The sequence below is a fragment of the Sebastes umbrosus genome, chromosome 9 (genome assembly GCF_015220745.1).
Source record: "Sebastes umbrosus isolate fSebUmb1 chromosome 9, fSebUmb1.pri, whole genome shotgun sequence".
Classification (NCBI taxonomy): Eukaryota; Metazoa; Chordata; class Actinopteri; order Perciformes; family Sebastidae; genus Sebastes; species Sebastes umbrosus.
In genome coordinates, this window is record NC_051277.1 from 34935492 (window position 1) to 35079670 (window position 144179).

Consider the following 144179-nt stretch of genomic DNA (forward strand, 5'->3'; position numbering starts at 1 on the left):
GAAGTAAAAAGTCCAGCGATTCCAATCAGCACCTTAAACACAACACAGGCACCGCACTGATAAATCACCTCTGCCGACAAGCAGGGCCGTCACACTTCCTACAGAAGACTGTGACAAAGAGTATAGAAGCAAAGAGGCAAAACTTCGGTGCTTTTTTGGCAATGGCCACTAGATGACGCTGCAGTAGCGTCGCTGCCATTTTGGACTGAAAACGCCAATGAGTCCGTGGCCATGGATGTATAAAGAGACGTCTGGAAATCAGAGAATATTTTTTTTATTGAGGTAAATCAACTTCCCAGTATGAACACTTAAATAGCCCTCATTTAAATCATTATGTCCTAAAAATTGTAAAATGAACTAATAGCCAAATCCAGAGTTATTTTCCTCGTGCATCAGACCCACGGGACTGCATCGCCCTGGACGCTTATATGACATATCCGGTTCTGCCAGCTTCCTGCTAGCTGGATGCGGCCCTTTCTGTCCAAAATGGCGGAAGGGTAGCTCTGCTGCTGGGCGCTGATGTCAAATTCATCTTGAAACTGTGCTTTTTTTCCTTGGCAAGGCAGGTCAGGGGACATAATTCAAGAAAGGTTTGTCATACTGTACCAGTGGGATTACTAACTAGTGCAGAGGTAGCCAACATTAATGTAGATTTTAAAATGACAATATTTAATATAACATTTTAAAAACAAAAATGTTTTATGTATATATGAACTCTGACCTTGTCTGAAGTCAAAGTTCAATATTGTGCGCAAGTCAAACCGCCATCTCACTCTTTGCTGAGACCAAGGCCTATGGAAGGAGGCTGGGACACGGGTCTTGGGGTGTGGGGTACAACGCATGTGCAGTGTAACTCAAGCTGCGGTCGTGCGTTTTGATTGGCTCAATTTCCGCGAGTGCAGACCAGATTGTTTTGCGCATGTGTGGTACCCCAAAGCTATGACGTATTGATGACGCGTGTCCTAACCTCCTTTCTATAGGCCTTGGCTGAGACAAGGAAGCGGGCGCAGCCCAGTGGGGAGCTAGATGTGGTTTTTACCCCCCAAACTAAAGAAAACATGGCAGATAAGCGAAAGAAAACGTACTATTTTCACAATGATTGGGAGGAAGAGTTCTTTTTTACGACAGTGAAAGAAAAATGTGTGTGTCTCATTTGCGGGGCAACTGTTGCGACGGCAAAGCGGCAAAATGTGGAGACACTTCAGTACAAGTCACAAGAGCTTCCATGCTAACTACCCGCCTGGCAGCGCACTACGGACAGAAAAAGCCTGTGACTTAAAGGCAGCTTTGGGCAAACGACAGTCTTTTTTCACGAGGCCGGTGATAAAATCACAAAAAGCAACTGAAGCTTCGTATAGAGCTGCGCAGTTTTTGATAAAGAACAAGAAAGCCTTTTCGGACGGGGAGGTCTTGAAAGAAGCAAAGATGATAGTTGCAAACACTGTTTTCAAAGACGAGAAGAATGGTCCCGATGCCATTTCCACTCTCTCCGATGTCCAACTGGGGGCAAGTACGATGGTTAGAAGAGTGTCGGCTATGTCCGAAAACTTGACGGAGCAACTGGACCGGGATCTGGTTAAGTGCAGGTGGTTTAGCATCCAGTGCGACGAGTCCATGCACAGCACCAGTACAGCTCAGCTGATGATTTTTATCCGAATGGTGTTTGATGATTTCTCCACAAAAGAAGAAGTCCTGACACTTCTGCCCCTGACGACAACAACGAGGGGAATTGACATCTACAACGCGGTGAAGAGGTTCTTCGTGGAGAAAAAGGTACCATTAGGAAAGCTGGTGTCGGTGACAACAGACGGGGCTCCCGCCATGACGGGCCGGCATGCCGGCTTCATTGCACAATGCAAAGGTGACCCAGACTTCCCAAAATGTCTCCATTATCACTGCATCATTCACCAGCAGGCGCTATGTGCAAAAGTAACTTGCTATGATCATGTGATGACTCCTGTCGTGAAGATCATAAATGGCATCCGCTCCAAAGCCAAACAACACAGGACATTCAAGGTGCTATTGGAGGAGCTGTCAGCTGAATATGGTGACCTGTTACTACACTCAGAAATCCGATGGCTCAGCAGGGGACGAATTTTGCTGCGTTTTTTGTCACTTTTGGTCAAAATTAAGGACTTCCTGCAATCCAAAGGGGAAGACGTCTCGCTGCTCGAGGACACTGAGTGGATACTTGACCCTGCATTTTTTTAACGGACATCACTGGGAAACTGAACCATTTGAACTGTGAGCTGCAAGGCAAAGGTAAAAACTGTCGCTGACATGATAAGCGCTGTAAACGCATTTAAAGCTAAGATGAACATTTTCTCTGTGCATTTACAGAGAAAGAAATGCTGCACTTTCCCTCCGTACAGTCAGTGTTGAATGACAATGCTTCTGCATCTGGGGCTTTTGACAAAGCTGTAGAAAAGTACTCTCAAGTCATAAACAGACTAGGGCAAGAGTTTGAGAACAGGTTTTGTGACTTTGATCAACTTGAGCCATGTGTGTCATTCGTTTCAAATCCTTTCATGCAAGTGGACACGACATGCATTGCTGAGCAACTAAGTGCTATGTTCAACTTGGATGCTGGACAGGTGGAGATTGAAATCGTAAAGTTGCAAAATGATCTCCACCTCAAAACCCATCAGTCTGCACCAAACTTTTGGTGCCTTGTGGACACAGAAAAGTACAAAGGTGTATGCACAGCAGCTATGAAAGTTGCCTGCCTTTTTGGGTCAACCTATCTCTGTGAATCAGCCTTTTCTGACATGAACTTCATCAAGAACAAACACAGAACACGCCTTAGTGATGCACATCTACAAGACTCACTCAGAGTTGCAGTGTCAAATTATACACCAGATTACAGTACATTGGTGAACAGAATGCAATGCCAGGCTTCCCACTAACAGACATTTACAGACAAAGAAAGAGATAACATATGTTTTCATTGAAAACACCATGACAACATTAAACTCATATTGCACAAAAATGTGAATAATTAGTTCAAAAAGTGTAGCAGATGTTATGATTTGTTAAAAATGCTACAGATTTGGTGATTAGTGCTAATGTAATAGGATTCATTTAAAAATGTGAAAGAGTTGATTTGTTTTTATCTTACATAACTGATAATTTGTATAAACTCTGTTTTATGTTTGTCTTTACAGGTCCATCTGTGAGATATGACCGACAGAATCATCCCAGAGAGAGCAGATAGCTGTGAGCAGATAGCTCTGTTTACATGGAGATGTGTTGTGTTACTTACAGTCACTATTTACTACCTGTACTCTTCTACATACATGACATCAAATATATATATTATAAATATCAGCTGTTTAAACAGTGTAATTACATAAAGCCTTTGTGAAAGAACATGTTATATTTAGATGATGGGAGTACATGAAGACTTTGCTCATATTTACGAGGCGGACTGAGACGCAGGCTGTGGGGGGTGGAGGGGTCACCTCGCTGGAGGTTCTAACCGTTGTTCTAACAAGAAACCCGTATATGGCTTGCAATTCACTAACGACGTCACCAGAGTAGGAAAAGCTGCGCAGCGTTTTTCCACACCCATTTCCGGACAGATGGAGCAGGAGAAAAAGAGAGAGGATGGTCTTTTATGATACCATGGTGACCTGTAGACACACTGGGGACAGATATTGATGTTTAAAAGACATGGAGAAGTGCATTTTGCATAATAGGTGACCTTTAAGACGGCCCAGGCTGATACCTACTGCAGGGCCTATTGATAGGTCAAAATAGAATGATTTAACACAAAAACTGGGCTTCCATAGCAATGCTCACCCAACGTCTGGCACATTTTACTGTGTACTGATACCAGACAGTAAAAGCCTTAAAGTCATAAAATGCAGCCAGAGCTAACGGAGGAAGATCGACCTTTATTTATTGAAACTGCTTGCATACAAAATATATTGCACTATAACCAGACATGTCAACCCAAACATCTTAAATGCTAGTAGTATGTACAAAAGGAAAACAAAAAAATGCCCAAAAGTGCACACAAGGTTTACAGCTTTTTTGACTACCCTGGTTTAAGTATCTACAGATTCTCTGCGTGTCTTCACTTCCTGTCACTCTCCTGTCAAACAGCCCAGCGCGTGTCTAGTTAGGATTTGTTGATGTTATATACAGTCTGCTAATAAACCACTGTTGAAATCTGCTGTGGACCAGCAAGCACCCTCAAAGAAAATTCTTTTCATATGTGGTTCCACATAAACCATGTTGCAAGCCCAACTGGACTTAGTGAAGTAGGGATGCAAAATGGTCACATGGCACTCTTCTACAGTTAAAAGGGTTGAAAGTTTCCAAACTGAATTGGGACTCATCAATTCAAATTCTTGTGCTTTCTGCATTATCGCTGTATGTTTGACATATACAGTATATATACAGTATATATATATATATATATATATATATATATATTCTGGGATATCAAGTCAAAATCAAGGTTTGTTGACGTCTATAATTCAGTCCCCAGACCACATTAGCAGGACAACACAACCATGTTGTAGCTTTAAGAGTAAGAATTGATTAATTCTGTCTAATGCCTCGCTGGATTTTGAGTATCCCTTGGTGCTGACGAATTCATTCATTCAAGCAAAATGCAGATTAAATCACTAGCATTCCCCTCCTGCAACCCATTAGATCATGGGTAAAAAATACACTCTGTACAGCAGAACATTAGAACAGCACACAATCACGACATTTGAATATTAAGAAAAGCGACTACCCTGCATTTAGCTGGAAAACACCCTAAACAACAAACATTTCATGAGAAAAACAGTGAACAAGCCAACAACTACCGTTAACACTGTCAGATGACATGGAACCTTTCATTATGTGAACAGCTGCCAACACGGAAGGTAAAGTACTAGTCATTGATCCTAATATGAAAAGTTTCATGGGAATTAACAGTGATTGCATTACTGTTTCAAAATACATCTTTTAGTGTTACACAGTTTTGGTAGTGGCATCCTACTTTATGAGTACCAAATGACACATGTTATAGTACTGTTCTAATGTACTGGAGACAGAGGAGTGCATTGAGGACAGTGTCATGCCAAAACAACAAACATAAGACAGTGCAACTAAGTAGCATCTTAAGAACAGTGCATCTGCAATATGTGGATGTCCTCAGCAGTGTTCTTCATAGTGCCATTGGGTATCCCATATGACACCTTACATTGCCAGGATGAATCAAAATGTACAGCTTGATCCTAAATGCGCGCATGCTGTTTCTTGTCTTAAACTTTGGTCTGAGATCCCAAATGGTTCATGTTTCCCCTGCTACTTGCCATATGACCACATTTGCGTTGTTTTCAGAAGGCTAGATACCAGACCAAGACGCCACATCTATTTTCCTGCCATGATCTCGACTGGACTCATCTTAAGTTAGTTGTTTCCATGGAAACAGCAGGATTGGATAATGATGTCACAACCAGTCAGTTATAGGAGACTCTTAATTAAAATCCCTGTTGTAGAAATGCGTCATTAGCACCAATTCTTCAATGACCCCAACTGGCCAGCATGCAACAGTCCTCCATCATCTTTTTTACATTTACATTTCCCACTATAGTACAAGATTCGCCTTAGTATTACGTTTTTTTTAATAATCCCCCTAAAAATCAAACCAATGCATGAAAAAGCCTTTAAACTGCTTCTGTTGGTTCAATTCCAGCGGTAAAAAGTCGAACATACACTCTATACCTGGTGTTTGGAGGCACAGTAAAACAACAAGCAGGTTGGAGCTCAGCCACGAATGCAAAGAAATTCATCATCTCTGGCGTGACACAACAGAGCTGATATGAAGGTTGGACCTTTGTAGACTCGAGGTCTGTAACACCTTCCAAACTAGCATGTGGTTCTTTTTGTAGACTCGAGGTCTGTAACACCTTCCAAACTAGCATGTGGTTCTTTTTGTCAGTCCAAGGGCGACTGAACACCAGTCAGAAATAAAATGAAAATAAAACGTTCATCGTAATGAAACACCTGTCATTATCCATCACTGGTGACTGAAAAAAACTAAAAACAAGCTGGGCCTCTATACATGAGATGACAAAGCCAGGGAATGACCAATGACTTTTTTTATCCCCTAAAATGAAAGGGAAAATCCACCATAAAACGTTATTCTCATAGGTTACTTTAGTTACTGTAGGAGGCAAACTTTTCCCTAAGCTAAAGTGTGGTACATTCTAGAAGGTACAAAAATGTGTTTTCTTTACAATGTTGAAAGACTTGTTACATTTAGGAAAATACAGCTTGATAAATGTGCCTACTTACACCTGTAAAGGTAACCAACTAACAAGTTGTATTTTATTGGTTGAATCTGTACACAACCAGAAATTTAAAAACAAAGGTTGTGGTTTTATGGGAGACTTGTGTGCTGAAATTATCATAACTTTTTACATTTCTGTTTGTGTTTGAAATAAACAAATGAAATATGACATGTTCATTAGTTTAACAGGTGTTGTGTATTTCAGAAATTAAGAGAGAGCCAGGCTGGCTATTTCCCAAAATGTCTTAAATATTCCTTTAAAACTGAACTACTCGCATCATTTCGGGGGTTTTACTGTATCTCCACCCAAAATTTTACAAAAAACATGTTAACTCAAAGTCCACTAGCTGGCTATTTTTCAGAACTTTTAACTGCATCACATAATCTTTAACCTTGTTCATGTGATACAAGAACTGAGCAAACTTCATCTCCTTGGGAAGACCGTGAGCTATGGTTGAAAGCCCTCGAGGGGGTTCACAAACGCTCTTTCACACCCATCCATGTTTTTAACATTGTTAAAAGTCAGTTACAGTGATACGTTTTCACAGCAGGAAAAAAAAAGTATCCAAATGTCAATGGACATTTCCACTGTCAGTATGTTGAGTCAACCTGTCTCCTACAAAATGACATTCCCATACGACTAAACTGCATTCTCAATTACGTTTCGAGGGAAATATATTTTCTCCCGGATTACAGTCACACTTTTATTCAGTTTTAAACATGTGGTTAACATTGCAAATTGAAACAAAACTAAAACGCTGTTAGGCTTAGTAAAAATACGTCATGGTTTGGCTTAAAATGACTATGAAATTGAAAGAAAACACAACAAAGCTGTTTGGTTAGGTTTAGGCAACAAAACTACTTGGTTAGGTTTCAAACATCATCATTAAAATAAGTGCACGTTTTAGTTTCTCATGGGACACGAACACTGGTCAAAAGTCTGGTGTTTGTTGACCCATCCATCACCCCGTCGTGAAGTTCCGTGGAATGGATTTGTGATACGTCAAAAACAAACCACGACAAAATAAGTTCCCCTCGAGAAGTAATTCACCATGCAGTTTAGTTGTATGGGAACGTAATATTTAGGAGACCAGGCTGGTTGAGTGGGTTGAAATGATAATTTTTTTCAGAGTAGGTTGAGAAATTTGAGTATCACTTTAAGCATTAATGCACTTATTGGATCGAATTAATTGTTGTGCTGCTAACTGGTAGTAACCAGAAAATGAACCCAAACTTCCACTAAAAATACTGTCACAATGCCAACCTGTCTAATATATCACATGAATGAACTTGTCTCAAAATGGAAATCCAGTCATTATCTCAGTCCCATGTCAGTCAAAATTCCTGTGTGCTTTATTAATGAATTCAGTTTTAGGGTGGATTTTCCCTGTCAAATGAAAAACCAACACCGTCTTTCATTAACGTTCTGCAGCACTATGGACATTTCATTATTAATGACTGTGTGCCACTCAACCCTGCTATAGAGGATACTAGTTTTACCACACATCATTTAAGTTTATTATCAAGAGCTCTAGCATTTGACTGATATTAAACAGCAAAAAAAAGAAAATATCAGGATAAGTGCACATTTGAAACAATAGTACAAATCTTTTCTCAGACAAATGACATCATTATATACAGTATGCCAGCCTCCCCTCTTTTTTTTTTTTTTTTTTTACAATGCAAAGCAACTCCATACTGCTGATGCTCTAATGACAATATAGAGGTTATTTTAACTTGAGCCATTTGTCGATGCACTGCAGAGGATGCTTACTGGGATAAAAATGCAACATGGCTGCAGCGTGAACGGCAAGTGAAAGCAAAGGTCCTAACAGATTAGTGAGAGAGTAGTTGACATCAATAATACTTTTTGAAAAAGAAAGATGAACTTTAAAAAAAAAAAAAACAGTTTCATAATTCATTACTCATGTTACATAACCGTTTCTACAAGGTAAAAGTTCCCCATGTGTCATTGACTCTAAGTTGATGGTTGTCAGAACTCATCACTGGCTACTCCAGCTGTACTCAAGGAGAAATTAGACAAAGTAACACTGATTTTAAAAAAACTAAACTTATGTTTGTCTTTTTTTAAACATGTCCAAAACTACTGAAAGTCTCCAAAATCCATAATAAAGATGTACATGCATCGCAAGACTAGAAAGGTACACTGATCTCTGGTAAAAGATAAGACCTGGCTCAACCTCGGAAATCTTTTCAGTTCTTTTCATTACTTCAGTTCCGAGAAGGAAAGAGAGATAGGGGAGAAAGTTACACCATTTTGCATCTCAAGATAACATTTTATGTATGGAGAAATAGCCGTCTTTGATTTTGGAACGCCACTCAAAGTCAAGAACTGCACTGGTCTACAAAAGCAACTGAATCCACTTCACGGATCAGTTGAACCAGGTCATAAGCTACGGGCTTATGTTAGTCGACTGTACAAGGAAACAACACCTTCAGTGTTTAAAGAGGTTCAGGTGGTTAAAGCAGGCAGATTCCTGGACCCACCCGGAGAGTTGTAAGGAAGCTCAGAAACACTCGACGACCCAGGGTGAATCAACGATGTCACGGCAGGAAGTAGCCATCTTTACACATCTGGTCCATTATCAATGTCTCATCATCCCTGATTTACATGTCTAGGTTGTGATACTAGCCACAATTAAAGGCACATGTCACACAAAGTATGGTGGAGGTTTCTCTGAGCATTCGCAGCTTTCTAGCTATGTGTCAAAATGATAAATCAGCTTATATTATGTGTAAATCTCACACATTTTTACCACAAGATTTTAAGTATCTCTTGAAGATGAGGCAAATTTTAAATTTAAAGTCAAGCATTTTTTTGGGGTCTGCCTGGCTAAACGTTGATCTAACCTACTGTAAAGTAATGTTATGCTACGCTAACTGAAGACGCTCCAAATGAATGCTATTTTTTTAAAAAGAATAGTTCAATATTTTTTAAGTTACGCTTTCTTGCCAGAGTTCAGTGAGAAGATTGATACCACTCTTGTCTATCTGTAATGTACGTTGCTGTAACCAGTCGTCTGTTAGCTTAGCTTAGCATAAAAACTGCAAGCAGGGTAAAACAGCTAGCTAGAAAGTCACAGTGCCTGGTCAAGAACTACACAGTTTGCACGCTATAAAACCATAAATTCTCTTTTTACATTTCAGTTTTTGTAGAGATTAAACAAACAAGATAGGATATGCTAACTAGTGAGCTTTAGAAGTGCTGTTAGGCAAATTTTGGACAGGGCCAAGCTAGCTGTTTCCCTGTTTCCAGCTAAGCTAAGCTAATTGCCTTCTGGCTCTAGCTTCATATTTAACGTACTATTTGTAGATAAATATGCAGCTACAGCTAGTTAGCTTAGCATTAAGGCTAGAAAAAAATGAAGTGTTAATAAGCAAGCTTTCAGGGCAGATTTTGTTACCTTTAGACAGAGTCAGACTAGCTGTTTACCCGTTTCCAGCTAATCTAATCTAGGGTGACCATATTTTGAAACCCCCAAACCGGGACCCTTGAGTGTACTGCACGTTCATGCACGCCCCCGTTCATGCATGCCAGTGCACCATAGGCATTTTCATCAGGATGGCTAACTTGACAAACCTGTGGCACATTTGAGCACGGAGTGGGATCAGAAAGAAGGTATTATTTTAGGGGGGGGCATTAGAGACTGTGACGATCATGACTCACCACATTCACTACTTTCTCCCCCTTTAATCACAGACTATCCCCGTCATGATGCACTGACAGTTTGGGAGTCCTGTAGAGAGTTTTCCTCAGAGGAAACGTATTGTTGTTTGCGACTATGGAAATTATTTTTCAACTTTAGTTTTGAACCTGAACAATCTCTATCACATCAAGTTGCTCACCACAGCCTCAGGCTATTGTAATAAACATTGCGGAGCTTAGAGGACATTTTGTCCAGGATGGAGACGCCGTCCGGGAGAAAGACGGAACGGCCGGTCCTGAGGGAGTTATAAGAGGAGCTAAAAGCCTGTTGATGCGCAGAAGGAACTGTGTAGAATAATTAATCAAAACACACGTTTAATGTGCACATAAGCACGGAGGGTTCTGTGGATCAAAACTACACTAAATGTAACAGCGGATATCTGTTGTGTCTGTGCGTAACTGTGGCTTGACAACTTGCAGCATCACTCTCTACAGAGACTGCAGCGGTGTGCTGTGTTGGCTCTCTGTATACCAATGCGCACAAGTTAATTAATGAGTGGAACGGTCTATATAAGTATAATATTATTATTTGAATTGTGCTGAAAACAGGGACAATTTGTCAGTGACTTGAAAACCGGGCATTTGAGTGTTTTACAGATATTTGTTGGGATACGGGACACCCAGCTTGAAAACCGGCACTGTCCTGGACAAACCCTGACTGTCCCGGACAAACCGGGACGTCTGGTCACCGTAATCTAATCACATTCTGGCTCTAGCTTCATATTTAACGTACTATTTGTAGATAAATATGCAGCTACAGCTAGTTATCTCAGTGTTGAATAGCGAGCCTTGAGGGTGCTGGTAGGCAGATGTTGTTCCCTTTGGACAGAGCTAGGCTAGCTGTTTACCCCTGTTTCCGGTCTTTATGCTAAGCTAGGCTAACAGACTCGCTGGCTCCAGCTACATATTAACTGTACAAAGACTGATATCCATCTTCTCATCTAACTTTTAGCAAGAATGCGAATGAGCGTATTTACAAAGAGGGCAGCTAAATTTAGACTAACTTTACAATTAAGTCCAAGGCTACGAACACAATGATATGAGTAGATTTGACCTGTTTAGTACTTGAATCCTCAACACACTAAAGCTGAAGATCACAACTGATCTGCTGCTCAAAATATTGTGCTAGCTATACATTTTTTTACAGTGAGTTTTCTGATGTAATACAGTATTTTCGTGAAATATTGCTAAGCCTACGAATGCACAGAGAAACGTCAGGAATTTTTTTTTTTTTGCTTTTTTGTTTTACAGTGACTTTATCACATTTCAAGTTTTTCTTTTGAATTCAAACTAATGCCATTATCACTCTCCCATCAATCAACCGTCTACACTAGCCCATCTACGTTACTGCACTCACTTTGAATTTAGGGTACAATTTGGGACAACTGAGAATGTACATGATCTTTAAAGGCCTTCATGCCACCTACATTGTTCTCTATTTATTTTGATTGTGATGATGATGATGATGATGATGATGATGATGATGATGCCACTAAAGATATTTCCATGCAGATTTATGAAGTCAGTAACTGAGGTGACAACCGAACAGCAGGTTGGAACACCTCAAGATGACAGCTTGAAGTCAACACATTGGTTTGCCAGATGTTACTCCGAGGTCTGAACACCTGCACTGGTTAAACAAAGTTCTTTTCAGAATGGGCCAAATTCACAGAAATGGAGGAGCATAAATCCAAGGCACTAAAATAAAAAAAAAAAGCCTCCTTATGACCAGAAAAGTGACAGACAGCAGCCCTGTGACTGTGGTGAACACTGAGGGGATTTCACAAAGGAGGCTTAGAAAACTGGACTCGTGGATGCAGATCTTGCTTCATTAAACCTTTATAGACTTTTTACTCTAGCTTAGAGCGGTTTCACTAAACTTGACTTTGACTTTAACTTAGTCAGGTAGCATGCACAGTCCTGCATTTTAAAAGCAAGAAGTAGAGGAATGCACAATTCAAATCATGCATAGAAGAAAGCATTCCACCCTTCGTGGTTGCAGAAAGAGACCTTATATTGTGGTTTAATGGAGATTACAATTTGTTATATTAAAGGTGTAATATGGAACTGTTGTCGGTTGCTGTTTGGAAACACATTGCATTCAAAGTTGGCCACACCTCCACTCCTCCACGAGCCCAGAGGGGGGGAGAGAGAGAGAGAGCGCAACGATGGTCGAGCGAGCTATAGAGTGACTGGGACTATTTTGGTATCAGCCTATACAGTGTTTTTTCATTAATTCTTGCATATTATACCTTTAAGGTTAGAAGTCAGACTCTTTCCTCTGCCGTACCATTTAAAAAATGCAGCCAACAGGAAATGAAATGAGACTAATACAAAACATGTTTAAAGGGCCCAGAATAAGTTGGAAAACCAGGAAGGATAAAACTTACACCAAATTTTTATTTTGTCAAGGTATACCTCAATGTTTCTTCTACAGTAATACTTCAAACATGTTTTCTAACCGCAAAACAAAAAGGTTAAATACAAAGGTTTTCATAAATTAAAGAAAAGCTCATGTGATCGGCTGACAGGAAGTTCTACATTCACGATGTTGCCGCCTTTAATCCTGCAACCTGATCAGGTTTGTCTGAAAGCAAAAGTTGCTGTACTAATTTCACTGGATTCCAACCAAGAGTGCTTTGTTAAATGGGAGTGAGTGGAACTAGCCAAAGGAAGTGTAGCTCACAGCCTAAGCCCTCTCTGTGAAATATCCCACTGCTGAGGTTGAAATGGCTCTCACCAGTCTGGTACAGGACGTGGACTCCTGTTGACGGGGCTTTACCACTGAGATAAAGGAGTATGGGAACAACGCGGATATGTAGCCATGAATGTATCAGAACTGTTTCTTTATAATGACTGTATACTAGTGTGAATATACAGGTTTGACCTGTTTCTGGCCATTGTGTGCTGAATTTAGAATCCTTTTATAAGAGTTGAGATTTACAGTAGCTACTGCATGTTGAGAGCAGCGTTATCTCCACAGACAGCTGACTGAACCACACAAATCTTCTGCTGTTTAGAAGTTCTGAACTTATTAACAGTATTAGCAATGACTGATCAAGGCTCCCAGTTTCACTGTGGACATAACGGAGCTTGTGCGGGAAAATGAAAATCAATGGATTGATAAATCAAAAACTAGGGCTGACCTGAATGCTTTGAAGCTTCGACCGTTGCCATGGTAATAGACCTCTAAATCAGTATTCGAATACTTTAAAAAAACAATATAATATATATATATACATACATATGTATATATATATATATATATATATACATATGTATGTATATATATATATACATGTATATGTATATACATATATACACATATATGTATATACATATACATATATACATATGTATATATATATATATGTATGTAGCTACATACATATATATATAAATAAAAGTACCGGTATGTTATAATAATGTATAAATCCCAAAATAGCCCATAAAATAAGGAATAATCTCACAATTCATTTTCATCATTAATTATTTGTAGTTATTGTCAGACGTATACCCCTGTTTGTTGTGTGTAGAGGTGCGTGTGTGTGTGAAGCAGTGTGGCAGCGGTGCTGAAACGGGGGAGGTGGAGACAGAAAGACAGAAGAACATGTCAGCCTGCTGCACCGTGCCGCAAAGCTTCCAATACCTTCCAATATTACTCACCGAAGCTTCCAGGCCCCAAAAATGATATTCGGGGACAGCCCTATTAAAAACAACGTTGATGATCTTCGTGTAGCTACTGAAAAAATAGTTTTTGTACAGTAAATTTCTGACATCAGTCAGCCCGGTAAGGACAGTTTGACTGGTCACTGTCTTTTCAGCACCTCAGGAGCTGCTGCTGACAGACCCATGGTTCTGAGCACAGAGATGACTCAGCAGTATCGGGGTGGATTGAATGGACTGAACGCTCACGTCTGGCTTTTAACATGGATACCCACTCACTGTGGAAAACAATACATTTGAGATATAACAGCAGTGTGACATTTTGTACCCTGTCGTATCTTTGCTTCTGTGAAAGCTTTTTTGAGTGCCTCAGATTTACGTTCCCCCACTGGTGAGTCCAATACATTGTTGAATTCATGCTTGGTCTGACAGTCCAAGAGACTGGAGGGTTTTTACATTGTCTTGGCAACATGAAACGAACTTGAACGATGAGATAAGTATTCGTTGCCCATGCATCTCTGTTGGCATTTCATCCTCAAGGCCCTGACACACCAAGCCGACGGTCGGCCGTCGGACAGCGTCTGTCGGTCTAGTTTTTTGGTGTCGGCTCTAGTCTGCCCATGTTGGGAGTTTTTTTGGCCGATTCATCACGTTGAATCGGCGGCGGCGCCCATCGGTGAGAGAAATCACTCCGATTGGCTGTTCAGCTTCAATGAATCAGTGCACGAGAAGAGAAACGGAAGTGAGGAAGGCAAGCCAACGAGTAGTGTCAAAAGGAAAAACACAGAAGAATTCTTATTTTACATCTTCATCTCATTAGATTTTTTATCTCATTAGATATTTTCACAGCGACATGAACATCTGGAATGAAGCTAAGTGGTGAGTGAGAGTGGTGTGAAAATGGTTGTTCTTTGTTTCACGTACGTATCATAACAGCGGCTTGTATATCTGCCAACTTCGGTCTTCCGGTTTCCCTTTTTGAATGATGAATACAGACTACCGCCGCCTGCTGGCATGAAGAGTTATTTCATCTGAATGTGTGTGCTAACTGGCCGCCGGCTGTAGTCTTTTCGGTGTGCAACTGTTTGGACAAAGGCGACGTGAGGCGACGCAACAGCCGGCATTCATCGCCGCTAGTTCTTCGATGTCGGGTTGGTGTGTCTGGGCCTTAAAACATGAACTCTCTCCACTTTGCTGATCCCAAAGGCAGGTTTGACTTGCTCAAGTGTCAACGTGGTGATCAGGGTTCAAATTACAATCCAAGGGAAAAAAAAGCCAAGGGTTCTACAGACATCTTCTCCCAGCCTGAAAGCTTTGTGTGTTTCCCATTTATAGAAGTTAAAGTGTTCGATTGGAGCTTTAGACCACCAAAAATAAATTCTCAACCTGTGGGAAACACAGACGCCCCCCCCCCCCCCAAAAAAAACTGTGCACTGCCAGATCACAATAAAGTAAAAATATGTTTAAAGCAGGAAGGAAGGAACACATATTTTCATGTTGCTATAATTCTGTGTTTCCTAGTCAACCAATTATATCCTTGATTTCTTTTCTCTGGTGTGAGGAAGTCCAAACAGGGCAGCGGCAAAACAAATTAAAATCATCCAATTTAGTTGATTTAAAAAACAAAAAAAACAAGCCAACAATGATTTGCCTTTGATGGGTTTGGGAGCGTGTCTGGCTTTAGGGTAGGGCCTCTGTAACAAATGAGCTTCAAATCCGTCTTCTTCTTTTCCTTTTGTCCAAAAAGTACTGTTTCTTTTAGGAGAAACCTGAACAGTCAGGAACAAACCAGACCAGCACACTCACAGACCTGAACAGAGCGGCCCAGCTGGTCTACCACTTCATGACGGTAAACTCTTCCATGCTGACGAAATGTGTGTATTCTCGTGTGGGACAAAGATAGAGAAAGAAAAAAGCGAGAGATTCTACGATGGGTTATGACGAGTTGCCTGTGTGTGTGTGTGTGTGTGTGTGTGTGTGTGTGTGTGTGTGTAAGTGAGAAGGTCCTCCAGTGGCGTATCTACGACACTCCGTTCACCAGCGGAGGAGCGTCCTGTTTGTCCTTCTTCATCCCTCGGTCTCTGATGGTTCTCTGGTGGTGGTGGCGAGACGGGCCGTCGCCGCCGCCGGTGCTGACGCCCCCCCCCTGGGATGAGGAAGGCCCTCCTCCTCCTCCTCCTCCTCGCCCCCCCGAGGAGTGCTGCACGCTGCGCTCGTTGTTACTGTCCACACGGATCTGTGGGAGGAAGGACATGAATACAGTCTGGTTCCACACTTCACAGCTACAAGTGGGGGGGGGGAAATATGATCACATGCAGGATCACTGTTGAATCGGGACATTGGATGAGATCTGGGCCAGTTTTTAATCAAGCCTCTCCCTGGAATCAAGCAGAAAGTTAAGTTTGGACTAAATATACTCTGCCTCAGAGTGTGCAACAATGCTCCATTACAACATTCATTCTGATGACGTATTGTAGTTTTACTGGCAGCTGGAATATTAGACGGTGGTGAAATCTGATGTGAAGTAAATAGCACTATTGGCTTTATAAGTATAGACAAATAAGCTAGGTAACCAATTCAAAGAGGACCCATTTTGCTTTTCCCTTTCCTTTAGGTGTGCTATATAGTTTCTTGTGTATGTAAAAGGTCTGCAAAGTTACAAAGCCCAAAGTCCACGCCAAAGGGAGTTCCTCTCCACCACAGAAACACTGCTACTGAACTGCCTGAAACACCTTGCTTCAAGTCCCGCCTTTTCTTCCGTAACGTGGTGATGTCACCAAGTAACACATTTGCATAACAGCTAGTTTGGCACACCCTCAATATGGCTGGGCAATATATCGATATCATATCGATATCATGATATAAGACTAGATATCGTCTTAGATTTTGGATATCGTAATAAGCCATAAGTGTCTTTTCTGGCTGCATTAAGTTAAGTTATGTAATTTGACTGTTCTAGCTGTTCTATTATTACTGTCTTTGGGGGGGCAGAGGGTGAAAAGAGGTGCTGCAACACAGCTGGTATGAGAAAAATAAAGCCTACTTTGAACTTTAAAGCATGTAAACATGTTCTAGTAGAGACCCAAAATAAAAAGAAATAAGCATAATAGGGCCTCTTTAACAAATATAAACGCAGCACAATTAGTCATCTCTGCCTCGATAACAGGCGCCAGTCACCCCCCAAGATAGACGAGCTGGAAATCTGGGTTATTTTGCACAAACCATATGATGGTTGTCCGTGTTTGCAATTAGGTACATTCGTGGAATGTAATTTGTTATGTGCAATACTCTTGGCACTTTATTCTATTTATCTCGTCTGGTTTTTATTCTTATATTTATTGTTTTTATTTCAAATATTTGTATTCTCGTACTTTTATTGAACTTGCACTTCCCCATATGCCATCTACTGTGTTCCCTCTGTCATTGATGACTGTGCAGTATGAATATGTATATATCTCGGTGGACTGTAGAAACTGAATTGCCCTTCAGGGATAAATAACTGTATCTGTATCTGTTTCTGCATCTGCATCTGCACCTGCTTCTGTTTCTGCATCTGCTTCTGCATCTGCTCCTGCATCTGTATCTGTTCCTGCATCTGCTTCTGTAGCTGTCTGTATCTGTAGCTGCATCTGTATCTGTATCTGTAGCTGTATCTGCATCTATATCTGTAGCTGTATCTGCATCTATATCTGTAGCTGTATCTGCATCTGTATCTGTAGCTGTGTCTGTATCTATTTCTGTATCTGTAGTTGTATCAGTATCAGTATCTGTTTCTGTATCTGTAGCTGTATCTGCAGCTGTATCTGTAGCTGTATTTGTTTTCTGTAGCTGTAGTTGTATCAGTATCTGTTTCAGTATCTGTATCTGTAGCTGTATCTGTTTCTGTAACTGTATCTGCATCTGCATCTGCATCTGTAGCTGTATCTGGATCTGCATCTGCATCTGTAGCTGTGTCTGTATCTATTTCTGTATCTGTAGCTGTAGTTGTACCAGTATCAGTATCTGTTTCAGTATCAGTATCTGTTTCTGTATCTGTATCTGTATCTGCAGCTGTATCTGCAGCTGTATCTGTAGCTGTATCTGTTTTCTGTAGCTGTAGTTGTATCAGTATCTGTTTCAGTATCTGTATCTGCATCTGCATCTGCATCTGTAGCTGTATCTGCATCTGTATCTATTTCTGTATCTGTAGCTGTAGTTGTACCAGTATCAGTATCTGTTTCAGTATCTGTATCTGTAGCTGTAGTTGTATCAGTATCAGTATCTGTTTCTGTATCTGTAGCTGTATTTGTTTTCTGTAGCTGTAGTTGTATCAGTATCAGTATCTGTTTCAGTATCTGTAGCTGTATCTGTTTCTGTATCTGCATCTGCATCTGTAGCTGTATCTGCATCTGCATCTGTAGCTGTGTCTGTATCTATTTCTGTATCTGTAGCTGTAGTTGTACCAGTATCAGTATCTGTTTCAGTATCAGTATCTGTTTCTGTATCTGTATCTGTATCTGCAGCTGTATCTGCAGCTGTATCTGTAGCTGTATCTGTTTTCTGTAGCTGTAGTTGTATCAGTATCAGTATCTGTTTCAGTATCTGTATCTGTATCTGCATCTGCAGCTGTATCTGGATCTGCATCTGTATCTGTATCTATTTCTGTATCTGTAGCTGTAGTTGTACCAGTATCAGTATCTGTTTCAGTATCTGTACCTGTATCTGTAGCTGTAGTTGTATCAGTATCAGTATCTGTTTCTGTATCTGTATCTGTAGCTGTAGTTGTATCAGTATCAGTATCTGTAGCTGTGTCTGTATCTATTTCTGTATCTGTAGCTGTAGCTGTAGTTGTACCAGTATCTGTTTCAGTATCTGTTTCAGTATCAGTATCTGTATCTGTTTCTGTATCAGTATCAGTATCTGTTTCTGTAGTTGTATCAGTATCAGTATCTGTAGCTGTGTCTGTATCTGTTTCTGTATCTGTAGCTGTAGTTGTATCAGTATCAGTATCTGTAGCTGTGTCTGTATCTGTTTCTGTGTCTGTAGCTGTAGTTGTATCAGTATCTGTAGCTGTGTCTGTATCTGTTTCTGTATCTGTAGTTGTATCAGTATCAGTATCTGTAGCTGTGTCTGTATCTGTTTCTGTATCCGTAGCTGTAGTTGTATCAGTATCTGTTTCTGTAGTAGCAATTTCCTAATGTTTACCAATTTGCCATTTGTGCAGTAAGCTCTTGCGAAACAATAGCAAGCCAGTTGCATGACTGACAAAATGAATGTTTATACAAAAAATAGTCATTGGTCATTTGACTAAGCTGTTTTATAATTACATTGCTGCATCTCGCCTGTATTGTGCAGTACTGCACGTGCAGCAATGATGTTGAAAACCTTCTGAGGGTTGTGACACACTAACCCATGAAGAACATGGAATCTTCTCTTCCATTGTCCACATTTTCGACTACACCATGTTAACTTATGCGGCCTTTCATTTGGAGAAAATCCTTTACGTAACTCTTGCAAAATAAACCATAATTATACTGTATGAACACATCTCTTAAATATTATCATTTGAAATACATAATTAAAAAACTATTACTGAAGTTGAGCATCAGCATTTGGCCTGAGAAAAAAAGGTCATCAGTCAAAGCTTTATGGATATCCCCTATCATCAATAAGCAGTTCATACAGGGGAACAAGTTCAAATCAAACATTTAGTCCGCTCTCATTACTAATGCACCATACTGATTAATATCTGCAGAAATAGTTGGTTGTTGCAGAGACGACATGTGTTGTCCACTAATAAGTCAGTCACAAAAATGATTCAGTTTTGTCAAAATGGTATTTTGCAATAAGCTCACTGTCATCAAGTGCTCCATCTCTCCTTCTGTGGAATGTTTCTACTGTCATCTCCTCTGGATGGATCCTAAATATTGCCTAAGATTGGAGTAATTTTCTGTGTTAAGAAAGTAAAAGAAGAAACCTGCATTCATTCCTAGTTCTAAATGTAGGACCGGATACAGTATGTGTCACCGAGTTCTTGGCCAGTTTGGACTGATTCCCTACTCTGGGACATAATGCAGGCACAGATCAGAAAATAAAGATGTATGTGGGCGTTTATATCATCTTTTTGGCTTCCAATAATTAAATTTAACAAGTGTTTGGTGAGGAGTGTTCCCGAGATATTAAACATAGCAGAGAAGATGGTTCCAGTGGTGTGTGTGTGTGTGTGTGTGTTACCTGTAGAGTGTCTTCCAGCGCTCTTGTCTTGGGGTCTCTGATATGACGAGGTCTTGGCTCGCTCCACTGCATATCGTCACCTAAACCAGGACAGACAAAACCAGAGTCTCAACTTGTAGGTATGATCCTCGTTCCCACCACCTCATGGGACGATAAAAACATGAAACAATCCAACATGAAATCAAAAACCACTGACTATATCACTGTCACTTTTGCCAAACCTTCAAAAGCCCCTGCCGTCTAAGGCAACAGCTCCATGGCAAGTAGTAGGGGAGGGAGGGGGGAAATCAATTCACATATGCATCACAATTTTTTAAATGATTTTGAACTTGATTTTTTTTAATGCCAGAATCGATATACAGCTCACATTTCAAACACACAAATCACATCTGCACCCACATATGTTAAATCCAGCGTGGTAAACACTACACATCCAGTAAAGGATGGAAACACTTTGGGTTTCACACATTGCAGGAAAAGCAGAGCTAGACAGAGCAGAGCTAAAGCTGCATGCTAACTCCGTCGCGGACAGGAAAACTAATCGCATTGCGGTAACGTGCGGTTGAGCCGGCCTCCATTCTCATCTCTGTGGTCAAATACTGACATTCTGACATTTCTGTTAAATACGGCCCAATGGAGCTGACCATGGATGTATAAAGAGAATGGAGCTGACGGGAGAGCTAGAGACGGACTTGGCAAAGTTTACAGAACAAAAGGAACTGTATACGCAAAACACATCTATGGAAATAAGATTGATGGATTGTATTCACCAGAAGTATAAAACATTACATGTCCCTTATAAATTAAAAGAAAATACAACTAATCTGTGAGAGAAATGTCTTTATTCTTTGATTTTTGGGTTGCTGGAAAAAATGTAATAACTACTTCCTGAGTCTGCAGGGATCTCATTATGTGATTCATTCCCATTCTTCTGGCTAGAATTGAATGAAAAGCATCTAAAAACTTGAAATAAAAATAATCTCCATTCATTATCTCCAGAATGAGCTTTGTCTCCAGTCAAATGGTAGAAAAATAATAGGAATATAGTAGTGAAAAAGTTGATCAAGCTTTTCCATTGTTAAGACTTGCCTCTTCTCTTCTCTGTGTCCTGAATCGCTGCAGAAAGATCAATGACAGCCAATGATAACTCCTGCCCACCTTTATACCCTCCTCCTCCTCTTCCTCTCCCCCCTCGTCCCCGCGGCCCTCCTCCGCCTCCTCTCTTTCTCCCATCTGTCCGTCTGGGCAGGGTCCCGCCTCCTGTCATCAGCTCCTCGGTGGGGGCCAGCGACCAATCGCTGAGCTCGTCTTTGTGGTCCGACTCCGTCTCGGAGGCGTTGGATGCTTCCGAGTTGGTGCCTGGGGGGACGGAGAGTCAAAGCTCATTTAAACTGCCTGGGAAAGACAAAGTTTGATTCATTGCTTTGTTTTAGGGAGACTCTCCATTCAGTACTTATAGCCTTGCACTAGCTGGATGTTTCATGTGCTTTTCATTGAAATACCACAAACACTTATTTTACTCTGAAATGGGGCCACTGTGCATAAAAAGTGAAGTAATTACCTTTCATCAAATCTGGCTGGAAATAACCTCAATCTGAGCCAGAGCATCAGCTCTTCTGCTTAGTCATTGTGCCTTTCATATCCAAACCAATGAGAGCACTTAGAGCTAACTGGAACTGCCAACACTTGAGATGAGCATTTTATATTAAAGCTTCACATCATTTTGTTTATCAAGCACAGTATTTGAAAGAGGAGATATGAATATAATTGATTTAAACAAGTTTTAATGAATTCACTATCAAGATGAAGTCGTTTTATCGTACCTGAGGCGAAAGCCGCACCTCCTCCTCTTCGCCCTCTGCCACCTCTTCCTCCCCCTCCTCCATAGGGCTTCCCTCCTCCTCCTCCCGCTCCTCTCCCCATCCCCAGCCCCATGCCGTTATCGAACACGTAGGTTTTGTCTTTGAGGTTTCGGGGCCCCGTCCCTCCTCCTCCGCCTCCCCCTCCTATCTGTCTCAGCTGCTCGTCGATCTGCAGACGCTCCAGACGAAGCTGATCCACCTCCTGAGGACATGACGAATAAAGAAACAGGACTATTAGTATGTTTACGCGCCTGGTTTGAATCATATCTTCATAGCATCTCAGGAGGGTAGGTGCAGTGGTGATCCTCCCAGCATGTACAGGGTAACACGTTTATGGACATCAGTCTCAGTTAATGCACACAATACACTTTAATACACTTATCTCCTGATTCCATACCTTCTCGATACTTGGGTGCCGATTCGATATGTATTGCGATCTTTAAGTACTGCAATTCTACAAGTATTGTGATTCGATGCTACGATTTATTGTTGTTAACTTTTTTAACACCAGACCATGGGAAAAAGTCCATTCATTCACTTCTAGGGACATTTACTTTGGAAGATATCTAAATTGATCCAGTAAAAATGTTTGATTTTCAGCATGTATGTAGTCAGAGATGTCCTGAAGTCAAATCTATCAGTCATTGTCAGGAAGTAGTTATTAAGTTTTTCCATCAACCCAATAATCAAAGAATAAAGATATTTCTTTCAAAGATTAGTGGTATTCTATTTTTAATTCATAAGGGACATGTAATGTTTAATACTTCTGGTGAATATAAATCCAATCAATCTTATTTCCATATATGTATTTTGTATATACAGTTCCCTTTGTGAGCACCTTATTTTGAAAACCCGTCAGCTCCGTTCTCTTTATCCATCCGTGGTCAGCTCTTTCGGGACTGTCTGAATGCATTTAGTCATAATGACAATAGCACTGGTCCACCTTAAAGGTCAGCCCACCTTAAGCGAGTCTGAGCCAAAGTTGTGGCTAACTTCCGGGCTAACCCCTTCAGTAAACAGACTGGCAAGCCAGACACGGGAACTTGGCTTGGGTCTTGAGGAGTTGTGACATTTATTCACTGACAGCATTAACTGTACACACACTGCACTGCTACGCTCACGATTATAACGTTACTGTTAATTTCATACTCGCCATCAGTCCATCACACACACGCTCGTTCTCTCTGTCTTTACGGCACACCAACACTCACTAATGTTAATCACACAACCTACACAGTGAATTGTTCCTTAAAGGAGTTTGCTACTTGTATAACACATTTTATTTGAAAAAATATCTAAATAATACATAATTCACCGATGCTTAGGCCCGGCAAGCTTGCAGTACACTGGTGGAGACCCTGTGTCCCTGAAACTGGGCTCTGAATTGGACCTAGAGCACTTTTAAAGTTTTTTTTTTTTTTTTTTTTTTTTTTTTTTTTAAATGGGTGCCCTTCAGAAACCAGTGAGTAAGTGCAGTGGATCAGACAATATGGTTTTGATGTAATTTATTGTCGCACATGGAGCCTCTCCTCTCTGTCTTTCTCTCCTCAGTTCTGTCTGTTTGTCCTCTACTCCCAGTAACACTCAGGTCATATGAGCTGTCACTATCTAACGTTAATTCTAGGGGTGTGATAGCTCTGAAATGGCTCACGACACAAACGTCCACAGTCTTGTGTCGCTGCCTAAAATGTGTCAGTGTTATAATGCTTTCGTAGTAAAATATGTTTTTCTCAGTGTGAATACTGATAAAACACCTAAAACTGTTGCAGTTTTAATCTTTTACTGCTTCCAAAAAGCAAAAGAAGCATGAAGACAAACCACAAGCCTAAATTCAGATTCATATAAATACATTATCTTCTTATGTTAAAGCATAGTGACATGTCACAGTCAAAGGGACTGGTCTAAAATGAGAACTTTTGATACAGGATTTTGTTATTACTGGTGATTATACACACCTTAAGGTAGTTGAGGTGGTAGTCCAGCAGAACTGTAGCATTGGAGATGCTTTCCTTGGTCCCTACAAACACAAATGGCACCATTCCCTGTGAGAGAGGTTCAGAAGGAGAAAGAAAGATGAAATCATCTTGTCTTGCATATATCTATTTTCAAATGATGCATATTAGCAGTAGTAAAGATATGTTCAGTATTGGAGTCAGAGGTTGATGATTTAGGGGGATGAGGGTTGAGCCTGACTTTAGTATGTGGTAAAAAGAAGCCTTTAGCTGTTCGCTGTGTTGTTCAAGTTACTATGAGAAACTTTTAACTGGTCATGAAACAGTCTCAGTTTAATACTGATGCCTCTATATGACCTGCAGAAGTAAATGAGAACATCAGCAGACTGTCAGACCCTGCTGCAGTAAAATGAGAGGTTTTCTAAAGGGACACTGGTGCTCAGAAACACTACCGCTTTAGTGCACAGGGACAGTCAAAATCAAAACAAATTGAAAGTTCCCCCCCGTAGTAGCGTTTAGTAGGCAGATGTGTTGATCTTTTTTCTGTCCCACTGACCTCGTCTGCTGCTGCCACTGCTGCTGCTGAGGGCTTTTTGTCATTCTCAGGCTCAATACGAACCCGAACCACCCCAGATTTATCAACCACTTCCTGGATCAGCTTGCCGTTTTTGCCAATCACCTTCCCTATAAGGGCAAAAACATCATCAGTCACAGTCTAATAGGACTTTGAAGTTTAATAGACTGGCTAAATCTGAAATAACTTCAAGTTATCACATGGATAATCTCATTGTCTCAGTTGAGTGATTTTTCTCACCTACTAAGTTCCGGGGAACTTTGATGACATCTTCAGAGAACTCCAGGAAACTCCTCGCTATGCGGACAGCATCCTGGTCCTTAGACAAATAGTTTAATTTACTATTAACATCAAAATGAAATAACAAGGAGCTTTGAAACTCGTTCTCTACACCATATATGAGAGGTAAACATCTGTACACTCGGGTCTGTACTAATAAATCCAGGCACAAGATGGACGTATCCATCAGTGTGTCAGTTCATCTATGTATTATAGAGACATCCTACCTCTCCGTATATGTGAAAGGTGCACGTCTCCTCATCCAGGTCTATGTTAGTGACTCCAGGGACTTTACGTGCTTGCTGAATGTTGGCCCCATGAGTCCCGATGGCTAGACCCATGAGATCATCCCGAACCGCAAACTGTTCATGAAACCGTGACGCCAGCTGTCTGGAACTCTGTAGAAACAGAACCAGAGGGACAAACAGAAAAACATCAACAAAAACAATAGAACTGAGTAAGGAGGAGTTGAGTGAATCCTGATGGACAATCCTTTAAAGTTACTATGAGGAACTTTCATTGTGTTCATTTTGGCACTCCCTGTAGACGAAAGCGGTAGTGTTTCCCAAGTCCCTTTAGAAAACCTCTCATTTTACTGCAGCAGGGTCTGACAGTCTGCCCCCTGTAGTCCTAGTTCTCGTCCTCCCGTGCCTCCCTTCTCTCCAGCGGGCCCAACAATAAGGCCTGGGCCTCCAGCAGCGTGGTGGCAGAGGAGCAGCTGCTGTTGCCGGGTATGGAGCTCTTCACCTCCCGCTGGAGCTCTGACTGCAGGTCGAAGACGGTGCCAAAGCCAGATCTGGGTCTGTCTGTGGCGGGCTGGTCGCTGCCAGAGGCCTCGCTGAAGTCTGAACTGAAGGAGGTTTAGGTGAACCTGCATGGTTTTGTCTGATTTTGTATAGAATCCGACCCGTTGGCACCAATGATGAGCATTAAGAATAACTCTAGAGAAATAGACAATCTTTTTGCTGATGGGCTCGTCCGTCGAAAACTGTCATAGTATAAAGACACGCCATATGTATAAAATCTAAGTAATAAAGTCACTAAGTGAAATTTATGCAATTCTAAGACTGTTTAGGGACCTCAGTCTGCAGAAATATTCAAACACACCATTTTAGAATAGGTGAAAATAACACATTTATACTAAATGAAAAAAACAACTTGGTTTTTGCCCCAAACTGCATGTGATTATCATAAAGTGGGCCTGTCTGTAAAGGGGAGATTCGTGGGTACCCAGAGAACCCATTATCTTGAGGTCAGAGGTCAAGGGATCCCTTTGAAAGTTGCCATGCCAGTTTCCTCGCGAAATCTAGTGTAAATTTGGAGCGTTATTTAGCCTCCTTCCTGACATGGATATCTGACATGGTTGGTACCGATGGATTCATCAGGTTTTTTTAGTTTCAATTGATACCAGTATCTTCACTCTAGCCCACTACAACCTTCGAAAGATGGAATAGCCATTTTTTAAAAGGTTAATTATGAAACCGATACAGCGTTTTGGAGAATTGATACAGTATCGCAAAACATAATATCGCGATCCTCAAGTGTATCGACATTTTCTTACACCCCTATTCACAACCAGTTAATTGTTCCTCATAGTAACTTTATTAAAGTCACTTTTAACTGCAAAATGATCAAATCATACACATACGTACAAGGACACACATATATTTGAAGTTGCAGTTGTCCGTAAGCATCATTGTGTGTGTGTGTGTGTGTGTATAAAGATCTACCTCCAGTTGTCTGTTGGCCTCTTCGTTCCTCAGCATGAGCGACAGTTTGGTGCGGAGGCTCCTGAAGTGCATGTCGCTCATCATATTGGCCCGCTTTGTTGTGACCTCATTCACAGACTGCAAGAACAATCAAAGCTTCATTCACACAAACGATGTGACTTTGGAATATGACATGATGTGATATGATTTAAAGTCACACACAGAGGACCCCAATCAGACTGTATCAAAGGAAGAGTAAAGAATTGGGATTATGTATATAATAAATCATTTAAGCGATGGACAGAAAACTTTATCTTTACGTTCTTAGATAATAAAATGATTCAACCAACCAAAATGACCAGCTGCTTTTTTTCTGAGTCGTAGGTGACATTGAACGCTCCCACAGCCTTTTTAAAGTCTTTGTGAGCTGATTCCTTGGAGCACCTGACAACACAGAGTTACATAAATTATTTACGTCATGTTAATTCATGTCCCTAAATAATCCAGTAATCATTACTGATTATTTAGGGGCATGTGTGCACATCCCTACAATTCATCAGGGGTGTCTGTAAAGCTGAGACACTGCACTCCGCACATTGTAATGCATCGTTCTAACCAAAAGGTTACTCACATGCCCTGAGATGTATGTGCGGGACAGATCAAACTTACATCTGCCGTAGATCTTCGGGTACATCCAGTCTGATCTTGATGAAGGTGGTTTTGGTGGCTGGTTTATTGGGGTTGACCGGCCGTAACCGCTCCAGCGTCACTATCTCATTTAGTGTGGCGTCACATGCAGCGTACTCTATTACGTAAAACTAGAGATACATGGAGACAAGGATGATGTCAGTTAAATTTTTGCACGCTACCAAAAGCAAAATGTGCGACAGTGGTGTTGGGAAAAATGTGTAAATAACAACTGTGTATCAATACATAATATATAAATATCAGTTTTAATAACATAATTCAAACTTTTAAGAAAGAATGTGGGTGAAGCTGAGATAAAAAACATAGATAGAGGAAGAGAGCTAGAGGCATAAAAGACAGATGAAATAAAGTGTAAAATCAGGCCAGAGAAAAAGAAAAGGGGGAATAGAAGAAAAAGAACGTCAACGTCGGACCATCATCAAAATGATCAAACATTGGCCTCCAGAGGAATAATGGTATAGTATACTGGGTATTCTGAAACATTATGCTATACCAATCAATAAAAACTGATGTGAATATTGACGTTGTCACAGTACTACTTACAGCTGTTCTGATTCCACTGATATCTTGATGCCCAACCCTACTTTGTACGATGATATTGTAACCAGACTTAAAAAGACTGCAGTCTAAACCCTACCTCTCCTTTGACCATGCGAACCTTGGCCAGCCACCATCCACATGGCTCCTTGTCATTAGCCCTGGAATATACCTGGCAACACACACACAAGAACACACACATAGAACATTTCACAAAGCTTTCCACCTAGACCTTTTCACCCAAACCTGAGATGATTACGATAAAAGCATAAGAAAATGTTACTAATTCAGAGCATAATCGCCACTGCTTTTTTCTCCCAATGTTTCTTTTCACATCCTGCGAGTGGATGTGTAGCTCTCCTCGTGATGACAGGTGCATGTTTACTTAAAGGGATAGTTCAGGTGTTTCTCAGTGGGGTTGTATGAGGTACTTATCTATAGTCGAGATGAGGCTCGGCACGCCCCCAGTTTGGAGAAATAAACAGGAGTTACCGGCACAAAGCAAAATATGGTACTGCTTTGGATGGGGGCAGCTGCAAAATGTATTTTAGCCACCTAAAAGAAAGGTCCACCTACAAAGATCTATATTGGTTTAAATGTACGCTATATTTAGATTATTTTCACCGCTTTATCTTGCCGTCAGGCAGCTCTTTCCGACTGGGAACTGAACTGAAAGTGAAACTTATCTATGCTCTTTTCAAAGCAGCCAGACACCTTTGATAAAAACAGTATAGATAAGTTTCACTTTCAGCTCAGATCCCCATCAAAAAATATTGTAAATATTGGTACTGATTTTTTTAGGTGAGCCTTTCTTTTAGGTGGCTATAAAACATTTTGCTGCCGGCCCGGTCCACAGCAGTACATTGCTTTGTTCCCGTGTCGGAACTCCTGTCTATTTCTCCAAACTGGGGGCGTACCAACCGTCATCTACTGTAGGTAATACACTGACTATGGATAAGTACCTCATACAACCCCACTTCAAAACACCCCAACTATCCCTTTAATCCTATGTTGAACAATATAAACTGCAGGAGGAAACAGGGACAACAACAACTTCTTGCTGTGTGGCACCATATTATAATCATCACATTATAATGCAAAAATCTAATATCCTCATTTCCAATTCCAGGTATTTTTCTGTGAAAACGACCAAAAAAAGGAAAACAATGAGACATAGGAATCTGTTTGGCCTACACAGCAGACTATTATTCTAATAATATTGTAGTATTCATTTTCTGAAACAGTTCTAAAAGTATTGAATCAGTCCCACCTCGACCTCATCGCTCTCGTTGATCTCCTTGCAGAACCCCGTTGGAGGAGGAAAACGCACATCCTGGAACGGGATTTGACGCTCTGGCTGCCAACTGGGACAGAGGGATACGTACACATTTACGAAAATAAGTGAAAAGGTTACATTTTACAGTATTTTGTTGTGTGTGCATTACTCACTTGTTTTCAAATGCCACAGTGACTGATCCTTCGTGAACATCCTTCACAAAGGCCTACACGAATCACAGAGGGGAAATAACAACAGTTAGAATAACCAGACCAGAATAACACCTGTAGAAATAGTCAATACAGCTTTATACCGGCCTCAAGCATGTCAAAGGGTTACAGTTCTGCTACCCAAGCCTGACCCAAGCCCAAAGCTGTCAGCAACAAAACAGCCTAAATTCTTCTCTTTGGGCTTGATTCAGGTTTGGCTCTGTCTCTCTCTGACTGTACACACAGTCTGTGTCCATGTGTGTCAAGTATCCCAAGTAGGACATGCAATGCCTAGAAGGAAAAGAGAGAGACGGAGAGACTAGTCTATGGGTTGCATTAGCCTGGCAAGCCAACAGTCAAAGATGAGGCAAAGAAAATCCAAAAAGTGACCTTCTTGAAATCCCCAATGATTCAGCTTTTCATTCTGCCTTTCTTGACCTGTGGCTGAGACCACGCCTGTACAAAACTCCTCACAGAATTACAGAAGGACTACTTCAACTGTCAACTTGATGAAAGACGTCTTAGACAGTTTACAAACCATGTTCATCTGGCCTATTTTGAGAAAAGTTTCATATTATAAAGTAAACTACTAAACAGGTAAGGTGGATGATTTAGTGTGAGATGCTATAGTGTCATGTGCTGGCAGTTAGGTGCAATGTGTGTGGTGTTATTGCTACTGAAGAAGTAAGAGAAACGGCTTATTGGCTTTTATTTAAAAACAGCAGTTGTAGCACAAACACTCTGAAGTTTAAGCATTTATTAATATTATTGTGAAGGATTTTGGCGCATACTCTGCTTCCTATTCTATTATCAGAAGCAAACTATGAGTTGTTCTCATCACAAGAGGATGTACTGTAGAATGGTGGGGAATATTATCTTGGAGCAGGAAACATTATTTACATGAAAACAGAATTTCCAAGTGAAAATCAATCCTCTTTTTAAAACAAATATGAGTAATTTTAAGTCAAAATTGGTATAAACTAACTTACGAGTCTTCTGCCACTGACTGCACTAGTTTCCATAGTAAAGATATTTTACCCGTTCATTAAAGGCCACAGCAAAACTTTGAATATTATTGTGATGTCAGAGATGGAACTATCCTCATTCATCACTAAAAGACCATAAAAAACTACTTCATGACAAATGTCTTAGGGCGCTTTCACAAGCTGTAGTCCGTTTGGTTAGTCCGAATTAGAGTGAAATTGATACTTTTGGTTTGTTTTCTATTTAGTCTGATTCGGTTTCACAGTGCACAAATAGGACCAAATGAAAAAAATAATTTGCTGAGGGGTGTGTACGAAGGAGCAAATGTATCTTTTTATCTCAAGAGCTGCCATTTCTATGCAGGGAATCGCGGACTTTGAAATATTGCTGTCAAAGTAATTTCACTTTTACTCTGCACTGATCTACTGTGAATCCCTTCTCCTCCAGTTTACCTCCAATGACTTTATAAATGTCACTATATTTGTGGACTTTATTTAGGATATTCTGTTCTCTTCAAGCAATCATGAGACTTCTGCAGAAGTCCAGGTCAGTCCTCTCCCACTCATATTAACCTGTCGTTAACCTGTGTCCACGTCAGCAAATGCCCACACAGGCAGCCCGCGTTTTGGTTTGCAAGTAGAGGTGGGCGATACATCGAATATAGTCGATGTATCGCGGCTTGTCCCACGCGCAGTATATAAAATTACTATATTGCGAACATCGACTACAAATTGTCATGTAATGTTTTTAAGCCATCCTGCCGGCATGAGATTCGCTTTGGCATTTCCTTCTCTCCCTCTCTCCTCCGCTCCCTCTCACACACTCATACGTCACAGTCTCCGCCCCCATCCAGACCTCTCTCCTGGGAGACTGTGTGCAGCGTTTCACCTGCATAGAGAATTACGAGGCGGCCCCCTCTGTTAAATTTCACCCCGCCTCCAGCTCGCGACAAAACTCTGAGGGGTGTCTTCATGGAAAACACTATAACAAGCATTGCACTTGATAGATTTTTGTCATTTGTAATTGCATTTGCGGCATTACGCCGTTGTGTTGGCGCTGTAACAAACAGCACAGTGAACCAGAGAAGCCGCTGAGAGGAAGAAACAAGCCGTCTGTTTATGTTTTCGGTCGGATCGCTGCACAGCGGGAGCAGCAGTGTTACCACTTGTAACGTTTTCACCACCACAGCAAAAAAAACACTAAAGTAAACGAAAACTCCTTTTCCCTCCCGTTTGATGTTTTAATATAGTTTTATATCAGCAGTTGGCGTTTATAAATGCCGTTGCAAGCGGCAGTCTGCGTTTGTGAAAGCCGCTCCATCCGCCTCTTTACATGAACAGTTTCATAATGAACCGAAAATACTTTTACACTTCTCAGTGGGCTGGCTGGCCCTCACCGGGCGCATTTCCTCTTCGACAGTCCGCACACTGCTCTAGTTCGGCTCCGTAAGGCCCGGGGCCAGGATGGGGAGGGGGCTCGTGGCTCCGCGGGTTCGTTGAATGAGGGCTCGCTTTTCCCTCTCCCGCTGCGGAGAGGGGCGGTCCCCTGCTCCGTACTATAGTACAGTACTTGAGTAGCCTACAGTCCACCACTGCTAGAGCACAAGATTAAAATTGTTTCAAAAGAAACCACTAATGAATATAAATAAGAATGTTTTATTGCAGACATACAGTGTGCTGCAGGGACTACAGTAATCATCATATTGGTGTGATTGTATGCATCAAAGGATTAAATTGAGCATTTATGAAGTGCTAAGAGGATATTTGAAAATATATATCGTGTATCGCGATATAGCCTTATGATATTGCATTATTATTTGTAGGCCATATCGCCCAGCCCTATTTGCAAGCGTTCTCAGACCGGATGTTTTGGTCCGCACCAGAGTATGATTACTGTGTTCACAACCACCCAAACAAACCGCACCAAGGGTTGATTAAAATGGACTAAATGTTGGCTTGTGAAAGCAACCTTAGTTGCTTTGTGTTAAAACTAACACATTCACCTACCACTGACTAGTCAAATAAGAAGCAATAGTCTTAAAAACTGCTTTCAGGTTCAAAACTTTTCAACAACAAAATCATAAAAAAAAATAATCTGCCATAACCTCCAACCTATTTGGCTCTATTAAATCCTGTACAAGTGCCAACTGTACCACTTCAGGGATTAGCATCCTGGACCCAGGCATCAAAGTCCCCTTTCTTACCCAGTGAACTACTGTACATCCATGTGGAGATATGGTAGTATAGTATGTACAATGTGGAGATTTGACTAACAAATTACATTACATTTATTTAGCAGACGCTTTTATCCAAAGGGACTTACAATCAGTGCATTCAACCATGTGGGTACAACCGAGAAATAGCTTCATCAAATATGCTGATCTACTTCAAGTACAACATTTAGAGACAATTATGGGCCACGATGCAGTCCGAACAGATTAATGTTTAGTCTACAACAGAAGATGTGTAGAGTTTCTGCTGTCCTGATGTCAATGGGGGCGAGGGGGTCACATCTAGAAGGGCGCCTGCAAATTGCAAAATCTGATCTGAGATCTGCAAAAACTCGCGAGACTCGCCTCCCTACAACCTATCCTAGCCTTAACTTTTCGAGGTCAATGCCTAACCTTAAAAATCTCGCGAGAGTTTCCTCAGTTTCCTCAGAGAGCCATATATATATACATATATGTGTGTATATATATATATACATGTATATATATATATATATATATATATACATATACATATAAATGTATATATGTATATATATATGTATATATATATATATACATACATATATACACACATATATATATACATATACATGTATATATATATATATATATATATATATATATATATATATATATATATATATATATGTATATATATATACACACACATATATATATATATACATATATATATATATATATATCAACCTATATGCAATCAATTAGGACATGTACCATAGCCCAAGATAGTTATCTAGCTAATGCCATATACTGTATTACACTTACTATTACTCATTTTAAGAGAGCCTTTAATGTTTAAATGAACACATTCAGAGACTGTCTCAGAGACTGACCTCTATATCACAGCCCACATCAGCCATTGTAATGGCAGCTAAGTCTAATCATCTAAGCTACCTCTACAGCAGCAAGCAGCGGAAGTTGAGCAGTTGGCAAAATCATTCTAGTGAAGATGAAGAGGGTGCATTTTGTGGTTCCTGTTAGACTAATCTTCTGAAAATTGGCTATTGCCTTTTAGTGCTATAATTCGAAAGAGACACCTGCCAAAAAATAGAACGGTATTCAAACTGAATGCCAAAAAACAAATCACAGTTTGCATCTATAAAGTGAGACGTGTGGCCAGTGCCACACCCAACTAAGAGACAAAAGTACATCAAATGCTGATGTTGTCACCTGTAAATCCAAAAGTATACACTTTTTTTCCAGACAGGACCAACTTATATTAATGTCCCATTTAGACAGTGCAGTGCAACGCAGGTTGACAGGCTGACTCAATGGACTCATCAGCTTTCTGATGGTTGTACTGCACATTCATTCCATTCATATTCCAGCAGCAAAGCTTCAACTGTGACGATAGATGCAATCAATCAAACTACTAGAGCTACTATTTATCTTTAATGTTTATATATTGGTCTACTATCTACTGTGGAACTTGGAGTAAACAGTCAGCGGATGACGGATGGTGCTATTCTATTTATTGCCACCAACTTTCTTCTTTTACTCTGCCAACGTTACATTTATTCAACGGCTCTGGTTATTAGTTGCTTTGAAAATAGGTTTTCCAATCAAAATCATAAAATATTCATGCTTGCCAACCCTCCCAATTTTCCTGGGAGACTCACGTTTTTCATTGCCCTCTCCTGGTTTCCTTCCGGGGTCACAATTCTCCCGTATTTCTCACGATTTATGGCAAATTCTCACACTTAACCCGTTTCTGGCACTGTACAGCGTATATAATCCATACTGTTTCCACCCAGACAGCAATAGAGCTACACTAAATGTCGTTTCCCGGAGGAAGAGAGCAGTCTAGGCTTGCGACATAGCGCAGTTTGAGCTCATGTTTGAGCTGTGCTCGCCACTGGGTTCAGCGTACATCACAGCATGCAGCGCCCAAAGTCAGGCTTTGCTTGAAGTAGCGAAAATCCGTTGTGGTGCGGCACAAACCATTGGAAATAATGGGGTTCAGATCAGTTGTGCCATTATTGCGCTGTGTCTGAAAGGGCCTTCAGTGAGTGAGAGACAGAGAGATAAATGGAGAGAGCTGACTGAAAGTAATACTCAAGCAGGGGCAAAAAATGAATAAAAACTGATGAATATTAATTCACGGCAAGTTTACACTAGAAGGGCAAATTATTCAGTTTTCTTTCCTGAGATTTAAAAGTAAAATTAGAAGTTTAACATAAAAATGGTGTTGCAGTGTACTTATTATTTTGTTATTTTCATTGTTTAAGTCCTGGATACTCAAATTTTTCTGGGGGAGGACTCCCTGACCCCCCTCTTTGGTTTGTATTCCTCCCTATTTTTAAGGTCTCAAGGCTGGCAAGTATGAAAATATTTATTATAATTTGTATCTACTTCCTCCAGTATTTCTTGCTCCCCTTGTTTCCCCCATCCCTTCTTCAACCAACCATTCTTAAAGCATGACAATCCCAAAAAACTGTAAGTATTAGGTTTTTTCACCACACAGCAAAACTGTTTTACGATGAGTACTTTCACTTTGGCTACCTCAGTATACTCTATTTCAAATAGCTGTTTGCGTTTAATTAAGCAACAGTCTAATGAGCATATTAACTTGTAAATGTGTCTATGGTACAGATTGTGTTACTAACCCCCAACTGACTAACACTTACCATAGATTCTACACCTGTATATCAATATCTGCCCATGGACTCTTAGCCCCTGCTTTGCAAAATACAAGCTCCTAAAAGAGTCTCTCCTTAATCTGTGGTATAATATGATCATATAACCAATGCATAACCTCCAAAATACCTTTTTATGCCTAACGTTACTTGTTGACTCTTGTCTTCAGAATAACCCCAAAACTCCCAGCAGCCTTAATAAATCAAAAGCTACCTGTCCACCAGGGAAACACAACAAAACAACTCCCACATTTGCTGCTGTTATTAAGTTAGCTGTTACTTTGAAAAACGAAATTCATGGCCGAATTATGGCACTTGTGCCTCTCCAACCAACCCATGCCCATCACTTTATAGATAACATGAGGTTACAATCACGTCCATATTACTAACCCTATAACGATGTCATTGGTTTAGCATCGTCTTTATCACCAATAACTCACAGATTGAGCTAGCAGCATTGATGTTAGCAGCATTGATGTTGGCAGGCTTGAGGCTGGCAGGATTGAGGCTGGCAGCATTGAGGCTGGCAGCATTGATGTTAGCAGCATTGACGTTGGTAGCATCGAGGTTGGCAGCATTGATGTTTGCAGCACTGAGGCTGGCAGCATTGAGGTTGGCAGCACTGAGGCTAGCAGCGTTGATGTTAGCAGCATTGACGTTAGCAGCATTGATGTTGGCAGCACTGAGGCTAGCAGCATTGATGTTAGCAGCACTGAGGCTAGCAGCATTGAAGCTAGCAGCATTGACGTTAGCAGCATTGATGTTGGCAGCACTGAGGCTAGCAGCATTGAGGTTAGCAGCATTGATGTTGGCAGCACTGAGGCTAGCAGCATTGACGTTAGCAGCATTGATGTTGGCAGCACTGAGGCTAGCAGCATCTTCTCTATGTTAGCTTTGTTTACAGATGTCCCGGTGGAGGCTGGACTGGCCAGCAGCACTGAGGCCCGGGCACACAGCAGGTATCTCTCCGCTAACGTTAGTCCAGCCAGACCGTTTCATAGTAATGAGCCTAACGTGCGTGCAGTGCGTGGTAACGGAGATGACAAAGCTCAAGAAAAAGCAGCAACTTACCTTATAAAAGGCCCCACTTGTTCCCCTCACTTCCACGACTAGTTCATCCATGACGACAGTTCCTACAGCTCGCTAGCTAGCTAACTACCGCTAGCGCTGTTAGTAGCTAGCTAGCTAGCTAGCTAGCTTGCTAGCCTGCCGCTAGCCCAGGCACAGGTCGCTATTGCTAGCTCCGCTAGCTCCGCTAGCTAGCCACAATAGCCCTGTAGCCAGCTGGATGCAAGAAGAGGCCACGAGAACTGTGTGTGACCGTAATGTTGTTTCCCGTTGCGCACCGTCTTCGAATCGTGCGTTAGTGTCTGTCAGATGAGTAACTCCGGGTGTACGGTAAAGGGTGTATGGTGTAGCCTGCTCTGTTAGCTTGTACTAGCTAGTTGCGTTAATGGTGTGTGATTAGTGGTGAAGCAGCTACTGCTGGTTGCATCCCTCCATGTGACGTCTCCGCCTTCTTCCTCTACTCAAATCTCAGGCTGCTTCCACTCATCTGAGCCTATTGCTGCTCTCCACAGGTAATACATAGGAAGGTCGATTTCAGATAGCTGGACAATTCATCTTAATCCACTATTGTCTGTGTCCTGCAATGAACCTCATCCTATTTCCCAACACAAAGATCACAGCATTATGTCCCAATCATTGACTCTGAGGCAGTGGAAACATCTTGATCTAACAGTTATGTGGCCATATTTAACTTATTATTCCCTGATTTTCTGCCTTACTTAAATTCACAACATGTATTCACCAAAATAAAAGCATTATTTGTAATTCATTAATTTCCCATATTCATTTCCCCCCCTTTTCGGAAAGTTATTAGGGCTGTCAATCCATTATCCAAATATTTAATCGGCATTGATCGCATGATTGTCCATAGTTAATTGCAAATAATTGCAAATTAATCGCATCTGTTCAAAATATTTACCTTTATCAATATGGGAGTGGGCGAATATGCTGCTTTATGCAAGTGTATGTATATATTTATTATTGGAAATCAATGAACAACACTAAACAATAACAGATATTGTCCAGAAACCCTCACAGGTACTGCATTTAGCATAAAACAATATGCTCCAATCATAACATGGCAAACTGCAGCCCAACAGGCAACAACAGCTGTCAGTGTGTCAGTGTGCTGACTTGACTATGACTTGCCCCAAACTGCATGTGATTATCATAAAGTGGGCATGTCTGTAAAGGGGAGACTCGTGGGTACCCATAGAACCCATTTACATTCACTGATCTGGAGGTCAGAGGTCAAGGGACCCCTTTGAAAATGGCCATGCCAGCTTTTCCTTGCTAAAAGTTAGTGCGAGTTTGGAGCATTATTTAGCCTCCTTGGCGACAAGCTATTGTGACATGGTTAGTAGCAATGGATTCCTTAGGTTTTCTAGTTTCATATGATACCAGTACATTAGCTTGAAAATTGAGCCCGCTACAAATTAAAAATCGCAACTTGCGTTAATGCGTTACAGAAATTAACATTAACTTTGACAGCCTTTAAATGTATCCATTCAAAACATGATTCCCACACAAAAATAAATAGGTATAAATAGGAATAAAACAAGAGAAACACATTTTGAGAATTCCCACAAACGTATTTTTGGAGAAATTATGTTTGAAAACATATTGAGGCCTTGCTGGTGTCTGTGACATGACTGATTTTACATGGCAAAAGTGATTCTCTGGAAGATGCAAGAGATTGTTGAGCTTTGCCTTCACAATCTTTTATTTTATATACATGTGTTTGATCTTACATGTTTCTATGTCATTCAGGTTCTTTATATTATGTCTCTCTTTACTTTATAAGAAAAAATATGAAGCATTATTGGTGATTTCTTTTTTCTTTGACAGATAATTGGGTTGTCTTGTCATGTCATCTTTGGTTCCTCAACCCCACCACCTCCAAATGTGGAAAACAAATGTCACCGAAGCCCTCAGAAACCCTTCAGAACCTAGGACAGCGAACATTTTCTGTTCATAAGGTGATCCTTTATCAGTGTTGATTCTCACACCTGCTTCAGGTTTATTTGATGATGAGATACTTCACTCACCATTCTGCCCTCTTTTTAGAGGGGTAGGGGTGGGGAACAGGGGATGTTATGGGATAGATAAAAAGTCAGCAGTATATATCACATAGAAGTGGTCTTATCAGTGTCAATACGCTCAGCACGACTATCAACAACATATTTTTCGAGCGTTTTCCTACGATTGTCCAGAAACACGTGTCAATTTCCGCTCTAGTCTTTTCAAAATAAAACTACCTAGTTAGGTTCAGGAAAAGATCGCGGTTTGGGTTTAAATAACACCAGAAGTGCTATAATTTAAGTACTGAAGTTGCGTGACAAAAACTACTTAAATAGCTTTGGGAAAAGATCGCAGTTTGGGTTAAAATAATGTAATAATACCGTAACTTGGGTACGGAAGTTAAGTGACAAATAAATCAACTTTGACTTGTGGTTTCACACAAGACATGAACACCAGTCTCCTTGGCAAAAGTCTGGCGTTTTTTGACACACCCATCCACCCCGACCTCCTCCCTACCATCATCTTAAAGCTGGGAAACCTGAAGATTAATTTGAGATGCAGCTAAGCACTGTGTGACAAGGTGTTCTAGTCATTAATAAGAAATAAAAATTAATTACTAAATGAATTAATCAATTAAAACAAATTGTGAAAGTGTATAAGAGCATAGAACATGGTGCTCTATTATGTTTCGCAAGTTGTTGCAACAATTTTTGGGTTGATTATATTGTTACACAGATTTGGTGCTAAATTGAACCATTAATACCACTTCGAGAATTCATAAAAATAATCAATAATCCCTCCAAAATACCACATTAAGACACCAAGATCTTGAGGAACACCATAGAAAAAACCATGCTGTGATTTGGGATCAAACACTTTTGACATTTGGAGATTTCTGCAATAATTGCATTCTTTGGGGATTGGATGGCGAGCTTTTCTGTTCTGGACACTGCTCAGAAACCTCCTTATTGTCAGTATACCTAGGAAAGCCATCCATCCTCTGAATGCTCTAGGTCTCTAGTTTGATCCATCCATCCTCTGAATGCTCTAGGTCTCTAGTTTGATCCATCCATCCTCTGAATGCTCTAGGTCTCTAGTCTGATCCATCCATCCTCTGAATGCTCTAGGTCTTTAGTTTGATCCATCCATCCTCTGAATGCTCTAGGTCTCTAATCTGATCCATCCATCCTCTGAATGCTCTAGGTCTCTACTTTGATCCATCCATCCTCTGAATGCTCTAGGTCTCTACTTTGATCCATCCATCCTCTGAATGCTCTAGGTCTCTAATCTGATCCATCCATCCTCTGAATGCTCTAGGTCTGTAGTTTGTGGCTGTAAAGTTTCATGAGGCTGTGATTATCCTAGAGGTCACCACAGGTCATTTTATACAGTGAGGTCAAGTTTCAAAAAATGGTCTCACTACAATGAAATGTCTCCTATGGGGACTAACATCATCACACATGAATCCAGTTGGGCTCATTGGATCCACAAGAGTCTCAGCTTTACAGTGATACCCAATTTATGTAATTCAAGACTGTTTATGGACCCCAGTACGCAGAAATGTTCAAACTCACCATTTTAGAATAAGAGACAATAACACATTTATACTGCATTCAAAAAACTGCATGTGATTATCATAAAGTGGGCATCTCTGTAAAGTGGAGGCTCCCATAGAACCCATTTTCATTCACATATCTTAAGGTCAGAGGTCAAGGGACCCCTTTGAAAATCGCCATGCCAGTTTTTCCTTGCCAAAATTTAGCATAACTTTGTAGCGTTATTTAGTGTTCTTCCCAACAAGCTAACATGACATGGTTGGTAGCAAACTCCGCCCGCAACAACCTCTGAAAGACAGAATAGCCTCTGGTCCCGCTACGGAGTGTTAAGGGGTTAACTGTGTTTACTTTGTCAGGGTCACTCAAGCCCCCAGGAAGAGCGCCAGGCTTTGAAACAAATTTTCGTTGTGGTACTACAAGTTCCGTGTCCGTCATGTGATGCCATTGGGCCCAAAAATACTTTTTCCCATAGACTTACATTGGGAAAGAGGCGTCTGTAACTCAGCAGATAATTTTTTTTGAGGTGAATCAACTCCCCAGTACGAACACTCTAATAGTCCTTATTTAAATCATTAGGTCCTAAAAGCTGTAAAATGCACTAATAGCTGAATCCAGATATCCAGAATCCATATTTCCCTTCCTCCGTTCATGTGAATGATACCAAGACCGAGGCTGGAGGTTTTGGAGGAGGAGTTAAAGGAAACACTACTGCTCCTGCTCTATGGGCCCTATGGATGAGGAAGATCACCGGATGATCCGGGTACTTTATCACTCGGCAGTCGAGCCGTTTCGGTTTCATGCACCACTGAGACACTCTCATAGGAATAAATAGGAGCCCACCTCCAACGCTGTATCCAGTTCTCTTTATACATCCATGGGGTAACTGCTCAGAATCTTTTTCATATTTTCAACATTCTTTAACACTTTTTGGTGTTAAAATCACTGGTGGTTTATTTCCGATCAGTTGTCAGGGTCTTGATAGCTGACTTGCCAAACCACATCATCCACTCCAAGAAATATCCCACACACACTGGAATATCTCAACATTACTGAATTTATAACATTCAACCCCCAAAATTTGCTACACCCATTAATGGACACATGATCTGCTTGAGAATTAAATTTTCGGGCCAAAGACGAGGAACAGCCACAAGCCACATGTTTGGAGACAGAGAGGGAAAGGTAGAGACAGACGGACAGACAGACTGATGCAGAAAGCGTGATGTATGGAGGCAGAGAAGGAATTAGGAAGTATTATGGGTCACTGAAATATAAAACCCCCTGAGTGTGAGATATGAGAGAAACCTAGGAGGACATATAGGGATACACTGGAAAGATCAGGACAGAAATAGACTGAAAGGCCAGTAGAAACAGGGCGACAAATGAAGGGTGAAATAAGACACAGGACAGAGAGAATGAGTGGAGAACGGAAAAACAGACATGAGATCTGAAGTTCCTGTGTGTGGGAGGGAAACAGGCTCTAACAGTAAATACCTTAGTCAGGACACATGGCCAAAACAGACATGTTACTGAAAAATTCATCATGTTAATGCTCAGGGGGCACATAACCCCAAAAGCTGACCTAAAAATGTTAGTGTAGAATGATTGAACCGGTCTCCAAAGAATGAGGATCTGAGTCGAGTGAAGCTTCTTCAGCAGTTTTATCAGAAGTCCTTTTGTGAGATTGTAACAACGACAATGTTACATATGAAACATACAGTAGAAGACAAATCTGATACAGTCCAAAACAATAACAAACTCACAGCCAAGACACATTGTCATCTCAGATTTAACAGTTATCATAAAGTGATGACATCATAAAATCAAGTAACACCACTCTTAAGGCTTTTGTTAAAGGAGTAACTCGGTATTTTGACTTTTAATCTCAGAGTTGTTGGAGTATTGGCTAGGTAGTATATACTGCATTATAAGGGTGAGGCAGGCATCCATCAGGCTGAAGAATCTTTGAGCAAAGGGCTGCTTTTCTGTGGCTGACTGACCTCCAACTTCTATGGTGTCACATTAAGCTCAATGGAGCGTAAATATATAACCCCATGTTAAATAGCAGCCCAGTCGCACAGCATTTCGTGAAATAGACACAACATTTTATGTATTGATTCGTGTACATAGACACGAATTTCACGTTTTTTTCGTGATGGTCAGCATAAAATCAATTTGATCCACGTCATTGTGAACCAGGAAGTATAGAGAGTGGCGAATGCCGCGTAGGGAGGAGGTCGGGGTGGATGGGTGTGTCAAAGAACAACAGACTTTTGCCAAGGAGACTGATGTTCATGTCTTGTGTGAAACCACAAGTCAAAGTTGATTTATTTGTCACTTAACTTCCGTACCCAAGTTACGGTATTATTACGTTATTTTAACCCAAACTGCGATCTTTTCCAAAAGCTATTTAGGTAGTTTTTGTCACGCAACTTCCGTACTTAAATTATGGCACTTCTGGTATTATTTAAACCCAAACTGCGATCATTTCCTGAACCATCTAAGTAGTTTTATTTTGAAAAGACTAGAGCGGAAATTGACACCTGTTTCTGGACATTCGTAGGAAAACACACGAAAAATACGTTGTTGAAAGTCGTGCTGAGCGTATTGACACTAAACTCAATCCCTTTTCAAAATAGGCTATAAAAAACATTGGAGTTGGAACTGAACCCCCCCCCCCCGAAAACTAACAGTCAAAGTTGAAGAGACAAATAAAAGCAGATAAAGACTTTTTAGACAATAAACCCGAAATAATTGAAAACGTGGCTTGGTTTCAACTTTCTTGTCTCCAGTTGACTTTTATGTGTATTTTCATGTTGGGATTCATGTTGATCATTTAAAGGAACAGTATGTAACATTCTATTAGTTCTATTAGCAGAAATTGAATATAATTTTCATAACTATGTTTTTGTATAATCATCTGAAACTAATCGTTGTGTTTTCGTTAGCTTAGAATGAGTCCTTCATATCTCCAGAGGGAGCGGGTCCTCTTCTACGGAGTCCTCCATGTTTCTACAGGAGCCCAGAACAGACAAACCAAACTCTGGTTCTGCAGAGAGACTTTCACGTTTTTACTTGAAGGCCACCATAGTTCTTGGAGTGCAACACCGTGGTACCGCCAGCCGCCGTCTGACTTCCGTTGCTCCTAAAGTAGAGTTATTATGGTATGGATGGCCTCTGAGCGAAGTGAACGGCGTTACCACGGTTTTGCACTCGGCGGCTCACATTACTGCAGTCTTTGAAAGGGAATAGTGAGCGGAGGGGTACTCACTTGGTTGCAATCTGCATCCACACCACTAGATGCCGCCAAATCTTACACACTGTACCTTTAAGCATCACATTTACAGAATTATTTCTGTATTTCTCAATTATTTTCATTATTGATTAATCTGCTGATTACTATCTCGTTTAATCGATTTAATGTAAAATTGTGAAAGAAATGCCAATCATGTTTTACAAAGCCCAAGTTGACTTATTCAAATGTCTTGTTTTGCCAGACCAACAGTCCAAAACCCAAAGATAATCAGTTTACTGTCATTAGACAAAGGAAACAAGCAAATATTCACATTTGAGAAGCTGATACCAGAGGAAGAAAAATCACTTAAATAATTAACTGATAATCAGAATAGTTGTTGATTAATTTTCTGTCGATCAGCCAATCATTTCATCTCAAGAGATTGTGCCCTGATCTCACAAAGACCCATTCCCCATACTGATATCTATCAATGCCACATAGATTACAGAAACCATTTTTCTCAACATTGTGACTTTTTGCAGATAAACAAAAATACTAGAGTGAATTTCAAAATGTCAAGGCATCCCTTTAAGAGCAAACATGGGTAATTAAAAAAGACGCAAATCAACTGCATGAATCCCCAGCAAAATATAACCAATAAAACATAGTATGTACAGAGGAAACAGAAGGCAAGCAATACTGTACATTTGTATTCTTGACTTTTAGAACTGAATAAAATACAAATTGGTTATGATTTCAAATGTTTAAAAAACAAAAAATTGAGATAAAGTTTAAAGCTAGAGTTGGTAATCTTCTTCAAAAATATTTTTTGTTATACTTGTTGAAATTCTCATTAGCTATATCCCGACAGTTATGACTACCTGTGTACACTCTGCCCGTGCACTCATTGCGTGTCACCGGAGTCTTCCTGTTTAGGTTGGGTCATTTTTCAAATCTAGTGTACTCTTGGTAGTTTCTTAAGATTACTAACCCTAGCTTTAAGGCAGTATGTGAAATTCATAACTGTAATGCGTGATCAAAGCTAATTACAAGGCTAACTTGATTATACCTTTCTTTTTTACAATGATTTGAAACCAAGTCAGATGTCATTTTATTCAGATCTGCTAAATTTATGAAGGAAATGCAGGCACATTCTTCTTTTTTCCCACAACACACTTTTCTTCTCATTAGGTTAGTACAGTCGTCTCACATGTATTACAGCGACTAGATTAGCCAGGTTATGCTAACCTAATGGTAAACAGAGCCACAGATATTTGTTAACAGATAAACAGGTGTAGGGTCTACCCGTCCTCTCACATACTAATGTGCTGGGATATGACATGATATGACCCCGCCCCCCCCCAATCCTGACACCCGATTCAGCTGTTATCAGGCCATTAAATGTGTGTTATCGGTCATTATAAGCACCATAGATGTGGGTCAGTAGGGGCCTGCTATGCCTACTATGTTGTAAAAGTGAAAGCGAAACTTAAAAGCAACACGTTCTAACACACTGTAAAACTGAATGACCATGATGTAAAAATTACTTCTTTATGTTTAGGCAATAAAACCACTTAGTTAAGTTTAGGGAAATACACCGTGTTTTGGCTTGAAATAACTACGTTTCAAAAGTTAAAGTGAAACTTAGATGTCGCTGTCGTCTCTTTTATTCCTTCTTTCGGTGATTGACCATGTGAATACATTACAACACCTACTAGTGGGTATAGTAGGACCCTACTGACCCACATCTATGAGGCTTATGACCACTGATAACGCACATTTAATGACCTGATAACAATCTAACCGGCAAACCCTGAACAGAACAAGCGTTTAAGAAAATGGATGAATGGATGTTATCCTAGTTTTGTTGGGTTCTTTTGCCCAGCTTTTGTTGAACCTATGGCTTTGGGTTGCATGTCATAGTCTAGCCCGTACATACAATGAGGAGGAATAGAGCTTTTCCTGGTATTTTAATGTAATTTTAGTCACCTGTACCTGCTGCTTGATCCTGCTGCTTCTGATACAAACATGTTTGAAATTGGAAGAATTTCTGAATAAAAATCAACAAAACCTGATACGGCTCAGATTATCGATTTCACTTGGATTTGCACAGTGTTTAAATGGCTCAATGGGACGAATTAATTAGGTCATCAGACTGTCAGCTTGGAGGGAATACCAGTCTAAATTGCTCACTGATCAGATTTTTTTTTTTTCACCTATGGCATCCAAGTATATTTATAGAATTGCAAAAGTAGGCTACAGTGTTACAATTAGGGGAGATATGGTGAGTGTGCTGCTATATCAAAGTTACAGCATCACAGTGAGGCGTGTGGATTGATGCCTTATTACAGAGGAGCTCCAACATTGAGTTATGTACAGTTTTTTCTTCCGTCCCCAACCCAGCTGAGAGCTATTTTAATGTAAAGTACACTGCATACAGTAAATAATAAATATGGCTTTCCACAGTGTTTCATGCAGCCTGGACTCTTCTCTTAGACAGACACCAGGCTTTTAAGTCCATTCATACCAAAGCAGTATAAATATATCCAGTATCTATAGAGGGGTCACAGTTTTCTATCATGTTTCCTGTTCTCTCTGAGACTGGAGGCAGTGATACTGATGTGCAGAGCACATCATCTAAGACAGACAGACAGACAGGCCTTTATTTGGAAAATGTTCATTACAGAACATGGAATTGTTGTGGCTGACTGGCTATCTCGAAGTCACACACTGGGTGTTTTTGCATTTGTACACAAAGGAAAAGTTGGATAAGCCACTGTGGCAGAGGGTAAGCATAGAGGGGATATGTTTACATCAGGATTAGATGATAAATAGGAGCCTCGCCTTGACGACAAGGCTGGACTGGGACAAAAGATCGGCCCTGGCATTTTGGCCGAGCTCGTGCGGTGATTAATAGCGCGTCGCTTCCGTTCCCTACGCGAACCCACGCGGCGCAAATACTCTGCGCCGTTATGTATCACCATTAGGAATCTCCCAGAGAACCTGATATGGAGAGGGCAGAGGAGAGTACCGGCAACTTGTGAGAAACTCCGGTACGCATGAAAAAGTCACGGTACGCCAAGGAGTAAAATGAGTAAAATACTGCGTACCACTACGTACTGGTCCACTTCGAGCACTGCTCATCTCTCATGACAAATGTTGAGCCAGGCAGCCCATAACTGCTTACCGCAAACTCTGCACTCCCTCCCTCATCTCTCTATCCCTCCTCCTCACTGTGGCCGCCCGGCACAGAGCCATTGGGCCTGCCCAGTGTCAATTATGGAAAAGAAATGGGCCGATTTACCTGTTTTATGGTCCAAAAAAAAAGAAGAAAGACATATGTCGTCCCAAAAGGACGTCAGCCCACCGGGAAAATGCCCGGTATGCCAGATGGCCAGTCCAGCCCTGCTTGACGGCCCTTCTTGTAGGAGAGTGCATTTCTCCTGCATAAGGGTAAGAGGATCTTACAGCCTCTAAATCAATATGTGACATGCTGCCTGACAATCTCTGGATACTCCGCTTTTAGGAAACCTTGTTGTCTTCCTACATAGGTTCTTTCAACTCACTTGGACTTTTTTATATATGTGTGTATATAGGTGAATATGGGGTACCGGGGTCGTTGTTACGAGCCATCCGGTCCTTTTATAACCAAAGTGAGAGCTGTGTCCGTATACTCGGCACAAAGTCAAACACGTTTCCAGTGGGTGTTGGCCTCCACCAGGGCTGTCCCTTGTCACCGATCCTGTTTGTGATTTTCACGGACAGGATCTCAAGGCGCAGTTGGGGAGTGGAGAATGTCCGGTTTGGGGCCCTCTTTGCAGATGATGTGGTTCTGTTGGCTTCATCAGGCCGTGACCTTCAGCAGCACTGGGGCGGTTTGCAGCTGAGTGTGAAGCGGTCATGGTTCTCTGCTGGAAAATCCTTGATTGCGTCCTCCGGATTGGGACTGAGTCACTGCCCCCAGCGAGGGAGTATAAGTATCTTGGGGTCTCTGTTCACGAGTGAGGGTAAAATGGAGCAGGGGATGGACCTGCGGTTCGGTGCTGTGTCTGCAGTTATACCGGACCACTGTGGCGAAGAGGGAGCTGAGCAGGAAGGCAAAGCACTTGAATTTACCAGTCCATCTACGTTCCAATCCTCATCTATGGTCGTGAGCTTTGGGTAGTGGACGAAAGAATGATATCGCGGATACAAGCCGAAATGAGTTTCCTTGTAGGGTGGCTCAGCCTTAGAGATAGGGTGAGGAGCTCAGACATCCGGAGGCAGCTCGGAGTAGAGACGCTGCTCCTTCCCCTCTAAAGGGGCCAGTGAGGTGGTTTGGGCATCTGATCAGGATCCTCCTGGACGCCCCCCTTTGGAGGTTTTCCGGGCACGTCCAACTGGTAAGAGGCCCCAAGGTAGACCCAGAAAACACTGGAGAGATTATATATCTCGTCTGACCTGGGAACGCTCGCTATGGGAAGTGTTTTCCCATCTCCCCCCTGTATTTGTAATCTCACAGTGATTTTATGTCAACTGTCCTGCTTGTGAAGGATTGACCCAGATAGATATCAGGTACGTTAAAATTCTGAGACAAACAAAGAGTCTCATTCATCCTTTAAAATAGCTTATATTTCCACATACAGTAAGAGGCTGTCAGTGTTTGGTTGATTGTATAAACCATATCGAGTGGTTAAAATACTCGAAACCTCTATGCTACTTTTGCCTGTCTGAGTTCTTACTGTCAAACCAAGACAGAGGCAGCTTTTTAAGGCAGTAGAATAGGTTGTGAAATGCTGCTTTCAGCTAGGATGTGGAAGAAAATCAAGGCTGCAAAAATAAGACTGTGTTACCACAGAATGTTGCTGTTAGTAATGACTGTCTAAAACACCAAACCAGGGCTGGTTTAGGAACAGCAGCCTTGCATCAAGACTGTTTGTTGTAGATCCACAAATGACTCATCACTTGTGTTGTGTTTGCCTGTGCACTGGGCATGCTGAAAGTATATTTACTCAGTTTCTGTGTATGTCTGAATAAATGGAAGAATTCCTAGTCTAAAAGGCAACATTGTCTCAACTTCACCACCCTCTCTCCTTCCCTCTCCCCATCCTCAAGATGCACAAGCGTTACCACTTCCACCCCATCCTCCTCTACCTTGAAACACATTGCTCTTATAGTGTCAGCCTCACCCCCCCATCCTCCTCCTAAACCAGAAAAGTTGCACTTAATTTAAAAGATACTAGACTCACTCTCCCATCACCCTTCGCCTCCTCTTCCTCGACATGTACAGCTACTCTTCTCTCTTCCCCTTCCATTATGCCTCCCACTCCTCCTTTTCCTCAACAAGGACAATTGCTCTTTGTTTCAGTCTCTTGTGTGAGTCGGACCCTCCCGTCCTCTCTCTCCACGTCTCTGTAGAGCAGGGATTTCTGGGCCTTTAGACGGCAGGCCAGCGACATGAAGATGGAGTCGACGTTCTGGCTCTCCCTCGGGTCCTTTGCCGACGTCTCAAACAGCAGCATGTTGTAGGAGTCGGCAAACTTCAACGCCGTGTTGGATGGCACCTGGGAAAGCACAAGTATTTGGTTGTAAATCCTAATTCAGTCTAGGAAGGTACATGAAGTATTATATTGTGGTCCTCGTTTTAGTACACCCACCTGTATTTGGTCCACGAGGTCACACTTGTTTCCCACCAGGACTCGAGGTACTGATGCTGAGACCCGATGGCCATTGCACTCCTGGAACGGAACAGAATATAGCTTTATTAACTTTATAAACTGTAGCCATGTTCATATGATATGTGACCATAAATAGGAGCAGCTAAGTGGAATAAGCCTCTTTGCTGTAAATACGAGGAATTAATGACAGCTACAATATGTTCCACTTGGTGAAAAGAACTGCCTGTGCCAAAATGGCTGCATGGCCACCATTCCCAACAGCTCAATATAAATAAAATCCAATACACTAGTAGGATTGATTCAGCCAACTGAAAAGGAGACATGAAGTCTGCACAGCGTGTTTATATCTGCTACAAATCTAGCGCTAGAATAAAGCGTGAAGGACTCAGTCATAAATACCATTCTTTCCATTCTGCTCACATGGCATAAATTCCACATTAGTCACATATTTTACGTCTGCAACAGCTAGTTACACCAAAAATTATAGAAGCAAAGAGACAAAACTCTGGTGCTTTTTTGACAGCAGCCGCTAGATGGCGCTGCGGTAGCGTTGCCGCCAGTTTGGATTGAAAACACCAATGAGTCTGTGGCCATGGATGTATAGGCGTCTGTAAATCAGAGGATAATTTTTTTGGTAGGGAAATCAACTTCCAAATACGAACACTTAAATAGCCCTCATTTAGATTCTAATAGCTGTATCTAGAGTTATTTTCCTCGGCATAATGAAGGTGCATCAGATCCACGGGACTGCACCGTCCTGCACGCTTATATGACATATCTGGTTCTGCCAGTTTCCTGCTAAAGTTCTAATGTGTACTACTGATTTTTTACCAAATTATAAAACTGTTGCTAATACTCACTAACTACTAACGATGACTCACTTCCATTAAAGTGTCCCAGTAAGCCATCGTAAGCCACATGCATTGTACCAGGATCCAGAAATTTGTATTATTAATTACACCCATGCTTTTTACGACTACTATTAACTTTGATACCACTAATTGCTACTAATACTGCTACTACCACCGCCTAATTCAGCTACTCGCTACTACTAATACTCAGTAGGCGACATGTGGGTGATACCATCCCCCTTGTTAGCAAAATGACCAAAATGCCATTCCCCCTCTCCATCCTCTAGAATATGTTAGTCTAGTCTGCCTGATTTATTGATTCTTTATCTGACTGAGGTTTGTGTTAGAATCTATGGCCTCGACCACGGCTCTGAAATATCAGTAGCCTGACTGTGCTGTGTATTGATAAATCCATGTCACTGTTCGTGTTGCTGAAGTAGAAGATGGTTTTGTAATTGGTCTTTTTCTCTTAGTCCCATCCTGTTAGTTTTGTCACGGGTCTATAATATTCTATAAACAATTTTTATAAACTATATAACAAATCGCCTACTGCTAGTACGACTACTAATTACTACTAATACAACTAGTACTTATTTTATTATTATTACTACTTCTGATGCAACTTGTCACCTGTAGACTCAGGGGCATGGCCACCCCCCCTTAGTGCCCCCATGTTCGAACAAACCGCAGCAGAAGTACCCTCTTGGATGCCCTTCCACTAGAGAAAACATGATGAAGTACCCTCTAGGGTGCCCTCCCAGTAGAAAAAATACAATGAAGTACCTTTTAGGGTGCCCTTCCAGTATAGAAAACACAATGAAGTACCTTTTAGGGTGCCCTTCCAGTATAGAAAACACAATGAAGTACCTTTTAGGGTGCCCTTCTAGTAGAGAAAACACGATGAAGTACCCTCTAGGGTGCCCTTCCAGTATAGAAAACATGATGAAGTACCTTTTAGGGTGCCCTTCCAGTATAGAAAACACAATGAAGTACCTTTTAGGGTGCCCTTCCAGTATAGAAAACACAATGAAGTACCTTTCAGGGTGCCCTTCCAGTATAGAAAACACAATGAAGTACCCTCTAGGGTGCCCTTCCAGTAGAGAAAACATCATGAAGTACCCTCTAGGGTGCCCTCCCAGTAGAAAAAACACGATGAAGTACCTTTTAGGGTGCCCTTCCAGTATAGAAAACACAATGAAGTACCTTTTAGGGTGCCCTTCCAGTATAGAAAACACAATGAAGTACCTTTTAGGGTGCCCTTCTAGTAGAGAAAACACGATGAAGTACCCTATAGGGTGCCCTTCTAGTATAGAAAACACGATGAAGTACCTTTTAGGGTGCCCTTCCAGTATAGAAAACACGATGAAGTACCCTCTAGGGTGCCCTTCCAGTATAGAAAACACGATGAAGTACCTTTTAGGGTGCCCTTCCAGTAGAGAAAACACGATGAAGTATGCTCTAGGGTGCCCTTCCAGTAGAGAAAACATGATGAAGTACCCTCTAGGGTGCCCTTCCAGTAGAGAAAAACAATGAAGTACCCTCTAGGGTGCCCTTCCAGTAGAGAAAATCTGATGAAGTACCCTCTAGGGTGCCCTTCCAGTATAAAAAACACGATGAAGTACCCTCTAGGGTGCCCTTCCAGTAGAGAAAAACAATGAAGTACCCTCTAGGGTGCCCTTCCAGTAGAGAAAAACAATGAAGTACCCTCTAGGGTACCTTTCCAGTAGAGAAAACACGATGAAGTACCCTCTAGGGTGCCCTTCCAGTAGAGAAAAACAATGAAGTACCCTCTAGGCCATTTAGTTTTTTTCGCCCCTGTCCCTCAGGCAGCCGCAGTCCGCGACTGCAACTTTAGTAACGAAGAATGACTAATGTAATTATTATTACAATAAATAGTAGCCACAGAAGTTGTAATAGTAGTTGGAGTATTTTAGCATACAGTGGAAAGATTTTTCCTACATACACAACTATACAAACCACTTTGAATGACTCATTTTAAGTGAAGCCACGGTGCACCTGTTTGTCGGCTTGCTCATGGCAGTGGTTAGAATTGTCGCAGCATTAGCATTAGAGATGCAAACCACGCCTTGTGATGGAAACATCGCAGTATTAACTCACGGCTGATAAATAGTTTTGGGGTTGAACCAGTGGGAGCACTGGAGAGATGCTGGTGATGCTCAAGATGATGCTCAGGAGAACATTAGGTAGTGGCTGTGAGAAAGACATGGGTTGTGCTCCTTCGAGTCTCTCTACGCTGACAAAGACTATTTAGTTGTTTTTCAATGCACTGAGCCAGTTACCAACCTCTATCCATGTCTGTAGGTTGCGGAAGGAAGTCATCTTGGTGACGTCGTACACGAAGACCACTGCGTGGACATTGCGGTAGTAGTGTTCCACCATGGATTTACGAAAGCGCTCCTGGCCTGCTGTGTCCCATACCTGCACCTGTAGAGAAAAGGTGAGACTGTGTTTTGACCATAGAGTGTATATAAGAAGAAGACGTAGTCACAGTGACGTCACCCATTGGTTTGTGTACTGCAGTTTTGAAGCCTTGAGTTCTGCATTTTGGGCGTCGCCATCTTGGTATTTGGCTGTCACCATCATTTTTGCAACCAGAAGTGATAAAAAAGGGTGGAGCTAGGTACAATGGAATGCTGATTAAGACATTTTAGGCAACCAAAATGTTACAATTAACTTTCATGAAGTGAAAACACACTGCAGAAGGGTTAAAGTTGTTAAACCAAAACGTGAACAACTCCCAGACCGAACAACGCCGGGGTAACAACCTGCCAATCACAAGGTAGCCTAAAGCATCCCCTGCTTTATGGTCTATCTGACTCTAAATGGGACCATAATTTACTAAATGAACATCATGCTGTATTGAAGAAGACTTGAAACTAGTGATTGAGACCATAAACTCATGTTTACAATGTTTACTGAGGTAATAAATCAAGAGAGAAGTAGGCTCATTTTCTCATAGACTTCTATACAATCAGACTTCTTTTTGTCGCCCTCTGCTGTCTATTAGAGAGAATGCAGGTTTAAGGCACTTCTGCATTGGGTTCACTTTTCAGACCCGGAGGTTGCCCACTGGTTTTGATAAGCTTGAGGAAGAGTGAATATCTATGTACGAGCTGTATTTTGTGGTTTTCAGAATATCCAGACTAGTCATAAACACATCATGTCACAGTATCCAGAGTGACAGAATCCAGACAACAAAGCTTATTACGTATACAAAAATCTCGTTAAGTTAGAATATAACTACAAATATGAATCTGGCTACAATGAGTAGTCTAAGCTTATAAGAGCTTACAATGGTACTGTACTATGTCAACAGGAAAGAGTGCTAAGATATTCCTGGCTATAGGGTCTCAAGAGAGCACTACTCTATAGCATGATGGGCTTTTCTGCTTAATCATTTACAAGGGCCTCAGGCAGGTCTATTGATGTATGCCGAAATTAAAGGGATAGTTTGGGTGTTTTGAAGTGGGGTTGTATAAGGTACTTCTCCATAGTCAGTGTATTACCTAATAATACACTGTCTATGGAGAAATACCTCATACAACCCCAATGAGAAACACAAACACTACATTTGGACCCATTGCCACAATGTGTACAGGCTGGCTAATCAGTTTTATTAAATGTTAGGAGTGTTATTCACTAGTCAACAATGTCAATGTGTTTTACTGCAGTTCCTTCACTGCCTGTTCTTAGATTACTTCATATTCTGAGGAACTTGTGAGTCAGATCCTACAACATCTCATCTAGCTAAATATAGTGCTGTTTGCTTCCAGTGCTGTATTCTTCAGCTCATATTACTGTCACACTTTAGCCCTATTCCTCAGCCAGTACACCTGTGCAGCATGTGGAGCTACTCAACAGCCGTGTAATCCTAATTGCAGCATTTGATGGTTCTGATTTAACCAGAGGGACGAAGAGGAAGGGAGCTACCCCCCCCCCCCCCCCCCCCCCCCCCCCCCCCGCACAAGAGAAGTACTGGTATTGATTTCACCTAAAAATGACAGGCCTTCTGCCATGTCAGAATGCAGACAGAGTAAACATTATTTATGGCTCATGTTAGGTCACACATGCTGAACTGTATATTGTGCTCCAATTGCTCAAAAGCATTTTGTATCTACATGGACGTCGCCCAACACTCAGCCAGGCCTGTAGTGAAAAAGGACCCAGCTATTACCATTTGAAAGGACAAGCCTGAATATTTAGCATCAGATGTTGAATGCTGCATTTAATGCAGCTCATAACATCAAAGCTTGGTCTTTGTTGAGCACTGTGTGCCTGATAATTTGACAGCAAGTTGAGAAAATTGATAATGCACAAAACAGCTCATAGAAATGATGATAAGGCTTTTTATATAGTTTATAGACCTCTCGTCAGTGTCAGTGTCTTTTTAAACCAATGTCTTGGTTTAAAACATAGACTGTATATAAAGATTGAAGATATAACATCTTGATCGCCACCTGGTGGCCTGCTGCAGTATAGGTCATAAATCCCATCCCCTCCTAGTTAGCAGATGGCACAAGGGCCAAACCCCCGAACACTACTGTGCAGACTCTGGCTCCAAATGAAAAATCTCAAGATGGCAGCTCCTGTATCCAGGATATTTTGGCTTCACTTTTGTACAGTGGGAGGAAGTGGAGACGTGTCGTCCATCTATATATACAGTCAATATTCTCTCATTTATAATTATGGTTTAGTAACAACTTGTAAGTGTGCTTTTCAAACCAGCTTAAATGTGAAGAAATAAACTTGAAAAAAAAAGTTTGTAAACTTTTGTTTGGTGGATTATCTCTCTGTTGATACAATGCTAATGGTCATTGTATTTTATATCGTTGGAAAGCCTGTTTATTTACCTTCACAATGATGTCCAACTTGTAAGGATCATGCATTTGTGTGATGATTATGTGGGTAGCGCCCAAGTAAAATGTTCCAAAATGCTCCGTCAATGGTAAACAGTGTATTCTTCTGTTGGTGTTGACTCTTGTTTTGAGTTGTTTGGTGGATTGGATGATTGAACTCTCTTTCAGTAACAAGGAACAAACAAGACATACTGGCTATTTTACACTTTATTCATTTAATACACCGTCAGGAGACTCAGTAGCGGTGGAAGATCCATACGCAGCCACAACAGCCTGGCACCTCCTCCTCATGCTGGTCACCAACCGGGTCACACGTTGCTGTGGGATGGCGTTCCATTCCTCAACCAGGATTCGTTACAGGTCAGCCAATGAGGTTGTGTTGGTCACTCTAACACATACAGCACGCTCAAGCTGATCCCACAAGTGTTGAATTGGGTTGAGGTGTGGACTCTTGGCAGGCCGTTCCATTCTTTCTACTCCCACATTGTGGAGGTAGTCTGTGATAACCCTGGCTCTGTGGGGGCGAGCGTTGTCATCTTGGAGGATGAAGTTAGGTCCCAGATTGTGGAGCTATGGGATCGCCACTGGCTGCAGAATCTCATCCCGATATCTCCCTGCATTGAGATGGCCTTCAATGATGACAAGCCTTGTTTTGCCAGTGAGGGAGATGCCGACCCACACCATGACACTGCCCCCACCAAAAGCTGTTACTCCATCGGTGCAACAATCAGCATAGCGTTCTCCACGTCGTCTCCATACTTTGACCCTGCCATCTAACTTTAGCAGACAGAACCTGGACTCATCACTGAACATGACATTCCCCAACATGTTCAGGTTCCATTGTCTGTGTTGTCGACACCAGCGCCAGCGGGCCTGACGGTGAAGGGCAGTCATTGCAGGCTTCCTGGTAGCCTTATGAGAATACACTGTTTACCATTGGCAGAGCATTTTGGAAAAACATTTTGGGCGCTCCCCACATAATCAGCTGTGCTGCTCATCCCACAAATGCATGATCCTTACAATTAGCACATCATTGTGAAGGTAAATAAACAGGCTTTCCAACCATGTAAAATACAATAACCATTAGCATTGATACAACAGAGAAATAATCCACCAAATACAAGTTTCCGAACTTTCTTTTCCTAGTATAGATCAGACAAAATCATTGTAGAATCTCTGCATGTGGACGGAATTCTGCCCGTCAATAGCTATAAATCTCAAACTTGAGAATCATTACCATTATTTTGACACCTTACTCTGTAATCTATACCTAGTGCTCTGCTCTGCTATTTTTAGTCTCCTGCAGCTTATAACATTTGTCGTTGCCAATCTGTGTGCTGCTTTTATTCACCTGCCAGAGGACTGGAGAGGAAAAAGACTCACCCAGCTACATCTATGTACACTTTTTTATTATACTCTATATTCATCCTGTAATACGTAAACTGGGAGTGCAATGTTGACTTGTGCTGCCATGGAGTTGGTTCATAACCTTTTGAAAAGCTCTCCTGTGTCAGTGACATAGTTTACTCCAACAATGTAAAATGAAAGCGTTCACTCTAGAAGCCATGAAATTACCATCTGGATGACACACATAAATATGGCAGAGATTTGAACTTCCTGTCTCAGCTATAGCAATAAATGATCCTGGATCCTGCTGGATCTAAAACACCTGCCTGCTTGTAAACCTTCAGGTCTCACAATACAACCACCGGTGTTGACACAAATTATAGGGCACAAGATAAAAGTAGAGACCATCTTGTGATGGCATCACACCAGCTATGATGCCAAATCGGGCCAGGAGCATTTTGATTCACTCACACACAGACTCACAATGTGAAAACAATACTAGCGTCGCTGTCGCAGCTGGTAATAAATCCTTTTCTCACAAGTGTCATATCTCTAAATAGGCCTACTCCAGCTTGCTTCTAGCAGCTCTTGAAGCTGCAGTGTTCATCACATCCTACAACACCAAAGTTTTGAACAGAATAGCCAACACACTGAGAGCTTTGCTGCTCTTTAAAGCCCTACCAAAGTGGGGCTAAACATGTTCAATTTGTTCTGATGCTGAAGGCAGACTTCTGGGATCATTACTATAAACGGGCATATTCGCTTGTGGGAGTAAATGTGGCAATTTGATTGAAAGTGTCCATTCCTGATACTTCTTCTGTGCAAGTGGAATTGTGTTCCGCTTTAAAGGTCAGGAGGTCACCAAATCATGAGGAGTCATCCTCTGGGGACCATAAATACCCACAGCAAAATGAAAGACCAGTAGGGGGAAAAAAATAGTTTTTAAGGAGTATTAAAGGTCCAGTGTGTAGGATTTAGTGGCCTCTAGCGGTGCAGCCCAGTCGCACAACTGTTCGTGAAATTGTCACGAAATTGAATGTATTGATTCGTGTACATAGAGACAAATTTCCCATTTTTTCCGTGATCGTCAGCACGAAATTAATTTGTACGTAATCCACGTAATTGTGACCCGGTGGGTATAGAGAGCGGCGAACGCCACGTAGGAAGGAAGTCGGGGTTGGATGGGTGGGTCAAAAAACACTGGACTTTTGCCCAGGAGACTGGTGTTCATGTCCCGTGTGAAACAAGGTGTCAAAGTTGATTTATTTGTCAAGTTACGCCACTTCAGGTTTTATCTGAAGTCAAACCACGATATTTTCCAAAACCTAAGTAAGTAGTTTGTTGCCCAAGCCTTACCAAGTTCTTTTATTTTGAAAAAACTGGAGCGGAAATTGACACGTGTCACATGTTGTTAGACATTCGTAGGAAAAAGCACGAAAAAAAGGGGAAATTTGTGTCACGAATGCACACAAATCAAATGGATTACATTTTGTGACTGTTTCACGAACTGCCACGAGTGATGAGGTTGCAGATTGCAACCAACTGAATACTCTGGTCAATCCTCTCTTTCCAAAGCGTCTGAGAACTACGGTGGCCATCCATTTCTGCTTATAGATCCCCTTAAATGCTACACACTGGACCTTTAAGAAGAAGAAGAACACAATGCCTGCACTTCCAGCAACTACAGCACAAGAGTTGATTACTTGAACAGGCTTAATTTAGATAACAGAATCTTGACTTATTGCCCCATCCTGATGCAATCTACCGATATTCACCAACATTACCTCACCAGCAACAGTAGAATATAGTAAAGTGCAGGTTTACTTCAATTTACATATGAAAATACCTGACACTTTCTCACAATGCTGATCATTCTGTATGTGTATGGCATGCATTTTGAAGAGAATCTCGATGATTCAGACACGCTGACCTAACAGGTGTAGTGTTCAGTGTTTGGGAGTCAGCATTAGGGGGCATCTGGAGGTTGCAGACAGACTGTTCTACTGAGACAGAAAGGGGGGGAAGGGAACACACACATGCACGCACACTTCCTGGCCCAGTGAGGAGGAGGAAGGTGTGTGCATTACACAACAGAGAGCTCAATAAAAAGCCTAATATTTAGTCACAGGTCATATGATCATATATTGACTCATCTTATTTGAATTATTTAAATCTGGGATAGTTTTTATATTATATTATATTATCATTCTATGATATATGAGTTAATAGAGGAGAAGTGAGAAAGGGGTAGGGTAATATAAGTTTTTCTTCTACCTACTCCTTTTCGGACACTATAACTCTTGTTTTGTTTGTTATTATTTTGTATCTGTTTTTATTTATTATATGTTCGAAATAAAGTCTTTCATTCATTCATTCATTCATTTGTCATGATACTTCAACTAAGTACTGATACACTTAAATTGCTACATCTGCCAATAAGCATCACTACTAAGGATGTTGGAAATCATTAGGCTACATTTTAATTCAGCAATTACCAGGATACCATTACAGTACTATGGCCTATTTCTTATGTTGGTTGTACTTGTGTAGAATTTGTTGTGACTACTGATATGATATGTCATACACTACAGTCCAACAATGGACAGCTGATTTTATGATCATTTTATCTGTGTAAAGGGTCTTTGAGTATCCAGAAAAGTGCTATACAAATAAAATGTATTATTATTTTATCTCTGGGTTTAAAGAGGACCTATTATGTTCATTTCAGGTGCATACTTTTATTTGGTGTTTCTGTCAGAACATGTTTACATGCTTTAATGTAAAAAAAAAAAAGCTTTACTGCAGCACCTCTTTTCACCCTCTGACTGAAACACTCAGTTTGAGCTCCTGATTGTGGAAATGTGGAGTACGAGCCATGGTTTCAGCCCCGCCCACAAAAATCCTGAACACAAAACTGGCGAAAAACAGTTTAACGGTCTAACTCCACAATCCAGTACTACAATGTTCACAGTCATTCTTTTCCAACATTTATAATGTGTTTAGAAACAAACATTTCCTTTACAAGGCCTTAAACACATTAACACAATCCATCTTTTGGAGGTCGTAGCGGCTCAGTTTTAAAGCTAGAGTGAAGATACTGGTATTGTATGAAACTAGAAAACCTGAGGAATCCATGTCATAGCGTGTGAAGTAGGGTAAATAACGCTCTGAACTTGTGCTAAAGTTTGGTGAGGAAAAACTGTCATGGCCATTTTCAATGGAGTCTCCCCTTTACAGACATGCCCACTTTATGATAATCACATGCAGCTTGGGGCAAGTCATAGTCAAGTCAGCACACTGACACACTGACAGCTAGTGTTGCCTGTTGGGCTGCAGTTTGCCATGTTATGATTGGAGCATATTTTTTATTGATTCATGTTGTTAATTGATTTACAATAATAAATATATACATACATTTGCATAAAGCAGCATATTTGTCCACTCCCATGTTGATAAGAGTATTAAATACTTGACAAATCTCCCTTTAAGGGACATTTTGAACAGATACAAAATGTGTGATTAATTTGCGATTAATCGCAATCAACTATGGACAATCATATGATTAATCGCAATTAAATAATTGAATCGATTGACAGCCCCAAAAATGGGGAAATAGCCATCACAGTCCCCCTGAGTCCAAGTGGATGTTTTTAAGTTGCTTTTGTTGTCCAACTGACAGTCTAAACCCAAAGTAGATTCAATTTACCATCATAGAACACAAAGAAAAGCAGCAAATCCCCACAACTGATAAACTAGAACCAGGTAATGTTCTGGATTTTGCTTAAAAAATGTCCTATATGATTAATCAAACATTAAAATAGTTACGGATTTTTTGTTGCTCCACTAATCCTTTGAGCCCTGAGTTGTTTTCAGGAGCACAACGTTTCTAATTGATTTCACTGTTTTCCAATCAACAAATGACTTAATAGCCTCCATGTTGAAATGGTTCCAGTATCAGCTGACATTTCATTAACATCAATTTTCCATAGAAATATGTTCCCCACATAAGGTGGCTGTGGCTCAGAGGGTAGAGCAGGTTGTCCACCAATCGGAAAGGTCGGTGGTTCGAACAAGACAAGGAACCAGACACTTAACCCCAAATTAGCCATCAGTGTGTGAATGAGTATTTAGATTAGATCCTAATGGGCAGAGTTGGCACCTTAGCAGCCTCTGCCATCAGTGGGTGAATGCTGACATGTAGTGTAGAGAGCTTTGAGTGGTCGGCGCTATAGAAATGCAAGTCCATTTACATATCAATTAGGCCATACAAATGACATTCATTGTTCTTCCTTTAGACTACAAGGACGCATGTCTCCAACATGTAAAATCACATTTTTGAATTAAAGAATATCCCTAAAGAAAAGTGTTGTGAAATACAGTTGATTTGCATCAAATGAAAGAATAGGCCCTATGTGATCTCCTGGCAGACTGAGCTACAGCTGATCAACAAAAAGAAAAGAGGAGGAGGAGGAAGAGGGGGAGGAAACACCACTGATCAACATCCAGCCCCTCTGTTACCTTGATAGTCTCCCCTTCAATCTCCACCGCCTTCTCCCTGAAATCCACGCCGATGGTGGCCTCGGTCTTGTCGGGGAAGCTCCCCCCGGTGAAGCGGAAGGTGAGGCAGGTCTTCCCCACGTTGGAGTCCCCGATGACGATGATCTTAAAGATCCGCGTCTGGATGCTCAGCTCCAGGGAGGAGCTGCTCAGGTCCACGGAGGACGTGATGCTCGGCGGGGCGGCATCGGTGCTGCTGCTGGCTCGGCTCCGGCCGGCTCTCTGTAAATCCATGGAGGATGTCAGGATGGTGACATTGTCGTCCGCTCGGTTCCTTCGTGTGATTCCTTTTCCACCTCCTACTCCTCCTCCTCCTCCCGGAGCTCGGGTCTCCTCCTCCGGGGAATCGTTGGTCATTGTGCCGGAGGAGGCGATGCGCAAGTCGGTGTGCGTGTGTGGAGAGGAGAGGAGAGGAGAGGTGAGGGGGTGGAGGTGGACGGATGGATGGATGGATGAGTGAAGGGAGGGGAGAGGAGGAGGAGGAAGGAAGGAAGAGACCAGCTCCTTCAGCAGCTCAGTGTGGCCTTAAAGGGAGAAGCACTGAAAAACAAAATCACACTTTATAGTCTAGAAGTATGATGCATAAATACAACAAGATAATAATCTATTATTTTAATTATTACCACTAGATGAAAAATGATGATATTAGGGACAATAAACTCCCCATAAATTAAATTAAAATATTATGGTGACACAATGGGAGAGCCAAAAGTAATATAAAGTGCCTTAGGATCACTATAAACTCACCAGGATCCACACATATACATACAGCTATATAGAAATATATACAGAATGTTTTTTATATTTTTACCATAAAAACCCATTGACAGTGCGATGTGGTCACTATATGAACACTTCTTTTTTTCTATCCTGCCCATTAATCATGACACAACCCAGTCCACTTCGACCAGTTACAATACTAAAACACTGCTTACACATTGATGCATCAGTATCATCAGTCATATGGGCTATAATAATATAGAATTAAGTGTTATTTTGCTAATAATACTTCTGTATGTTTACTTAAATAGATTTTAAATGCAGGATTTTTACTTATAATGCAGTTAGGGCTGCCAAAGTTAATACGATAATAACGCAAATTTGTTTTAACACCACTAATTCTAATGTGATTTTTAGGTTGTAGCGGGCTCAGTGTTAAAGCTAGAGTGAAGATACTGGTATCTATGGTACCTATCTATGATACCCGTATCTATGGTACCGGTATCTATGGTACCGGTATCTATGATACCCGTATCTATGGTACCGGTATCTGTGATACCGGTATGGTACTGGTATCTATGGTACCGGTATCTGTGATACCGGTATGGTACTGGTATCTATGGTACTGGTATCTATGGTACTGGTATCTATGGTACCGGTATCTATGGTACCGGTATCTATGATACCCGTATCTATGGTACCGGTATCAATGGTAGTTGTATCTATGATACCCGTATCTATGGTACTGGTATCTATGGTAGTGGTATTTATGATACCCGTATCTATGGTACTGGTATCTATGGTACCGGTATCTATGGTACCGGTATCTATGTTACCGGTATCTATGTTACCGTTATCTATGGTACCGGTATCTATGTTACCGGTATCTATGTTACCGGTATCTATGGTACCGTTATCTATGGTACCGGTATCTATGTTACCGGTATCTATGGTACCGGTATCTATGGTACCAGTATCTATGGTACCGGTATCTATGATACTGGTATCTATGGTAGTGGTATCTATGATACCCGTATCTATGGTACCGGTATCTATGATACCGGTATCTATGGTAGTGGTATCTATGATACCCGTATCTATGGTACCGGTATCTATGGTAGTGGTATCTATGATACTCGTATCTATCTAACTGGTATCTATGGTACTGGTATCTATGATACTGGTATCTATGTTACTGTTATCTATGGTACTGGTATCTATGTTACTGGTATCTATGTTACTGGTACCTATGGTACTGGTATCTATGATACTGGTATCTATGATACTGGTATCTATGGTACTGGTATATGAAACTGGAAAACTTAAGGAACCCATCGATACCAACCATGTCATACTAGCTTGTTGCAAAGGAGGCTGAATAACGCTCCAAACTTGCGCTAAATTTTGGTGAAGAAAATCTGGCATGGCCATTTTTAAAGGGGTCCCTTGACCTCTGACCTCCAGATGTGTGAATGTAAATGGGTTCTATGGGTACCCACGAGTCTCCCCTTTACAGACATGCACACTTTATGATAATCACATGCAGTTTGGGGCAAGTCATAGTCAAGTCGGCACACTGTTCCCTATTCACTGTTATAGTGATGCAAGATGATTAAGATAAAGACTTACATATCACTATAAGCACGCTATTCAGAGACCCAGGCAAAGTACGTATCTGGGATGATAGGATTATTCTATTATTTGTTATAGTGGAGATGTGTTTTAAAGAGCAACAAGGCTAGTACTGACTACCACAATGTATGTTGCATAAAGTCATTTGTTTCATTAGCAGAAAATATTTTCTCCATATAATATTGGTGCAAACTGGTGCAAACTGGTTTATCAGCTGTTTAAATGCCAATGAAAGAGTCTGATTCCAGATAATATACTCAGAAAGACTGTAGTTCTATATTTAATGCAGCTTAAATACTGATATAAAACAATGTGGTTGTAGCTATCAGAGGGGGTTTTACCAGAGAGAGAAAGTGAAATAGATTTTCTCACACTATCTAGTCATGTGATCTGATCAGCTGGTCATATTATCACATTCCATAAACCAACATGGCTGGAATGCAAGGGATTGCAGTGTCACCAGGAGGCATGCTCAGTTTATCCATCAAGGTGCAAAGAATAACAAAAGTAGCAGGATTCCGATTCAAATCAAAATTAATACCAAATCATGTATTCATTGTAGGGTTGTCAATTCATTAAAATATTGAATCATGATTAATCGCATGCTTGTCCATAGTTAATCGCAATTAATCACACTGTTAAAAATGTACCTTAAAGAGAGATTTGATTTTATCAACATGGGGGTGGGCAAAAATGCTGCTTTATGTAAATGTATGTATATATTTATTATTGTAAATCAATGAACAACACAAAACAAACAAACCCTCACAGGTACTGCATTTAGCATAAAACAATATGCTCAAATCATAACATGACAAACAACTGTCAGTGTGTCAGTGTGCTGACTTGACTATGACTTGCCCCAAACTGCATGTGATTATCATAAAGTGGGCATGTCTGTAAAGGGGAGACTCGTGGGTACCCATAGAACCCATTTACATTCACTGATCTGGAGGTCAGAGGTCAAGGGACCTCTTTGAAAATGGAAATGACAGTTTTTCCTCGCTAAAATGATTTAAATTTGGAGCGTTATTTAACCTCCTTCATGACCAGCTAGTATGACCTGGTATGGTTGGTACCGATGGGTTATTTATGTTTTCTAGTTTCATATGATACCAGTATCTTCAGCTTTAAAACTGAGACTGCTATAACTTAAAAATCGCAAGTTTCATTTTTGCGTTAAAGAAATTAGTAGCATTAAAATGAATTTGCGATAAGGTGTTTTTATCGTTTTAACTTTGACAGCCCTAATTCATTGCCTTTACATGAAACTATTTCAAAAACAATACTCAGTATACAGACAGCAGAGGAGTTTCTCGTGCAGTTTCCGACATGATTTGTTTTTTTTCCATTCTTATTTTTTCAGGTGTTGTGATGCAGAATCGATACCAGCTGGCCTGCCTGGCTACAGAGAGGGTTGCTGGGTAAAAGCTAACATGGCGCTAGATGAGGGGCGGGGGGGGGGACATTAAATGTCTGCACAAAATGTCACTGCAATCCATCCATTCTCTGCAATAGTTGTAGAGAATAAAAAACAAAAATATCAACCCCATGATCCCCTGACTATAGGAAAAGTGAGAGGATCGCCAAAGCATTCGTCCTCTTGGGGACCATTCATATCTGGACACAATTTCAAGGCCATCCATCCTATAGTTGTTGAGATTTGTTTTGCAGCTTTCTTTCCAATCTCACTATTAGCATATTATTCCTTGTGATGAGTATATAAATGGCATATTACATTTGGCTTCAATTCAGTGGTGCAGATTTCATTCATTGTGTTAATTATTGATTATGGGAAATATCTCAAATGTCTTTGTGGAATTAGACAGCAAAGCTGATTTTGGAGGCGTGAAACAAAATGCAAGAAAGAAAGAAAATCAGAGTCACTCACCGTATGAAATGGAGCTGTGCGAGGTGCTGTCCCGTGTGCGAGCTGCTTTGCTTCGATTTTTAACAAACAACAGCAAAAAAAATCAACACGAAACGCGCGCACACACACACAATTGTGCACACATACAGAATGCACGTGCACACACACTCCCTGTCTGTTGATATCAGACTGACGTGCAGACAGAAATACCATACACTTGTCCCGTTTTCCCTTTCTAAGTCAATGTCTCTCTTACACACACACTCACACACTCACACACGCACACTCACTCACTCACACACTCACACACATATACACACACACACACACACACACACACATTCTCTTCCTCACAGACATACTCACTGTCTCTCAAAGAGACACACATAATCTCTTTCTCACACACATGCACAACAAACACACACACTGGCGCTGTGAGGAACAGTCCCAACGCTTGTGTCTGACAAAGCTCCCTTCTTCCTCAGTCAAAGACCTGTTTGTCTGGACGTGAGGCTCAGTGGGACATTCACATTCTGGTGAACACAAACCAGCTGAGTGAAATATAGCATACATACATACATTCAAGTAGTAGTAATACATTGGGTAACACTTTACAATACTGTGCACGAAAATGTGAGTAGTTACCAGGGAACAAATGAGGAACTAACTGCTAGTGAGCCATTAGTTCACCAGTAACTCCTAATCAAATGATATAGAGTAGCTAATGATTAGGTAATGATTATTGATTTGAGAAACGAGTGAGGAACAAATAAAGAATGACTTGATAATTGATGAATCATTAATAAATACTTCTTAAATACCTATGGAGGACTATATATTAGCTAATGATGAGCTACTAGACAATAGAGTGGGAGATCCTCTATTAATTAATTATTAAGTAATGATTAGTTCACAAATATGTAAATCGACCATACTGACTGCTTTGACCACTTTCATGATATTCATGAACTAATCATTACATAACAATTTATTAATATAAGATCTCCGGCAACACTTTATAATAACCATCATTAATAAATCTTAAATTTAAAATAATTAAATTAGTTAATAGTTATTTTAGCGTTAACAAACAATGAAATGATAATTAATGATGTATATTAATTACATTATTACAACACATACACGTGCACATGCACGAGGCAAAGTAACAATGTATTACTACTCATACACACATTTGGATGCATTCGTATACACACCAAAACAACGTTGTGTTCTCAAGCTTTCGTCTGTGGTTGTGGTACTACACACATGTGCTACATCCAAGTGTAGGACAACTGAAATTGCTCATCATCGCCGTAATTTTTTTTCCAATTTGGGATTTCCTTTGTTGATTTGATAGCAGCTGCCACTCAGTCTTTAAGAGGAACATGAATAGATAAAATAAATCATTGTGTATGTCCATATTATACTTCCGTAAGAGTGAAAATAAAAACTAATAAATGTCAAAAAAATAAATAAATAAAAGGTGCTGTATCCATGTATTCTTTAAAAATCAAATCCGAAGTCTCACTTGCATAACATCACATTGCTCACAAGTAGGGGAACATCCTCTCAGAGTTGTGGAGCAGTATATGCTGTAACAGAGGAGAGTTCATTCAAAGTGGATGGTTCAACACAGCTAATAGGCTACAATAGCTTCCACCACTTTGGATTCTCCAACTCTCCATTCCCTCAAATGCCAGCACTGTCAGGACTTCTTGCTATTTGTCAACGGTGCAAAGTTGTGGGCCCCGTGACCATGAGCAAATCCACTCATCGCAGCAATTCTATTCGAATGAGTTGATTTCTCCAAGAATTTCTATTTGAAATGCTGTTGTGAGCAGCTGGTGTGAGTAGCTTGTGTGAGCAGCTCAAGGAAGCTCAATGTAAATTTGTGAATACTCATCATGTCAATTTGAATTAGGGAAGGCTTTGCCGTTTTAACATAGTAAAAATGAGGCAACTGACTGACAACAATAAATACCTGTATGTTTTATTTCTTTACTTATAAATTATATACTTGCACAATTTTTTGTTATGGGCACCTTCGTTTTGTATTAGTGTCCCTCAACTGTTAATAACTACTGTATGCTCACAACGAAGATATGCTATTACTTTTCCCACCATTATGAACATGAATAAATGACATTGATAATACAGTTATTAATTCACTGACACACACTATAGCGTAGCAATAGGGGGTATTTGTATCCTCACTGCTCACTAAAAGTTGATAAAACATGGCACTTTATAAGAAGAAGAGTAGAATAGTCTTGATGATATACCCACGTTCGAGAATTATGACACTCCACTACTCATTACTGCTCGTTGAGGAATTGTATGGTTGTGAAATTTTGCTGAAAAAAATGCTGTAAAGTTCACGGGAGCCCCTTTCACACAGAGATTCCGCAATACTGCCGTAAAGAAGATCCACCATTCAACTTATCCTTATACAATGGTTTGTATGCTATCTTATGAAATGTTATTCCCCAATTTCCATGTGTTTTCCTACAAATGTCCAGCAACACTCGACACACGTGTCAATTTTCGCTCTAGTCTTTTCAAAATGAACTTCCGTCTTCACAGAAAACAACTTGGTTACATTTAGGCAACAAAACTACTTAGGTTTAGGAAAAGATCGACTTGGTTAGGGTTAGACGACAAAATGACTTAGTTAGGATTAAATAACACCAGAAGTGGCGTAACTTAAGTATGGAAGTAATATGACAAACTAGAATGGCACTCGGAGAGCGCAGACCTCCGCCAAGGTGCTTGACTTTAAAAACAGATCACAGCTCCCAGCTGGCGGCACCGTGAGGTGGTTGGCTTGTTATTAACACGGTGTGTTTCTGTGTAGCGTGTCGGCGAATGCCTCTCTCATTCAGCAGCCTTGTTATGTCTGTAGAACGTTACACTACGTTGTCTCTCATCCCGTCAGCTACCGCTTTGTTCTTTTTCACCGCGGACGGACAGCAGCTCCCACACACACATCCACACACGTATCTCTCTGCTCTCAGGAGGCGTGGTCACGCGTAATCAATGCATCATCAGTTACACTGTGTATGTGTTATACCCTGTGGTGTTAATGCTCAGTCTGATCGGAATCCTTCAAAATATTCCTGAATCCGGATCATGATCCGGATCGCCACTATTGAAGTCCATCGCAGACTTTTGGAGTAATCCTGCTAACAGACAAACAAACAAACAAACAAACAAACCCCGTCGAAAACATAACCTCCTTCCTAGGCCTTCGGCCTTGGCGCGGAGGTAATAAATCAATGCTGACTTTCACACACTGTACAAACACTGGTCTCCATGGCAAAAAAGTCTGGTCATTTTTTATCCACCCGTTCCTCCCTATGCAGCATTTGTCGCTTTTTATACCTGCTGGGTCACGTGGATTACATACAAATTGATTTTGTGGAATATATACAAATTACAGTGCATTACTTTTTGTAGGTATAGCTACGAACGGTGTATGAGAACGACCTACGCAGTTAGGCCGGCTTTGCTTTTTCACACGGCAGCATAATGTCACCCCAGTGTGTGGTTTTAGATAGCACGCCGGCACCAAAATGGCAAAAGAGGCATGATGTTTATCACAACAGCGTCGGCGTGTAGTGTGTGTGTGTGTGTGTGTGTAGTCCCACCGTGCCGGCTGTCTCATTTACTAAGAAATTGGCGTGGCTCAGTGACTACCTCCGCTGCCGGCTCAGCGGTGGAACAACTCTGTCCCTCCATTCCATACCTTTCATACAGAACAGAGAGGCGGAATAACGACGCAACACTCCTGCCTTGAACAAGCTGTGTGAAAGAGGCTAGGGATAAGTCTCTTAGGTGTTTTTTAAAGTATCTATTTTGTGATGTGAGCAATTGAATATTTGCCATGTACAGCTGAAATCACTACAAATTGTAATCCTCCCAGCACATAGACAATAATAATCATATAAGAAGTAAACATTATATTTAGATATATCAATCCCAAGAGAGAAGAGTCGTAAGTTATTTCAATTGCAGTACAAGCATTGTCGTGTCAAAGTAAAATTGTACTGTGAGGTAAAATTGTACAAACTATAATGTCGCATGGGGAATGTGAAATTATATCTACAGGGTAAGGCCGAAAAGGCAAAGCTCTGATCAGTAAGTTAAAACGGCACTAGACACCAGGGGTGTGACAAATAAACAACATGAAAATGCAAAATATTCGCCTGCGAATATTATATGTCTACGGCTTTTACTGTGAAAGGTAAGAATGGAATGAGTGGATCTGGCCTGCGCTACCTTTGTCAAGGTTAAATAGAGTAATGAAGTTTGCCATCTTGGTTCGGACTATGGAGCCGCCGTGTTGTTGTTTCATAAATATAGGTGCAACTCAACCCGTTCGGCACAACGTGATTGGTTGCCTTTACTTGCGGTGCGAAATTTCAGAAAATTAACCTCATTCTGAAAACAATTATAATATATATATATATATATATATATATATATAATATTCACGTTCTGGGTGAAAGTATTCATGACAAAAACAATAGTTTGAAAACAATATATTGATGTGTAAATTAATTGCACGAAAATAACGCCCCTGGTGTGTAAAGGCCTTTAGAGAAATGAAAATACATTTTAAGGTCCAAAATATAGAATTAAATGACTTCTGTAACATTTGCACCAAAAAACAAACAAACAAAACACTGCAGTGAAAAATCACAAAAGGTGAATGTTATCCGTGAATCCCACATTTGAAACATCATTGTTCAGTGGAAACAGCTTTGCAAGGTGTCCCAAGCCAAGCTGCCAGTCAGGCAGTTTTAAGTCTCTATCCAGAGTATCTTTATTATTCTGAATATTCAAATCCTGATAGAAAAGTCCTCATGCAGTCTTAATTCTGCTGTGACATTTTCCCAATAGAACAATTATAACTGTCACTCAGACCACTTGTAGGTAAGTAGATTTAAAGTCTGTTCCGAGTGCGTTTTTGGCATTGCACTTGTAAATGCCAGAGTTCATGAGCATCGGGTTCTGTATAACCAGACTGCCCTCCTCTGTCATATGAATCCCTCCCTGCACTGTGAACCGGCTATGTGGAACCAGCGTTGTGCGTCCAGGCAACGTCCAAGAAATATCCGGCTTGGGAATGCCAGTTGCAACACAATTTAACTTCACTGGTGATCCCCGGTTGACTCTTGTAATTGAGGTCAGCGTATTGGTGATATGTGGAGGGAAAACCATCACTGCAACTGGGTAGGATAATGTTGACGAGCCAAAAGCGTTGGAGGCTTTACAGATGTATGTTCCTTTGTCAAAGGTGGCGACCTGCCTGAGTTGGAGGGTCCCATTGGCAAGAAAAAATACTCGGCCAATGGTTTGTGGTTTGTCCAAAACAAGGCCATTAGGTAGGGTCCATGTGATTGACGCCTGTGGCCAGCCATCCACCGTGCAAGGCAAGTTGAGATTGAGGCCGTAAGTGATCTTCATCCCACCTGGAAAAGTCAAATTGAAATTATTTTCTTGCAAAAATGATTGATACAAAAAAAAAATACAAGTCAGGCAATATGGCCAGATTTTCCCCATTTTCAAACCTGTGTTGTTTAGTCTGGTTGACTTGGACTCTGGTTTGGTTTCCTCCTTGGTAAAATTTGTTTGGGCAGATCTGAACACAGAAATCATCCTTGGGTGTTGACCAAAACAACCTCACCAAGACCCTTTAGAGGAAGTGGTCTTGGTCACTCACAAAATAATTCTAAAGCGGTTTGTTTGTGATGAGAATTTGGGAAGACAGGACCCTCTTCAGGACCTTCTTGCTCCTGCCCAAGACACATCAAATCAGTAAGCAGAGTGAATGTTCTCACCTGACTTTTAGTGAGACGTTTTGGTTCATTTGAATGTTTTTCTGTGAGAAGAAACCAAACCAAGGGGAAAATGCATCTAGTTTACCAACCCTTCCACTGATCTGGACCAGAGCAAACAAATTGTAGGTATGAAAACACCTTTAATCTCTTAATTGACCAAACTAAGAAGAGTTCTGCTTCATTAATTTGAGATGAAAAAACATACCTGTAGAACCTCTGATCACTGGCTTTCTGCCCGTCTCCAGCGCATAACGTTTCTCTGCTTGTCCTGCCACATTTTTTGCTAGGCACCGGTACACTCCCTTATCACTCGCAACTGGTTGAGAGATCTGTAGAGTTCCGTTACCCAGATGATGTGTGAAGCGTTGGAGTCTAACACCAGGTGCTAACATCGTCCCATTGGGTAGAACCCATGCAAACTCTGGGTTTGGCTTGCCACGAGCAGGGCACTCCAAGTTGAATGCCCCACTGTCTTGCTTTATTGGTAAAATTTCAATATTGGGAACAGCAAAACTTGGTTTCTCAGCTATTGATGCCACGTCTAATTCAACCAAAAGTGAGGCTTCCCCCAGATTGTTTTTAGCCAGACACATGTACCTCCCTTCATCTGTTTTCCTCACCCCTCTCAGCTCCAAGCTCCCATTCCGGTGGGCTTGGAAGCGACCGCCCAGGTAGGGTGTTGGGAGCGAGTGGCCATAAGGAGTAACCCACCAGACTCTTGGTTCGGGTTTCCCTTCCACTGTGCAATCAAGAAGAGCTGTTTGGTAAGAAACAGCCAAAACTTTTGCAGTGCTCCTCCCTTTCATGCCATTGATAAAGGGATCCTGGAGTTTAGCTTCAAGTTTCATGTTTTTAACATCATCACCAGCAGAATTTCGTGCCACACATGCATATTTCCCTTCATCTGCCAGTACTACTTTTTTCACCACTAACATCCCATCGTCCATGATCTGAAATTTGTTTGATGACAAAGATATCACATCATTTCTGGGTGAGATCCACATGATCTTTGGTGTAGGTTCACCTGTTGCCTGACAACTCAATTTAGCTGATTCTCCTAACTTTACTGTAACCAGTGATTGGGATTTCAATCTAATTTTTGGAGCATTCGGTCCCACTTTGACGCTCACTTTTCTTTCATCCTTGCCAAGTTTGTTCTTTGCATAACAAGTGTAGTCTCCCTCATCTCTTTTGCCCATTTGCTGGAGAAGTAAAGTTCCATTGCCAAAAATAACATAGCGGCGATTGCGAAGGCCGCTGTCATCCGATTGAAGAGCATTGTTGATTAAAGTTCCATCTGGAAGACTCCATGTAACTTCTGGATCAGGGAGGCCTGTTGCAACACAATCCACCTAAAAAAGGAAACAAATGAATGAAAATGAGTAGATGTGGTAGAAAAAATGTGTTAGGATGAGCCCACTGTATACTACCTGCCCAGCACAAAGTACGGACTAGCTGGTGAACAAAGTGATTAAGCTGCATCAGCTATATTTCCTTCAAGAATTGATTGAGATTAAATGAGAGATAAAAGTACAGTGAATATTGAACTTACACACGTAGGCAAAATTGTTGGTACCCTTCCGTTAAAGAAAGAAAAACCCACAATGGTCACTGAAATAACTTGAAACTGACAAAAGTAATAATAAATAAAAATTCACTGAAGATTAACTAATGAAAATCAGCTATTGTTTTTGAATTTTGGTTCAACAGAATCATTTAAAAAAACAAACTAATGAAACTGGCCTGGACAAAAATGATGGTACCCCTAGAAAAGATGTAAAATAATTTGACCATAGGGACATGTTAAACTAAGGTGTGTCCTGTAATTAGCATCACAGGTATCTTCAAACTTGTAATCAGTCAGTCTGCCTATTTAAATGGTCAAAAGAAGTCACTGTGCTGTTTGGTATCATGGTGTGTACCACACTGAACAAGAACCACAGAAAGCTAAGGAGAGAGTTGTCTCAGGAGATTAGAAAGAACATTGTAGACCTTCATGTTAAAGGTAAAGGCTATAAGACCATCTCCAAGCAGCTTGATGTTCCTGTGACTACAGCTGCACATATTATTCAGAAGTTTAAGGTCCACGGGACTGTAGCCAACCTCCCTGGACGTGGCTGCAAGAGGAAAACTGATGACAAATTGAAGAAACGGATAATACGAATGGTAACCAAAGAGCCCAGAACAACTTCCAAAGAGATTAGAGGTGAACTCCAAGGTCAAGGTACATCAGTGTCAGATTGCACCATCCGTCGCTGTTTGAGCCAAAGTGGACTTAATGGAAGACAACCGAGGAGGACGCAAATCATAAAAAAGCGAGACTGGAATTTGCCAAAATGCATATTGACAAGCCACAAAGCTTCTGGGAGAATGTCCTTTGGACAGATGAGACAAAACTGGAACTTTTTGGCAAGTCACATCAGTTCTATGTTCACAGACGCAAAAATGAAGCATACAAAGAAAGGAACACTGTACCTAATGTGAAACATGGAGGAGGCTCGGTTATGTTATGGGGCTGCTTTGCTGCATCTGGCACAGGGTGTCTTGAATCTGTGCAGGGTGCAATGAAATCTGAACACAATCAAGGCATTCTGGAGCAAAATGTGCTGCCCAGTGTCAGAAAGCTTGGTCTCAGTTGCAGGTCATGGGTCCTCAAACAGGATAATGACCCAAAACACAGCTAAAAACACCCAAGAATGGCTAAGAACAAAACATTGGACTATTCTGAAGTGGCCTTCTATGAGCCCTGATCTAAATCCTATTGAACATCTGTGGAAGGAGCTGAAACATGCATTCGGAGAAGGCACCCTTCAAACCTGAGACAGCTGGAGCAGTTTGCTCACGAGGAGTGGGCCAAAATACCTGTCGACAGGTGCAGAAGTCTCATTGAGAGTTACAGAAATCACTTGATTGAAGTGATTGTCTCGAAAGGTTGTACAACTAAATATTAAGTTAAGGGTACCATTGTTTTTGTCCAGGCCAGTTTCATTAGTTTGTTTTTTAAAATGATTCTGTTGAACCACAATTCAAAAACAATAGCTGATTTTCATTAGTTCATTTTCAGTGAATTTTTATTTATTATTACTTTTGTCAGTTTCAAGTTATTTCAGTGACCATTGTGGGTTTTTCTTTCTTTAACGGAAGGGTACCAACAATTTTGCCTACGTGTGTACATTCATAGGTGAACAGAAACTCCAAATGAATGATAATGTCTGCTGGATGTGTAAATAGGCAGCTGCTTGCTAGTACTGTACTTTTGCTGTGTACACTTTATAAGGTGTTAATATGTAAATGTTGTGTTTTCAGCTTGTTCTGCTGCCCCCAAGTAGCCACAAAAATAATTAATACTGCTTTAAGATGTTTTCGGGAAATGAGACCCTTATGCTGATGTTATGATTAAGTCATAACATCAAATGTATTTGTACACAAAAAATCATGAAATGTCAAAAAATAAATACAATATACTAGAAAACACAGGCAATATGGAAAAGTGCCTGGCAATGTCTATCCTACTTTAACTAAACTTTGAGCTAGCTCCCCAAATCTACCTGGAAATTTTCTCCAAAAGTGACCCTGGTCTGTGCAGTCCTCACGTGTTCAATTCTGGGAGGGGTCATTAACACCTCCACCTGATAAAGCAAATGCATAAAGAAATATGAGCAAATACATAAAACAAGTTCCAGTGAAAGCTTGGAAAATACAAAGAGAGTCAAGTATTGATCACTGAATGACCTGCTGCTACAGCTTTTGCCAGCCCATATACATGACAATTTAAATCCTATTCTTAACTGTGAGTACAGACCACATCTTTGATTCTTGAAGGTAGTTTTAGAGACATGTTAGACATCTTTACGACAGTGACTTTGACACTCACTAACAAGGCAGGGATTCTTAACGAACAAAAAGTGTTCCCCAGCCAGAAATGAAACAAGGACTAAAGGAAGAGAGTTGGCAGCAAAATGAACCTGCCTGAAGTCATTATCTGTCCTGTTCATACCTGGAAGAGCTCCATGTCCTCCCCATTGGGCCGCTGAAAGACACATAGATAATTTCCACCATCCAGCTCTGTTAGCTGAAGTATCCTCAGGGTCCCATTACGGAAAACTTTAATTGGTCTCTCCGGACTGCAGGCAGATGGAGAGGAGAAATAAGGTTATCTTAAAGCAGTCAGTGATGGTCAGTATTGTAGTGATTCATAAATTTACAAAAGTAAGCTACCTGTATCGATGTTCCAAGATGGTCTTGGAGGGTAGCTGCCAGATGGTTCCTCTTGTGGATCCGGTAGACTCTGGACAGTGGAGGTAGACCGCCGAACCGTACATAGCTGAGACAGAGTGCTGTCGGGATGGCACACCATGGCGTTGGGTTGGAGGGATGGGAAGAGGAGGAGGAGGCTGGCGGGAGAGGGAGGGAGAATTTGCCATCACCTCCAGCCGGATGGTTCTTTTGGCAATGCCCACAGCATTAGTAGCCAAACACTCGTACCTGTGGAAAGATCGATAGCGGCCTGGTGACTTTTTTAAAACTCACAGCTTAAAGCTTTTACACACTGGGGGGTAACAAATACACAACACAAACATGCTAAATACGCGCCTGCCAATATTTTGCATCAAAACTATTTATACCAGCAGTGATGTGAATCAACGCTTGTTCAATAAAAGGTTTGAATATATTCGCGTAGGCAGAGGACCAACTACCGGGATCCTACTGACCCAGAGCGTCTGTCTGAGGATAATTGTTGTATAGCCTAAATTACTGTCAGCTATTTTGGTTTCCTTTTATCGAAATGCTCTCAGTCAATTTGCCTCTGTTAAACAGTTACACAGTGTATATATATCTAGGGCTTTTATTGTGAAAGGTAAGAATGGAAGGAGTGGATCTGGTCTGCGCTGCCTTTGTCAAGGTTGAAAGGATTAACAAAGTTTTCAGTCTTGGTATGGACTGCGGAGCCTCCGTGTTGTTGTGCACTAGAGTATGTATTGTATACAGACGTAGGCAAAGTTGTTGGTAACGTTCCGTTAAAGAGAGAAAAACCCACAATGGTCACTGAAATAACTTGAAACTGACAAAAGTAATAATAAATAAAAATTCACTGAAAATTAGCTAATGAAAATCAGATATTGTTTTTGAATTATGGTTCAGCAGAATCATTTAAAAAAACAAACTAATGAAACTGGCCTATACAAAAATGATGGTACCCCTAGAAAAGATGTAAAATAATGTGACCATAGGGACATATTAAACTAAGGTGTGTCCTGTAATTAGCATCACAGGTATCTTCAAACTTGTAATCAGTCAGTCTGCCTATTTAAAGGGTGAAAAGTAGTCACTGTGCTGTTTGGTGTCATGGTGTGTACCACACTGAACATGGACCACAGAAAGCTAAGGAGAGAGTTGTCTCAGGAGATCAGAAAGAACATTATAGACCTTCATGTTAAAGGTAAAGGCTATAAGATCATCTCCAAGCAGCTTGACGTTCCTGTGACTACAGCTGCACATATTATTCAGAAGTTTAAGGTCCATGGGACTGTAGCCAACCTCCCTGGACGTGGCCGCAAGAGGAAAATTGATGACATATTGAAGAGACGGATAATACGAATGGTAACCAAAGAGCCCAGAACAACTTCCAAAGAGATTAGAGGTGAACTCCAAGGTCAAGGTATATCAGTGTCAGATCGCACCATCCGTCACTGTTTGAGCCAAAGTGGACTTAATGGAAGACGACCGAGGAGGACACCAAATCATAAAAAAGCGAGACTGGAATTTTCCAAAATGCATATTGACAAGCCACAAAGCTTCTGGGAGAATGTCCTTTGGACAGATGAGACAAAACTGGAGCTTTTTGGCAAGTCACATCAGCTCTATGTTCACAGACGAAGAGATGAAGCATCCAAAGAAAAGAACACTGTACCTAATGTGAAACATGGAGGAGGCTCGGTTATGTTATGGGGCTGCTTTGTTGCATCTGGCACAGGGTGTCTTGAATCTGTGCAGGGTGCAATGAAATCTCAAGACTATCAAGGCATTCTGGAGCGAAATGTGCTGCCCAGTGTCAGAAAGCTTGGTCTCAGTTGCAGGTCATGGGTCCTCAAACAGGATAATGACCCAAAACACAGCTAAAAACACCCAAGAATGGCTAAGAACAAAACATTGGACTATTCTGAAGTGGCCTTCTATGAGCCCGGATCTAAATCCTATTGAACATCTGTGGAAGGAGCTGAAACATGCTGTCTGGAGAAGGCACCCTTCAAACCTGAGACAGCTAGAGCAGTTTGCTCAAGAGGAGTGGGCCAACATACCTGTCGACAGGTGCAGAAGTCTCATTGAGAGTTACAGAAATCACTTGATTGCAGTGATTGCCTCAAAAGGTTGTGCAACAAAATATTAAGTTAATGTTACCATCATTTTTGTCTAGGCCAGTTTCATTAGTTTGTTTTTTTAAATGATTCTGCTGAACCATAATTCAAAAACAATATCTGATTTTCATTAGTTCATTTTCAGTGAATTTTTATTTATTATTACTTTTGTCAGTTTCAAGTTATTTCAGTGACCATTGTGGGTTTTTCTCTCTTTAACGGAACGTTACCAACAACTTTGCCTACGTCTGTATGTCCGTTCCGCACAGGATTGGTTGATGCCTGTATTTGTGAAGTAACGGTTCAGAAAATTTGACATTGTTCCAAAAAAAAAAATGTTGCTTTTTTTGCTGCATAATATTCACGTTCTGTGTGTAGTGAATGATGACTGAAAGATGAAGAATATGAAATGTGATAATGAAAACAATGACCATTTATATCTTAATTTTTAAACTTCTTCCAGAAACTGCTTACATGACTCCTAGGGCACTAATGGAGTTGACAAACCCGCAATTTATGACCCCTTCCTGACCCTGTGAAGTGTTTTTCTCTGAGTTACGGGTCAAAGGTCAAAGGCTGGTTTCCTCCCTGAAACTCAGGGAAGCGATGAAGACACCAGATACATTGAATATACAAAATAGGTTTTATGGCCTTCTTGATTTATGACTTGCAACGCGTGCCTTTGCAATCACAGACACAGAAAACACATGCTGCTGTGTCTAAAACCAAATGAAAGTAACACTTAATGCAAATTAAAATGTACATTAATTGTGGTGATATGCTTAGAACATATTCACGATAATAAACTCTGTTTACAAGTTTCATGTTATGTCGGTAACTTTTATCTCATTGACACCGGATCTTGAGAACAACCCCTCCTCCTTCTCGATGTCTCTCAACAACATTGTGTGACTGTTTGATATCTTATCCCTTAATTTACTGTGTAATAAGCACACGTATACAGTATATCAACATGTCTACGCCTGTCTGTGTAGTGTTTGTATACCTACATGTTTCAATAACAATGTTTATCTGTGTTGTATAATTGGTTAATTGGTTTTAATTCAACTGATCAAGTTTTATTCAGTGGTTTATGTCCTATAGATATATATTTGAAGCAGATCAAGCCCAGATGTCAAATATAGAAAAATGTATTATGTGGAACAAATTAACTAATATTAATCCTGCAAAAGAAGTTTAAGTGAAAGAATCAGTATAGTTGTCAGATGGGAGGAGAATGCTGTTTCCCGCCAAGTAAACGCCGCACCCCTTTCTCAAATGATAAGAAGGAGACATCAGCTAGTCTTGTTGGTCTTCTACTCTTGGAGCTGTGTTCCTTTGCTTCCCCCCCTTCTCTCCCGCAAAACCAAGGAAGGGGGACGATGAGAAAGAACATGACCGGGGACACAGGCTGATCGCCATCCTGAGGACCGGAGGCCCAGCACCTCACGCCAGGCTGAGATTGTCATCCAGCCTACCTATGGAAAGCCGTTTGAGCATTTATTCCATATCCTCGATATCAGACGTCAGTGTCCTCCACTAGTTCGGTCTTTGTCAGCACTAGTTGGACATTTGATCGCACTAGTTGGACATTTTGTCTTACTAGTCGAACAAAAACTCTTACTAGTCACTGTTTTTCAGCAACTAGTGGCACTTTTATCCAACCAGTTCCAACAGAAGCCTTACTAGTGAGACTGTGTACCACACTAGTAGGACCAAAGTCCCACTAGTCAGCTTTTTGACGCACTAGTGGACCTCTGGACCCAACTAGTAATGCTGACAGTCTCACTAGTTAACTAGTAAGCTGCAAAAGCTTTGACATGTTAACTAGTAAAGGACATAGTCACCTCACTAGTTAACTAGTGACCTACAATTTCCTGCACTAGTTAACTAGTGAGGGCCAAAATGCTCACTAGTTAACTAGTTAAAGCCTTTTGACCTTACTAGTTAACTAGTGAGGCTCAAAATGTTTACTAGTAGTACTAGTAAGAGAAACAAGTCCAGTAGTTGCACTAGTGAAGGTCTTTTTTTTACCTTACTAGTTAACTAGTGCAGGGCCAAAAAGAGCAACTAGTTAACTAGTAAGGGCCAACATGTGCACTAGTTAACTAGTTGCACTAAATGCTAATGAGGAGGTGGGGAAGGAGCATACTGTGAGGCTTTCTATTGGCATTCCGGTTCAAAATAAAAACATACAAACCAATCAAGTCTCAGGATTTTGTCATTACCCCGCCTGCTTCATTTGCATGTTGTGCACTAGTTAACATGTTGGCCTGAGGTTTTGCAACTAGTTAACTAGTGGCTGCATGTTGCACCTTACATGTTAGCTAGTGAGGGCAAAAATGCTCACTAGTTAACTAGTTAAAACCTTTTTGACCTTACTAGTTAACTAGTGAGGCTCAAAATGTTTACTAGCTAACTAGTAAGATAAAAATGTCCACTAGTTTAACTAGTGAAGGTCTTTTTTTACCTTACTAGTTAACTAGTGCGGGCCAAAAAGAGCCACTAGTTAACTAGTGCACTGATATTTTCCTCACTAGTTAACTAGTGGAAGGTATTTTGTCTCACTAGTTGGACTTTGTGCCAAACATGTAAAGACTTTGACCAAACATGTTGCATTTTTCTTACATGTCGGACCTTTCTTTAACTAGTTGAGCCTTGCTCAGCACTAGTGTGCGACTGTGCGTAACTAGTGATACATTTGTTTAACATGTTGAACTTTTTGTTGCACTAGTCGACATTTTTCGGTGCACTAGTTGACGTTTTCGTGAACGTTTTGACATGTGCACTTGACTAGTTAACTAGTGATGTGGTCAAATTTCCCTAGTTAACATGTATGACAGTTGCAGCACTTCACTAGTTAACTAGTCACGCGCACATGTCGACTAGTGAGCAGTTTTGTCAAACTAGTAAGACAAAAACGTCAACTAGTGTGCCGAAAATGTAAACTAGTGCGACAAAAAGTTCAACATGTTAAACAAATGTCTTACTAGTTACGCACAGTCACACACTAGTGCTGAGCAAGGCTCAACTAGTTAAAGAAAGGTCCGACATGTAAGAAAAATGCAACATGTTTGGTCAAAGTCTTTACATGTTCGGCACAAAGTCCAACTAGTGAGACAAAATACCTTCCACTAGTTAACTAGTGAGGAAAATATCAGTGCACTAGTTAACTAGTGGCTCTTTTTGGCCCGCACTAATTAACTAGTAAGAGAGAGAGTGTGTAACTAGTTAACTTGTAAGGTCAATAAAAGCACAACTAGTTAACTAGTGGACATTTTGTCTTTTACTAGTTCTACTGGTAAACATTTTAAGCCTCAATAGTTAACTAGTAAAGTCAAAAGACCCTAACTAGTGTAACTAGTGGACATATGGCCCTCACTAGTTAGCATGTAAGCTGCAACATGCAGCCACTAGTAGTACTAGTGCCACTTTAAGCTCAACAAGTTAACTAGTAGAGCGCATGCAAATGAAGCAGGCGGGACAAGGATTCTGATTGGTCAGTGTTCAAACTGTGTGCTGGAGAGCCTTAAAGGGCCAGCTCTGAATAGTAACTTGAGCTTTAGCAGCACTCATTTCAGGAAGTGTCACTTTGTTTTATTTTATATTATTATGACATGGCCATTAATTAAATGCATTTTGGTAGATTAAAAGTACAACAACTCAATGCAAACATTAAAACCAAAATTAATGTAACTATATTTTTTTAATGTATAGAAAATGTGCAGCTATACAGACATAATTGAAAAAAGAAAGCCTATTACTATTTTATTAATGTTATTTGTGTGCATGTGTGTGTGTGTTTTCAATGTATTAATTTGATCAGCATTTGTGGGAAATAAAAGAATAGCCTGTCACTGAAATCTCAGTTTTGTTTACATCCAGACATACCAGTAAATCAATTTAATCTTTTACCACTATATGTTATTGATACAAATTAGGAATATCCCAGACAAGCAGCATGAGAGCACTGCCATAGGCCTACTGGCAGCACTCTGAAACTGTCAGGTGTCCTGTTTGAGAGTTCAGATGTCAGGTCACCCTAATTAAGTTATGTAGAATAGATAGATAGATAGATAGATAGATAGATAGATAGATAGATAGATAGATTTGCTATTGGGTTTTTTTTTCTCCTGGGGTTGGGGGGAGGTCCTTTGTATAAGTCTGTGGCTTCTTGACCTCTCCTGACACATTTCTTGTTTTATTTTCATTGACTGGACTTTGTGCAGTTTTATATATGTGCAAATAAAAAAAATAGATTAGATAGATAGATAGATAGATAGATAGATAGATAAATAGACCTTGATTATCACAGTAAATTATCAATCAAAGCTACCAATCAAAATCCTTGTCCCGCCTGCTTCATTTGCATTCAAATGTCTTACTAGTACTACTAGTAGACCTAAAGCAAATGTCTTACTAGTACTACTAGTAGACCTCAAGCAAATATCTTACTAGTACTACTAGTAGATCGCAAGCAAATGTCTTACTAGTACTACTAGTAGACCTCAAGCAAATACCTTACTAGTACTACTAGTAGACCGCAAGCAAATGTCTTACTAGTACTACTAGTAGACCTCAAGCAAATGTCTTACTAGTACTACTAGTAGACCGCATGCAAATATCTTACTAGTACTACGAGTAGACCTCAAGCAAATGTCTTACTAGTACTACTAGTAGACCTCAAGCAAATATCTTACTAGTACTACTAGTAGACCTCAAGCAAATATCTTACTAGTACTACTAGTAGACCGCAAGCAAATGTCTTACTAGTACTACTAGTAGACCGCATGCAAATATCTTACTAGTACTACTAGTAGACCGCAAGCAAATATCTTACTAGTACTACTAGTGCAACATTTGCATGCAAATGAAGCAGGCGGGACAAGGATTGTGATTGGTCAGTGTTCAGACTGTGCTGGAGAGCCTGAAAGTGCCTGCTCTGAATTGTGATGAGTTAAACTATTTAGCAGCATTCTTTTATGGCATAAGAGAGTTATTTCATCAGCTTGTCCTGACTAAAATGTTATATTTGAGTAAATGTTGATTCATTAGGCTACATTATATTATTCAAATCATAAAGAACAGTTCATAAAAGTCTCTTTCACAATAAAACAGATCTACAATCCCACAATAAACCCAAATGTATTGAATGGTAGCCTTCCAGCTCCAGCAATAGCCGTGGTTGATATAAATTTTTCTAATCACATTATCATCAACCAAGAATTAATTGTAGTTTTATTAGAGACAATACTTTGATTCTTCAGATCAACAGACTATGGTCTGTCATGACGCAGAGAGAATAATGAAATCATACCGATATAAATTCATCCCTACTAAAGTTGGTTATCTGTCTTCAAGGGCAAAAAAATGTAATTTGCTAAGTGTTGGAAACTCACATATGAGGATGACATTTTTCATTTTTCATTGCATGTCCTGCAATTCTATACAATCAAATACTTTCTGGAACACAATAAAGGTAAACAGACTAATGTAGAATATAACTGGAAAAACATTCAGATCAATGAGCCTTGATACATTTTATGTCCTATATATATCTATCCTTTATTTAATAAGGTCCTGACTATTTTCAGAGAAAAGCAAAATCAGGGCTGGAAATTAACAATAATATGTTGTTTATTCTATTTTGTCCAGAAGAGAAAGCGGGCATAATGCTGATTTATTCTCTGAAATTAATTTATTAGTATTCATTTACAGAAGAAAGTGACAAGAATGAGAGAATTATAGAGATATAGAGAGATATTGTGTAATGCCTTTTTGAATTGAAAAATTACAATATTTGCTGCTTGACAGCTGAACTGCTGCGTCTGTCTCGTGGGTTTTTCGGTCATTAAGTGTCTGTAGACAGCTAAGGGAGACTGGTTCAACATACTGTATATGACAATGAGGAGCCCGGTATAAACAGGCTGATCTAATGATGTTTGATCCCATACAAACGTTGGTTGATGGAGTATCTGCAAATTCCAAGCATGTAATGACCTAAAAACATATAAATAACAGCATGATAGACATTTCCAACAATATGTCTATTAAGACTGCTGTTCCCGACCTTTCCCTGTGATGTAAAGATCACAACAGCAAAGACTATATAAATACAAGAGAGTTCTCTCTTGATTATGAGACAGCATTCTCCTAATTACAGCATTTTGAGGTAGATTGTAACTGATTTTGTCATAATTTAAGATGATATACCTTATATTTCTTATATACAGTATTTGTGCAATTATCTTTTATTATATTTATAGAAAGCTAATCAGGTCATTCTATCATTTTTCACTGCCTCCTACTGGCAATCGTCAATGCGGCAGTAACCTCCATACACTGACCTTCTCAAACCTAAGTCAGATTAGTAGTTCATAATATAATAGCACAATGAATACTGCCTACAGTGGAATATTCATGTATTTGGAAGGGCATCTGCATGAATGAGTGTACCTTCGGATCAATCATTTCTGTATCAACAGTAAAACAAAAAGGTATAAAATAATTCTCTACTCTGGGCCAGTATGGAAAAGCAAGTTTGACGCATTTTCCCTTCTTCCCTTTTTGAAATACAAAGCTATGCAATCTTTTTTTTTATTGTGAGCCATTTAAAGAGAAAATTGACTCCAGTGCTTGTCCATGTGTTCTTTCCATATGGTCTGATGAATGTTTTAATAATACTACAACACAAAAGTCGGAATACCACAAGAAAAGGGACACAATAAGAGAAGGAAGCATGTAATATCAGCAGAATAAAATGTAAATGTACTCTACTGATGTGGGACAGTCAGAGAGGCGTGTTTTGACTGATTATCTGTGTTGTACTATATCAGTGCCACAGTTTAGAAGTGATTGTTGTGTAGGTCGCTGCTCTCCTGCTGCTGCTGGACGGGCAAGGAGCTCCAAACAGAGCCATACAGCCAAAATAGAACTGTTACTTCATAACAAGCTATGATGAAAGTGAGCCGGGCAGAGTTGAGTTTTCTGATGTAGGCCTACTCATTGTTTAGAATGGAATTTGTATAGTGTTTATATATAGGATACATACTTATTTATTTGTATTTTTTCATTTTTTCATTTATTCATTTATTTATTATTTGTTTTTTTAATTATTGCATAATATGCTAGATTAGTTATTGCCACTGATTGGCAATAATATAACATATATTATATACACGTGGTTATTTGTTGGCAAACTTTGCATTTCAAATTATTTTTAACCATCACCACTGCTATGGGCTTTTATTTTGAATTAGAGAGCGAGTACTTCCTCCCCTGGTGTTTCTGTTGATAAAATGTTTATGTGACCATTTTGAATGAAAATAAGGAAAAAGCAATGAAGCAGTGGAGCAGCTTTTCTGTTGTACTGACTCAGACGAAAAAAAATGTCATTGCTTTGTGTCTCACTGTTAAAAAGGTGAAAAGGAGAAATAAATCAAGCAGTGAATTTGCACAACAAAAAAACTATTTAATACCTTTTGTTTCATTGTTGTTTATAGAAAAGATGATTAATCTGAAGGGACATTCATTAGCTGCTTTATTCTGCATGGACAGAGGTTTGGTCCTACTAGTGAGGTGCACAGTCTCACTAGTAGGGCTTCTGTTGGAACTGGTTGGATAAAGTGCCACTAGTTGCTGAAATACAGTGACTAGTAAGAGTTTTTGTTCAACTAGTAAGACAAAATGTCCAACTAATGCGATCAAATGTCCAACTAGTGCTGACAAAGACCGAACTAGTGGAGGACACTGACGTCTGATATCGAGGATATGGAATAAATGCTCAAACGGCTTTCCATACCCTACCTGAATATGGCTAAAGAACCTGCCTTGCCAAACCATCTCTTTTGCTACTCTGTTGCCTTGCAGCTATGCCCTGAGGGCTGAGACAGCCCTACTATATCCACGACGTGCTGTTGGTACCAGCCAGTCTGAAGAAAAGAGACTTTAAAGAAAGACTTTAAAGTCAAGAACCTTTTGAATTGAGGGACCCCTCCAGCTACGAGAGGGGGGGTCTGAAGAAATGGCACAGAGATGTTGCACCAGACAGAGAGAGACAGAGATGGAACAATGCATCGAGGTAACGTGCCAGCCGACCATATCCGAAGATGCCCGAGGACGCCAAAGAGAGCCACTGAGGAAGAGAAACCACTCCATCCGAGTCGCACCGTTAAATCCAAGAGATCCAAAATACCATGTTCCAGACAGAATCTGCCACCACTCTACTCCAAACAGCACAAACCCCCCACCAGCCTACTCAGTGAGGGTGATGTATAAATGCATTTTCAGAAGAGAAAGATTTGATGATTAGACGAATAAATACATTTATAGTCAATTAATAAATAAGGTCAGTTTATGAAATGGATAATTAATATTAAATGCAAGATGAATTAGGAAATCCATCAATATCTTCTAAACCTAAATAAGAACACGTCTAAATTTATAAAATGAAACTGATTCTCAATCTTCCCTTGTGCTTTTTAAACTCTCTAATATCAAAACTACATTTAGTTGAGAGGAAAATGCCAAATCCAATCAGAGCGATATTAGTTCCTGAATTGACCTAGTCACATTTAATTTGTTTCTATCCATGAATGTTTATCATTGTATTCACTGTATTCCTTTAATGATCCTTTATTCCCTTTTCCTTTTGTTTTATCATTTATTCAATTATATTCTGTTAGTAGTTTAGTCACGTAGTTAGTCAAATAAACACTTCATTTTATAAAGGACTTGGTTACTTGATTTTGTGTGTGTATATAAACAATTCAAATCATGTTCACTACGCCCAAGAACTTTGTAGCAACCCTGAGATTATGAGACTCTACTGAATAATATCAAATTGTGAATTTTTCCCTGTTTTTATAAAACTGGGTGGCGCCTGGGTAAAGTATGATATTAAAACTAACTGTATGTAATATTTGAAGCTGAGTGTCACCACTCTCCTTCACCTTTTGTGACAATTCATGGGTTTCTGATTAATAATTTTGGGTTATTATTATAGATACATATTTTGATATCAATTAATGATTGATTATTAATCTGCTCTATGCAATAACGCTACATACGCTACAGGTGTTAAAGTACTCATGGCAAAAACAACAGTTCGGAAAAATATAGTGGCGTGCAAATTAATTGCACGAAACAAATGTCCCCAGTGTGTAACTGCCTTATGAGCTCAGGTCAATCAGATAGTATCATTTAAATGGCCTGATAACGGCTAGGGCGGCTGTGGCTCAGAGGGTAGAGCAGGTTGTCCACCAATCGGAAGGTAGGTGGTTCGATCCCCGGCTGCTCCGGGTCACATGTCGATGTGTCCTTGAGCAAGACACTTAACCGCGAATGTGTGAATTGTGTGAATGAGTATTTACATTAGATCTTGATGGGCAAAGTTGGCACCTTGGTAGCCTCTGCCATCAGTGTGTGAATGGGTGAATACTGACATGTAGTGTACAGTGCTTTGAGTGGTCGGAAGACTAGAAAAGCGCTATATAAATGCAAGTCCATTTACCATAACTTTGAATTAAATTATACATTTGTATTGCTTGGGGCAGGAAAACTGTGCATGAAGTACACAACTTCTCTACTGTCCTTAGCTACTGATGCACGCCATTCAAAGTCAGAAGTTGAAAATTTACAGTTGGCAGGTCCCAATCACAAGTATGCATCTTTCTGAGGCTGATGGGAAAGCTATTAGTTTTGCAGGTATTTGGTCATAAATCAAAGCAATGGACTAACGCTACCCCTTACCCATAAAGCTTCAGAGGAAAATCAAACATACATTGAGAGGGTTATTTGACTAGATTAAGTGATTAAAAACACTAATTCTGATTTAACTAGAGTAGGTAGGTCAACTAAAACCAGAACCAGTAAATACACATATTGAACCAGACATTTTACCAGTGCATAGACAGTAAGACAGAATCTGAAAACAGAGGAAAAGAAATGCACATCTCATACCTCCCAGCATCATCTGGCGAAACACTCTTCACATACAGTGTCCCATTGGGGAAGACAAACAGCCTGCGTCCAAGAAACTGTGATGGCTTAACATGGACACCTGCTGGGAGCATCCATTTCAGAGCGGGCACTGGTTCGCCCTTCACAGAGCAGTGGACATACAGACTCCTGCCTGGTGAAATGGGATTTTATTAGTTTAGATTACGCCTTGTGACATTTCAAACATGTTATTGTTTTTGCTTACCAGCCATATCATGAGGAAAACGTTCTGTGGAAGTTTAGGGGTGTTAAAGTTCTGTACTATACCTGGCTGAATGATCACAGTATCCATTGCTCCTTCACTGATGCTTGGAGGTAGAGCTGCCACATGGAGATGATAAGTGATTGTATCAGCACCTGCTGCATTGCTTGCAATACATTTATAGTTCCCTTTGCTGGAGAAATTGAGAGAATGAATTTGCAGGGTTCCATTTTGAAGCAGAGACATCGGAGAAAGGGGGGTGTGAACAGTCCCGACTTCACGTACAAACGTCCTGTCCGGAAGGATCCAGGAAATTTGGGCAGGTGGTTTTCCCGAGGCGAGGCAGTCAAGTGTCACACTTTTCCCTAAGTACACTTCTATCTCTGTGTACTTGGGCGGCTGGATCTTGGGTGCCTCAGTCTGGACAGCTAAGGTGATGACCATGCGATCTGATCCGAAGCTGTTCTGGGCTGTGCAGAGGTACTGGCCTCTATCCTGAAGCTGGATGTTTTTAATAACAAAAGTTCCATTTTTGAAGACTTCAAAACGGGGACCATGCTTGGTGTTGGCTGCAATGGTGGCACCTGAGATGGGAACAGAAAGGATAAAGAGACAATGAGGAGGGGGAGATTTCAATTCTGAATCATGATTCTGATGACTGATCACGCCACATTTGAAAATTTCTCTGGTGTTCCCCCGTGATAGTATCAAATTGTCACAGCGGCAGGCAGACCTGAACCAGGGAGATGAACAAGCTAAAAGCAACACAGACTCTGTCAATTTCCCCTGGGATTGTCTCATTTTCCTTACCTTGCAGCGAGATTCTCGCGATGTCAAAAGATCACGCAATAATTATGGGATCACATATCACATGAAAATCCATCTTGTCAGGCTTCAAGACAAGTAATGCGTTTGTGTCCGGCAAGCAAGACCTTGGACCAATTGGTGACCTGTGAGGAGCTATAGGAGTGGCTTAGTTGTGTGAGACGACACGGAGAGGGTCGTATCTAGAAGGTAACTCACAAGTTGCGAAACTCTCGCAAGATGTTTATGATTAGGTATTCACCTTGAATGATTAAGGTTAGGATAGGTCATTCGGCAGCGAGTCTCGCAAGATTTTTTCTCAAGTTTTCGCAATTTGTGGGCTACCTTCTAGACACAAGGCGACTGTTTGTTCTAAACAACAAGGGCAGCTCCTGAAAAGGTTAGCGTAGATGTTGCAATAGCATCTACGCTAACCAGTTATATCAGAACTGGAGAGTATTTCTTTATTGAAAGAAGAACAAAGAACCTTTTCATGATGGAAAAAAATGTTTTTGCTCTTCTCCCGACTGGCTTCAGCAAGAGTTTGATGGACAAATGGTTCATCCAATCACCTGCCAATTACTTTTTTCCAAATAGTTTCTAATGAGGGCTTCTCAGATGGTTCTGTGTAACAAACCATCTGGTGGGTCAGGTTTCATCATTTTCCTGCATTCTGTAATTTGCTTTTGACATTATTCCATACCTGTCTTTTCTCTTTTTATCTCACTCCCTTACCTGTGGAGACTTTGGTCCATGCAATGTTGGGTTCCGGATTCCCTGTTGCTTTGCAGGGCATGAACACTTCACTCTCCGCCAGTACTGACACACTAACTGTGGTTACTGTGGTAATATGGGGCTTCAGCCCATCACTTCCAGCTCCCAACACCCATGGGAAAGGAGGTACAGCCGTTGGCCGCCGAGAGCTGATTCGTCCTGCTACAAAGACACATTTAAACACCAAAATTTATATCATTATCACTGATTAAAATATATAAAAAAATACTGCTCATTTCCATTATAAATACATTGCCTATATCTTTTCAATAGTGCATCTACCTCCAACAGGCCACCGACCTCCATACAGTACTCCAAGGGTGGTGGGGTGGTAAGGACGAGGGGTTGGAATGAAACCAGAGAACGATGATGATGAAGATTTAGCATGGTTCAGAGGTTGCAGGTTGTAAGTGTATGAAGCAGTTGGTGCTGGTGGTGTGGGGGTGTAGGGTCTATGTGGAGATGGAGGGTTGGGTTTAGGTGTGATGGGGGATGGAGGATTGTAGTGAGGTTTGGGTGTCACTATCCTCCCTAACTGAGCGATTCGATCAAGCTGCGCCTGGAAAAAACAAAATCAAAATAATCAATTATTAAAGCCAAATGTTGCTCTCTCACTTTGTGCTTCAAAGCACATTATGAACATTCAGATACACAATTGGATTGATCACATTCTGCACACCCGTCATCATACCTGTCTGTATCTGTTCCTCAGCCTTGATAGAAACAGTTGGTCTCTGGTTTGGGTCCTTCCATCCACATGATGATTTTGATGATGGTGATGAGGCTGTGACAGATGGGGATTAGAGAGCACAACTCTGGAGTTTCCTGTTGTTCCAGAAACTGTGGGTGTGGGCTTCACTGTTTCAGCTGTGATCTCTGGTCGGTTGGTGACAACCGGGCCTTGAGCCCAGGGGTGGGGGAGAGGCCAGGGTCTATGAGTGGGCACAGGGTGTGACCCAGGACCTAGGAACACACATTTGCTCAAATATATAGTCATGCATTCCAGCCAGGATTACAGTGACATAACAGAACACCAAGCCAACATAATATTTACTTTGAGTATATTAGCTAGCAGAGGTGGGACCAAGTCATTGTTTTGCAAGTCACAAGTAAGTCTCAAGTCTTTGCATTCAAGTCCCAAGTCTAGTCCCAAGACTGATAAGTCCCAAGTCAAGTCCCAAGTCCTAAACTTTGATTTTCGAGTCCTAAACAAGTTAAAATGCACTCTTCACCAAATGTAATGCCATTTCAACAACAGAGTAGCTGGTGCCAACTGGCGCTCATTAATGTAACGTTAGTTCTTCATGGGTTTTCTCCTGCAACTTGACTGGATTCTTTCAGATTGGTTCAGAGAAAGTGGATCTGGGGAATTAAGTGTAAGATCATCAAATGCAAGTCCCAATAATATTCACAGAGTCCAGATTTCAACAAAAAAACACCACTTTTCATGGATTCAGCAATAAATAATAAGAGATAGAAATTCATTTAGTTCAGTTACTTACCCCAGAAGTAAATCCTCTTTCCAAACAAATCAATAAAGGATCTCTCAAAAAGTAAACAAACCCAACATCTCTAACGCTGTCATGCCGGGCAGTTTATCATTTCCATGCACACTCTTTTTGTATAACATACTTTTTTAATCTGCGGGCATGGGGGAAGGTATCCAGTATTTTCAAGTCAAAATTCTCAAGTCCAAGTGAAGTCATGAGTCATTGGTGTTAAAGTCCAAGTCAACTTGCAAGTCTTTTTTTATTTTGTCGAGTCAAGTCTCAAATCATCAAATTCGTGACTCAAGTCTGACTCAAGTCCAAGCCATGTGACCCGAGTCCACACTTCTGTTAGCTAGTCAAGTCATTATAATCATCTTGTTTATCATTCTTTATCTCTTACACTTTTTATCAATCTCATTTGGTCAGCAGCTTTATTTACCTTGCCTTGGATGAGGAAATGAGCTTTGACCTGGCCAGGAAGGGTAGTAATGATGATGTTGTGAAGGCCAATGGGACGTCGGTGGGACTCTGGGCGGCTGGGAATGCCTGCCTGGATTCATTTCCCCTTGTCTTCCTGTATTTCTGTCTTGGTTTGTGTGTGTCGTCCTAGAAGTAGTAGTTTGCCCTTCTCCCTGTTTGTTCTGATGGAGCCAGGGGTGAACCGGCTCCATTATTGGGAAACTGTCAATCTCAAGCTTCACTTTTGGCTTGTTTACGTCTTTATCCTCTTTCTGTGTGACTTCTTCTCTTGTTCTGTCTCTTGTTGAATGTGAGGTAATGACCTTGGTAGATGAAGATCTTGCTTGGGTTGGTGTATTTTGTTCTGGTGAAGGTTGAGTGTTAGATCGTGGTTTATTTTGTGTGGTTAACCGGATACTATCCCGCGTATTGTGGCTCTGTGTAACCCACTCCTTTTCAGATTTTTCTGTGTCTTTCACACTGCCATCTGTGTCTGTTTTGTGTTTTTCTTGCCCTTCCATTGCTGTTATTACCTCCCTCTCACCCTCTTCTGTAAGATCTTTACTGTCTCTGTCCTTTTCTTTAGTTTGTGTTCTGATCTCGACCCTCTGTGTCTCAGATACCCTTAGCTTTACAGTGTCATCCTCTTTCTCTTCAACAGTCCTTTCATTTGGATGAGGGGTACTAACGAGCTTTGGAGTGACAATCGTCTTTGGATTAGGTGGAGAGCTACCTACTTCTTTTTCTCTAACTGATAGTAATGTGGTAAGGTCAAGATCATCTTCCTTGGCATCCAAACTACCACTATCCTTGTAATTATATTCTTCAAAGTATTCACCTTCATCTTCCTCTGTCTGATACTCAGCAGATAAGGATTCATCGTTTTCCACTGTGGTTGGAACAGTTGTTGTAGTAGTAATAGTAGTAGTAGTAGTAGTAGTAGTAGTAGTAGTAGTGGTAGTTGTAGTTGTGATCGTCGTTGTTGTTGGTGTAGTGGTTGTTGTTAGGGGAACAGTTGTTTGGGGCTTGTTTGCTGAATGGTGAGGACGGACTCTTCTCATTGGGGGTTTTCTACGTCTATAAGGCGGCCTTCTCCTGTTTGACTGACCAGGAACAAGGTTGTTGTTCCTTCTCCCCTCTCCAGAGTGCTTATTTTCTGACTGATCGACTGGCTGAGGAGATCCAACAGCAGGGGGGTCTGTGACAGCTCCTGCTTTTTCTGCGATCCCACTAACACGATGTGCGGTTGGTTCTGTACTTCTGGAAGGCGGAGGTTGTAAAACCTCTGGCAGACTTTGCAATGTTTCAGAGTTATATCTTTTCTTCTCTGTAGAATAGGCTTCAGTCTTAGCTTTTCTGCTGATGGGCAAATTTGTTGTCTCTATCCTAATATCAGGAGGGATAGCAGCAGGGGGTAAGTTGTTAGCAGTAGTAGCAGTTGTCGGAGCATGTTTGAATGTAGCAGTAGTAGCAGTTGTCGTAGTAGGTTTGGACGTACTTGATTGGACAGTTTCAATGCTGGGCTCTGGTAATGACTGTTCTGTGGGCAGAGCAACACTTGGTTTAGCATTAGCTTTAGCCAGTATCTCTGCCCAACGACTTGGATCTAATTCCTTAACAGATTTATTGGGTTTTCTCTTAGAATCTTTAATTCTTATCCTTTTTGAAAACTCATTAGGATTCCTTTGCTGTGTTGCTACCTTCCTGGGGAACTGCGTAGAAAAAGGACGTATAATTTCCTGGTAATCTCCCCCTGAACCCTCTCCTTCCTCCACGTCAAGTGGCAAGATCTGCTGCTCTTCCGCAGTCTGTACTTTGGCCCTATCAGAGGCCTTTTCTCCTGTTACTTCCACCAGGTGTGATAGCATGTCAACTCCATACAGATTTGAGGCCAAGCAGTTGTATTCCCCTGCATCTTCCTGTGTCAACCTCCTTACAACCAAAGTCCCATTTTCCATCACTTCTGTCCGTCTTGTCTGTTGCGTGGGTAGAAGAATTTGGTTTTTGGGTAAGTACCACATAGTTTGACTGGGCTGGACTGAGGTCACCTCACAAGGTAGGGAAAAAGACTGTCCTTTTTCAACTACAATTTTCTGACCATTGAAAGCGGTGGGGCTGAGTGAGAGTTCTTTGATGGTGAGCCTCAGAGGCATCAAGTCCACACCGGCTTTGGTTCTGACCATGCAGTGGTAAAGGCCCGAGTCAAACAGTGTGGCATTTAAAATCACAAGTTCTTCTCTTTCAGAAATTTCAATTTTATCAGTTGCATCTTCCACAATGGACAAATCTGGAAGCATCCACTCTACTTTAACCTCAGGATCTGAAGTGACAACGTTGCACTCCAAGTTAACTTTTGAACCCTCAAGAGCGGTCTGAACCCGCCGTGCTGTCCCTCTACGAATTAGAGCCCAGGGCGTGGCAAGGACATTGTCCTCTGCCGGCCCTCTATGGCTGTTGATATGCTTGGTTATTACAGTAGTGAAATCCATCACCAGTTTCTTGGTTGTTGTCTGCTGTCTGTTGAGCCTCAAAGTGACTCTGGGTTGAAGCAGCCAAGAGGGCTCTGCTACCAAATACCCTTTTAATTCTGTGAAATATGGGGAATTTTCATTTACGACTTGGACATATTGATAGGTTACTCTGCTTGCATTTCCTCTCTGCTGACCTCTCTCCAAGATAGCAGGGCTTTCATAGTAATATGCGACCAATTGCCATAGGTTTTGCAATTTCTCCCGATCAATTTCACACTCAAGGACAGTCCCCAGTGACACATTGACAGACAACCCCCCAGTTGAATGTGGATTTGCTGTCCAAGTCATGGGTGAACTGTCTCCAGGATGTCGCATATCACATGCGACGTGAGCACTGTTTCCATGGCTGTCAGAGAGAACGATGGTCAGATGGCCTAAAGGCTTCTCAAAGTCACGGGTGTACGGGAGGTCGGGTTCTGCTTCAGATTCAGCCCACACAGGATTATCCCACTTTTTGAGGGCTGAGCGAAGAGCTGGTCGTTCACAGGTAAGCTTGTCGGGAGTCAGTCCTAGCAAAAGGGTCTCATTCAGGGGTTGAGGAGAGGAGCACTGAGGGCAAGTTTCACTGGAGCCACGTTCCTTCTTACACTTTATTACTCCTGGTAGAGGGGGAGAGAGGAAGAGATAAAAAGGCAGGACGATAAGGGACAATGGAAACAATCAGAGGAATTGGAGGGAAAGACGAAGGAGGAGTTTGAAAAAATGCAAATACAATTTGATCTCTTCATGAGTTTGAGTTCAGTAAAGGTTCATGCATCCACTAATAAAGTTCTGGCAGTCACAAACCCCTATTTTCAGATGAAGAAGGCCATAAACACATGACATATAACATGATATATTATCAACTGTTCTGTTGATACAAACAGCTAGCATATGGGACTGGTTAAAGATGATTTGCGAAAACGTAACAAAGACAAATGAGACAAAGCACATGTGTCATGAAAAATATTGAATGAGAAAGAGGGATAGAGGAAAAGGAACGATGTAATCAATTTTCTAGACTGCATATTGATCAAATACAGGCAATGTATTGAGAGTAGCTGTCCTACATATGTCGTGCAGAAGCTGGATGGCAGATATGCAACATTTTCGGCCAACACTATGCTCTGCTTCTGGTTAAAAACACACGTCTGAAGCCCAGAGACATTATTCTTTGTATGCATATAATCATAATATAGAAATAGGTTACAAGTTAATATGTTGTCTTTCTTGCCCTTATATGATTGATTTACAGTAGTAAATCAATCATATCAAGTCAAGTTGCTCAGTGTCTTGATCTACATCTACATTTCTATTGTGACAGATATTGTTCCTTAAAGTGGCTATAATCTATATTCTTATCAAACAGCATGAGAAAAACAATGTGAAAATGTGAAAAGGGTTGCATGTAGTGATGAACCTACAGAGAATTATCACCTGTATCAGCAGCTCCCCCTTAGCTTTACCAAGTTTTATAGTGAGTTTCAGCTCATTGTTTAGCTGTATGACTCACAAATTTACTGTTTCCGTTCACTCTCACCGCTCTAATAAAGTTGTTTTGAGCTGCAGCAGGCAGCTGATTTTAGTGAAAAAGCTCACTGGCCATTACCTGCTCACCACCAAACAGCAGACAGATACAGGTAATGACTAGCTGGTGAACACAGTGGAGTGTTTAATAGCTAAAAAGTCAGACATTTCCCTTAGGAGTTGTTGGAAACCAAAAACAGAGTTAAAAGAGAGTGAATATTGAACTCATATTTGCCAGGTGGTCAGAAACATGACTCCAAATGAATGACAATGTTACTCCGTAAGTGCTGGATGTGTAAATCAGTAACTGTTTGCTTTCAATCTTGTGTTCACAACTTATTTCCACTGCCCCCAAGTAGACAAAAAAATCTGTAATTGCAGGTGTAAAGCTGCACTAAACCATCATATCATTTTTTTATGACGCTTACTTTTATATGAAATGTGAAGGGGGTTGCAAATACAGCAGTGATGAAACCAGAGAATTATCACCCGACTCTTCAGTTCCCCGCTGCGCTACGGAGTGTTTTAGCTATACTATTAGCTCATTGTTTTGGTTTAAAGGGCCTGACATTTTCTGTTTTAGTCCACTCTCAGTGCTCTAATAAAGTTGTTTTCCCTTGATAAACCTACTTGCCCAGCACCAAACGACATACATACTAAAATAGCAACTGGCTGGTGAACAAAGTGGAGCATTTTATAGCTAAAGTAGCTACCGAGATATTTTACTCAGGAGTTGGTGGAGACTAAAACTGAGCTAAAAGGAAAATCAATATCTGGTCGACACAAACACAAGCCTAAATTACTTTAATAAGTGATAATATGTCAATGTTGTGTTTTCAGCTTGTTTGTACTTTCCCCAGGTGGCCAAAAATATGATTAATGCAGCGCTAAATATTTTCACTGTCCCTCTACGAACATTTACATAGTTGCTAAGTCGTTTGTCACCAGGTATAGACAAAACTTTTTGGCACCACAAAAGTGAAGAAGTAAGGAATTGTGTTCTATAGTGTGAGAAAATAAGATTGGAGTATTCATTCATGCACCCTTACCTTCATGTGTAGAGCTCCATTCTATTAACCAGTGCAGTTGACAGTCACAGGTCCAGGGATTACCATGTAGAGAGAGGATCTCAAGCCTGGGAGCTGTCTTCAGTGCTGCTGCAGGGAGCTGCTCCAACAGATTGTCTGACAGGTGTAAGTGTCTGAAACAAAAACATTATATCATTTCCTGCACTTATTGATCTGCAGAGTGGCAGGGGGATGATGCCTATCATTTCATGCAATGTGCAGAAGGCAGGGAAACAAACATACTGTAGTATCCATAAGGTATGAGGTACAGGTATAGCAACTTTATACCTATAAGCAATCTGGGCATATACAGTAAGTATCTTTTAACTGGAGGGAAGATGCAAACTACATTAATTCAATTTTGATGACATTCCTGAAAGCAGGGACACCTCTGCAAGTCTAACTGGTTTCAAATTAAAATACTCTTTGCATTCTTGCCAAGATATATTTACTAACTATTAAACTAATATAAATAGTTTGCTATACAATTTCACTAAACACTTCAATTTCAATACAAATTAAATTTTCCAAAAAATAAGCGAAATATCCACTGTCTTTATTCCTTACTTGAGTCCAGAGGTCCAAAAGCTTCCTAGTAGTGACACCGTTATGAAGGTATGAGGGTGGATCTCTTTGAGAAGGTTCCCCTCCAGCTGTAGGAGTTTTAGGGAGGTCAGGCCAGAGAAGGAGTATGGCTCGATAAAGTCGATGAGGTTGTGGTCCAGATGAAGACGGATTAAGCCAACAAGGCCCTCAAACAAAGCCGGGTTCAAAGATATTAGCTTGTTGTAACTCAACTTCAAGATCTGTAAAAAAAGACTTAGTGTTATACTGACATTTATTGAACATTAAAACTATTAAGCAATTAGCAAATTACAGGTTTTATAATTGGAGACTGGGGACAGAAGGAATCTAACGTAAGTCCATATTTAGCAGCCTTCTAGCTCTGGTTACGTTAACCAACTCCTGACAAAAAATATTGTCATCTTAGGTAGTGTACACCGGGCTTGTCTAAGCTTGTTTGCTGGAAATGGCTGCCCCAGGAAACAATAAGTCCAATAAGTTATGGGACTTAATTCTCAATGATGAACTAACCCTAACCTTAACTTAAACCTAACCATACCATAACCTTAAACCAAGTCTTCATCTTAAAATGTAATGATTTACGTTATGGGAACATGCATTTTGTCCCCAAAAGGAAGACGAGTCCCCACAATGACTGTGTAAACAGATTTATGTCCCCACAACATGAGTAATACACACCCCCATACATACACACAACCACAAAATCTACCTGTAGTGATCTCAGGCTGTAAAACGCCCCAGGGTGGATTGTGCTAATGTCGTTGCCATGCAACATGAGCATTTCCAGTTGCAGTAGTGACCTGAATTCTGACCCCTCCACCTCCGTCACGCTGTTATAACTGTGAGAGAGAGAGAAGAAACAGGACCAGTTACTGGGATGAAAGAGTAACAGTGGGTCATAAGGGGGGTCAGAGGGATAGGAAATTATTAGTTATCAGTCAGTGCTTGCATGTGTGTCTGGGTAAGGTGACCTTTCAAATAAAGGGGGGAAAGATAACTGGACAGAATGGATGGAAAGAAGAAAAGATTGATCACTGCGAGACCTTAGTCACCCTTTGAACCACAGTTAATGTATTTCATCATTTGTCAGAGGAAACACACTCACAGATCAAGAATTACCACCATACATCCACTTCACAACCTTCATAGAAAGCACCAATGTACAGTAAACACTGGCCCAGCATGCGTTTAGAAATTCAGCATTTTTTTAATTAGTTTTCCTCTCTTGTAAACAACATCAATGCAACACTTTAAAGCAGCAGGGCTCTATGTGCATAGGGCCCTGGCACATATTTATATCAGCAACCAAAATACAAAGAACTATTGAAAAAACCTTCCTTGGAGTCTTCAGGTTTCAGCACATTACAGCAGACATTCTGTCAAAGAGTCAAACTGATTGCCAAGTACAGTATAGAACAGTAGATGACAGAGCCAAAGATGTTATTCATCAAACGAACGCAACAGAGCACGCTGTTTTGGCAGAGGCCAACAGCATTGACAGAATTCAGCGTATGAGAGTCAGCCAGGCTTTCCAATAACAGGAATCAGCAGAGCACATTGTCTAACAGAGTCTACTATCCTGTAGTGAATTCCTATACTGTAAAACACTACATTCCCTGGATGCAGTTATTCTGCCCAATTGAACACATATGGGAGATTCTGCGTTTTTCCAACTGCCATCAATAAAACAGCCAGCTCACGATATATCATCTAGTGGTCACTTTCATGTCTTTCAGTACCAAGTTTCTCCATTGGGAACTGAACCTTTAACCATGGCAGTGTGATTTGCTCTTGTACAAGGATTCCAAGCATTCATAGAATACATTTCCCGGCACACTGAAGCTGGTCTAATACTCGACGGTAGTGTCATTAAAGACACTTTTGATTATTTCTTCTTTTTGTTTGGTGTTGTCAGGCTACTTTCGGACAATCTCTCCTCGAAGGCATTCATGGTGGTGCACTTGATTGTACATGCAACAAGACTCGATCAAAACCGAGTACATGGCTGGACCGTGTATGGTCAGTCAGTGAATTTGTGGCTTAATTGTTATACAAATAGTCAGTATCTATAATGTTAAATCCAGCGGTAGTCCACCAGGTCCAGCGAAGACACTAGGGGACGCGCTGCTCCACTCAATTGGCCGTTCAAGCGGTAACGTAGCCTATCGTGGAATGCACCTGATTGGTCCCTGGCTTTCTGCTTGCCTTTTCAAACAGGAAACAACATGACGTCCTGCTGGTAAACTTTCTTTTCCATCTAAACAATCCACCAAAATGTACTTTTTAAAACATTTGAAGCGGGAAATCTGCTGTGCCACTACTGAATCTTGTTTCATTTAGAAATAGATTGCCTAGTTTGACAGCTTGGTCCAAGTTTCATGAGGTCGCGCTGGACAAGCTCATTTGCATAAAGGACTTTTCATTTTGAAAGAGCAGCGGTCAATGAGGAAACTCCAACACTCGGCCGACCAATCCTGTAACTTCATCACTCTGTCACTCACTCAGTCAGTCACTCAGTGACAGACGTTTGGGTTTGTAGGGCTGGCCCTCTGCAGTCCAGCCAAAAAGTGTCAGAAGTTGGACGAAGAATAAGTAAAGACAGCTTCATCAGCCTACTTTCTTACCTCTGCACCACCCCCAAGTCAGATGTGGTTAAAGGTGTGGGGGGGTTCAGATGCCGTTAGACGAGCATGCCAAGCACTTAGTTTGAAGCGTACAGAGGCTCTAAAAGTTTACAACTGTACCTTCACTTTATTGTTCTCAGTTCAGTTTCCCTTGTTGTACTTTTGAAAATTGTAAGTTGACCCAATTATAAGTGAACCAGACCTCGCAACCAAATACAGTATTACATGCACACCCAATGCAACAGGACTTGTGATTAGAGATCCCTGGAGGAACTTCATTTGATTTCAGCTTTAATCATCGCAGATGTGCTATTTTCCATAATTCATCATTACTGTATCATGACAGAGCACATGGATCTTAAGCCCCAGCGCTATGCCAGGTGCTTAGATGGTCCATACCATCCTCCACGGCCCGCCATTCACCGAACAATCAGCTCTTCCTTTGAAAGAGGAGGGATGCCTGCATTTTTTGGAGCAATTTCCTTTTGAACTCATACAGCATTGCTCCAAACTAAAGGAAAACAGGCCTGGAGTGCAAATAAAACACTCAAACATGCCTGGTGTGAACATACTGTATACCAACAGTTTGGAAATACAGACTAAACCCCCCTGGTCTGCACATCACTTAGCAGGGTGGTCTACTGTTTAGAAATTTAGAGGAGCCTGTTAGCTCCCTAAAGGCTTGGTAACCCTCCAAATGTCTGCTCTGCTGAAGTGTCCTTTTGAAATTCCCTTTATTCCCTTTATTCCCAATATAACAGACCCTGCCCCACACAAAGAACAACCATCGGGAATCAATATGGAATCAGAATAGAGTATCCAAATGTGCAACATCAAACAATCTACTAGCTTAAGTGCTAAGCTTCACCCCCTTTGTCAGTGGTGCTATGCCTGACAAGTTGTCTGTTTTCACATGGCACAAATGCTGTTGACAGTGACTCAAACTATTTAATCATTTTTTAAACAATGGGTCCTTTAGTTCAGAAAAAGATAGACAAATGCAGCCGTCTCAGTTTTAACTGCTGTTTGCTGTTTGAAATGACAACTGCATCTTTGACTGACTCGTTTAAAAATAATTGTTTGTATTAAATGTGAACTTGATGGCTACATACGTATATATGATATTTCCCCAGGCAAAAATGTTATAAAGAAGCCCTTTAGGTGCCCTAAAGAAACATATTTTTCCTTTTCGGGTTCAACTCCCTGCACGGATCAAGTAGCATACAGAGTGTGGTCTGGTAGCTGGACAGGTAGCCGTTTGCCTCCTGGGCACTGCTGTGGTGCCCTTGAGCAAGGCAACGGGTTGACCAAAACTGTTCATACATGGTGGGGAAACACATTAAAAGTTTTCTTAAACATAACTCCACAAAATAATGTAGTATGAAACGCTCCTTGGCCTTGAAAAGTAACACTGTGTTAGGTCACTACTGTAGATAGTAGCCTAATCTAGTTGGCAGTACATGTTAATGTTTGTAGCTTATGTTAGAGCCGACAAACACACACTTTAATTCATTCCTTACACTTTTGCTCTTGTGTTTTGTTTTTTGACAGGTTAAGAAAAGACCCCATCTTCCATACTACATTCCTACTACCCTATGCACACTACTTCAAAGTAGAGCAATCCAAAGTTTGACGGGCCTGCTGTAGTTTGGTTAATTTGGTCCGGACCAAGGGAAAAAAAATCATGCATTGTTGCATTTTAGTTCTGGCTCAGGAAATGTGACATAAAGAGAGTCCACGCAAGGTTATATATAAAACCAAAGAATTTATTAAACTAAGGTTAACCTAAATGGAGTGAACAATGGAGTGTGTAGATCAATAATATCATCAAATGAATGTAGTGCATGGATGTGTTGTGTATGTGCTGTGGAGGTGTTGACGGTGCCGAACCAAACAAAGGTAATGTCAGGTGGATGTGTCTGCAGGAAGAGAAGGAGACAGTGAGCTCATGGGGCAGCTTTTATAGCCTCGAAGGCCAAGGTGAGCTCAATCAAAGTGAAGAACCCCCGTCGTCAGCCAACTGCCTGCTGAGGTTGGCCAGGGCAGCCTCCAAGACAGGGGGACGGGCATCACACCCCCCCTCTTAAGAACAAGGTTCCACCTAGACATCTGGAACACAAAACAACCTAAATACCAGACACCAAGTCAAAGACAAAATATATAAAATGAGAAATGTTTACATTTTTGCTTTACACTATGCTAGGATCCCAACCATGGAAACCTACTCCCATATGAATAGTGACCTAAACCTCTAAACCACCAACCTCCATCTTATCAGATCCAATCCCTCACCCAGCAACCTCGAATGCAGAGGAGCACTTAAAGGATGAGAAACAAGCAGCTAAGATAAGGTGGTGAATTGAGAACACCTGATCTGTCACCTGACTTGGAAATCCTTATGACACAATACAAAACAGTACCCACCTCAAAATGCAGGTTTTTGCAGGAACACAGGAAAGTGAGGACTAATGAACAGTGAGTATGGTCAGCAGGAGGTTCCATCCCTGACCTAAATACACGTCAAAATGTTGATCTCAAAATGAGCACCAAAGCTCATCACAAGTGTCTGACAACACATGGCCTGCAGCTAGACAAAGCTGACTCAATGCTCTGTCTTTACAAAACTCCAGCTACCAAATACACACCAAACTGGAATTTCCATGAGCGCGAAACCAAAGTAGCATACCCAAAGGTTCCTCTAAACAAAGGCTCACAAGCCAACCAAGTCGTCCCAAGACGCACATCACAAAGGGGCAACCTAGACCACATCACCAAAGCTCACCAACAAAACCAAACAAAGCATGAGCTGTAGCGCTTGCTTCCAAAGCTGCTTGACCAAGCTGCAGACAACATTTAAGGTAACAACTTCCTCACTAGCAATGTTCTAATTCCTCACCCTCCAAACCAAATTTTACCATGAACCCAAGCATTTTGAGGCATGCCAGGCTCCAAGCAAGTTAACTCATAAGACCTGACAAAGGACACGGATCTATCTCACAATCCTAGCCATTGTACAGTATTCTGAAGTTACAAACCCACAAAAACAACCACCGAAACATGTGCAATGATAAAATCCAAAGAGCCACCACAGATCCCAGCTCCCCGGTCCTATCTAACTAGTCAACATACTAGCTAACTAGTCTCAACCCTAGTCTTCAGTTCATACTTGTGGTGGGTACTTATGCACTGATTCCACCGGAACCGAAAAGCAACCAGACATTGGCGACCCTCCAGAGACCAGGGAAATCCTCCCAAGACATGTCTTCATCCACGTTGTGAACGCTCCGTACCGTACTCGGGCACGGTTCGTCGATCCGTACTCGAGTCATTAGGTACGATTGATCCGTACCGCGCCCGAGTACAATTGCCCCCCCTCTCTGCTCAGCTTTCACATTAGTAAAGTTGGTCTGTACCCGAGTACACTTGCGTCATCATCCACGTGTATTTGTTTATGTTGAGATCAGCTGTTCTAGTGGCGGAGCATCGTAAAACACTTCATTCAAACTGGACAGAAACTAAATAAAACTCACCAATACCATCGTCGTTACTCTTTCAAACAATCACCAACCTTGGTTTGCTCTAAATAAACTTTTATTTCACCCAGTTTGATGTGAAAGTAGGACGACTCTACACATTGTCTTGGGGACAAGTGTATTCGTATCCGGGCCCGGGTCCCTAATGTGAAAGCACCCTTGAAAAGGTGGTCCTTTTGAAAAGGTACGGTTCATGTGTACTCGGGTACGGTTCGCATCAGGTGTGGGAGCCAACCGTACCGAAACACGGAAGTGGACCGCTATTTAACGCGAGTAACTTTAGCAGTCAGCGAGTAGTTGTGAAAGGGCAGGCTTTATTCAACGCTGCCGGTCTCCTCCGAAATCTGTATCTGCGTGCAGCATGCGCCGATCTCATCCTCTGAACTGCACTGCTGTGGGTGATAAAGCAGGAAGGCCGGCGAGATGTTCCTTAAAATATAAACAATAGTAGGTGATGTTTGTTATTTTATTTAGCTAGTTTAATGGTCTACCTCTGAAGAACGAGAGCTGCTCAGCGGGTAGAGAGAGAGACAGCGGGGAGAAAAACATTATGTAGAGTCGGCATATTTTCACATCAAACTGGGTGAAATAAGAGTTTATTTCGACCAAACCAGAGTTGGTGATTGTTTGAAAGAGTAACGACGACGATTTAGGTGAGTTTTATTTTGTTTCTGTCCAGTTTGAATGAAGTGTTTTACGATGCTCCGTCACTAATAACAGCTGATCTCAACATAAACAAATACACGTGGCTGATGACGCAAGTGTACTCGGGTACAGAACAACTTTACTGATGTGAAAGCTGAACGGAGAGGGAGGGCAATCGTACTCGGGCACGGTACGGATCAGTCGTACCAAATGTGAAAACACCCTGGGTGAAAACAACAAACTGATTAGTCTCCTGTTGAGATCAACCACTTCAGCCTTCAGAGGGGATGTATGGCTCCTCCGAACTAATGCAGCTATACTCTCCAAAGCACATGCTTATTAAAGCTCAAATAAATGGGTTTGCAAACTTAATTTCTTGGTCAAATAGTGCTCTCTTCCAACATCCACCAAAAACAAACTCCACAAAAGTAACCACAGTTAACCAGCCAGAACAAAAAACCTTGCGATGTACTCCTAAAAATCTCAGTCACAATGCTAAATACCAAAGGCACTTAAATCTGTACTCCTCAATTTAGAGAATACAGATAACTTATAAGATCGCTTCCTGAACAGATTTCACGATCATCAGATGGATTTATAGTAGTTTAGCTATTGAAATCATGCTAAAATCACATAATCCTGCGGTTGGTTGGTTTGCTTTCACACCACAAGCGAACCGCATCAGAGTCCGCTTGGAAGCAGTCTCGGTTCGGTTGTTTGGTCTGCACCAGGGTTTGATTGACAGCTTTGAACCATTTGAGCCACATGGACCATAAAAACTGAGCAAACAGACCTGAATTTGTTTAAACCAAACCAAAGGGGTTAGATGTGAAAGCACCTTAAGATATGATTGGACAGTCTCTGTTTGGGAGAGGAGTCTAGAGCTTGGTCAATAGGAGGAAGTCAGAAACTTGGAATCAGCCTCTACTGTGGAAATAATGTAGTGTCCATTTTTGTAACTTTTTGGATTATTATGTGGTGCAATGATAAACTATATTCCATGTGTCTGGTTATATGTGCCATACATGTTTTAGGGGTGTTTCCTGCAATATGTCTTTACAATGGTTAGATCAGATCCATAAAACAAAGGCAAGAATTCTCTATAGTTGTAGAAATCTATTACTTTATTCAATTTGACCTGAAGGGGGTGGTGTAATTTAATAATAATATAATGCTTGCTGCTGCCAAACCCTTCCTAATATAGTCCCAGCAGTGTAATGCTGGCTATATAAAACAGTATAGTGTGCATTCTGTTTTGGTTCAAGACCAAGATGATCTGGAATTCACTGATAGCTCTCACAGTACTGTTCCCAGCAGCGCATATGGAGACAGTTTACCTCCTGAGGACTGTAGCTTGGCACCGCATTGTAACTTTTGTGACCGTTTACCTACTGAAATGCTTTATCACATCCAATTGTGAAGCCCTGGAGAGCTACTCTAAGCACAAATGTAATGCACATGAAACTCAGTGATAGCTGTTACCACAATAGAGCCCCACATGCGAATGGAAACCCTCCTGTGAACAATAGTGTTGCTCTGGCTGCTGCTCGCCAAGTAGTTTGCCATGTAAATATGAAATAAATAACAGTGACTGGGCTATTTCTCCACTGTGCTGGAGGGCAGTGAAAGCTCCGTCCACATGTAAGTGATTTGGAGATTTATCTGGAGTCAGTTCAGTACCACATGCTGGTGCTAAGCCCTTATCTTCTATTGTTAAATTAAATGCACCATGGGCTACGTGCTGATTATCTGACGGATGAGACTGCTCTCTTTGTGGTAAAACTGGCTTCTTTTGTTCTTAACCCCTTAACACTCTGACGAACAAGAAGATATCTGGTATCATATCGAATCTAAGGACTCCATTGGTACCAACCGTGTTATGTTAGCTTGTCGGGAAGAACGCAAAACATCGCTATGAAGTTACGCAAAATTTTGGTGAGGAGAGAGATGTGAATGTAAATGAGTTCTATGGGTACCCACGAGTCTCTCCTTTACAGACATGCCCACTTTATGATAATCACATGCAGTTTTTTGCATGCAGTACAAATGTGTTATTTTCGCCTATTCTAAATGATGTATTTAAATATTTCTGCATACTGGGGTCCACAAACAGGAATTACATAAATTGGGTATCACTGGATAGCTGACACTCTTGTGGATCGAAATGATGATGTTAGCCCCCATAGTAGCCATTTCATTGTAGTGAGACCATTTTTTTTAAACTTGACCTCACTGTATAAAATGACCTGTGGTGACCTCTAGGATAATCACAGCCTCGTGAAACTTTATAGCCACAAACTAGAGACCTAGAACATTCAGAGGATGGATGGATCAGACTAGAGACCTAGAGCATTCAGAGGATGGATGGATCAGACCAGAGACCTAGAGCATTCAGAGGATGGATGGATCATACTAGAGACCTAGAGCATTCAGAGGATGGATGGATCAAACTAGAGACCTAGAGCATTCAGAGGATGGATGGATCAGACTAGAGACCTAGAGCATTCAGAGGATGGATGGATGGCTGAGCAGTTTCCAGAACAGAAGTGCTCACCATCCAATCACTGAAAAATGTAATTCTTGCAGAAATCTCCAAATGTCAAAAGTTTTTTTATCCCAAATCACAGCATGTCCTCTTCTATGGTGTTCCTCAAGGTCTTGGTGTGTTAATGTGGTATTTTGGAGAAATTATTGATAATTTCTGTCATACTCCAGTGGTAGAAAATGGTTAAATTCAGCACCAAAATCTGTGTAACAAATGGTATCAACCCAAAATTGCTTCAACAATTTATGAGACATAATAGATCATGGGAATGGCCATCATATACATTGATCATAATGTTCTCAGCCCTTATATACTTTCCAATTTATTTTAATTTATTCTGTCATATTTATTTCTGATTTATGACTAGAACAACTTGACACAGTGCTGAGCTGCATCTCAAATTAATCTTCAGGTTCCCAGCTTTCAGATGATGTACACCACTTCTATGTGGCATCTACCCCCTGCACCCCACCACTACCCCTCTAAAAAAAAAGAAAGGATGACATATGATAAACCGATGGCAAGCAGCAATATGTTTTCATGATCCAACCCTCTAAAGCAAGAGAGTAATTCCTCTGTTGGATCCATGACATGAAAAAGTGATCTCAAAAGAACAGCCTCGACAACCAAAAAGCACTTGCTTCAGCATTTTGGTTTGTGAGTTATTAGAGGCAGTGTTGATCATTTGTTAGCCAAAGAAAACACTTCTCTGACAAATCACCTACTCCACATTCCACACTACTTCCTGTAGAGTGTTTAGTTTTCTTCCCCACGGGCTGCCATTGACAACAATGTCTCAATGCTTCTGTGTGTTTATGCATGATGATTGAGTCTTACCCGAGGTTGAGCCTCTCTGTGTCTTTAGGAAAGGTTTTTGGTATGGTGGCGAGGTGTCTGAAAGTACAGTGGACCTCTTTAACACCCGGACAGCTACAGCTCCGTGGGCAGGATGGGATGGCATGTATGGGGGAGATCTACAGGAAGAAAAGGCCGATAAGATCAGAGGAAAGGTCAACAACAGGAAGCAATCAGATGGAGGAAGTTGGGAATGACACAAAAGAGGGAGCAGAGAAGTAAATGAGGGAAGATATGATAAGGGAAGTATGAGAAAGCAGTGAACAGCAGATGCAAATTCAGAAATTCAGAAAAGATGAGATAAGAGAAGGAGAAGCAAACAGATGAGTTCAGACCTGTGTAGGCACTGACAGTTTGGAAAGAAATCAATTCTGACAACTCCACTTTAGGCTTATATAAAATAGACCAGGGGTATTAACATTGTGCCCTCCTGTGCCCAATTCCATCAAGATAAATTAAAGATTTTCTTAGAAAAACTGTAGTTTTAGGAAATATACTTTATATCCTTATGTTGTGTTTTTCACCCTCCGTCAGCCTTATAACTTTAGCAAACTTAATAATGCCTGTGGCTTTTGATTGGAAACTGAATGTTATCCTAATGAATCTACATATTTTGCTGACTCTTTTTTGTACATTGAGTGTCACGTTGTAAGTTACTTTATCGGTAAAGCTTTACTGACTTAAAGAGGACCTATTATGCTTTTGTGCTTTTTCCATTTCCTTTAGTGTGTTATCTAGTTTTTTGAGCATGTAAAAGGTCTGCAAAGTTACAAAGCCCAAAGTCAATGCCAAAAGACAGAAACACTGCACCTGAACTGACTTGCTTGAAGTCCCGCCTTTTCTTCCGTAATGTGGTGATGTCACCAAGTAACACATTTGCATATAACCTGCCTAGCGGCTAGTTTGGCAGGCCCTCAAACAAACGTAGTTACAGTAGAGCTGGAGTGGAGTCTGAAGAGTTTGGTTCCATTAACCAATCACAACAGAGAGGGTCAGCTGACCAATCAGAGCAGACTGGGATTTTCGGAAAAGGGGGGTTTTTGATACAGAGGGTGAAAAGAGATGCGATGAGAAAAATAAAGCGTTTTTTGAACATTAAAGCATGTAAACATGTTCTAGTAGAAACCCAAAATACAAGTATGCACCTGAAAATAAGCATAATAGGTCGTCTTTAAGCGACTAACCACTGGCTGTAAGAAGTTGAGAGCTTCTGAAGATTTACCGTTTGCCAGAGCAGTGATGAGAAGAGCAGGGGAAACCACGCTGCAGCCAACCCGCACCACCACAGCGCCATGACTGGATGGCTGTCTGACCGCTCACGTCATTAATACACCTGCAGGAAGGAATGAAGTGATTTAGATGCACATATTTATGTCAACAGAAACTAAACATTAGAAACATAACATAGGAGTTATACAAAAAGGCGCACGAAAAGGCGTATGAATGACACGATAATGTGCGAGGTAATAGCGTGCAATAAGAATGCCATTCTTGCTTTTCCGATGCCATTTATACACCATGTAGTCTTTACTGACTGCAATGTAAATGCATCCGCGTAAATATGCTACGCTCAGAGCTAGTGACGTAGAATAAAAGGTGAGAGAGACTGCTTATGGTGGGGAGGCGGATGGGTCTAACAAACACAGGACTTTCAACCAGGGGTCCTTGTTTGAGACCGGGGTTTTGTTTTGTAAGTTATGTTTATGACGTTTAAGATGTTTATATGGCACCAAATGAGAACAGAAGTTAGCTCATGACATTTGTCATATACAGCAGGTCTAGATCAGATTGTTAATATTTCCTCTGTTCCTGTTACTATTTTGCAAGTAAACTATCTATCTTTATATAGCTATTACTTGTATTATCAAAATAAGCCACATTCACAAGCACAGTGCCGTAGTAGCATAGCTTTTAGTGCATGGACATACTGACATACTGTACACATTTATGCATGCATACATATTCAGCTGATACTTCATCTTTTGACTTTTGACACCAGATGAGTTCTTGAAACGGCAATAACAAATTCTCCGATTTTGTTTTTAGCTTCGGCTAGAAATGATGAAAGAGAAAATTAATATAATGATATGCAAAATGGAGTACATTCATAACCACATTACACATGCCCAAGCTGGCACACCCAAAAATGTTAGATGAGGAAAAAAAGAAAGAATGAAAAAAAGAAAGGAAGAAAGAAAGAAAGAAAGAAAGATAGAGAGAAAGAAAGAAAGAAAGAAAGAAAGAAAGAAAGAAAGAAAGAAAAATTAGAGAAAGAAAACTCAGGTGATAGCATTAGAAAGACAGAGAAAGTAAGAGCTGTGAGAAAAAATCTCCATGGCTGAGTTAGTTGACAACTGTAGCAGCTCTCCTAATACCAAACTATTCACCCTCAAGGTTGATAAAACACATCAGAGAGGTTTGAACACACTATTAGATCCTGCCCGTCTTCAATACACCTTTCCTTGGGGGACTCAGCAGAGACAGTGTAAATGCTCTCTAATCCGACATAATCATGTTCAAAACTAGGAATACGTGTATATTTGAAGACACACAATAGACACATCATCTGTCGGCATTAGGGATTGATGACTCAAAGTCACTCTCAAATAAAAACAATAGACGGTAGAAAATAACCACCTAACATTGGCAGTTGTGGTTTGCTACAGTGCCAGGTGGTTTGGCAATCACTACGCTGGTTTAAATGTTAACAGGCTCCTTTGAGGGCATAACATACCAATTACATACAACCACACACACACACACATAGCTGACAGACACAACAGCATCTTTGTGAGGACACACATTGACATAATGCATTCCCTAGCCTCTTACCCTAACCTTAACCATCACAATTAAATGCCTGACCCTAACCTTTACCCTTAACCTAACCCTTACCCTTACCCTAACCCTTACCCTAACCCTTACCCTAACCTTAACCATCACAACTAAATGCCTGACCCTAACCCCTTACCCTAACCTTAACCATCACAACTAAATGCCTGACCCTAGCTCTTACCCTAACCCTAACCCTTAACCTTACCCAAACCTAAACCATCACAACTAAATGCCTGACCCTTACCCTTACCCTAACCCTTACCCTAACCTAAACCGAATTCAATCCTGAACCTTAAAACCAAGTCTGAACCCTAAACAGGCCTTTGAAGGTCTGTCCAAAGGTGAGGACCGGCCAAAGTGTACACTTTCCAAAAATGTCCTCACTCTGAAGGTCTAAAACTGTTATTGGTCCCCACAAAGATAGCTGTACAAGTACACACATGCATGCACGCATGTGCACGCACACACATACACACTGTCTGATGTGTTAATAAACTCAGAAGGGAGAGAGAGAAGAAATGGGTGAAGAGAGAGAAAGAGAAGAATTCCCTGGTAGAACCAAACAACACACATATTTTGAAGTCATTAGAGGCCAGTTTGAGGTTTCTGGTTTCCACTTCAGTATCTCTGTGCTCTCTCCTCACAGGGAGGCTAATTCACCTAACAGCTGTGTGTGTGTGTGTGTGTGTGTGTGTGTGTGTGCGTGTGTTTGTGTGTGTGTGTGTGTGTGTGTGTGTGACATTTGTGACAGGAAGACAGGAGGAAAGTGCCCTAAAGTTTGACCTGGATCATGATGTGCTATGGATATTAATGCTTCGTCCGTATCTGATAAACACATTAACTCCATAGAGGTCAGTCAGGCGCTCCGTTGATTTCAGTGGTGACCGTTCATATCGAATTAATTGTTTTCAAAAGAAATATTATCATCATAATATAACAAGTGACAACTGGTGAGAAGAAGAGTAAATGTAACATTCTCAATGTAGAGAAACTCATGTTACTTGTTTAGTGCTTTGGTCTACAAGGGTCGTGTCTAGAAGGTAACCCCCAACTTGAGAAAACTTGCAAAAACTTGCAAAAAGCTCTCGCGAGATTCACTGCCCGATGACCTTTCCTAACCTTAAACATTCAAGGTCAATGCCTAACCCTAACCATTCGAGGTCAATGCCTAACTTAACTATTCAAGGTCAATGCCTAACCCTAACCATCTCAAAAGAGTTTTGCAAATTGGGTGATACCTTCTAGACACGACCGTCTACAAGGCGGAAGCCAAGGATGTGTTGGCTTTGTAGTATGACTGTGATGATGTCAGAGTGAATGGGAATCATATTTAGCCTACTGTGTTTTACATTATTGTCTAGGTTGACATTACAACAACACTTGAGTCTAGAGGCATGCTTGCAGCTTTGTGGGGCTGCAATTAGGCACAGAAGGGCTTTGAGCTAAATGCTAACATTGGCTTGCTAACATGCTAATGTATTAGTATAATGTTCACCATGTTCTCAATCTTAGTTTTGCATGTTAGCATGCTAACATTTGTTAATTAGCATTAAGGACACAGTAAAACTGAGGGTGTCATTAGTTTTACAAATATTTGGTCATAAACCAAAGTTAACCAAATTTTGACCTGATGATGGCACTAGATGAAAAGTAGAGGACCAACTGAGTGATATTCCTAAAATCTTAACTCAAGGTCCACTTACTAGCTTTGTCTAGAGCTTTCAGCTATATCTCACGGTCTTCATTAGCAGATGAACATGAAATGCAGTTGAAATATCTGAAAAAAGCTAACCTGCATTAACTCAATCAGCCAATTGGAGGAAGCAAAAATTAGCTGGAAACACAACATTGACATATTATCACCTTCCAGTCCAATATTCATTTTCCTTTAGCTCTGTTTTTGGCCTTTACCAACTCCTGAGAAACATATCGGGTTCTTTAGCTGCAAATTGCTATCGAAATCTTAGCTAGTAGCCAACTTTGTCAGTCTGACATTTGGTAGGCAACTTGGCAGGTATTGTACAGAGGGGTTTTTAGAGCTTGCTTTTGCAGAAAATTGAACGTGAACGTGAATTGAACTTGAACGCATGCCCTAAGCTCTGTAATGACTTTGCCACCTTGTGTCCAAGATCTTAAAAATTCATGCTTAACATTGTTAAAAAGCCAGTATCAGACATTGGACATAGCATATACTATACCTATGGCTCTCAATGAACGTCCCATATTGTCTGTGTAAATCTGGTTATGAGTTCTATAATTTAAATGACATGTTGAAAGGATATTGGATGCATTTTATTAGGTGTTACACACAGCTGTTCAGCAACCCTCACTTATATGTGTCAGGTAAGGCTAAAACCTGGATGCAACAGCTTCTACCTTGACTTTACAGAGCAATAAAGTTGTCCACTCAATCAGTCTCCAGTATTGTGGGTCATGATGATCACAGGTAAACCCTGTCAGCCAGCTAGTTCTATGCTCCTGCTCTCCCTTAATGGCTTTAACAGCTCTCCTGTGTTAGCACTTTGGAGACAGAGAGAGGACAGGAAAGGAAATGAGAGGAGAGGGTAAAAAATAGAGGAAAGGAAGGGAACGGAGGTAGGAGAGTAGAGAAAGAGGAAACAGATGAGGAGAGTTGAGGAGATGAGAAAAGGGTTTCCCCGTAAAATGAAATCACTTAGTACCCCTCCCAGACTCTCACATGACAGAGATAAAGTACTTCCAGTGAAAGAGCTAGAGCATTACACTGTCCGACCTCCTGCTTATCAAAATCATATGCTCACTGGCACATAGTGGTTCTACTCTAAGTCCTGCCAACATTCATCCTACAATCCTTTGTTTCTTTCTATATGGTCTTTCTTTCCATCGTACAATCATCTTCTGTGGTGTACTTTTAAATATGATCAGTGACTGAACTATGCAAGGAGTCAATGGCATGCTGTCACGAAGAGAAAGTAAAGGAGCAAAAAAATAAAAATGTAATGAATGAAGGATGGGCAGAACTTGTAGTACAGAATGTACTGTAGAAACCCTCCCAGTAGATCACTGGTCTTAATCTAAATCGTTAGAATACAATATGATAAGAGAATTATGTGCAGCAAAAACAAAAGGATATGTTGGTAGTAAAAAGTTGAAAAACTCAATGTAGTTGATGTGGAAGTTTACTTTGAGAAGAAACCTGAAACTGTCTCATAAGTAACTTGCGATATAAACAAACAAAAAGCAGATATTTTCCACTTATATCTTGTGGTTTCTAACCATTTATTTAGTTTTGGTTTCACCGGCCAAAGTTTTGAGATCTCCTTAGACTTGTGCCACCTCCTCAGTACACTGGAGCTAAATGGCTTAGCATATTAATGTCACAAGAAATTACATTTGATAAACTGAAGAGCTAGTGGGATAGCCTGGGAAGCAACATAGCTTTATATTTCCTTGGCCTCATTGTTGGAGCCAACTTTCTAGATTCGTGCTTGTGTCTACTACATCTGCAATGATGAGTAGACTAGGTATAGGATGTTATGCTACCAGGTATAGTAGCCAGGTTAAAAAAAGCCAGTTCCTTTTAATGGTAATGGCTAGAAGGGAACCAACAAACTGGGGAAATTCTCATGAGATTGTTAAGGTTAGGCATTGACCTCGAATGGTTAAGGTAAGGCATTGACCTCAAATGGTTAAGGTTAGGCATTGACCTCGAATGATCGAGGTTAGACATTGACCTCAAATAGTTAAGGTTAGGCATTGACCTTGAATGGTTAAGGCTAGGCATTGATCTCGAATGGTTAAGGTTAGGCATTGACCTTGAATGGTTAAGGTTAGGCATTGACCTTGAATAGTTAAGGTTAGACATTGACCTAAAATTGTTACGGTTAGGCATTGACCTTGAATGATTAAGGTTCGGCATTGATCTCTAATAGTTAAAGTTAGGCATTGACCTTGAATAGTTAAGGTTAGGCATTGACCTTGAATAGTTAAGGTTAGGCATTGATCTTGAATAGTTAAAATTAGGCATTGACCTTGAATAGTTAAGGTTAGGCTTTGACCTTGAATGGTTAAGGTTATGATAGAACGTCGAGCAACAAGTCTTGTGAGAGTTTTTGCAGTTTGAGGGTTATCTTCTAAACACAACCCAGTACAATGGAGCTAAATGGTCTTTGGCGCCTAGCATCTTAACATTACAAGAAATTGCATTTGATAAACTGAACAGGTAGTGTTGCCACTGTCAAAAGCTTTAATTAAAACAGCTGGCAGTCATATTTTCATAGCAAATTGTTTAGGGATTATAGGGATGGCCTGGGAAACAAAAGAGACAACATGCTCAACTCACGATTAAAGAAGACAGGGTTCTGGATCCTAAATGTAGATAGTTTAAAAGGGAAAGCAACATGGCCTTGTATTTCCTTGGCCTCATTGTTGGAGCTGTTTCCAGTGCGGTGCTTGTGTCGACTATGTCTGCAATGATGGTGGTGAGTATAGGATGTTATGCTAACCTGTGGGTAGTAGCCAGGTTAAAGCTGAAGTAGGCGAGATTGGAGCAAATATGATTAAAAAAAAATATTTTTATAAAACGGTCCCTATAACGTGACACTAGTACATGAAACAGGTAACCTGAAAAAAATCATCTTCCTCTGTGTCCTCCGTTGTCCTCCGGTGCTCCTAACGGCATCTGCATGATTTTACAGACCGGAGGAAAACAAGCAGTCAGAGCTGATCTGAGGTCTGCTGTCCATCTGCCGTCTATGAGAGCCAGCTCACAAACTCCGACCAAACGGTCAAACTAGGCAGCGCTGATCAAATATGAATCAATATTCTGCTATTGTAATGCCTATTTCTCTCCTCAGATGTTTTTAGAATCATCTTGTAGTGCACGGTTTAGCTGTAAAATGAGAAAGTTAGTGACGCTGCCGCCATTGTAAAATCTGTTGAAGGAACGCCAAGTTCCGGTCACATGACCATAGCACAGCCAATATGAACGCTCTCTCTCTGAATTGACCTTTGATTGGTCGAAGTCTCCTGTCATGGTTTGGCTTAAAATGCCTACGTAAGTGAACGTTGACTTTTAGTTTCACACGGGACACAAACAGTGGTCTCCTGGGGGAAAGTCCTGGGTTTGTTTGACCCATCCACAACCCCTCCCACCCGTCCGTAGTGGACTTTCTTGCTTGTTATACTTGTTATTATACCAGGTCAATCAATATACTACGTCACCTGCTCTGCGCGTCGCTCATTGTACTACGTCACTTGCTGCAGCCTTCCGTGGACTATATGTAATACGTCAAAGACAAACGTAATCCACAACAAAATACGTTTCCCTCCAAACTTAATTGAGAATGTAGGTCAACTGACCTACATTCTCAATTAAGTTTGGAGGGAACATTTCAAGGAGAAAGGGCTGGTAATTGAGAGTCAGCTACACAGTTTCCTAACATGAGCAAGACGTACTATATCTCACAGCCTCAAACGCATTAGTCTAATCGAGTAATAATTGCAGTAAGGAAAAACATTACCATATGTTTTGTTTTGAAGTCGTCCAAAGTGACTGAGCGTGGCTAAAGCTAGCATGCAGCACCAACGGTCAACCACTCTTGGCGAAATGTGGTGTCTTAATCTCTTCAAACAGATCAAAAGCCAAACCAGTCTCCTTAATTCATGGTGTATTCCTTTAAGAATGTCTGAGTGAGGCCAATACATCTTTATGTCAAAAACATTATGCTGACTGCCAGCCAAGTCACAGCTGCTCTATTCAAGATAACACATGTCAAGAGAGGACTACAATATGATTCCCACATGTTTTCATGAAAGTCTGTCATATTATGCGCTGCCATACACATTCAGAAATCTCTTTCAACAAAATGTGTGTGGGGCGTCGCTATCGCATACCAACCTTGTCTCCAGAAGGTTATTTAGCAAGTTGAACAGCTATGTTTTATAATTGACAAACATTAGTATTTGAACATTTATATTAAAAATATTCAGGGGAGTTATATAATAGTCACTTCATCCACGTCGGACTTATGGGGATTTATTTGAATTTATTATATATGACTTTTTCATATTCTTTTGAGACTTCTGAGGGTAAACAGAGTCCACTTCGGTTTTAGAAGTCTATTTTATTTATGGACGTTATAAGTTTTCACTTACACTGAATATGTGGGATGAAATACAAAATCCTCTGACTGGATGTTAATTAATCGCTTCAACTATTCAGATTCCTTTGAGAGTTCCTTTCCAAGTATTGGCTGTAAATCTCTCAAAGTTTTAGCATGCTTGCTGCGTTGGCACGGAGAGAAGCTCAGGTGGCTTTTAAGCAAATCTAAAATACTTTGTACTGTCTAGGCAAAGTCTAGCGAGCTTTCTTTTTGTCTGTTGCTTATTATTACTGAAAGCTGGAGCTGGTCCCCTTCAGTCAGTAAAACAAAGCAGCGTGTAGCTAATAAATACTTATTTATAGAGAGCGTCTGTTTGCCTGAAGTGCTCATTGGTACAAATATGATTGAAATGTACTTCGCCAAAGGACCTGGTTATAGTAAACAAACTCTCCCAGAAACAGACTGTTTGACAGAGATTTCTACGTCTTTGCACACAGTATATCAAGTATAAATATTTGCAACTTCAGATGCTCTTTGAACATAATCATATGGGAATCTTGGGCAGCCTTTTTTGGTGGTGGGTGGTGGGCAAAAATAAGTTACAATAGGTCCAAAAAGCATGAAAAGTAAGAGTTTCCCATTCGTTGTGGGCAAAGAGTTGCTCAATAGATCAACATAAACAGTACTGGACTGTATCTTGCTAATTCTACTTAACACAAGTCAATCAGCTGATGAGTTACTGTGACACCAACATCTGTCAGTATGAAATCAGATTTCAAAGTGAGACGGCATTCCTTGATGTTGCAAAGATAAATATGGCTCTAAAACTGTCACTTTTGCAACCTTATGACATAACCTCAAGTTATTTAACTGACACTTTTAAATGAGGACAATTAGTCATCAGCCATACATCAACTTCTCTTGATTAACTGTTGAAAATGACACCCAATCTATGCAAACGTATTAAAACCAGAGATCTGCACAGAAAACTAACAAACTTTAACACAAACAACAGCCCCTGTTAAAGTTACTTTTCCATCTGGGAGCATTTAGCAACTTCTCATTATCAAAACTGCAAGAAACTCACCTGGAAATTCCTCCAGAAGGGGGAGAGAATAAACAGTTGAAGTACAAACTAGAACTCAAAACAAGTCCTTTAGTTTTCACTGCAGGCTGGAAAGTCAGAGTTTTACAAGAAAAACAGGCTTAAAAAAGTATCCAATTGATGTTTTAGTCCTGTGGATGTTTAAGCCATGAGCTCCCGAGGTCTGTGAACGAGAGAGCAGGAGAGGGGATGGAGCGCTTTCTCTCTGTGTGTGTGTGTGTGTGTTTGTGTGTGTGTGTGTGTGTGTGCGCGTGCGTTAGTTTGACCCTCTGCTGGTCCTTAAGGCATCTGGATTTCAGATTAACTTCTTTCTCGTCCTGTTCTGTAACTGTGCGGTCAGGAATGCTGCTTCTCCATCCCCTCCTACACCTATTTTCCTTCCTTCACCTCCTCCATTCATCTCCTTTCTCTGCTTTAACTATCCTTCGCTCTCTGAGACTCTCAAGTTCCATTTCACACAGGCAATCCTGGTGGACGCATTATAACTTTCCTTTCCTTTTTCACTGTTTTCTCACTTTCCTCACTCCTCTGTGTGTCTTTCTTTTTCACCTCCTCTCTCTCTACCTCTTTTCCCTCTCTGCCTGTTTTTCTCTTCACCCGCTTTCACCTTTCCAACTCTCCACCTCCCTCTTCTCCCTCTTGAGGTACATTACAGCTTTTGAATACAGATTAGCCAATTATAGCCTAATAATCTGCCTATTGATACGGAGCCAGTGCCGGCAGCTACACACACACGCTGACATGTACTTTGCAAAAGTTGGCAGGCATTCATGTGAGCTGCCTGGATGAATTGTACAGTGAATCCAACAGGATGGGAGGGTTTTAACAGTCTATTTGTCCTTTAAGCCCTCATACTGTACGTAATACCTGCAGTGTTGAAACGCCGTGGCACCATACCTCGTCTGTGTTGACATAGCAATTTACTTACAATGATTGAAGACATGTAGAAATGTAAAGTCTGGGCATGGAACGGCTAAATACGACTTTTAGACATGTTGACTGCAATAGGTTTGATCTCGTTGCTAACATTTGGAAACACTTAAGTCACTGACCTGCTCCTTTCTTGCTGGAGTCGAATTCTAAACAACATGAATAGGTCTTTTGTAGCAGAGCTCTTTTGTTAGTATGCCCACTTTTATTTGGTTTACTTCAGTTGGAGAAGAAAGAGATGAAGCCAGTCATGTGTAGTATACAAGCCAAAGCTTGTAAGACGTTTAGCCAAAGCCTGTTAGTATATTGTTGGAGCAGTTGAAGAGTTGTTTGTTTTTTCCTCTTCTTTTTGTTCCCAATACCACCCACATATTGGAGGACAGCTATCTTTATCACCCCGGTCGCACCAAATGGTGTAAGAATGCCACGCAAACTTGCCAACCCTCCCTATTCCCCCAGGAGACTCCCGTTTTTCATTGCCCTCTCTCCGTTTCCTCCCGTGGTCACACTTGTCCTGTTTTCTCCCGATTTCCACACCTTTTTCCCCATTTGTTATCTCAACTTGTTTCTGGCACTGTACAGCGTACATAAGCCCTACCGTTTCCACCCGGACGACAATAGATCTACACCAAATGTCATTTCCCAGCGGAAGAGGGTTGCTCGCGACCATATAGACCGATCAGCAATAACATTATGACAGCAAGGGAACCCTGACCGGTCTGCAGCCCCATACGTAACAAACTGCTCCTCACTGTGTGTTCTGACACCTTTCTATCAGAACCAGCATTCACTTTTTGAGCAGTTTGAGCTCCAGTAAAGCTCCAAAAGCTGTCGTGGCACGGCGCAATCCATTGGAAATAAGGGATTTCAGAGCGCTGTGGTGCCGTTGTTGCATTGTGTCTGAAAGGGCCTTCAGTGAGTGAAAGAAGGAGAAAGAATTGGAGAGAGCTAAGAGAAAGAAATACTCAAGCGGGGGCAAATAATGAATGAGTGAATAAAAATTGATGAATATTAGTTCACCAGAGATTAACATAAGTTCACACCAGAGTGGCAAATTATTCAGTTTTCATCCTGGAGAATTAAAGGTAAAATTAAAAGTAGGTCTATTTAACATACAAATGCTGTTACAGTGTTCTTATTATTTAGTTATTTTCATTATTTTAAAGTCACCAGAATGCAGGAAACAAAGACCCCGAGATCCCCCCTTTGGTTTTCAGATCCTCCCTATTTTTGAGGTCTCAAGGTTTGCAAGTATGATGACACGTTTATTCACAAGTCATTTCACATGCAATAGGAATGCTGTTCTTGCTTTTGGTCATGTGCACGCCATGTAGTCTGTACTGACTGCAATGTAAACGCATCTGCGTAAATATGCTACGCTCAGAGCTAGTGATGTAGAGTAAAGAGTGAGAGAGACTGCTTATGGTGGGGAGCTGGATGGGTCCAACAAACACAGGACTTTCATCCAGGAGACCTGTGTTTGTGTCACAAAGTGTTATTGAGTTATTTTGAAGTTAGGGACATTTCAGACATGTTTTATTTCTGCTACGTTGTTTCCGTACGTATTTTACTAAGTTTACATACTTATTTTAAGTCCAAATATGATGTTTGTCCTAGCCCTCAGTGAGTGGTTTAGTTGCCTATACATAACTGCAAATTGTTTTGTTGTGTGGCATAAAAATGACACGCAAAAAGAGGCGTATAACTGACACACAAAAAGGCTAAATTGCGTTCTCATGATACGCGAAATGTCCTTGTAATGTCGTGCTATTTATGCGCCTTCCTGTTGATCTTTATTCTTTAATATAACTGTTGAAGGAAATTCTCCTTTCCTCATCTAACTAAACCTAAGAAAATTAAGAAATTACATTGTAAAGCTTAAGTAATAATAAAGAAAAGTGGAGCAGGCCTCCACCTAAGTACATTAAAGTATGTAAGCTTTTTCATTTTATTTTTGTCTATGTACATGAATCTCTACATTCAATTTCGTGACTGTTTCACAAACTGCTGCACGACTGGGCTGTAAAATAGTGACAAGCACAGATGACATTGATGCAACTACAAAAGTTGTATGCTGATTTACAGAAATAACTCTTAATTTGTGTTTCTTATAAATAAAATGGCACACGAACACAACATCAAACTAAATATTGCCTCAAGATGTAACCTGAGAAACGTGACAGGATAGAGAAAGCATTCATACCAAAAGAGGGCTCGCTATATTTAGATGAAAAAAAATGAATACTGTGTGCCAGCTTGACTACATGAAGTCATTCATTCTTTTCTAATCCTTAGTTGTCTCTACTTTTGCATCACTCAGCACTTTCTATCCGCACTTTTCTGATATGGAGCACCATTACACACACACACACACACACACATACACACACACCCTTCATCAGCTCATCATAGTGATGATGGTGCCTGGTGCCAGTTCAACGGGCCAAATCTCACTGGTCATCCTGTGCCACCTTCTTTTTCTAACACACAGCTAAACACACATACGAGTGGGTCATTGTAAGAAGTAACAAACTTTGCATCCAGTTTTGACGGGCGTCTTTTCTCCCCTCTTGTAATGTTTTTTGATGTGTGTGCATTTTGGAGCAGTATGTGCACACGTAAACATTTTTTTTTTTTTTTTAAACTTTTATATTTATTTTGCATTTTCAGCTCTGGGCTGGACATCATGAGCATCCATACAGAATTCAACAAAACAATAAACAACAACAAATTCAGCGAACAATAAAACATGTAAACATTTCTACCGCTCATAGCTCACATGTTTACATTTCTAATTTTGTATTTTTTTTCCTTTGTACTATGCAGTGCTGCAAAATAGTCTGGTCTTTTTCTTTTCTGTATCGCAATGATCTATCAACAAAATACAGTACAAACAGTAAAGGTATAAATGTGAATCCTGTCCAATCTCTTGCAATCAATCTCCCACATACAGTAATGTGTAACTTTGTACTTTTGACATTAATATATGCCATATAGAAAAAGTGCAGCCTCGTGGATTTCAATCACTGTCATCAAAACCTTAGCCATAGTTTACACCAGAAAATACTTAATACACTGTTATGGATAAATGGCTGAGCATTTTGAATACCTTGTTGGTGAACAATGACACAAGGATTTGTCATTATGACACTGACATGTTCATTGACATAATTATTTAATTTTGAAAGATAAACTAAACTCGGAAAAAAAGTTTTTTGATTATTTCTCTGTTGTTCCAATGCTAATGGTCATTGTATTTTACATGGTTGGAAAGCCTGTTTATTTACCTTCACAATGATGTCCAACTTGTAAGGATCATGCATTTGTGGGATGAGCAGCACAGCTGATTATGTGGGGAGCGCCCAAGAAAAACTTGCCAAAATTCTCTGCCGATGCTAAACAGTGTATTCTCCTATTGGTGTTGACTCTTGTTTTGAGTTGTTTGGTGGATTGGATGATTGAACTCTCTATCAGTAACAAGGAACAAACAAGACATATCGGCAATTTTACACTTTATTCATTTAATGCACCGTCAGGAGCCTCAGTAGCGGTGGAAGATCCATACGCAGCCACAACAGCCTGGCACCTCCTCCTCATGCTGGTCACCAACCTGGTCACACGTTGCTGTATCTTGGTTTTGCGAAACACCAGCTTCAACTTGCCCTATTGCACGGCCCTTATCCAGATTATATGTGTCGACTATGTCTGCAATGATGATGGTGAGTATAGGATGTTATGCTAACCCGTGGGTAGTAGCCAGGTTAAAGCTGAAGTAGGCGAGATTGGAGCAAATATGATTAAAAAAAAATATTTTTATAAAACAGTCCCTATAACGTGACAGTAGTACATGAAACAGGTAACCTGAAAAAAAATCATGTTCCTCTGTGTCCTCCGTTGTCCTCCGGTGCTCCTAACGGCATCTGCATGATTTTACAGACCAGAGGAAAACAAGCAGTAAGAGCTGATCTGAGGTCTGCTGTCCATCTGCTGTCTATGAGAGCCGGCTGTCAATCACTCACAAACTCCGACCAAACGGTCAAACTAGGCAGCGCTGATCAAATATGAATCAATATTCTGTTACTGTAATGCCTATTTCTCTCCTCAGATGTTCTCAGAATCATCTTGTAGTGCACGGTTTAGCTGTAAAATGAGAAAGTTTGTGACGAAGTAACGTGCTAGATGTTCTAAAGCCTGAAAACAGAGCCGTGAGGAGGAGCAGAAGTCTAGTTTTCTCTCAGAACACTTGAATTACAATATGCTGAAAGGTTATTATGGGATTTTTGCCCAATGATGCCAAAAATATACTGCCTACTGGAGGTTTAATTTTGACACAAAAATACATTATGTGAGGAGCAGGAGGAAGAGAATTCTGCTCAATTTCAGCCATCATTCTCAACAAAGTCACCTACTCCTGCGACAATTTCTCTTCAACAAGTGCCAAGTAATAACGACACGTATGTGGCCCCTCATCAGCCTACCCACCACCCATGACAAGCTGCACTGTTGAAAGACTCTTTCAACTGTCAGTCGGATAAACACTGGCATTAGGGCATCATACAGACTGAACTCTTTGTCCCTGCTCTCCTTTGAAAGAGACTATAATGAAATCATTTCTGTGTTCAACACCAAGCCCTGTCGTCTCCTGCTGGAATCATCAAAAGTAAGTTCATTTACAATTGTGGACTGTAGAGACCTCAGTATTATTGCTTAGGGCACTGGTTCCCAACCTGGGGTCAGGGCCCCCCTCAGGGCAGCACCAAAGATCACACGGGGTGCGCCAGGATTTGCCAGCTCTGAGTTTGTCAAAATTGGATTTGCACATGTATGACTAAAATAATAACACAATTATTGGACAATTTATACAAAAGTCTGTATAAAAAACTATTAAAAAATATATTTTTTTTGCTACTTAGTAAGCCACATTCTGTTTAAACCTGGTATTTTTGCACATTTGTAGATAAAGATCAGGCTACACTAATACTATTAGTGTTATACTATTAGATTCCAGGCTGCTTAGCTCAGCCTTTCTTAGATACAAGTAGGGGGGCTTCAAGAAAAATAGGAACCACTGGTTCAGGGTACAGTTTTTGTTGGTTGCTGCATCTACCAACTGTGTATGTGTGTGTGAGTATATGTGTGTGTGTGTGTGTGTGTGTGTGTGTGTGTGTGTGTGTGTGTGTGGGTGTGTTTGCGTGTGTTTGTGTGTGTGTGTGTGTGTGTGTGTGTGTGTGTGTTTGCGCATGTGGTTTATGTGGCCGCCATGCCAGGCTATGTTCAAGTGTCATTACTGGGCATGTTGGTGCCGGTATCTATCTATACGCTTGATTAATGATGCTGTTGAGACGGTTAGCTGTGTGTATGTGTGTGTGTATGTGTGTGTGTGTGTGTGTGTGTGGCCGCCATGCCAGGCCGGTGCTGTTAATGTTAGTCTTGTTGGTACCTGTAACACTACGTCTGAGGATGATGTATAAGGCTTATATGATTAAACTGGTGCATTCAGGCAAGTTTAGCTATTTTAGTTAACATATCTGTTTCATAACCAATTCAGTAGTATGATCGGTCTTGGGCCCACCTGTGATTCCTGCCAGTGCCACTGCTCAGGCCTCTCCAGCCTATGGCTGTGTGTTTGCATACAGTATGAGGTGAAGAGGATTCATTTCCCCATGGGATTAATAAAGTAGTATTCTATTCTGTTATATAAATTACAATTTGAAGTAGGGAAATTAGGAGGTTGAGAAGCAGAAGTCATTTTGGTATTGGGGTGCATGTGATAAAGGCACATAGAACAGTATCCTGGCTAGTCTGCCTGGCTAGTCCAGCTAGCGAAAACAGATTAAAAAAACACCTAGAACATTCCAGCTAGTCCATGAACATTTTTGTGGTTGATTGGGGGTCCGCACACAACAATCTAGAGCATACAGAGCAAACACAGTCCTTCTTTATTGCAAGGTTGATCATGTTCTTAAATAGCAAAGTTAGCACTGTTAAAGCTAGTACTTGTAGCACTGTCCCAATCACCCAAAATCATGTTTGGTTTAATAAAACAAACTAAATCCAAAAATAGAAACATGATAGTAACATTTTCTTTTACTGATTTTGTTGCAGTAGTGTAGTACACCATTTTTATGTTTCCATCTAAGGTTTGTGCACTTTATTAGCTATAACAATTTTATGACCTCATGATGAAAACTAGCTAAAACTTATGTCATTTTCCTCACCTCATGAGTTGCAGGGTCAACTTCCTGTTGTGGTTTCACAGCTAGGGCTCAACAACAACAAAAAATGTTTTCACTTATCAAGCAAGAAAATATGCCCTATATAGTTATACTGTCTCTTTGACCTTGACCTTATGTCCCCATCACCTTTAATTCGCCCCAAAATGCACTGAATGACCATTGCTGAAGCAATCTAAATCCGTATCAAAAATGGGGTTTGATACAATGGAGAGTTTAAGGAATATAACTTTGGCTTCGAACATCATTTTTGTTTCACTGGATTTTGTGACGCTCAAAAGAGGTTCAACCAGGATGAAACACTCACTTAGTAAATGCATGCAATTTAATGCTTTAAAATCCCAACTCCCCAAAGTGAATCTGATCACATTCAAAAAATACTTAAAAGATACTTCCAAATTATTTACTGTCAACATATTGGACCTCACTTGTTGCTATGTGTGTTTTACTTGTCATTATTTAAAGCTGCAACATGTCTAGCAATAAGTCCAACATATCTAATTCCAACCTCGTGATAGACTTGAAAGCTACCACTGAAGATGTGTCAGTCCACAGATGACAGAGAGATACTTGGCTGCGTGTTTGGGGTTTCCTCTTCTTCTTTCTCTCTATTATTGTCTTTTACGGTACCTCTTATGTCCATTCTCTTCCCGGTGGATTATCCGGCCCAGCTGTGTTGATTTGTCAGCAGTGAGACAGAAGGACCTGAAGCACCTGTATGTTTCTCAGCTGTTTCTCTCCAGCTCTTGTCATGCACTTTCTGTCTTCTCTCCTTCACTCACGCCTTCACAGAGCCAAGATTCTATCAACTGATGATCCATAAAACATTGATGCTCTCCATTTGCACTGTTGCACTATTTTATGTTTCCACGAGCTCAAGTTTCTACTTTTTAAGGAAAACAGAACAACATTTTTAAATGATGACTGTTAAAAAGTCACATCTTCTACAATGTCAAACATAAAATGCAACTTCGTCAATGCACAGTGAGGAAGATGCGCATGAGTATGCATGTGCATCCTCCCTGCAGGTGAAACCTATTAACAGACAACTGCCAAATTTTGCTTTTTACAACGTCCTCCTTCACCATGAGAGAGCTGCAGGAACCTCACAGTCTGAACCTTACAGTCTGAACCTCAGTCTGAACCTCACAGTCTGAACCTCAGTCTGAACCTCACAGTCTGAACCTCACAGTCTGAACCTTACAGTCTGAACCTCACAGTCTGAACCTCAGTCTGAACCTCAGTCTGAACCTCACAGTCTGAACCTCAGTCTGAACCTCACAGTCTGAACCTCAGTCTGAACCTCAGTCTGAACCTCACAGTCTGAACCTCAGAGTCTGAACCTCAGTCTGAACCTCAGTCTAAACCTCACAGTCTGAACCTCACAGTCTGAACCTCAGTCTGAACCTCACAGTCTGAACCTCACAGTCTGAACCTCAGTCTGAACCTCAGTCTGAACCTCACAGTCTGAACCTCAGTCTGAACCTCAGTCTGAACCTCACAGTCTGAACCTCACAGTCTGAACCTCAGTCTGAACCTCACAGTCTGAACCTCACAGTCTGAACCTCACAGTCTGAACCTCACAGTCTGAACCTCAGTCTGAACCTCAGTCTGAACCTCACAGTCTGAACCTCAGTCTGAACCTCAGTCTGAACCTCACAGTCGGAACCTCACAGTCTGAACCTCAGTCTGAACCTCACAGTCTGAACCTCACAGTCTGAACCTCAGTCTGAACCTCACAGTCTGAACCTCACAGTCTGAACCTCACAGTCTGAACCTCACAGTCTGAACCTCACAGTCTGAACCTCAGTCTGAACCTCAGTCTGAACCTCACAGTCTGAACCTCAGTCTGAACCTAACAGTCTGAACCTCAGTCTGAACCTCAGTCTGAACCTCACAGTCTGAACCTCACAGTCTGAACCTCAGTCTGAACCTCACAGTCTGAACCTCACAGTCTGAACCTCACAGTCTGAACCTCAGTCTGAACCTCAGTCTGAACCTCACAGTCTGATTTTATTTTCAGTGATTTTCAGTTATTTAAGTGGACTTTGAGTAGAGATTTATATTTCTAAAAACTAACACTGAAACTGAAATACACATGTTCTTTTTTATTGTGACATTTATGAAAATCAAGTCATGGTCAAACCAAGTCCTTGAAAAGGCGATGACAAATTACCTGAGTCAGCTGTAAAATGAATCCACCCATGTGCCTAAAGCCAACTTTAGAATTGGATCTGATCTTATAACCCTTTCAGATATTTGCCAATGACAATCTAAATCTATCAGAATGTTATGATCATCAATAGGTAGACTCTATGTGGGATATTACTGTACATCCATCACCATTAAAAGATCTCTTTCAGCAGTATCTATTAACTGGCATTTCTTCAACATACCAGTTCCATCCTGTAAAGCCAGGTCCCATCCGAGGAGAGTTGATATGATGAGGCAAACAACTAATGTGCACATAATTATATCAGTTCACAAGCAGTTACATAAAGGCAAGGTATTGTGGTTACTATACTTTTTTACATAAAGATCTGCCGACAGACAAGTTTCTCTAGGTTTCCGAACACTTCCAGCCCTGCCTGCTTCAACAGGTTTCTCTGTGTTTCATGAAGCTTGATGTTACTCATGCCCATGGTATGCCCATCAACATATTAGCAGTTTGTTTTGAATAGAATCTCTTTAATTCCTCCCTAGAATCACATAAAAGCCTATTTTCCTATTTCCTTTCTTGATTGAGATTTTTTTGTAACGTTTGTCACGTGAGGATTGTCACATTTTTTTTTTTTGATGTTTGTGACGTGTTTTCCGTAGTTTACTTACATATTTTAAGCCCAACCATGATATTTTCCCTTACCCTGACTAAGTGGTTTTCTAGCCTCAACCTAAGTTAGTGGTTTTACTTGCTTAAATCTGACTGCGGACGTTTGCGTGGAGTACAAATGAAATGCGAAAACACTAAGATGCGTACTCATAACGCGGAATGTCTGTGTAATGTCGTGGTATTTATACGGCTTTCCGTGAGACTGGGTTGTCACAACACAGAGCCTCTCCTGATTTCACTGGATAAAACATATAAATGCTTATTTCTTGCAGAGCAAAGCTTTAATCTAAGACAGTCTGTCAAATTTTATCAGACTATTTTTCTGTTCCATGGTTGAAATATATAAAAAAATCATTAGATGAAGAGCAACATTTCTCAAAAGACAGAATGAAGACCATTAAACAGACAGACATACTGTCATACACACATTTAGAAACAAAATAAGAAAGATATGGAGATTATGGTGAGAAATTTGTTGCTACAGTTGTGTCTGTAGTGTGAACAGTTTGACAGCCAATCAACCCTCCATCAATCCACTTTATTAAACAGCTCTAAATCACTTCTGTCTCACTATACATCTCCAGCCAAGTCAGATTACCTCATTCACAACTACACAGCCGTAAAACACTACTGTACGCATCTGTAATGTGATGTTTTTTTGGCTTTTGTTTGCATGGCAACAGGATTTTACGGCTCATTTATCAATACGCATGAATCTATGTGTTGTGTTGACTGTTGCCTGTATTCACTCAGTGATTTATAACTGGGATGGCTGCTAGTGTTCTTTATAGACTACTGGGTCAGCAGCTGATAATGAATGATGGTTAAAGTTTTCTTACTTTTTTTTTTCTTTGTTGGTCATCACTTTGGTCCAATTATTGGATGGATTGCCATGGAATTTAATCCAAATATTCATTTCCCCCTCAGGATGATTGTGATCCCCTGATTTTTATCTAGCGCCATTGTCAGGTCAACATTTTAAAGGGTAACTTCGGTATTTTTCAACCTGCACCCTATTTCCTCATGCTTTGCCCCGAAGCCAATTGCTTTTGAAATTTTTCCAGTATTGAGGGATAATGCTGAAACCAGCAGCAACATTAGTGAGCAACATTACGTCCACTAAAAGTGCTTGTTTTTTGCCACTGACGGGCTCATATTGTTATAAGTGTCTGAAAACATTATGGAAAGGACCCTACAGAGAAATAAAATGTTATTCTTACCTTTCGCTTGATCCGGTCTATTTGGTATTGTGTCCAAGTCTCGCTCAAACAGAAGTCTCGTGAAATCTGAATATCCCTATACTCTGGCTCAAATACTGTATATACGTTCAAAGACCTCGTCCACATTGTGGAAATCATCTAAATATTCAGTCATGACATTGAAAATCTTTTGGATAACACTAAGCTACACTTTCTGTACTCCAACACTGTAAACTCTGACAGGCCGGCACTGATGCTTCAACCATGGATGTATTCCACTATTCCATCGTTGTCATGGCAAAAACAAGCACTTTTAGAGGACGTAAATGATACTAATCACTTCCTGGTCACAGAAGACTTTTGTTTTCTCAGAAAGAACTACCAGCCACTGGATCTGCAGAATAGAAAATGTAACAAGACTAAGCGTCTAAAGCGATGCTGGTGGCTCTATGAGGCTGCACATGAGCAAAATGCTGTTAACTAAATGCTTTTGGGGAGTTTTTCTCTTATCTAAAATTGGAAAATCAAGTTGTAAAATCGCCACATGCTTGGATAAAAACATGAGTTTACAAGTTATAATATGGCGGCCCCCCAAGTCATGTTTTGACGCAATACATGTGTTCCCATGTTATGGAAGCAAATTTCAGTTGCTAAGCATTAAATGCAGGAAGCATGAAGTGGTCAGTAATAGCAATAATAGTTTCTAAGAGGATGTTGGCGTATTGACAGGGTGGCCTTGTGGAACTGGTTAACATTTGGATTGGACTCATTGTGATCTTTGTGAGGAGAATAGACAACAAAAGATGATCTACAGCTCATATGGGTCATATCATGAATCATATTCCTCATTGTATCTTTATAAGCCCTGAAGGAGCACGATGATCTGCTCTTTGCTGTGTTTCACTGTGCATTGCTTTCCCAATGGTGAAAAAACACTGGTTTCACTGCACGTTGTTGGGACACAATCTCTAGCTATTTTTATTGATTTTACGTGACATACGGTATCTGATCCTCTTCAGACACTGTGGTCAACACTAAAGCTAATGAAGCATTTATGTATGTGACTCTTTATTAAACCCTAACCAGTGGGCAACCTCTGAAAACACTACTTCTAACAGCCAGCAGGGCAGACTCCTCTGGTTGCAAAAAGAAGTGTGATTGTACAGAAGTCTATGGCCCAATTCCAATCCGGTCCCTACACCCTCCCATTTCATGATGGAGTGAACTCCATTTGTAGTCACGCTCACAGCTCAATGAAGGTGTAGAGTATAAATACAGCGGCCACTTCGGGACGAACTTTCCTCTCTGCGGTAAGGAAACTATAAAACTATACTATTGATCCCCGCGGGAAATTGAGTTACGCTTTTGTTCCCTATCTAGAATAGAAATATATAAACATAGAGAAATCATAAAAAAATATAATTAAGAAATATGTATAAAAACAATGCAAACAATAATGCTGAAAAATAGGATCTATCATTAAGTGTGTCAAAATGCAAGAATAGCATAAATAAATACGAATATTAGTTTAAATATACTGTATAAATAAATGCAGTGTTAATGCCAGAATAAACCAGATTATTTGCACAGCTGAATTACTGCACTAAATTATTGTTATGTTAAGTCAATATTGCACAGTTGAAGATAAAATAAATTATGTGGTTATAGCTGCTGATAGGGTAAAAAATAAATATATTTTGTATGTATATACATATACAGACGTGGACAAAATTGTTGGTACCCTTCCGTTAAAGAAAGAAAAACCCACAATGGTCACTGAAATAACTTGAAACTGACAAAAGTAATAATAAATGAAAATGTACTGAAAATTAACTGATGAAAATCAGACATTGCTTTTGAATTGTGGTTCAACAGAATCATTTTAAAAAACAAACTAATGAAACTGGCCTTGACAAAAATGATGGTACCCCTAGAAAAGATTGAAAATAATTTGAACATAGGGACATGTTAAACTAAGGTGTGTCCTGTAAATAGCATCACAGGTGTCTTCAAACTTTTAATCAGTCAGTCTGCCCATTTAAAGGGTGAAAAGTAGTCACTGTGCTGTTTGGCATCATGTTGTGTTCCACACTGAACATGGACCACAGAAAGCTAAGGAGAGAGTTGTCTCAGGAGATTAGAAAGAAAATTATAGACCTTCATGTTAAAGGTAAAGGCTATACGACCATCTCCAAGTAGCTTGATGTTCCTGTGACTACAGTTGCACATATTATTCAGAAGTTTAAGGTCCACGGGACTGTAGCCAACCTCCCTGGACGTGGCCACAAGAGGAAAATTTATGACAAATTGAAGAGACGGATAACACGAATGGTAACCAAAGAGCCCAGAACAACTTCCAAAGAGATTAGAGGTGAACTCCAAGGTCAAGGTACATCAGTGTCAGATCGCACCATCCGTCACTGTTTGAGCCAAAGTGGACTTAATGGAAGACGACCAAGGAGGACACCAAATCATAAAAAAGCAAGACTGGAATTTGCCAAAATGCATATTGACAAGCCACAAAGCTTCTGGGAGAATGTCCTTTGGACAGATGAGACAAAACTGGAGCTTTTTGGCAAGTCACATCAGCTCTATGTTCACAGACGCAAAAATGAAGCATACAAAGAAAAGAACACTGTACCTAATGTGAAACATGGAAGAGGCTCGGTTATGTTATGGGGCTGCTTTGCTGCATCTGGCACAGGGTGTCTTGAATCTGTGCAGGGTGCAATGAAATCTCAAGACTATCAAGGCATTCTGGAGCGAAATGTGCTGCCCAGTGTCAGAAAGCTTGGTCTCAGTCGCAGGTCATGGGTCCTCAAACAGGATAATGACCAGAAACACACAGCTAAAAACACCCAAGAATGGCTAAGAACAAAACATTGGACTATTCTGAAGTGGCCTTCTATGAGCCCTGATCTAAATCCTATTGAACATCTGTGGAAGGAGCTGAAACATGCAGTCTGGAGAAGGCACCCTTCAAACCTGAGACAGCTGGAGCAATTTGCTCACGAGGAGTGGGCCAAAATACCTGTCGACAGGTGCAGAAGTCTCATTGAGAGTTACAGAAATCGCTCGATTGCAGTGATTGCCTCAAAAGGTTGTGCAACAAAATATTAAGTTAAGGGTACCATCATTTTTGTCCAGGCCAGTTTCATTAGTTTGTTTTTTTAAAATGATTCTGTTGAACCACAATTCAAAAGCAATGTCTGATTTTCATTAGTTAATTTTCAGTAAATTTTTATTTATCATTACTTTTGTCAGTTTCAAGTTATTTCAGTGACCATTGTGCGTTTTCTTTCTTTAACGGAAGGGTACCAACAATTTTGTCCACGTCTGTATATATATATATTGTACTGGTAGTCGCACGGAACTGACATTGAATCGTGTCCCATGAAAAACACAAAAAGGCGTTGCACATCATCAGTAAGGGCAGCTGGTTAAGTCGGCATAGATGCAGCTCGCTGTTGGAGGGTTTTATAACCCACTTCCACTCCCTGCTAATTGGTTTGGGATGGCACTTAATATAGCTGACCCTCCACGCAAATGCACAAACAGAGTGGAAGTGGGTAGGGAGAGGGTGTAGGGGGTGATTTGGAGTTTGGAATTGGGCATATGAGAAAATGAGCCCACTTCTCTCTTGATTTATTACCTCAGTAAACATTGTAAACATGAGTTTATGGTCTCAATCACCAGTTTCAAGTCTTCTTTTATACAGCATGATGTTCATTTAGTAAATGATGGTCCCATTTAGAGTCAGATAGACCATAAAGCAGGGGATGCTTTAGGGGGGGGGGCTACCTTGTGATTGACAGGTCGCTACCACGGCGTTGTCTGGTCCGGGTGTTGTCTGTGTATTCGTCTTAGAACATTAACCCTTTCAATGTGTGTTTTCACTTCATCAAAGTAACATTAGCTCAGTTGAACTTAGCTCCACCCTCTTTTGTCACTTCTGGTTGCAAAAAAACAAGATGGCAACAGCCAAAATGCTGAACTCAAGGCTTCAAAACGGCAGTCCACAGTGAGTGACGTCATGGTGACTACGTCCATTTCTTATATACAGTCTATAGCTAACCAAAGTTTGTATATACTGTAGATACTGCCCTTCTCTCTGATTCCATTGCTATTGTGCATTTCAAAAGTGGTTGAGGAAGCCCTTATTGATTACATAGACTGCTGTCGGTCTGCTGAGAGGTTGAGGATTCCTGATTACCACAACTTGTGATTCAACCCTCTGAAAGTATTGCATGTCTATTTTGATACAGGTCCAGGGATGGGGCGGGCCTGTTTGAAGATGCCAACATATTTGCTTCAACACACACCCATTTTTTTTAACATCCAATCCAGATTTATGATTTATGACCAGACAGATATGTTTATTAGAACTACTATGTTCTAACGTACAGATGTAAGCATAATGATAAATCATAGTTACACTTCTTGTTCTTATCATGACCACTATGGAGTGATACACGGTGCTGCAGCCCAGTGACTCAGCTTCCAGGACCAAATCACTCATCATCCATTGGCAGCACTCAAAAGCACTGGCCAGAGCTTTTCACACTTGGCTGCCCATGAGGCATTTATTAATGGCGTTGGTGCTATTGATGGCTGTCATATTGGGATTAAAGTAACACACACACCTGATGCACAAACAAACTTTTCATTCAGTGCTTTCCAGTCTTTGCCTGTTTCAACCCTCCTGGCTACTTTACCATTGGGATGGTGGCAACACCTGCCTGAACACACCCATCAACACACCTATTCCTAGCCTCCGTTGCCAGTGATGGAATGTGACTGAGTACATTTACTCAAGTACTTTACTCAAGTACAAATTTGAGGAACTTGTACTTTATACAAGTCTTTTCCTTTCATGACACTTTCTACTTCTACTCCACTACATTTAAGAGGGAAATATTAAACATGTTACTCAACTACAATTATCTGACAGCTTTAGTTACTAGTGACTTTACAAATGAAGATTTTTGCTCATAAAATATGATCTTACAAATTCAACTCCCCAACAGTATATGATACTGCAGCCCAGTGACCCAGCTGGTATTCAAGAACAGCTGAAATGTTTGAAATGTTGAAATGAATCGATTAGTCAGTTGACAGAAAATTAATTGGAAACTGTTTTGATAATTGTTTCAATCTTTTTTTATGTAAAAACATTTCATGCTTCCAGCTTCTCCAACGTGAGGATTTGCTTCTTTTCTTTTTAATTCTTTTTAATTTATTTTTAATAATTTTGAGGTTTGGACTGTTGGTTGGATACAACAAACATGGGCTCTGGGTAATGGTTTTGTTTTCACAATTTTTAAAAAACAAACAATCGATTAATCAAAAAAATAATCAGCAGATTAATCCATAATGATAAGAATCATTAGTTGCCGTCCTATACAAAATACTTAAAAATAAGCTCCCCGTCAACCACCTACAACAGTAAATTCCTGCTTTTATATTAATGCATGAGTAATAATAATCTAATGATATAATATATGACGTTAATAGCATAACAGCTACAGGGGACACTTTTCTGCATTGAATACTTTTAAGTACATTTTTCTGATTACACTTACATACTTTTACTTAAGTAACATTTTCAATGCAGGACTTTAACTTGTATTTTGACAGTGTGGTATTGGTACTTTTTTGGAACAGGTTAATCAGATATTCATTTTTTAGGTGAGCCTTTCTAACAGGTGGCTAAAATGTGTTTTTCTTCCTTTCCCCGTCCACAACACTTCTCATTCCCAGGCCGTCAAATATAGATGTTTTATCACGGCCGGCGGTGTTTTGATACCACAGCTAATAACTACAAAGTAAACCCGCCGCAACAGTAAAGGCTCAAGAAAAGTCCTGTGGTGTCGTGCTGGTCGGGAGGGGAGGTGGATGGGTCCAACAACAGTGGGCTTTCACCCAGGAGACCGCTGTTTGTGTCCTGTGCATGACAGATGTGGAGAATCGTACCACCCATATTCACAACGTCCAGTCACTTTTGCACTTTAAAAAACATAGACCTTTTTTAAGCATTTTTTCCTGAACCTAAACAGGTGGTTTTGTCACCTAATCCTAAGTGTTTTTGTTTAATTCAAAACATTAAGCATGTGTTTACTGCCACCGAAAAGTGATGTAAAGGGTTAAGCATATATTTATTTTCACGGAAAAGTGACGCAGAGTGGTCTGACAAAGCGTCATGTGATAAGTTGGGATGAGAACGTGTTGGTATTGCTTTGCTCTGGAGCCGGTGCTCCTGTCTGTCTGTTTCTCCATACTGGGGGTGTGCTTACCATCATCTACTGTTAGTAATACACCTTTTATGGATAAGTACCTTATACGACCCCACTTCAAAACACCCAAACTATCCCTTTAAGTACAGGATCTGAATACATCCACCATGACTGATCCTAAATGATGTGACGTTTATTCTTCAGGGCAGTGGATGCTCATCTTCTCTTTATGTCATCCGTGATCACATGTGGTACGATTCTCCACATCTGTCATACAGCAGGTGAGGTCATGGATGATGAGGACCCCGGGGAGGAGACTCCTGAGTTGCTGAGCTGCTCCTATACTGCAGCCAGATGAAGTCAGTGGAACATAATGGAGCACTGCATGAGCCCTGATGGGACTGCTGGGAGTCTATACCTGCAGGACTATTGCATGAGTATATCTTGTTATACTCCCAGATGGACTCTTCAACTTTGAACCACTTTAAAACCATTAAAGCCCACATTTTATTCCTTAATTAAAAGTATAAATTACCAGCGTGGTCTTTGGCCAAGACAATAAACAGAAATAACTAACTTTCCACATTTACCTACTTCCAAAAAAGTTTTTTGTGATGATTTTATCAGCTGTGTTAGTGTGTATAACCAGCCCGTTCTCATTCCCAGGACGTCAAATACTGATGCTTTTTCACGGCCGTCAGCATTCGATACCGACGCTTAAGGCACCCTTTAGCGTCGGTATAAGAGGCGGTATGAGGCTTTCCATTATCTACAATGTAAACCCATCCACGTCAGAATTAAACAGTCAGAGAAAGTGCTATGATGATGTAGTTTACAGAGTGAAAAGACACACACCAGGCAAGTGGGAGGGGAGGGGAGGTGGATGGGTCGAACAAAAACAAGGCTTTCATCCAGGAGACCGCTGTTTGTGTCCCGTGGGTCACGTTACAATCAGCTGTTTGTTCATGTCCCCTGTTCATAATGTTCAGTGTCATTTTCACCTTACAAACATCGTAGTTTTAAGCCCTACCATTTTGTTTTTTCCTAAACTTAACTATAGTGGGTTTATTGCCTGAACCTAAGCACGTGTTTTTGTTTACTTCACAACATTAAGCATCTATTTACTGCGACCAAGAAGTGACGCCGAGGGGTCTGACAAAGCGTCAGTATATGATGAGTTGGGAGGAGAACGCGTTGTAACATTGGGTAAGCTGAAAGGGTTCTAAATATGACAGGAATAGGGCTATGAAATGGGGCAGATTTGCACTTTGCACATTTGTATCGCATGACCTGACTACCTGGGTGTGGGTAATGTTTCCCATTGCAGGAGCACCAGTGCTATACAGAAGTTATCATGCTGTGGTGTAGCGATAGCAAGCAGTAGCTTTGTTTGTATATCACAAAGCAATATAGGAAAAAGTACATCTTATAATATCAGCTGTTTGTCAAAGCTTACCTTCTACTTTATGTGAAGGTTCCCTCGTCTGGGAAATTAAAAACAAATGTTTTAGTGCACCATAGTGAATGTATCAGTGCTCTCTCTCTCTCTCTCTCTCTCTCTCTGTCTCTCTCTCTCTCTCTCTCTCTCTCTCTCTCTCTCTCTCCTTGTGTGTGTGTGTGTGTGTGTGTGAGTGTGTGAATGACAGTGAGTGTGTGTTTCAACAAACAGGCAGATGCTTGACAGAACAGATTTGGACCTTGGGGCCAAAACAAGCCAGCTGGATGAGGCCCACACACATGCACACGTGTGCACACACACCCACACACATGCACAGACTGATTTCATAGCTATGCAAAATGTGCAAGACAAAGTTTCTGAGATTCTACGGGATCAATAATAGATATAACTGTGCTCTATTTGTATATTGAAGTAACAGGAACAAAGTATTGCTCACACAAGTTAGGCTTTGGGGAATCTGTGAAATTGCTATTGATATGTAACTTCAATGTCCATATAGGATTCGAAGGAGAGATCCTTGATATGGATGTTTTTTGTGAGCCAACAAGCTGATGGGTCAAGGAGTGAAACCCACCTCTGTTTTACCACATGGAGCACATTATTTGCTGTAGTGGACAAACATGCCTGCTACGAGGAATGCATACAAAATGCAAAAAAATGTCTTGCATTTATTTTAGGGCTGTCAAAGGTAACGCGGTAATAACGCATTAACACATTCGTTTGTGTTAAAAATGACACTAATTTCTTTAACGCATGCAACTTGTGTTAATTCACACAACACACACACACACCGACATGATCCATGCGTAAAGCTCACCTGTTGAACCTACTGTAACCTGTAACATCAGGAATACATAAACCATTCAATCCAGGTAAGCTCTGCCATTTAGCTGCAGGCAGAGAAACATGGAGCAAGGATAGAGAGAGAGAGAGAGAGAGAGAGAGAGAGAGAGAGAGAGAGAGAGGGGAAGCAAACTAGTAGGAGAGAGAAAGTTAAATCAGACATTCCAACGCAAAACAGCCGACAAGCCAACACACATTCTGTAGAGTGAAGGTGAGGCAATGTTGCTTTGTGAAGCATTATTTAAGCCAGCCTCTCCACCACACTCAGCAAAAGCCATGGATGAACAATTGTCTGTCTCTAATTAAAGGCTGTGCACCCCCACACTGTTGTTTCACTTATTTGCTTATCAGGCCTCTGCTCAGGTTGAAGTTGGGGGGAATTATATCAAGTCACCAAACTCTATGTACTACTAAGAATGATAATGCATAATTTGCTCTGTCCTAACAGGTGCAACAACATTAACAGAAAAATGAAGGAAATGTCAATCAAGCGCAGTCTGTACACGCCCACGTAGTCCTGAGAGGAGTTCTTATCAGACAACGTAGTGAAAATACCAGAGTGGCTGCTTTAAGTCACAACAGTGTCCTTCAATGTACAATATATATGACCTTTATTTAACTAGGAAGTCACATTGAGATTAAAACCTCTTTTACAAGTGAGACCTAGCCAAGACAGGGTCAAACAGCAGCATCCAACAAATAAAGACAACATTGAATCACGACAGCAACAATAGGTACAACAAAATACATGACATCATCATACAGTGCATTAACAGAGCAGCATGTTGGTTGTGTGTTTGCTATTTAATTGAAACAACTGCAGCTTCCAGTGACCACTTCCTTTATTATATGTTTAAGAGATAAGGGTCTCAAGTTTAAGCTTAGCCTGCCGATCGTTCCAGGACCAGGACCAGGACCAGGACCAGGACCAAGACCAAGACCAGGACCATGACCAGGACCAGGACCAGGACCAGGACCAGGACCAGGACCAAGACCAGGACCAGGACCAGGACCATAGTGGAACAGGCTTGTTTTGCCAGCTTCTGTACTGATAGAAGGAACTTTAAACTGAAGCCATTTATGTGACCTTAGATTATAGCTGTTGTGGAGAATTACAAACTTCTGGCTTAAGTAAATCGGAAGTTTGCCAGAGATGATCTTATAGACTAAAATGTACCAGTGTTGTAACCTCTGCAGAGTGAAGGATGACCATCCTACCATGCTGTATAAGGTACAATGATTAGTGACATACCTCAGGGCTGAGTGATACAGTGGGTCAAGTTTAGACAAGGTGGACGGTGAGACAAACCTGTAAATACTATCACCAAAATCAATCTGAGTCAAGAAAAGGCCAGCAACTAAGCGTTTTCTTGATGCCATGGAAAAACAGGACTTTAACCTGAACAGAAAACCCAGTGTGAATTTAAATTTCTTTGCTAGATGGTCAATATGGCATTTAAAGTCTGTCCATCCAAATTCCCAAGTATTTGTAATTGTCAACAGACTGAATAAAGACACCATCAAGAGTTTTAATAGAAAGGTTTGGAACTTTTGTTCGCCCAGGAGAGAAAATCATAGTTTTAGTTTTTGTTCAGTTTAAAAGCAATTTCAGATCCGACAGAGCATGTTGCAGGGTGTTAAAGCCAGTCTGCAGATTAGAAAATGCTGTCTCTGCGGTGGGGCCACAGGAGTACATGATTGTGTCATCTGCATAGAGATGGTACTTGCAGAAACTGAGCTTCTCACATATGTTATTAATATACACTAGAAAAAGCAAGGGTCCGAAGACAGATCCTTGCGGAACACCCTTCTCAAGAGTGACCGGGTCAAACATGATGTTGCCGTGTTTAACAATCTGAGAACGATTAGTCAGATAACTGTGGAACCACTTTGCCGCTTTACATCCAATGCCGGCATTCTGCAAGGTGTTAATGAGTAAGGGGTGTTCCACAGTATCGAAAGCCTTAGTAAGATCGATGAACAGCGACACACATGTACGTTTGTTGTCCAAAGCCTTTTGAATGTCATCCATGACCTTGAGAGTGGCGATTACTGTGCTATGCCTCGAACGGAACCCAGATTGCATGTCGTTTAAAATATTGTGGGATTCCATGTGGGATTTCAATTGGGTGGCGACTAATCTTTCCAATATTTTTGAGAGGACAGAGAGATTAGAAATAGGCCTGTAGTTGTTCATGTCAGATCGGTTGCCAGCTTTAAAAAGGGGTGACACATAAGCTTGCTTCCAAGTAACTGGAACCTGATTAAAACCAATAGACATGTTAAAAATGTGGGTGAGGGGCTCTGCAAAAACCAATGAAGCGGCCTTTAACAGGTAGGGGCCCAGGCCATCGGGCGCCTTTTTGGGGTCAATTGTGTTTAATGCATTGAGTACGTCAGTGACTTGGAAGGCTTTAAAATCAAATGAATGAGAAGAGTAATAGGGCATATTTGATGGTGTGAAACACTCTGAAGATACAGCTGGGGTTGATGGGGACTGCTGATCGAAAATATGACCTGCCTTCTCAAAATGACTGTTAAAGGCATTCAGCATATCACGTTTGTCTGTGACAGAGGTATATCCTATTTTCAATTCCTGTGGAAAAACTGAAACTTTTTTGTTCTGTAATACTTCGATTGTCTTCCAGAATTTGGAATGGTTGGTAAAACAGTCATTTGCCGAGGCAAAATAATAATTTGATTTTGACTTCCGAATGGATAAGGTACAATTATTTCTCAAGGTTCTGAAGCGTTGTCAATCTTCATCACTTTTGGTCTTCCTTGCTAGGGACCACTGTTTATTTCTAGAGTGTGTGAGCTGGGCAAGTTCCTTGGAGAACCACGGATTGTCTCTGTTCTTGATTCTGAACTTTTTGAAAGGAGCATGTTTGTTAGCTACCAATAAAAACTGTTGATGAAAAAAAGCAACAGCCTCGTCAACATTAGGAAACAGTGTAATTTGATCCCAGTTCAACCAAGCTAGGTCATGTTGAAAGGTCTGTTCAGTAAAGTGTTTGAAACGTCTCAAAATAGTAACACCATTGTATTTGAGTGTTTTTGGTGTTTCTCACACAGCTAATTACACAGTGGTCACTCATGTCATTAGCAAACACTCCAATGGCCGTGTACTTGTGAACCCTGTTGGTAAACATGACATCTAACAAAGTGTCAAACTGATGGCTTAAGTGGATTGATTCTGGTAGGACTATCAATAAGTTGTACTAGATTTAAAGAGTTACAGGCCAGCTTGAAACTCTCAGATTTGTCACTAAGCCAGTCCCAATTCAAATCACCAATTACAATTATTTCAGATTTACTAAAATTTGACAACACCTCAGCTAAATTCGACACTGTTTCGCTAATAGCAGAGAGAGGTCTATAGCAACCAATAATTGCAAGTGGGGCATTTGCAATGGTAATGTTTAGGACCAGAAGTTAAAATTGTCTTGGGATTGACTGGGAAAGTAAAACTGACACATGAAATGTATTTGAAACATAAATAGCAACACCACCCGCCCTTCCTTTACGACCTGTTCTGAAAACATTGTAACCACCAACATGTATAATCTCATCACAACAATGTCTGGGTTAGCAGTCATAAACCAGGTTTTCAGTAAGTCCAGTTTGGGCAATAGACTTCTTGCATTAATGTGAAGAAAGCCAATTCCATGCCTGTTGGCAAATTCAGTTGGAGTTGAGAGATGGTGCAAATCCTCAGGAGTAGACAGGGGGCCCGGGTTTACATTGATATTACTAGAGACAAACAAGAGCAATAAAATCAGTGTCCGTGAGAGAGACTTTTTGTCATTGGGAGAGCGATTAGGCCTATGTTGAGAGAACACACTGGAGAAGCCATGTGAAACAACAGAATCAAGCACCAGTAGAGCACAGGAGAGAACATTTTTCGTTATACGATCAAGTATTAATACACTATATAATCGGCTTGTGGTGAAGTCTGTCGTGAGTTGTCCATTTAGTGGAAGGTCGTAAGCTCCCGTCGCAAATGAGTTGGGTGCACTGCCGTTCTGAAAGGACAGTGGCGTGCACACACAACAGAGGATTAGAGTCAACGCAAACGTGTGTTTGATGGTCATTGTTGAAATCGAGACACAGATTCAAGCATCAGGAAAGAGGGAGAGAATAGAAAGAAAGAGAAAAAGTAGCAAAGAGAGGGGGAGAAAAAGCAATCTCCTGGAGTAGGCTTTATGTCCAGCGGTTGACATGCTCTTAGAGTTACAGCTGTCAGAGATCCGCGGCTCCACTCAGCGGCTCCAATCAGAGTGGGGTAAATCCGGGTTTTATCCGGCTCCAACGTAGCGTTACAGCTGTCAGAGATCCGTGGCTCCAATCAGAGTTCCCTTGGGATAAATCCAGCTTTTATCCAGCTCCAACGTAGCGTTACAGCTGGAAGATGAAATGCGGCGCCAGCTCCAAAACGGGAACCGCCTAGGTTAAGAGCCCAGCTTTAGCCAGCTCCAACGTAACGTTACAGCTGTAAGATGATCCGTGACGCCGGCTCTAAGAAATGGGATCTCCCGTGGTTAAAGTCAGCTTTATCCAGCTCAAATGCAGCACCAACAGTCAACCGAGCAGCAGCACCAGCCCAGGGTACAAGGAAAGTGAACCAGGCAACCAAGCCAGCGGCTCAGCGAGCTCCCCGGTGGCATAAAAGTCCAGTGCCCACCAGCTCAGATGCAGCGCCTCCGTCGGCCGGACCTCCAGCAGCTGACAGAAAGTTCCAAAACGATCGCAGCGACAGCAGCACGGGGTCATGTGAATGCAGGCATTGCAGATAGTAGTGTTTAGAAGTGTGCACCAATAAATCACTGAAATACTCTCAAGGGTTTAGCTGTCACACTGTAAAAACTCTAACTGGTATTTGTTGGCATGACAAAGCGTTTCAAGTTGTTAAGACTTTGAAATATACGTTATTAACATTTGAGTCAAACATATAAGTCAGTCCAGCAAATCAGACATTAAGTTGGCGTCAAAACCATTAAATGAGTTCATAATACTTCTATCTTTCAGTTGTGAACACAAACTGTCGGTTGTGAGTCAACACAAGGGGCGAAAGTTCAGATAACTCTCGTGTCTTTGTTGTGAATGGAGGGAAAGACAACTTTCAGAGTTGAAGTTTGAAGTACTCCGCCCCCCAGTCTGTCTGTCTGCACCGGAGCTCCAGTCTGACTCCACACAGGTAAGTTTAACTTATTTTTCGTTTGATATAGTTGAAATTGTGTCATATTTGTATTCAGAGTTATATGGTGTGATACATTAACAGATACGGTAGATATTACCATGACAACAGTTAACGTAAACACTATAACGTTAGCTTAGTTAAGGACAGCTAGCAACTAGCTGATGCTAGCGAGGCTTGTATGGACAAGAAGCTTTCAAACAGGGAGGACGTTGTTTCTGACTGGTTAGTCTGAATGGTATTAATGTGTTGTAACGTTACGGTAACGTGTCGTCACGGTAACATGTCGGTACAGTATTACAGCTACAGGGGTAGTTAGCTGCGTCCACATGTCAACGGCTAAAATGCGCTAACCGTTAAGCTGTTAATGCTAACGGGACATTGTGGTGATTCTAGACGGTGTTGGTGAGTAACGGTAGTGTTGGTGAGTAACTGGTTGTAACGGTAGTGTTGTTGTTTGAACTAAAGTATACGTTAGTTAACTGAATGCTTCGTGTCTTAACTAGAAGGCCACTAGGAGAGTTTAGACCTCCTCAAGGACAAAGGCCCATCGCCCGTAGCGGCCACAGTCAAGTCCGTCCGTCCGTCTTCCGCCCCTCCGGTTAACACTATTAGCTCTCTCAGCACTATTGCCTCAGATGCACTGACACAACGGGCCGATGGTCGACCGACGGACAGTTTGGGGCCGTCGGTGAGCGTCCGTCGGCCTTGTTTTTACGGTGTGCCCCACAATTAGCTCTGTTAGCTCTATTAGCTCTGTTAGCACCGTTAGCCCGGCTAGCCACCGCCATTTCGGCTCTGCACCTCCATGTGTGCTTGTGAGGTCTGAGTGGAGGAGTGGAGAGCCATGTGCAGACTCTTTGCATAAGCTATTCTAAAAATTATAACTTCATAACTCCAAATGAATGGGACAGAATATTGTATTAAATTTGTCAAAATACTGTCAATTCCAGAGAGCAGTCTACTGTTTACAATTACATTAAATTGATATGTTTAAAACTTATTAAGAACCTGTTTGAGCGAAATTAACCACATCATTAATTATTCTACCACTGCCTGCTTTGCTAATTTCCAGCAAATTGTCACCTTTGTCTTTCAGATTGAAATGAATGCAGTCACAGAAACTTTTCCGGATTTTGCTGCTTTGGTCCATTGGTGGAATTATGGACAATGAGGTTTGAGTCAAAATACACTTTTTTCAATAAGACTGAGCAAAAAATGTGCTTCTCATGCTGTCCACAAAACACCAGCAGATGATGGCATGCCAATTTGATAACCAAAGTCTTTTGAAGCCAGTGTTACATGTGGAGAAAGTAACTGACATCAAAACACCTTCTTTGGATGATGTCCTTTTGCATTTTAGGTCTTTCAAGCTTGTGGAGAACATCTATGCAGACACTGAGATTTTCAATCCTGAGGCTCTCAACAACCATCATCCATTGACTGCATACACAGTGGGAGGGAAGATACTGGTGACCCCAAAAGTGTGCCTGCTGCATTGAAGGGACGCAGAATGGTGAGTATACTGATTGCTCTTCATAGATTGAGTCTGTTGCTTCTGCTCTCGTCAATAGGCACCCCTGTCTTCAAGAACCGGGCAGTGTAACGGGGTATGATGGATGGAAAATGAGCATAAAATACAAACTTGGTAATTACAGGTCCAAGCTACGTAACGCAGGCTGCATTGAGGTCAGCATTAACCGGAGAAGAAGCGGTGAAGATGATGGTGCAGGTCCTTCTTTGAAGAGAGCAAAGCGAGGGGAGATTAACTATGTTCCTGACCACCCAGATACCCATACTGATGACTCGCTGGAGGAGGAAAGACTAGCTCTGGTTGAGGAGTTAAAGAAGAGGAATAAGAATGTTGCACTCATAAAGCAACAGATGGAGGTGACATTCTCCCTGAGGCGCAAGGAGATTGTGGAGCTAGTGCCTATGGTGTCAGAGGTTCAGGAGCGGTGGCCTGCTCTGTTTTACGAGGCAGAGGTAAGCAGCTGAGCAAATAATATATTATGTTGTGTTTCAGATTTAGTCTTTGCAAAATAAGAATCTGAAGTTGTTTACTTCCGTTAACCCTCATCCTACCAACTGGGGTACTGGCAGACCCCAAAGGTATACTTTTTGTCATATCTCACATGCTTTGTTCTATCATTTAAATTTTTCATCACTTTGTCAATCAATTTGTTCCTTATGACTTCATATCATTGTTTTCTGTTTTAATTAGTGATTTTTAAAAATACCAATTTTTTTTTTTTTTTTTTTTTTTTTGGTGGGTCCTGGGGGTCCCACCAAAAGCACCCAATTGCAGCCTATGCAGTTAAAATAGGTAAAATATAATAGATAAATCAAATGTTTGCCATGGGTCCTAATTTATTATTAGTGTAATTAATGTCATCCTTCAGATGACATTAATTACACACAATAATGTTTTGAGATGGCATAAGTTAACGTGGTGCTATGATGGTTGTTTCTTACAGTAGATTATTCTTGTGGTCCCCAGGATGAGGGTTAATAAAATACATATTTTAACATGAGGATGATGTTGAAATTGTATTGACTTTGTATTTGACATTTACGTTTGCTGTTCTGTTCTTCAACAGATCAGGGAAGAGTTTCTTCGGATCACCAACAAGGACCTAATAGACAACTTCGGAGCAGCCATTAATCAGCACACTCCTAGGCTCCTTAAACTCTATCGGGCTAGGCGGACAGCTTTCCCGCCTGAGATGGATCAACTCCTTAACAGACTGGATGAAGAGGTGAATTTTTAGACTTAATAATCTCATTATTCTTGACATTATGGAAATAAATGTATAAAAAGGATTTTTTTTTTTTTTTATAAAGCTGCACTAATCAATATTTTTAAATAAACAATGGGTCAAATTTAAGGTGTTGCTCATAGTGACAAACCATCAGAATAACCCCACTGTACACTACCTAAGGGACAGACAAAGATAACGACAAGGTGGTGAAGAAAGTGGAACACCTAACAGCTAAAAAGCCAGCTATTTATATCAGTTAAAAGGAGTAAATCTTAGACTTTCATTCAACAGGTATTTGCTGGATGTGGAAGAGGACAGCTGTTTGCCACATAATCAACCTTATAAGGCCATAATATATCAAGTGTGTGATTGTTTCAGTCTG

At 40.8% G+C, this 144179-nt stretch overlaps 4 protein-coding genes and 2 long non-coding RNA genes across 16 annotated transcripts in view; 2 read left to right on the top strand and 4 right to left on the bottom strand.

Annotated features, from left to right (window-relative positions):
- Nucleotides 1-3876: 3876 nt before the first annotated feature.
- LOC119494549 lies at nt 3877-13233 on the bottom strand. Its single transcript, XR_005208234.1, has 2 exons — nt 5910-13233; nt 3877-5860 (listed from the first exon to the last, which is right to left on the bottom strand). It is a non-coding gene; the product is annotated as an uncharacterized LOC119494549 (long non-coding RNA).
- A 1893-nt stretch (nt 13234-15126) lies between these two features.
- fmr1 (FMRP translational regulator 1) lies at nt 15127-36495 on the bottom strand. Of its 4 annotated transcripts, none has more exons than XM_037780504.1 (15): nt 35947-36495; nt 28969-29021; nt 28790-28883; nt 27620-27691; nt 26944-27092; nt 26625-26718; nt 26296-26412; nt 24793-24963; nt 24527-24605; nt 24269-24396; nt 23716-23802; nt 21722-21962; nt 20988-21257; nt 19899-19978; nt 15127-15921 (listed from the first exon to the last, which is right to left on the bottom strand). In XM_037780504.1, exons 1-15 carry the CDS (start codon nt 35995-35997, stop codon nt 15706-15708), a joined length of 1902 nt encoding a protein of 633 aa, XP_037636432.1. In that variant the 5' UTR covers nt 35998-36495; the 3' UTR covers nt 15127-15705. The 4 variants fall into 4 exon arrangements, with proteins under 4 accessions (XP_037636432.1, XP_037636434.1, XP_037636431.1 ...); XM_037780506.1 differs by having other exon boundaries at nt 21057-21257; nt 35947-36492; XM_037780503.1 differs by lacking the exon at nt 35947-36495 and adding an exon at nt 35316-35348 and having other exon boundaries at nt 21057-21257.
- LOC119494550 lies at nt 36302-51720 on the top strand. Its single transcript, XR_005208235.1, has 3 exons — nt 36302-36455; nt 37792-37922; nt 51587-51720. It is a non-coding gene; the product is annotated as an uncharacterized LOC119494550 (long non-coding RNA).
- On the bottom strand, nt 44874-65872 carry rab33a (RAB33A, member RAS oncogene family). Its single transcript, XM_037780509.1, has 5 exons — nt 64289-65872; nt 60007-60585; nt 51569-51709; nt 48393-48473; nt 44874-48299 (listed from the first exon to the last, which is right to left on the bottom strand). Exons 2-5 carry the CDS (start codon nt 60400-60402, stop codon nt 48075-48077), a joined length of 843 nt encoding a protein of 280 aa, XP_037636437.1. The 5' UTR covers nt 60403-60585; nt 64289-65872; the 3' UTR covers nt 44874-48074.
- A 2924-nt stretch (nt 65873-68796) lies between these two features.
- On the bottom strand, nt 68797-116662 carry si:ch211-159i8.4 (matrix-remodeling-associated protein 5). Its single transcript, XM_037780510.1, has 17 exons — nt 116094-116662; nt 107311-107421; nt 106071-106207; nt 96596-96725; nt 95869-96107; nt 95284-95435; nt 90178-93327; nt 88940-89211; nt 88531-88807; nt 88210-88410; nt 86736-87254; nt 86430-86601; nt 74332-74598; nt 74111-74237; nt 73662-73742; nt 70319-71465; nt 68797-69744 (listed from the first exon to the last, which is right to left on the bottom strand). Exons 2-17 carry the CDS (start codon nt 107380-107382, stop codon nt 69191-69193), a joined length of 7497 nt encoding a protein of 2498 aa, XP_037636438.1. The 5' UTR covers nt 107383-107421; nt 116094-116662; the 3' UTR covers nt 68797-69190.
- A 24271-nt stretch (nt 116663-140933) lies between these two features.
- LOC119494968 overlaps nt 140934-144179 on the top strand; it is a 4171-nt gene continuing 925 nt past the window's right edge. For 2 of the 8 annotated variants that reach the window (XM_037781220.1, XM_037781227.1), the window contains exons 1-5: nt 141171-141260; nt 142135-142210; nt 142399-142551; nt 142694-143021; nt 143636-143794. In XM_037781220.1, coding sequence (XP_037637148.1) covers nt 142920-143021; nt 143636-143794 — 261 coding nt within the window. In that variant the 5' untranslated portion in view covers nt 141171-141260; nt 142135-142210; nt 142399-142551; nt 142694-142919. Of the gene's footprint in view, nt 141036-141170; nt 141261-141652; nt 141755-142047; nt 142211-142398; nt 142552-142693; nt 143022-143635; nt 143795-144179 lie in introns of those variants that run through there. The other 6 variants (XM_037781224.1, XM_037781226.1, XM_037781222.1 and 3 more) reach the window with 6 other exon arrangements.

Bases quoted from the DNA above. Each gene is read 5' to 3' on its own strand.
- fmr1 (XM_037780504.1), bottom strand. From the start codon at position 35,997: ATGGATGAACTAGTCGTGGAAGTGAGGGGAACAAGTGGGGCCTTTTAT. The intron at 29,022-35,946 runs GTAAGTTGCTGC...TGATTCGTGTAG, and splicing joins CAAGTGGGGCCTTTTATAAG to GCCTTTGTGAAGGATGTTCA. The intron at 26,719-26,943 runs GTAAGTTTGATC...CTGTGTTGTCAG, and splicing joins CCCGAAGATCTACGGCAGAT to GTGCTCCAAGGAATCAGCTC.
- rab33a (XM_037780509.1), bottom strand. From the start codon at position 60,402: ATGACCAACGATTCCCCGGAGGAGGAGACCCGAGCTCCGGGAGGAGGA. The intron at 51,710-60,006 runs GTAACAGAGGGG...TTTTCTCTACAG, and splicing joins TTGAAGGGGAGACTATCAAG to GTGCAGGTATGGGACACAGC. The intron at 48,474-51,568 runs GTTGGTAACTGG...GTTCCGTTCCAG, and splicing joins ACCTACAGACATGGATAGAG to GAGTGCAATGGCCATCGGGT.
- si:ch211-159i8.4 (XM_037780510.1), bottom strand. From the start codon at position 107,382: ATGGCGCTGTGGTGGTGCGGGTTGGCTGCAGCGTGGTTTCCCCTGCTC. The intron at 96,108-96,595 runs GTAGATTTTGTG...CTTTTTTTACAG, and splicing joins ACAGCCTGAGATCACTACAG to ATCTTGAAGTTGAGTTACAA. The intron at 88,808-88,939 runs GTATGATGACGG...TGTTTTTTCCAG, and splicing joins TGAGGAACAGATACAGACAG to GCGCAGCTTGATCGAATCGC.